Source organism: Castor canadensis, chromosome 7, assembly GCF_047511655.1.
Source record: "Castor canadensis chromosome 7, mCasCan1.hap1v2, whole genome shotgun sequence".
Taxonomy (NCBI): Eukaryota; Metazoa; Chordata; class Mammalia; order Rodentia; family Castoridae; genus Castor; species Castor canadensis.
Window position 1 is genome coordinate 64870163 of NC_133392.1, and position 144179 is coordinate 65014341.

Consider the following 144179-nt stretch of genomic DNA (forward strand, 5'->3'; position numbering starts at 1 on the left):
CTCAATATTCCTACCTGAGCCTCCTGTGGGGAATTACAGGTGTGTACTACCATGGCTTTTTTTCTTCTTGAAGATGATTTATTGAAGTAACTGGATTGTTTAAAGCGTTTCTCATAGGTCATGTGGTAGCACATACTTGTAATCCCAGCCACTTGGGAGGTGGTGGTAGGAGGATCATGCTTTGAGGCTGTTCCCAGGCAAAAGTGAGAGACCATATCTGAAAAATAAAGTCAAAAAGGCTGGGAGCATGGCTGAAATTGTAGAGCACCTGCCTAGTAAGTGTAAGGCCCTGAGTTTAAACTCCAGTACTGCAAAATAAATACATAAATAAACAAACAAATAAAGTTTCTCATAGTCTGAGTTTTCCAGTTATATATTTAGCAAGCTTCTCTGTACTCTGAATTTCCTGTAAATTGGAAGTTGGAGCTGGAGGTTTTGATCAGATTCAGGTTTTTTTTTCCTTTTTTTTCTACTTTGGCAAAGCTGTGAATGGTAGTGGTGGTGTGTCCTCTACAGGAGACACACAGGCCCTGTTTATGTCTCTTTTTGTGCTAGGAGGGACCGTTGATGCTTAATGTCTAGTTCCATAAATTCCCAAGAGGCTGCAAAAACAATCATTCCATCTCATTTGTTAGCCAAAATCAACTTCTGTTCATCAGTCTTTGGCTATCCGTGACTCAGTTCATGTAGGAAAGGCAGAACACTCCTGGATTATTTGTTTACCAGACTTCAAAAGAACATGTTACTTTCCTATGGTCCTCCTGGGCTGCTTTGTCTGTGAACTCCTAAGTCTAGATGTCTTTGAGGCTTGTCAACCCATTGCAGTTTTATTGTCGATGCTCACCTTGTCTCATCTCTGTGCAGTGGGACCCTCTTCGAGTGGACTCCTGAGCCCTTTCCACACTTTCAACACTGCAGTGGTCTTTGACAACTCCCTGCTGTCTGCAGACACTGCTCATCTTGTCTGTTTCCTGGCAGGAACTGGGGCTGGCCAGTTATTCCTAGTGGGTGAAAAAACTGGGGGGAGGGGCGCCCTCTATCTTTCCAGCATCACTTTGGTCCAGTCATGGCAGTTCCGCTGAGGGTAGCACAGTGGGTTTTTTTTGAGATAGGGTCTCTTGAACTATTTCCTGGGGCTGGCTTCGAACTGCAATCCTCCTGATCTCTGCCTCCTTGGTAGCTAGGATTACAGGCGTGAGCTACCGGTGCCTGGCAGAACCCAGGTTTTTGTATATGCTAAGCAAATGTTCTACCACTTAGCTGCACCCCCAGTCCTATTTTTAAGTTTTTGACAAATCTTGAAGGGGTTGATGTTTTAGAAAGTGTTAGAATATTGGCTTGGCTGCATTGGCAGATCTCTAGAGGGTTTATTTCTCTTTGTAATGATGGAGCTGATAGACAAGCAGGGCAGGGGTGCTGTAGGCTGGCTCGGCTCCTCAGTGCCATCCAGGCACCCCAGTTCCTTCTGCCTTGCTGCTCACATCTTCTGGGACTGTGTTGGCCAACAGAACTTTCTGCAACGATGGAAATGTTCTCTATCTGTACCTGCCGACACTTATTAACTTTACTAATTTTTATTAATGGCTCCAGTGTTGGACTGCAGAGCGCTAGAGCTTATCCCCATCTGTGAGGCTGAAAGGGACTCCACTCACCCATCCTGATTTCAGGCAGGGGTGGAAAAAGGGAAGGGCAAGCAGCTTTCTTTTGAGGGACATATGCCACTTCCTCTCATACCTTGTTGGTGGAGACTTACTCAGGGTACCCCCCCTAGCTGCAGGAGAAGCTGGGAAGTGAATTGTGTGGCCATGTGTCCTGTTGACACTTCTTGAAGGAAATGGGAGGTGAGTGGATGTTGGTAGATACTTAGAGACTGGGCTACAACGACACTGTTGCCATGAGTGAGGAGGTAAGGAAGGCAGAGAATGGGTCTTGAGTCACCAAAGGCAGAACAAAAGCTCAAAACTTGCCTGGCAATGATCCTGAGTCCTGCTCACCAGGTGTCCCCAGCACAGAGCACTCTGGACACCATTGAGGGACTAACAGTCCACAAGACTCTTCAAGCAGACCCTGAATCTCACAGATAACTCTGTACATTCATTTCATTATTTAATCCTCAAAACAAAACAAAAATCTGAGGGAAGGAATCACCACTCTTTCCAGATGTAGAGAACTCAGTAATCTGCCCATGTTTTAGTTTCCTGTGGTTGTAACAAATTACCCAGAGCTGGGTGACTTATAAAAACAGAAATTTATTCTCTGTCTGGAAACTGGAATTCCTAAATCAGTCCAGATGGACTCCCTGCAGCAGTGCATAGAAGGAGGACCCCTACCTTGCCTCTTCCAGATCCTGACAGCCTTGGCACTCCTGGGCTTGTGACTGTCTTGGGATTCAGAGATCACCCAATCTCTGCCTGTTTCCACATTGCCTCCTCTTCTAAGCGTCTGTGTGGGTTAGTCAGTTTTTTTTGTCACTGTGACAAAATGCCAGATGAAAACAACTTTAAGGAGTAGATATTTATTTTGGCTCATTGTTTCAGTTAATGGTTGGCTGGTTTCATTGCTTTTGGGTCTGTGGTGAGGCAGAACATATGGTGGGGAGCACTGGTAGAGCAAAGCTGTTCACCTCATGGCTGCCAGAAAGCTGAGAGAGAGAAAAAGGAAGAGGCTGGGATAAGGTACGCTCTTCAAAGGTGTGCCCCCAGTGACCTACTTCCACCAACTAGGCCCCACCCCCACCCTCTAGTTTCCACCCCTCCAAAAATGTCATCAAGTTATACATCCATCCACTGATTATATCAGCTCCTTCGTGATCCAATCCCTTCCCCCAAGCACATCAGCTGGGAAGCAAACCCTTTAACACTTAAGTCTTCAGGAGACATTTCAGATTTAAAGCTTAACTTTGTCTTCTCTTGTCTGTCTCAAATCTCCTTTTGTCTCCTCTTACAAGGACACTTGCATTGAGTTTAAGGTCCCTGAAGATAAACCAGGGTAAGTGCCTCCTTTCAAGAAATTTAACTTACATCTTTTGTTACAGAAGGTAATATTCACAGGTTCTGGGATTAGGACATAGAGGTATCTTTTTTTGGGGTACAGAGGGTAACATTCATTCCACTAGAACATAATTCACATACCTGGTAAGCAGCCCCAAGACTGAACAATTCCAAAGACGTGATGTTTAGTGCAGTGAGACTTGAATTCAGGTCAGTCTGAGTCCAAAGCCTGCTATTTTTCCATCTAGAATTTAACCTCTAAAGATTTGTGAGAGAGAGTAGTTTAAACATGGTGGAGAGCCATGGTTGCCCATTTATCAGTATTGAAGGCCAAATCCCAAGGCTGCATCCCATAAACCAGCCCTTTCAGGGTCCTCTCCTGCCCTGGCCAGTGCTTTGCCTCTAAACTTACAAGAATTCCTTACAGCAGTAAAGTGCTTTACCTTTTATAATGTGAAGACTTTTTTTTTGTTTAAGCTGTGACGCCACTTACTGTTCTTGATTTAAAGAGCAGAAGAATTGAGTTCTTTTTTATCCTACGAAGAGTAAGTTCCATATTAAGTTGATTTTTGTATATGACTTTGGCTTTTTTTGCGGGGGGGGGGGGGGGCTGGGGGTCAGCAACCTTTAATAGGAAAAAAAGATCCACACTCTTACAGCCCAGGACAGGAAAAGATGATAAGCAACTTGGGCAGTCCGAGACAGGAAGTCTCCCAGCGCCTGGGCCCTGCTCCCCATGGTAGGAAGCTGCCCCAAGGCCTTGCTCTCCTCCATGGGGATTGCCTGACTCCTGGCAACTGCTGGTTATGGTGACTCTTCTCAGAATCCCAGCACACTTGTGCTCATTTACTGCCAGGATGCCCATATTGGCACACTCAAAATTCACATGCCACAGACACGCTGTGGGTACACACACCTGTGGTAATGATGACTAACCCCAATTAGGCGCTTCCCATCCACCAGCATCATTTGGTTTGGTGCCTTCTCTTCATGAATCATTTCAATCTTTACAACAATCCAGTGAGATCAGCGACATTATTTCCCCCATTTAACAGACGTAGACACTGAGGCCCACCCAGCATCACGGGAACTTGCCTCAGTTCCACCCGTGGGCACCCAGACCCACGCCCAGCATGTGTGAACAAGTGCACCACATGTATGTCCTGGCACTCACACCTGCTGCTTAACCTCTATGGGCGCCATTGCCCTCTGCACCCCCGCCCTGACCCCATTTGCACTCTGCCTGCCCCTCCCAGGGACTGGTTTTCTTTTGAAGCCAGTGACTGAGGCCAGGGTGAAGCGGGTGTCAGGGTCAGGATGGGGGCAGGGTGGCTGCTGACAGGGTGATGGAAAGCAGGAAAGTCACAAATAAGCAAACAGCCCCGCCCGACACAGCCTCAGCTGGGCGTTTCCTGAATGGCTAGGGACATGTTTATTTTTTGGTGATTGTCCAGAGCCAACACCATCTCTCCTTCCCAGAACGGCGTCTCCATGGGGCCGGGGTGCTGTGGGTCTGGCCCATTCAGGGGTGATATTTACAAACATCTCTCTTCCCCAGCAGAGCTGCAGGGCTTTCAGGGTGGGCCCAGTCTACTTATCGGCCTCATCCCTCCATCCCCAGATGTCCACCCTGACCCTGTCCTGCAGCTGACCCCAGTCTCCTTGCCTTTGCTCAAGCTTCTTCTGCCTGGGATGCCCAGTGTCTGTTCTCAAGGTAAATTCTGCCCCGCTTCTAGGATCCATGCCAAGAACACCTCCTCCAGGATGTGTTCCTCCTCCAGGATGTGAATCCTCCTCCAAGGATTCTCTTCCTTCCCTTGCACGTAACAAACTTAAAGGAAAACATTTTAAAAGATGGTAATAAACTCATAAACTTTGATTTATCCGTGTTATAGCATGTGAGAATTTCCTTCCATTTTAAGGCTGAATAATATTCCATTCTATTCGTCTACTACAGTTGGCTTATCCATTCACCTGGCACAGGTCATGTGAGAGCGTCCACATTTTGACCCTTGTGAATGACATGTTGTGAACGTGGGCGCATGGCGGTCTCTTTGATGAGCTGTTCTTTAATATGACCCTTGGTTATCACTCATCTGTGGATGGAATTTGGGTTGTTTCAGGTTTGCCTGTTTTAGATAAAGCTGCTATAAACATTTGTCCACACGTCTTGGTAAGGACATATGCTTTCGTTTCTCTTGGGCAAGTATGAAGGAGTGGACCAGGTTATATGAAAGGTGTATTCTTAACTTCTAAAGAGACTGCTAAACTGCTTGTCAGAGTGGTTGTGTCCTTTTACAGTCCCAGCAGCAGTGTCCGAGGGCTCTAGTTTCTCCACCTCTTCATCAGCACTTGGTATGATTAGTCTTTAATTTTAATTATTTTAGTAGATGAGTAGTAACATCTCATTGTGGCTATTAATTCACATTTTCTCAATGACTATTAATTGCCCTTTGGATATCTTCTTTGGTAAAGAGCCTGTTCAAGCCAGGCATAGTGCTTCACACCTGTAATCCCAGCACCTGAGAGACTGAGGCAGGAGGATCATGAGTTCAAGGCCAGGACTACATAGTGAGGACCTGTCTCAAGACACACACACACACACACACACACACACACAGTCAATGGCCCATTTTGATCTGATATTTTGCATGTGGTATGAGGTATGGATTGCACTTCTTTTTTTTTTGTTGTTGTTTGAACTTAGGGCCTCACGCTTACTAGGCAAGTGCTCTGCCACTTGAGCCGCTCCACCAGTCCTTTTTTTGCTTTAGTTATTTTTCAGGTAGGATCTCACGTCTTTTGGCCTGGCTAGCCTGAATTTTGATCTTTCGACTTAAGCTAACTGCATAACTGGGATAACAGGCAAGAGCCACTGCACCTGGCTGAGCTCTGGGTTCTATGTACATATGTTCATTTGTTTCAGCGTTTGTGATAAGTGTTCTTTCTACTGATTTGCTTTTACATATTTGTCGATATGGATGGGGTGGGTCTATCTCTGCTCTGTTGATTGATTTATTGTCTTGATGCCAATATCACACTAGCTTGATTACTGGATTTATAATAAGTCTCGAGTCTTACAAAGGTAGTACTGGGCCTCAGAGTTTGTTCTTTGTCTTAAAAGTTGTTTTGTCTAAGTTTTTTTTTTTAATATGAGTTTGAGAATTAGCTTGTCAATTTCTACAAAAAGCCTGCTAGTGTGCTTAGCATGAATGAAGCCCTGGGTTCAACTCCTGGATTAAAAAAAGCCTACTAGAATTTTGATTGTGTTTGTTCTGTTCTGATGCTAACCATCAATTTCAGAAGTGACGTCCTGACAACCTTGGATTTGTGAGCACAGCGTATTTCTCCATTTTCTTAGGCTTCTGTTTTCCCTTCAACAATGTTTTATACTTTTCAGTGTACAATTCTTGCACATTTTTTTGAGAGAGCCTTGCCATATAGCCCAGGCTGGCTTCCAGCTCTCAATCCTCCTGCCTCAGTTTCCCATGTGCTGGGGTTGCAGGCGTGCACCCTATGCTGGCTTTTGCATGTCTTCTGTCAGATTTGATGCTATTTTAAGTGATTTTGAAAAAAATATAAACTTCCAGTTGTTTATTTCAAGTGTATAGAAATAGTAGCATTGAGGGCTGGCAGAGGGGCTCAAGCAGTAGAGTGCCTGCCTTACAAGTATGAGGCTATGTGTCAAACCCCAGTTTCACGAAAAAGGAAAAGAAAAGAAAAGATGTTTGCAAAATGTGATGAAATCACATAACAACACATTTTCCAGAGCATACTTCCCTTTTGGCTTAAAATGAAAACAATCACACACACACACACACACACACACACACACACACACAATCAAAATCCCTCTATTTTTCAGCCATGGACTCTGTCATAAATCCTTGTTGGTCCCAAAAAGGTACAATGGCTGCTCAGATATTCAGTGGGACAAGCGTTCGTGCTACCTGTATGGGAGGCCTCTTCTACTTCTACCATCTGGTAAAGCAAGAGAAGAGGGGTCAGCTGCTCAGACTAGCAAACCCATGCTACAGGAGATAGAATGCCAGGGAATATCTTTGACAGACCCTTCTTCCCGCTTCATTGTAGCCAAGGTTTACTAAATACAAAACAGGGAGATGTTAGAGGTGGGGACAGAGCTAGAGTTGAGGAATGGGGACTTATTTTCACAAAAACAGGGACTTTGTTTCACCTCTGTATTTCCAGCAACTAAAATAATGACTGGAATGTCATAAGCACCCAATAAATAGTTGATGAATTATTAAATCGATCCTTCATTGATAACACACTAAAGTTTTACAGTCCTTGGCAAAAAAGGAAATAGTAGCAATGTATTGCTAGCATATATAAATACTAGTCAATATCTTGTATCCTGCAAATCTTACTAAATATGTTCAGTCATTTGTTCTATTTTCTATATAGACAATCGTGTCCTATGCAAATTAAGACTTCTTCCTTTCCAATCTGAATGCTTTAAACAAAATCTTTTTCTTGCCTTATTGGGCTGGGTAAACCTCTAGTACAATGTTAAATAAAGGCGACAAGGGCAAGCATCCTTATTTCACTCGTTACCTTAAGGAGCATTCAGTCTTTCACCATTAAGAAGGATGCTAGCTGGAAGTTTGACAGTACCCTTTATCAGGTCAAAGACATTTCTTTTTTTTTTTATAGTTTGTTGAAGATTTTCATCATGACGAGGTGTTGGATTTTGTCAAATGTTTTTTTCTGTATGCATTGAGGCAATTACCTACTCTTATATCCTTCCTTTACTAATATGGTGTATTACTTAACTTATTTTCTTTCCTTTTTTGTGGTTCTGGTCTTTTTCTCTTGGCCTCAGTAGCATCCTCAGATTTACCACACTCTGATCGGTACTTTGCTGAATATTTGAGGAGACCTGCGCCTCTCTGGGTTACTTCTCCCCTCTCTCCTCTCCAGGACTCTATCCTATAAACACTGATGCCTTGGTCTCCTCAGACTCTTAGTCTTCCTCTTAACACTCTCCTTTACTTAACTAACCTCAGCCTGGATCCCTCTTCCTTTTGTTGGATGTGGGAAACTCAAGGCCATAAGGTGGGAAAACATGTATTTCTCTTTTTACTTTTCCCTTCTCCTCCCTTTCTTTTCTTTCTCTTCTTGCCTTCCCTTCTTCCATTCTCTTTTCTTCCTTTCCCTTCCTTCCTCCTCTCTTTTTTTTTCCTTCCTTACCAGAACCCTAACTGTGTGACAAATCATTGAAATTTTCAAGATGAACTGTATGCTGCAGCCGCTGCCCTCTTGGGTTCAGGTGTTGTTCCTTCACGGCACCCATGCATGAATCTGCCATAGACAATTTTTAAGTGTCTCCTTTGACCAGTTCCTGAATTATTTCACCTCTCAGCCTTGATGCTCCAGGTGTACTTTCATTGTGTTTGGAGGGAAGTGACATTTACCACAGGTTGACTTCTGAAGGAGATAGACCTTACAGCCACAGCTCAGCACAACGTGTGCGTCGTACCACGACGCTTTCTGAAGAATCTTGCTTCTGCTGCCAAGACCAAAGCCCTTTTCTTTTCCTTTCCTTTCCTTTCCTCTGTCTTCCCTGCCCTTTCTTTTCTTTTCCCTGTTTCTCCTTTTTCTCTCTTTTCTTGCCTCCCTCCCTCCCACTCTCCCTCCCTCTTTTCCTCTCTTTCTCCCTGCCTTTTTTTTTTTTTTTTTTGTGCTGGGGATTGAACCCAGAGCCTCACGTGCTCTACCCCTAAGCTACAATCCCAGCCCTGATTTTTCCATTTTTGCTGTTTGATGTTCAAGTTCAATGTCTTGAACACTGTCTGGTATAGTTCACATGGCGTTTCAGTCGCTTTGGCCAGAGGGCAATCCAGTTCCAACCTGGTGGAGGTGGAAAGCTCTTGGTGTTATCTCACTTTTATCTGGTAAGTTGAGAGGGTAGCTGTTCTTGAGAGACTGGTTTATGGGACTGTCAGGAAGAAGAGTCAATTCATTTGAGAGCGTGTCCATAACTGTGAATCTGTCATCCTCAGTTGCACATCTGTCTGCACATCTGTCTGCTCATCTGTCTGCACATCTGTCTGCGTGTCTGGATGCATTCCACTGCAGCCTGCAAAACTGTCTGCGGCTGACCTCTGGGACTGGGTCCTTCCTTTTTCCTGCTTAGGTGAAACTCCATGCTACTTACATAGTCATCCTGCCAAATTTCTGTATGTCACACCCGAGTCCAGTCCTGGGCTGGCCTTTGGATAGGCTGCAGATAAGCCAAGAAGACACTTTACCTTTTGTGGCTCTGCTTGGGAAGACAGGGTGGGGCAGAATACCTTGTCTGTTTGAGTCTTCTGTGCAGACCTGGTCCCTGCCTCCCTGTTCCTTCACTGGAAATCAAATAGGCTCCAGGACCCTTCTGCGGCTCCTGACTTCGGTGCAGCCTCTCTCAGCATGGGAAGGGTCTGGGTATTGCTCTGAGCCCAGCCCAGGTCTTGGAGGAGCTAGGCCTAGTGGGTTTTCTTTAGGTGTATGGGAGAACCATTACATTTAGGAGATCCAGCCCATACCAGAACTCTTCCTTTCCCTCTCTGACACCTCTCACCCATGCCAGGGAGTAGGTAAGTGCTAATGTTGCCAAGGCCCCTCCACAGCACTGGATTATTCTGAGGCCTTCTGTCTAGGGGTGGACAATGTAGCTATGTCTATGACGTAGAAGGTATGTCTATAACAGGTAGCAAATTTAGCTGTGGATGGTGGTGCACACCTGTAATCCCAATACTCAGGAGGTAAAGACAGGAGGATCACAAGTCCAAGGCCAGACTGGGTTATATAGTAAGACTACCTCAAAACTTGAAAAAAAAAGGACTGGAGGTGTGGCTCAAGTGGTAGGGCACCCGCTTTGTAAGTGTGGAGCCCTGAGTCTCCAGTACCTCTAAAAAAAAAAAAATAAAATAAATAAAAAATAAAAAAGGAAGAAAACATCTCGTGGGGGATAGACAAAAGAAGACCTTTATGAAAAGGGACCATTTCAGTAAGATCTGAGAGCTGAATAGAGATTAAGTGGGGGAACAGAGAGGACTGTGTGTTCCAGGCAGAGGACACCCAAGCATGAGTTCTGTGAGGTGGGTAAGAACTTAGCGCCTCCAGGAACTGCTGTGCCTGGCTGGATGAGGCTTGTGAGTTGGAGCAAGCTGCAGGAGAGGAGACTGGGCACATATGGGGCCTATTGTTTTTTACATTGTACTTTTTAATTTTTGATCCATAAAACAATTGGAATAATCCACAATATCACAATCACCAAGATGTTGGTCCTATCACATGGTCATTTATATAATATAATATTTTCATTTCATCAACTTTCAAACTTCCTGTTTTGTTAAGGTATACTGTGTGGTTTGGATATGAGCGTCCTCCAAAGAACATGTGTTGAAGGGCTTGGTCCCCAGACTGGTGGCACTATTGAAAGGTGATTGGATCATGAGGGTGCTAACCCCATTGATGGATTAATCCATTGATGAGTTCAAAGCTGATGAGTTCATAGCTGGAAGAAGGTCACTGAGGGAGTGACTTTGAAGGGTATATTTTGTTGCTGGGCCCCTTCTCTGGATCTCTCTTTTTTTTCTCTCTCTCTCCTTCCTGGCTCCAGGAGATGAGCAGCTCTGTTCTATTATTCCCTCTCTGCCTTTTTTTTTTTTTTTTTTTGAGATGAGTTCTTGCTATGTAGACCAGGCTGGTGAAGCCTATTGTCTGGCTCTGGAACTCACACATGGGAGAGTGATCGAGGTGTCACTCCTGCCCGTGAACACACAGATCTCAGACCAAGGTCCAGAGGACATGGAACAAGCTCCCAGCACTAGGGAGTTTGGGATAGACACTCAGAGAAGATGCTCATTTCTGAGGGAACTGCATTTCTAAAACTCTGCCAAGCTGTCTATGCACATCCCCAGAAATATCAGTCTTTCTCCAGCTGGGCCTCGGGGCTCCTCCATCAGACCAATAGGCAGCTGAGTGCAAGGACAGGGTGTGGCAGGCACTACCCATTGCGATCTGAGGGCCTCTCCTTCCTTTTTGCTGACAATGTGACTTATACAGTTAGAAGATGGAGAGTCTTTGATCTCAGGGTGGCTGGGACGGCCCCTGCAGCCCAGGAGGTGACTCATGATGGGTCCAACTCAATCTTTTGGCTGAAGACTGGTCTGAGTTGGGGAGAAGCTCAGGATGTAGTTTTGACTAATGACATGCCAGGGGAAGTCTGCTGGGGAAGATTCTTCAAATAAAAAGGCAAAACTTTGGGGAATTTTTTTTCTTCTTTCTCCCTAACTTCTTTTCCCTCCCTAGACTGAGGACATGATGTTTGGTGATGCTGCAGCCACTTTGTAACAGAATGCAAAAGGTTAGAATGCAAGCAATACAGAGCAGGAAGATAGCAAGAGTCAGTTCTTGAAGTCTAGACCCTCTGGCCTTCCCGTGGCTTTCTTGTTCTATGAGAAAAGTAACATTCCTTGGTTCAGTCTGCTGAACAAGGCAGTTGTGGTATGCAGCTGGAGTTGGTTCTGACTCTACCTGTGTGAAGTAGCTAAGGCCTCTGTTTGGGGGGCCCCTGTCCCCATTCTTAAAGGAGGAATTGTATTGCAGAAAAACCCAGGGGCTGGCAAGAATGTGAATCCCAGCCTGCCCTTTTCCCTTGGGTGCCTTAGTCTTGTAGGTCTTGGTTTCCTTGACTGTACAGTGGAGCATTAATGGCCTGGCCTCATGGAGCTGATGGGGCTGATGGGAAGGAAGCGAGCTAATGAATGGAACCACTAGATGTAAAGTAGGTGTTCAATGAAAGTCAGCCCCCTTCCTGCTCTGGGAGTTCCACTGCCCCTCCAACCTGGCTGTCAAGTTGCATCTATCCTCTGTGTATGTCACCCTTCTCACCAAGAGACAATTTGCATTATGGGACCTTGAGGTTTAAATTAAGTGTCAAATATAATTTGTCTACACTCAGAATTAATTCTGTGACTGCCCTTAGAAAAGCCAGGGAGCTCAGCTCTGAGTGTGAAATTGGTGCCTGTCCTTGGGAGGGATCCTCCTCTCCCGCTCCAGGGAGTTGAATGGAAGGGGACCCGTGATACTTTGCCTGTCTAGTGTGATTTCTATTCGACCCTCATAAGCAGAGCCTCTTAAGAAGTGACCAAGAGGTAGGCATGAGGGGTGAGGAAATGTGTTCTCATGGGGTGTTCCCCTGCTCCAGCTGTCCCTGTGGCCTTTGCACATCTGTCCATTGCAGATATACATATGGCTGGTGCCCATCCTCTCCTTTAAGGGAAGCCAAACATTTCCTGCAAGGGTGGTAGAGGAAGAGGGAGACGTGCAAGGCCTGACCCAAAGGTTGGCCACATTTGTCTCAATGACAAACAAAGGACAAAAACTCAGACTGGAGCATTCAGGAGGGGACTGCCTCCTCCTGAGGGTAGGGAGGCCCCTGGTCCCTTGCTGGACATGGATATCGGGAACCCGACCCAAGTCAGCAGTCCCCACCCCATCCCGGGCCTCCTCTGAGGAGTCTGGGTTTAATTTTCTGGCCAGTGCATAAAGGAGGAGGAAGAGGATGAGGAGGAGAAGAAAGGAGTGAGTGGAAGCTCTAATGCAGGCGGCTGGGATCTGTCACTCAGCGTACAGCCTGCTGACGACTCAGGGCAGCTTCAGCTGTAAGCAGCCCATGATTTATGGACACCGAGTGAACTCCTGCGGCAGAAACCAGCCTGGAGATCAGAGCAGCAATAGGGCCCTTTTTTTTTTTTTTGGCAGGAGACAGGGCCTGCATTTTTCTCATTCATGCCAAACTGCTTTGCACGGCAATTAGCTCTGTCCTCATTTAGTCTCCAGTCCCAAAGGGTAATGAAAGTCATATATCATCTTCAAGACTGCTAATTATTGAGCTCGCTTACAGGTAGGCTTTGTAACTGTGAGAAGGGCCTGTCGGTCCAATATTTATTACTCCTCCAATAAGTAAGCAAAGAGGGGGGCTGGGGGACTCGGGGAGAAGGAGAAGAAAGGAGGGAGGGTGAGGAGTGGGGAGAAACAACTTTCTTGCAAGACCGCCCAGGCCCAGCCCTGGGATCTCTGACATACCTTCTGCAAATGTGCTCATCAGAAAGGAAACATCTTCATTCCACCGGGCCATTTTTCATGCCATAACCAGCCCATCCGTGGGAGCTGGGAGTGGTGAGGAGAGGCCTGTGGAGGGAGCAAGCTGGGGGTTGTTCTGGAGGGTGGAGAAGGGGCCTGGATTGGGAGACTGGGAGGAGAGGACAGGAAGAAAGCTGAGCAGAAATGGAAGAAAGGATCCCCCACTCCCACACAGGCCCAGAACATTCATCTGTCATTGCTGGGCCTGCTGGGTGGGTATGGTGAGGTTGGGTTGGGATTAGCTGTCTGCCATTTCAAAGTGTGGGACGTGTAAGGCTGACACTGAAAAGGTTTTCGGCTGCGACCTCTGCCTTCAATCTGATCATCTCACCATGAAATGGTGTGTACCGCAGAAGCTTCCATGGGCGTGGCTAACTAAGGGGGACTGTCACCTCTTACTCCCCCTCAAATGTACTTTTAAAATATAATTACGATTAGTCAGGATAACTAATAGTTATTTCTGAACAGAGAACGCAGTTAAAGCAAAAGCTAAAGAAATACGAATATTCAGATACTATACTCATATCACTCTACACGGGGTCAGTGTTTATGGAGGGCATTCCTCCATTTATCTGTCAGGTGCCATTTCTGACAGTATGGGGTGGCAGCAGTGATGGAGATGGACAAAGTCCTTGCCCTCGTGGCACTTCTAGTCCAATCCTCAGTCACCGCTGTCCATCATGGAATGTCTTCCTCCTCAACTTCGGTGATAGTGACGGCCATCAGCTCTGACTGAATTACAACCTAGATAGCACCTGGCTCGTCTTTGTTATGTGCCAGGCACTTCCTTGAGAGCTTTGTGTGCAAGTTTCTAATTGAATCATCACGGGGACATGGTGCTCGAACTGTCCCCATCTTATATATAGGTTGTTACGTGTCCGGGGTCACACAGCTAGGTAGGATTTGAATTCTCTGGTCCAGCACCCATTCCCTAAACCCCGACAGTGGATTTTCCTCAATTCATTCCAAGTCATTCAAACTTCTGGTTAATGACATTGGTGGCCTGGCATCTTTGGGCAGCAGTGCTCCCAGGGGCAGATTTTTCTCCTGTCACCTCACTGCTCCCATTCCGAGCTTCCTGGGATGGTGGGTTTACTGATCTCAACGTTGCAAGGAGACAGGGGACTGGAATTAGCCTCTGGGCTCCTTCCTTCACACGGTGAGCCTGGCAGAGCCATGGCTGATCTTATCTTGCTTGATACTTCCTTCCCTTATTAACCTTTTTTGTTTGGTGGTGGTTTGAACCCAGGCCTTGCACTTGCTAGCTGCTCTGCCACTTGAGCCACACCACCAGCTGAAGTCCTTCCTTGGTGGTGGGAGGGACAGGGATGTGCTGACTCCTCCCTGACATTCATTCTAGACATCATATGGGAACGTTGACACTGACCACAGGAGGCACATGCACACGCTGGAAAACGGCAAATGCTGCAGGTTAGATTTTTATGTGTTTTGTTGGTTTTTCCCAAAGAGTTGGTTATTAAACACTTATCAGTCAGCACACCACTGGGGAGGACTGTAGAGAAAGCAGGGTACTGTCGCTTCTGGTGACCTCCTGGCAATTTCTCTTCTCTAGAGGCAGGGGCAGAGAACACAGCAGAGTGGGGCTGTGAACTGAGTTCTAGACCTGACTTCGTGGCCGACATATCAACTCTTTGTCCTCATTTGCAACAGGTGGCCTTTTAGGTGTCCCCATAGCCATAAGACTGGTATGAAACTTCTTTAGAAAGACTCTGAAGCTACAAAATGAAGTATAACTGAGTTTCATTATGTTTTTGCTCACCTACAATGCAGATTCACTACCTGGCCATCTCCTGGGCTGAGGCTGCGGGTTTGTGTGTGAAATACTTGTTGCTATGGACTCTATGGGTGCCCACTGAGGTATTCCTTCTGCTTCCTCCTGCATCTTCACCACTTCTGCAAACAGATGGGGCAGGACAGGAAGCCGCCTCTGTGACAGCACACAAGTGGCCTGGCTTCTTCCTCTGGGTATGAAGCTGTCCACGAATGCCTGCTTGTGGCGGTGCTGTGGGGATCATGACACGTTGCACACTGATTTCATGCAGAAAGGGACCAGTCCCTGGTCAGGGTCACTGCCATTTGCTCCTTGTCTTGCCTTTCTTGGGGGTGGGGGCGTCCCATGGAACTCCTGCACAGGGGCTAGGGCAGAGTCAGAGAGGCTGCCCATGTCTCCAGAAGCATCTGACCTCTTCTGCTGAAGCCTCGCAGTTGGGGTGAATGGGTCTGCCTCTCCAACCTACTACATTCCCTGCAGCTGTGGAGAGCAAGAAGTGATCCCGGTGTCTCATGTCCCCTGGTGTGGAGGGATGTGACTCTGGAATCTTTGAGCAAGTTGCCTGGAAGGGTGCTACACACGTCTGTGGGCCTCCCCAGCCAGTCTGTCTTTGTCCACCTGGGGTCAGAAATGCCCTTCTGCACACTGGCTCCTAGTCCTTGCTGGTGGGGGCGCCTATTCTCCTCCTTGTGCTTCAGATGGTGACCATTTGTGGGGTGGCTGACACCTGCCTGCTACCCTGGGGTGATCTGATGTTCCACCATCATGCCTTTCTGCTCCAGGGGCCAACTTCCAGTCTCTGAACACCTGCTTAGGAAGTTCTCTGTTCCCATCCTTCAGCCACCACTGTCCCCTGATCCTGGGGACACACCGATCTACCAGTTGGCTGCACACCCTGCCCCATCCTCCCTCTTGAACCTCTTTTTTTGGCCTTCTCTCAGCCCATCCTGCAACCCAACTCCCCTTCTCCCTTCCTAGGCTTCTTCCTGTCTCTTTTCCCAATCTCCCGTTCAGTGAGCTTGTGTCCCCACTCTCTAGGATGGCAATGCTTTCCTGACCTGAGAGTAGGTTGAGCAAACAGCCTTGAGCAGGGTGGGAATGAGTGGCGGGGGTCCCTCACGCAGTCAGTACCTAAGTCCTCCTCCCCTTCTCTGCTGCTGTGTTGGCTTCGGTCTCTCTGCCAGCCCCTCCTCACAGTAAGGGGAAACCGAACAGTATGCCGAAACTGGTCTTCCACCCATGCTTACCTCTTAGCTCCATCCCTGGGTCTAGTTAAAAATTTCCAGCGGGGGGACTCCAGTTGACCATGCTGGGGATGTGTGCTCAACCCTGGACTGTTTACAGTGTTGCAAGGTGAGACGCTGAGACCGGTCTGGCAGGACCACCTGCCCTTTCTGGTGCCTGGTTACAGAAACTGTTGAACGGAGATTTGACACTGAGCAAAGAATGCGGGTGGAGAAGGGTGGCCCAGACATTTGTTCCTGTACTAGAGACATGTGTGAACCCAGCTGCCTGGAGCACTAGGTTCAAACAAGTGATCCCACCCTATGGGAGATTTGTCTCAAGAGAGGCATGGTTTGAAGCAAGAGAGTAAAGGATTTATTTGTTTATTTGTGAACCAGAATTGTTTATTGTATGGATTTGACCAAGGTTCCAATGGGTGGCTCCAGCTGAGGTCAGGTCAATGTTCCCCATCCGCCCCTGGGCAGGTGACAAAGCTTTGGCAGAGGGAGGGAGTCGCAGCCTGGGGTCACCAGAGTTGCTAGATAATGACGGGGTCTGGCTGTGCTGAGGCCTTGTTGTCTGGCTGCACGTTCAGTGGCTCCACACTTCCTGTTACCAGGGAGAAATCTTGAGCCGTCAGCTCCCAAATGGTGTCATCAACAAATCATCTAGTAATGAATCGGTCTCTTTCCCCAAGGCCCCAGTGGGGTCTGCTAGGAGCTGAACCTTGTTTTCTGTGATGTGAGCACCCCATCTGCCTGGCAGACGTAGATCTGTCCCTCCTGTTCCCCCTTGGGGCTGCAGATCCCCAGCCTGTATTTTTCCTTAAATTTTCCTTTGTGTAAACTTTTCCCTTTCCAGGAGCCCATCCCTCTTTTGTGATCTGTCTGCATGAGGGGACAGCAGGGACTGGCTTTGTGGGCAGTGGTCTTCTCCAGTACATTGACCAGCTCTCCCTGACCCAGCTCCCTGAGAGTTCCCCTAGGGAGGACAGAGGGGTGGACAGAATGGCCCAGGGCTATGACAAGAGAGCCTGGGAGTGGGCCTTCCCTGTGGGCACCCATGACCCTACTACTCCCTACTACCCCCTACTACCTGGTGAGTCAGAGATTTCTGAGGCCAGAAGAGGTAATAGCAGGGTCATTCATGTTAGGGGCAAAGGCTGGATTTCGAATTGGGATAACGCCTGGTAAGAAGGCAGGCCATCCTGGAGGAAAGGGAGGGCAATGCCCAGCAGAGGGTAACTGAGTCATTGGTGGTTCCCAGTTCTATACTTGTCCCACAGGCATCTGAGAGTGGCCTGGGGATCCTGCTGGACTGTTCCTGTGACCATTCAAAATCATTTCATTGTGTCATAGTTTCTGTGGGTCAGGAATGTGGATAGGACATAGCGAAGATGGCTTGTTTCTGAGCCCTCAGTTGGGTCAACTTAAAGACTCAATGGAACAGGACTACAAATCATCTGGAAAAGTATTTGCTTGTTTTTTAATTGCTTCTGATTATGGTAAAATACACAAAAAATTAAGTTTACCATTGTAACCATTTTTAAGCATACAGTTCAGTGATATTAAACATATTTATACATATTTATAATACCATACAACCCTCCACCCTATCTCCATAAGCCCTTTCATCTCATGAGCCTCTGTACCCTTTAAACATTAACTCCCTACTCTCCCCACCAGTCCCTTACAGCCACCATTCTACTTTCTGTATGTTTTTGACTATTCTAGGAGCCTCATAGAAGTGGAATATATAATATTTAAATTTCTGTGACTGGCTTATTTCACTTAAAACATGATATTCTCAAGGTTTATCCATATTGTAGCATTATCAGAATTTCTTTCCTTTTCAACACTGTATAATACTCCATTGCATATCCATATCATATTTTGCTTTTTCATTAATTTGTTGATAGACCCTTGGGTTACTCCTGTGTTTTAGCGATTGTGAATGACACTGATATGAATAACTTTCCATTCACTTTGGGTGAATGATGCTGGTTGTCAGCTGGGACTTTGGTGGGCTGGGGGGGTCAGACACTTCCATGGGCCTTTCCATGGGAACTCTCTGCATAGGCTAGTTTGGACTTCCTCACAGCATGGCAGCTGGATTCTAGAAAGAAGCCTTTCCAGAGAGCCATCAGAAGCTGTGTGGTCTTTCTAATATAGCCTTGGAAGTCATGCAATGTCACTTCTGCCATGTTCAATTTGTGGAAGTAGTCACCATGCTGGTTTGGGTTGAACAGAATGGGAACTGGATTCTCCCCTTCATGGGGAGGCAGGTTACACACTAAGAAGAGTGTGTGGAACAGGAAGGGTTGGTGCCATCATTGTTGAAAATACAACCAACTGCATCTAGAAAATCCACCGAGCACTCCTGTAAATTTGGGAAGACGAGAGGGGCTGTCCCATCCCCACTTCACAGAGAGAGCAACTGAAGCCAAAAAAGCCACCAAATTGGACAAGGGCCCTAAAAGCCCAACATCTGCTCAATTTAGGGACTCTTTCTACAGCAACACCTGTGATGATGTGGAGATCATTGTCTTATGAAGGTTCCTGATGGATTGTACGTGGCTAGAATGGTCAGGGAATTCTTAGATTGTGATAAAAGCTGCTTCCCTGTAGGGAAAGTTCTCACTTTTGGGTCTGGTTCTGCCCCTGATGAAAGAGGACTAGACACGCTAGAAGGAGGGAACATGCCCCAGTGCTAACTGGGAGCCAGCCCTCTCAGAGTTGATGAAGATGTCTGTTCCTCAAAGACTGAAAGTCCTCATTGCTCAGCGCCTTTCTCTCTAGGCTACAGTTTCTCAGATTTTGTTGTTGTTGCTGCCTAGAGCTCCTGGCCTCAAGATCTTCCTGCCTTAGCCTTCCCCGTGCTGGGATTACAAGTGTATGCCTGTGTGTGCTTCAAAATTCTTAAGACATCATTTCAACAGGATGTTGTAGCTTAACCTGGCTTATTGGTTTGTATCTATAAACCAAATATATATATCGGCAATACTGGGGTTTGAACTCAGGGCCGTGCCAGTGCTAGGCAGGTGCTGTACCACTTTAGTCACACCCTCAGCCCTTTTTTGCTTTAGTTATTTTTTTAATAAGGTCTTGTGCTTTTGCTTAGGGTGGGCCTCAAACCACAGTCCTCCTACCTGTGCCTCCCCAAGAACCTGCACCACCATCCTAGCTTTTTTGTTGAGATGGGGGTCTCACTAACCTTTTGACTGGACTGGCCTCTCACCACAATTTTCCTGATATCTGCCTCCCAAGTAGCTGGGACTGTAGGTGTGAGCCATCAACACACACACACACACACACACACACAGGCAACATCACACAAGATCGGTTTATCTTTTTTTATATTCATGAGTACATAATATTTCCACCATATTTATCCTCGTACACCCTTTCCCTACACCCTCCCCCATCCCCATCCCACTGGTGGAGATTGGCTAATCTTGAGCTTGAAGTCAACTCAAAGCCCCCCGTCATTTTTCACTTTGTTGCTGCACCTGGCCTCTCCCACTTGTCCAGGAACCTTGTCATCAGACCAGGCCTAGAATGAGAACAAGCATCCAGAGGCACATTTTTGTCTCTTAAGGAACTTCTAAGATCAAAATGGTGTCTGTGCCAGGCACGGGGGCGTGTGTCTGTAGTCCTAGCTACTTGGAGGCTGAGGCAGGAGGATCACTTGAGTTTAGGAGTTCAAGGCCAGCCTGAGCTGCATAGTGAGACCCTATCTTGGGGTGGAGGGGAAATGTCTGAAGAGTGGGACTTGTGCCTGTGTCCAAGGGGGATGAGGGGTCAGCTTGAGCTCTGGCTTCCTGCTGGGCTGGGCTGGGGGACAGGCCAAATGACTTCATTCGGAGGCTGGGAGGACTATTATTCACTCAGCACTGTCTCCTTCTTGCTTGGAGATGGGACAAATTATAAAGATTGGGAGTTCTCTCTCTCTCTCTTTCTCTCTCTCTCTGAGGGGTTTGAAATTAGGGCCTTGTGTTTGCTAAGCAAGCTCTCTACCATGTGAGCCATGCCCGTAGCTCTTTTTGCTTTTGTTATTTTTTGAAAAAGATCTTGCTTTATGCCTGAGCCTGCCTGGACTGTGATCTTCCTAATGATAGCTGGAACGAAAAGCAAGTATCGCCATGCCCAGCTTTTATTGATTGAGATGGGGGTCTCATGAACTTTTTTGTCCAGACTGGCCTTGAACCACAATCCCCTTGATCTATGTCTCCCAAGTACCTAGGATTTTTGCCATGAGCCACTGTGCCCACTGGGTTCTTCTTTTTTTTTAGTGCTGGTGATTGAATCCAGGGTCTCTTGCATGCTAGGCAAGTACTCTACCACTGAGCTATAACCCACAATGGATTCTTGTTCATGTATATTTGCATTAAAAAGGATAGAACCATTTATTGACTTTAAATAAATCCTCCTATAATTGACCTGTCCCCTGTGAGGCAAATGTGATAACCACTGCACTATGAAAACAACTGACATGTCCCACCAGTTTGAGGGTTCTCTTGGGTTGAAAGAGTCAGAAATAAAACTAAAACTACTTTAAGCAAGACAGGGAATGTATTGGCTCACCTGCTTGGAAGGTCAGGCATGGAGCAGGCTTCAGGCTTGACTTCTTCAGATACAAGGATCTGAAGAAGTACTAGGGCTCATCATTGGTGGACTCCACTGCTCTAGGCTTCATTTGCTCTACAATGGATCAGTTTCTTCCAAGTAGCAGGAGCCATGGCACTAAAAGCTCAATCTAAAAGAAATGAAGAGCATCTCTCTTTCAGAATCAGCCTATAAAATCTGAGGGGAGGACTTTGATTGGCCTGGCATGGGTCACATGACTATCCCTGGGCCAATCATCTTAGGTAGGAAGGTGGTATAAAGTGATTGGCCAGGCCTAGGTCATATGTCTTTTCCACAGGGGCTGGCTATCTCACAGCCATCTAAGGGTAAGGAACAGGTCTCAGGCCATAGGAACTGGCAAGTCAGGAACTGAAGCTATGCTGTCTGCTTTTGGGCCTACCTAGTATCTCCTATCACTTCTTTTCCCCTATGTCATTCTCCTGGTTGCCTTTGAACAGCTTTTTTCTCTCTCCTCAGCACATGAGTACATGGCTCAAAGTGTCTGCCCAAACCCAGACACTATGCAACTTTCAATACCCCAACACCACATGTGGTTCAATTCACATTATGAGATAGAGAGAACATGATTGTGTTATGATATATGTTATTTATTATTTATTATTATTATTGTGTGTGGTCTGGGGACCGAGGGATAGGTGTTCAACATTAGACTGGTCAGCAGTGGCAAGGAGTAAAGTTACATAGCACAAACACGACCTCTGAGGTCTGTCTCTTCAGCTGGCCTGGTAGGAGCAGTTCCTTAGAGAAGGGGCTGTGGGTAGGGCAGGCACTTCAGAACAAGGTAGCACCTTAGTCCCACAGACCATAAAATATGCCACTGTCCCTGGACTCAAGTGTAGCTGGACAGGCAAGACATCATCTTTGCTGGGGGTCATGGGACATGGGAGGAGGGCAAGGTCAGTGTGGGTCAGAATAAGGGGACTGATCTTCCTGGAGGTGGTAGAAACTGTACTGGCAGAAAGGAAGACGCAAGACACCCTATAATGCAGTGCTCGACAGAGGCTTCTTCCATGCTTGCGCCTGTCCTGCTGAGCCCTTGAGGTACCATATACGTTATGGAGCTTGTGCTCAGCCCCAGCCTCCTGGCCTCTCCCTCTAGGTTCCTGCCAAACTCCTGGCAACACCTGTGTCCTTGGTTGACACTGAACGGCCTGTCCCCTCTCCACTCATCACCTCTGTAAGCGTGACATTTTGGAAAGTCAAGGAGTTTATTCCCTACTCAAAAGCCAAGAATGGGGAAACAAACAACCAAAAAAAAACCCAAAAACCAAAAATATAAAAAGAGGATGAATAACCTCTTACATTTGGAGAATATAAAGAGATCTAAGAGTCTCCAGGTGGGGACTTGTAGGAAAGTTCTGGACCTGCCCAATGCCTCAAGGCTAGGAGTGGAACCTCAGCTCTTGACCATCAGTCTGGGGCTCTTCCATGAGCCCTTGTTGGCTAGTGCAGAGTGTGTCTGGCAGGGTGAGTCTCTGTGTGAAAGGGGTGAGGGACACCCCACCTTAGCCCAGGGAAGTGTGTCTCAAACCAAGGCAGAGAGTGGCTAAGAACGCACTGGGCAGGGCCGGGCGCGTGTCCATCCAGCACGTCTTATCTGGGCAGATTTCATTTCCTGGTGGAGGAAAAGGAAGAGAGAGTTGTTTCTCTGCTGCTTTTTCCCTCTCAGACAGACCAGAAAGAAATTAGATCCCTCCAGATAAGTCCAGAACAGAAACAGTCCTAAGCACAAAGAAAGGGGACTTCTCAAAATCACAGAGGAAGACACCCAGAGAGACCCCCTGCAGACAGAAGAGAGAAGGGGCTGACTCTCCCACACACCTGGCTTTGGACTTTTGATAATATTTCCAAATGATGTTCTGAACACAGTGATTGTATCATTACCCTGTTGCCCTAACTGTGAACTTAAAGCCTTCACACTCCTTGTCACTCGAATGTGGCAGTGCCTCATGGTTTCACACACAGGCTTGCCTCACCAAATGGAAGTGGCCCAAACCTCACTTGACCTCTGAGAGGCCCTGAAGGCTGTCGCCAGGACGCAGGGGAGGGAGGGGGAGAGGAAGATAGGGAGGGGAGGGAAGAGAGAGGGGAGGCCAGAGGAAGAGGAGGGAGCCAGGAGGGCGAGCAGGGGAGGTGGCAGTGAGGGCCAGTTGTCAAGGTTCTATCTGGCGATGATTGATGGGCGCCTGGGTTTTTCTGTCAGCCTGTCAGGGCGCAGGAATGTTTAATGTTCTCATTATTGGTTACGCTGTTGTGTATATTTCTCTGTCAGCACCGCGGACCCAGCTGAACTGGCAGAGCACTTCAAAGGCCTGCGGGTCATTCATCATCCCCATGACGCTCCGGCAAATGCTCAGCTTCAGCTCCGCGCCAGGGATTTGTTATGACTTGCAAGCCGGCTGACAGACAGGGCTGTGGCGGCTGGGAGGGGGACAGGAGGCTCCCAGCCCTTTTTGTCACTCTGCTCGGGAGGGCAGCGCCCTGACTCCAGGGGTGACCCCCTGGGTAGAGGGCAGCAGGGCTGGAGCAGGGAGCACCCCAGCTGGGCTCCCAGAGCACCCCAAATTCCTGTCCCTGCAGTCCCACCCTCCTGTTTGCCAAACTTGTGCTGAAAACCCAGAGGTGGGGGGAAAAAAGGCAAAACTTGCAGAGCCCGGGAGGGGCGGGCTGGGAGGGGGGAGAGGCGGGGAGAGCCAGAGAATATCAGAGCTTTGTTTCGTTTCCCAGGCCATGACATGATTAATCGTTTTCTTCTGATCTAATTTTGGAACATGAAAAACAGCACATTTGTCTTGAAGAAAAATGATGTGCCGAACTGTGCAGATGGAAATTTCGAGCAATGAGAAAGATTAAAGTGAAACCCCACTCCTTAGACCTAATCATGAGTTGTAGATTATTCTGTCGGCCCAGCCAGATGGTAGCCCTGATTCCACAGCCCCTCTTCTATTAATGAATACTAGACTGTTAGATTTGACTTAGGTAAGTGAAATGTCTATCAGACCTAATGGACTGCCAGCCAGCGTAACGCATGTTGTACCACTAAGGGTCCTTGCTGCATTTTTCATGTTTTATACTAATGTAGAACATTTTGTTTCCTACTGGTTTTCATCATTGTCACTGTTTGCTAAATATTTTCACATGGAAGTTGGGGGGAGGGAGACAGAGTCAGGAGGGAAAAAAAAAAAAGAACCTCCCCCCCAAACTTGTGTCCAAAGCTAATTTCCTCCCGTTGGGCTTGGCTATAGCTCTACAAGTAAAACAGTCACCCCAAGCCATGCGTACAGGAACTCAATAGGAACGTGATTAAGTTCCTAGTCAACAAGACTGCACTTGACTGTATGTTAACAAACCTAATTATAGCCCCGTGGTGATAAATTGGACCAGGGCCCTTGCTGTACATCTCTGAGGTCATGTCCAGGAGAGCAGCTTGACCCTGTTGTCCCAGGGGAGAGACTTGTCCTGGAGAGGTGTCCCAGGCTCCGCATGGTGGAGGGGCTGCTCCCCTCTGACCCAGTTGTCAGCCCGTGGAGAGGGCGGGCCATGTCAGGACGCCTTTCAGAGCAGAAGGTCGGAGAGATGAGTGATGGGCCCGAGGCTCTTCCTGCGCGAGGCTGCTCGGGCCCCAGCATCGGGGGCCTGGGAGGAGAGTGCTGTTTCCAGCTCATCGGTTCCATACAACCCTCTGAGGCTGGTGGCTTATCACCCAGGGCCCAGAAGTGGGTGGCTCAGACACTCCCCCTTCCTTTAGACCTCTGCGTGTACACTGGGGAGACCCTGAAGAGCTTGTTTTTCAAGAGGAAATCCTGAGGTCACACACATGGGATGGCATCCTGAAGAAGGATGAGTCCTGGAGATGGAATCTGAAAAGCCCTTTGGGGACAGATAAGATGAACAGTGAGTAAAAAATGAAAAGAAATCCACAGGCAGAGAAGGAGAGATCATGGAGATGGAAGGAAGGAAGAAGAGAAGAATGCAGAGAGAGAGAGAGAGACACACACACACACACACACACACAGAGGACAGAAATGTAGAGCCCACAGAGCAAATGGCCATGCATTCAGAGAGACCCAGTTCAAATTAGCCTTCTACAAAGCACGTTTGACCCCTGCTTTAAATTCTGTCTTGGCTGTGACTCCTTTAGGAGTCAGTGCAAGGTCTTGGCTGGCAATAAATGCCATCACCATCTACCTAGCTTACCTCTTCAGCCTCATTTCTTTTTTTTTTTTCATTTTTCTTTTATTATTCATATGTGCATACAAGGATTGGTTCATTTCTCCCCACTGCCCCCACCCCCTCCCTTACCACCCACTCCGCCCCTCCCTCTCCACCCCCCCAATACCCAGCAGAAACTATTTTGCCCTTATTTCTAATTTTGTTGAAGAGAGAATATCAGCAATAATAGGAAGGAACAAGGGTTTTTGCTGGTTGAGATAAGGATAGCTATACAGGGCATTGACTCACATTGATTTCCTGTGCGTGGGTGTTACCTTCTAGGTTAATTCTTTTTGATCTCACCTTTTCTCTAGTACCTGTTCCCCTTTTCCTATTGGCCTCAGTTACTTTAAGGTATCTGCTTTAGTTTCTCTGCGTTAAGGGCAACAAATGCTAGCTAGTTTTTTAGGTGTCTTACCTATCCTCACCCCTCCCTTGTGTGCTCTCGCTTTTATCATGTGCTCAAAGTCCAATCCCCTTGTTGTGTTTGCCCTTGATCTAATGTCCACATATGAGGGAGAACATATGATTTTTGGTTTTTTGAGCCAGGCTAACCTCACTCAGAATGATGTTCTCCAATTCCATCCATTTACCAGCGAATGATAACATTTCGTTCTTCATGGCTGCATAAAATTCCATTGTGTATAGATACCACATTTTCTTGATCCATTCATCAGTGGTGGGACATCTTGGCTGTTTCCATAACTTGGCTATTGTGAATAGTGCCGCAATAAACATGGATGTGCAGGTGCCTCTGGAGTAACAGTCTTTTGGGTATATCCCCAAGAGTGGTATTGCTGGATCAAATGGTAGATCGATGTCCAGCTTTTTAAGTAGCCTCCAAATTTTTTTCCAGAGTGGTTGTACTAGTCTACATTCCCACCAACAGTGTAAGAGGGTTCCTTTTTCCCCGCATCCTTGCCAACACCTGTTGTTGGTGGTGTTGCTGATGATGGCTATTCTAACAGGGGTGAGGTGGAATCTTAGCGTGGTTTTAATTTGCATTTCCTTTATTGCTAGAGATGGTGAGCATTTTTTCATGTGTTTTCTGGCCATTTAAATTTCTTCTTTTGAGAAAGTTCTGTTTAGTTCACATGCCCATTTCTTTATTGGTTCATTAGTTTTGGGAGAATTTAGTTTTTTAAGTTCCCTGTATATTCTGGTTATCAGTCCTTTGTCTGATGTATAGTTTTCAGCCTCATTTCTCATCTGTGAACCCCACATTTGTGGTGCATAAGCCTTCTTAGAGTCCCCAGGAATACCAGGCTCTCTCAGAACAATGTGTATCTGCCTGTGTTTATCTCTGTCTATTCCATTCCCCTGGCTTCTTCCTCTACAAACTCCTTCTTATACCTCAAGACCCAGCTCCCATTTTTCTCTGTGACATTTTCCTGACATACCCCGGGAGGCATTTATTTATCCCCCCTCCACAGTGTTTTTGTCCATATCTGTGTGACATGTGGAATTGTTGGCCAGGATGTCTTGAAAAATGTGTATGTTTACAAGTCTCTCCCTGTATACCTCCCTTTCAATACTATATTCCTTTGTTCATTCATATTTATTCATTTGAGAGTATGTCCTGAGAACCTACATGTGCCAGGTGTTGTTCTAGGTGCTGGGTATTCAGCAATGTACAAAATTCCCTGCCCCCCAAGAGGTGACATTTTGATAGTTCTTTGTGTGGGTGTGTTAGTAAGACTTTTCCACTTGGGTTAGTTCTAGAAATGGGATCATTGTGAGATGGTGGCAATATAAAGAAGATAGAAATCCCCTGGAGCCCCAAGAGCAATTGTATAGCTGAGTCTCTCAGCTTTGTAACTCAGAGCTGGCTCGCTCATGGTCCCTCCATGTCACTAAGGCCATTTGAAAACTCACTATTGTGGCATGGAATACATGCAGAAGAGTGCACAGCTCAGTGAAGTTGTAAAAACTGTAACCCACACAGGGCAAGAAACAACCTTTAGCACCCCAGTACCTCTCACCCCACCTTCTTTGTTTTATTTATTTATTTATTTATTTAATTATTTTTTTGGCACTACTGGGGCTTGAACTCAGGGCCTTACCCTTGCAAGGCAGGCAGTGTACCAGTTGAGCCACTCCACCAGCCCCTTTTTATTTTTTAAGTTCATTCACACCCAAACTTTCTCCCCATTTTTTACAAACATTTGATTTATTGACAGTGGTTTCATTTTTAAAAGCACTTTACTGAAGCAGAACCTGCATACCATAAAATCACCATTGCACACGAGCAAACCAATGACACATAGTAAATTCATACAGTGCAAACATGACCACAGGTAAGTTTTGGATAATTTCCATCTCTCAAAAATCCTCTTGAGCCTGTTTTCAGTCACTACTCAGTGCCAGCCCCAGGCAACAATCCCTCCCTTCCTTCCTTCCTTCCTTCCTTCCTTCCTTCCTTCCTTCCTTCCTTCCTTCCTTCCTTCCTTTCTTCCTTTCTTCCTTCCTTCCTTCCCTGCCTTCCTTCCTTCCCGCCCTCCCTTCTTTGTCTCTCCCTCCCTCCCTTCCTCATTTATTTATTGTGGTGCTGGGGATGGAATCCAAGGCCTTGGTCATGTTAGGCAAGTACTCCACTCCTGAACTACATGCCTGGTCCTTGTTTTTTTTGAGACATTCCTTGTTTTTTCTCCCTGTGTAGCTCAGACTGGCCTCAAACTCTCAATCCTCCTGCCTGAGCTTCTGAGTGCTGGCATTATAGGTGTGTGCCACCACACCTGGCTCAAGTTTTACGTTTAGCTCTATGGTCCATTAAGAAAAACAACCTTATTGAGATATAATTCACACTTCATAAAGTTTATACTTTAAAAATGTAAAAAATTCTGAAGGGTGGGGGCATAACTCAAGTGGCAGAGCAAGTGTGAGGTCCCAAGTTCAAACCCTGGTACTGACAAAAAAAATAAAAGAAGTAAAATTCTATCATTTTTAGTATATTCACAAATGTGTGCAGCTATCACTGCTATCAAATTCCAGAACATTTCATCACCCAAAGACACCCCGTACCCATTTTCAGCCACTCTCCATCTCTCCCTTTCTCTTGCTTTACTTTCCGTCTCTACAGATGTGCTTGGTGTAGGTATCTCATAGAAATGGAATCGTACAATATGAGGTATTTTTTTGTGTCTTGCTTCTTTCACTCAGCATAATCTTTTCAGAACTCATCCATATTGTAGCTTGTATGAGAGTGTCATTCCTTTTTGTGGACAAATAATATTCCATTGTATAAATTGACACCATTTCATTTATTCGTACCTCAGTTAATGGAACTGGTTCTCCTTTGGGACTATTCTGAATAATGCTGTGGTGAATATTTGTGTTCAATTTTTTGTGTGGAAATATGTGTTTTTTTTTTTTTGGTGATAATGGAGTTTGAATTCAGGGCTTTGCAATTACTAGGCAAGCACTCTAACACTTAAGCCACACTCTCAGACTTTTTTTTTTTTTTTACTTTAGTTACTTTTCAGATAGGGTCTCATGCTTTTTTCCCAGAGCTCACCTACATTTCCTTCCATGTAGCTGTGATTGTAGACAAGAACCACTACACCCAGCTTCTTTTAACTATATCATCTGTATGTGTTGCAAACCAAATGATACAATGTTATAAGTATTTCTTACTACAAGCTTTTGTTTTTAAAAGAAACTAAGAGAAGAAATTAGAAAAAATATACATACAATCTTTTCTATTTACACACATATTTATCTTTTCTGACACTTCATTTCCTTTTGTGGATTCAAATTATCATCTGAGGTCACCTTCTTTTAACCTAAAGGACTTTGTATTTCTTGTAAGTAGGCCTGCTAACAGCAAATGTTTTCAGTCTTTACCTAGGAATGTCTATTTCATTTTCATGTTGAGGGATGACTTAGCTGGATGTGGAATTCTTAGTTTAACATTTTCTCTCTTCTAGCCTCCTTTGTTTCTGATGAGAAGTTGGCTCTAGTCCCCCCATATATGGTGCATTTAGTCTGTTCCCGTTTACTTTGGTTATTGACATGGCTACTGCTTCCACGAGTTTTTCTTTCTCTGAGGTTTTCAAGTTGGACTCTGTAGATTCAGGTGTAGGTCTCTTGTCATCTGAGCTTCTTGGAAATGGAGATTAAAGTTTTCCATCAAATTTGGGAAGATTTTGGTCATTATAGCTTCAAAAACACTTTTTATACTCCTTTCTCCCTCCACTGTTCTTCTAGGACACCAATTTAATTATGCAGATACCCCTAATATGGCCTCATGTCTCTGCCTCCATACACAGGCTCTGTTGGCCAGGGATATGTAGGTCCTTGGGTTCTCTTTGTCCCTGCTATACCAGCTCACAACCTCTGGGCCACCCAGGATAAGTGAGGAGCACCTGTTTCTGTCTTACCTCTTGAAACACTTTGGGAAATCCACATTAGTCCTCCAGTCCTTTGCTTACCTGACACCGGCTTGACACCTCAGATTAATGCAGCCACTGCCTTCCAGTTAGCTTGCCACTGAGATCATCTCTATGACAATGCTCCAAAGTAAGTGGCACCCTGCAGCCTGGTGGGTCCTCTCGCCACAGGAAATGAGAATGGCTGGATGATTACAGACAGGTCGAGTTCCTATGTTTTGGTCTCTGGGAAGAAAGCACTTTATTAACCAAGTGAATAGAGCAGTATAAGCAAGATTGTGGAGAACATATTTGAACTACTTAAAATAACTGTCTAACGCCTCAAACATTTTGTCTGTTTTCAAATTAATCTTGCTAGTTACTAATGTGTATCATTATTCATTAAAATAGGTCAAGTGAGAATCTCATTTAGGAAACTTGGTTATTAGTGAAAATATGATTTCCAAATGTGGAGTAGAAGCTCTGCTAATTGACTTCCATTTTAATATTTCTTCATTCTCTCTTAAAACATGGAGTGATCCCTCAGGTACAATAAACGCCTGCAACTGGCATGCTACGGTCACATGTCCAGAAGTGCTGTGTGCTTCCTACAAGTCTGTGATCCTAAACCTGTTTATGTTGGTTGTACTTGTAATCTTAATTACATGATTTATTTAAATATAACACTGGGATCATGGCTCAAGTGGTAGAGCACTTGCCTGGCAAGTATGAGGCCCTGAGTTCTAGGACTGCCAAAAAAATTAACAAAACAATAAAATCTAGCTTTTTTTTTGGTGGTACTAGCGTTTGGATTTGGGGCTCGCTAGGCAGACTCTGTACCACTTGAGCCATGCCACCTTTTTGCTTTAGTTATTTTTTTAAATGGGATCTCATGCTTTTTTGCCCAGGCTGGATTGGACTGTGATCCTATCTATGCCTCCCATGCAGCTGAGGTGACAGGTCTGCTCCACTATGTCAAGCTTATTGGTTGCAATGGGGCCTTTCTTACTTTTTGCTCCAACTGATCTTGAACTGAAATCTTCCTGATCTTTGCTTCCTGGGTAGCTGGAATTACAAACAGATACCTGGCCTAAAATATGAAACAAATATTTTCTATATTAGCAAAATTGGATGTTTTGAAAAGACTACACAAAAACAAGGAGCAAAATGAATTGAAAGTAACTATCAAAACTAGAAAAGATTGGAGGAAAAATATGTGAAGGATTCTACCTAAGAATTCTCACTATACCTTAAAAAATCCAAAATTAGAAAACACAGATGATTAATTAAAGGTTAGTTATTTAGAGTAAAAACTATGTAGATGAAAAAAATACTAAATTAATATATAATTGTGAGCTGGGTAAGGTGGTTCACACCTCAATCCCACCTAAGTGGGAGGCAGAGATGGGATAGTTCAAGGTCAGCCCTGATAAAAAAGTTAATGAAACCCTATCTGAAAAGTAAACAAAAGCAAAAAGGACCGGGGTATGCAACAGTGGTAGAATGCCAACCTAATGAGCATGAGGCCCTGAGTTCAAACCCCAGGACTGTTAAAAAAAAAAAAAGAGTATTATAATTGTATATTTTAACTTAAAATGTGTAAGGTTATGTTTTTATCACTTTCTGCTTTAGCCTCCTTTAAATATTTAAAAGTATCAGAAATATTATTTAAATACTATCGCTTGCATAATATCATAAATTTTTATCATTTTGAGCATGAGTCTATAGAGTATTTGTTCAAATAAAATCAAAAAGACCACTTCCATATTTTGTAAATTAATGGACATTTTTGATAAACCAACCACATATAACCCAAATTATATGGAATAAAAGATATCTGTTATATAAAACACCATTTTTTTTTCATTTTTCTTTTATTATTCATATGTGCATACAAGGCTTGGTTCATTTCTCCCCCCTGCCCCCACCCCCTCCCTTACCACCCACTCTGCCCCCTCCCTCTCCCCCCCCCAATACCCAGCAGAAACTTTTTGCCCTTATTTCTAATTTTGTTGTAGAGAGAGTATAAGCAATAATAGGAAGGAACAAAGGTTTTTGCTGGTTGAGATAAGGATAGCTATACAGGGCATTGACTCACATTGATTTCCTGTGCGTGGGTGTTACCTTCTAGGTTAATTCTTTTTGATCTAACCTTTTCTCTAGTACCTGTTCCCCTTTTCCTATTGGCCTCAGTTGCTTTAAGGTATCTGCTTTAGTTTCTCTGTGTTAAGGGCAACAAATGCTAGCTAATTTTTTAGGTGTCTTACCTATCCTCACCCCTTCCTTGTGTGCTCTTGCTTTTATCATTTGCTTATAGTTAAAACACCATTTTATTTAAAAATTTTATAGATAATCATTTGTCAAAATTTCCTATTTGATAAATAACATGTATTCTGGCAAAATACACATAACACAAAATTTAGCCTCTTAACTATTTTTAAGTATACAATTCAAGAGTGTTAAGTACACTTATACTGTTATGTAACCATCATAACCATTTCTCGCTCTCATTTTTTTTCAATGCTGGGAATGGAACCCAGGGCCTCACATATGCTAGGAGAGTGCTCTACCACTGAGCCACAACTACAGCTCAAAACCACCTATCTTCAGAACTCTTTTCATATTGTAAAACTGAAATTCTATACCCATGAAACAGTAACTCCCCATCCTCTTCAGCCCCAGACTGGCAACTGCAACTCTGCTTTTAGTATCTATGAATTTGACTGCCCTAGGTACCTCTTAGGCATGGAATCACACAATAGTTATCTTTTTGTATGAAGTCCTAAATCTCTGTTTGTTTTTTGTGTATTTTCTTTCTGTTTTTCAGATTGGGTGATCACTATAGTCCTGTATTCCAGTTTGCTCTTTCTTTCCTTTGTCCTCCATTCCACTGCTGATCCCATCCACTCAGCTTTTTATTTCAGTCATTGTACTTTTTAGTTCTAATATTTCCATTTAGTTTTCTATGTCTTGTCTGATGATTTCTATTTATTTGTTTTTTGTTTCAAGAATGTAATTGCCTGGCTGGAGTTGTGGCTCAATTGGTAGAGCACCTGCCTAGCAAGCAGAGTCCTGAGTTCAAGACTTTAGATAGTTTTAGCATATTTGCCTATTGGTGTTGAAATTTATTGATTGTGTTTTTAAGAATTCAGTTTGAGATATTACTGGTGTTTGGTATGACATGTGGTTTTATTTAAACCTGAACAAAAGAGAGCCATAAATTCACAATTAAGAAACCCAGTGAACTCCAAACAGGATAAACTCAAAGAAGTCAATGCTAATTAATTATATAATAATCAAACTACTGAAAACTGAACACTAAGAAATCTTAAAAACAGAAAAATAGTAATCATTTTACTTATAAGAGAAAGTAATTTGACTGTAGTAGGTTTCTCATCAGAAACCATGGGGATAGAATGATGTCAGATGACAAAATATGCATTTTCTATAGTCATCCCCCTACAGAGATGTTGATTTTAACACTTATCTCAGACTTTGCCCAGCAGAGAAGTTCTAGCACTCCATTGAGCAAAAAAAATCAAAAGAAAGACTTACTAAAGATGGTAAGAATGGTTTCATTTTACCAACGTCTTACCTTCCCCAAGGTGCCCAAGTTCATTGTCAAGAGAGCCCTCCTAAGCCTGTGGTTTATCAAGTGGGGAAAAATAAGAGCATAGTGAGTCAGCACCTGGCTCTCTTAGCCAGGTGGGATGCTTCCCAAGAGGCCCAATTCTTGTCCAATCCAGAATACTAAGGTGATTAGCTCAGCTGAATGGTTTGGAGAGGTGGGAGTGAGAAAGAGAGGTTGTGAACTCTACTAAACACTTTGTGGACTTGCCTGTGGTCTCCAGAGGGCCTCTGGGCAAACCAAATTTCCATCCCCTTCTCCTTCCATGCAGACTACATGAGCCTTCCCTGGAAGACAGCAAGTGAAAGTGTATCGCCTGCAGAAAATTGGTTGAAATGGTAGTAACTGGAGTAACATTTCAGGGTACTGCCCTAGTTACAAACAGGAGGTTCACAGCACCTGGCCTGACTTTATGGGCTAGAGAGAAGTCATACAGCCTTAAGAAACTCCATCTGTCCAAGAGGTGTGGAGTGAGCATAACCATACAAGAAGTCTGAGAGAGCATTAGAATGCCAAGTCTGCTTGGTGAAAGTGTTTCTTTCCCAACCCAAAGCAAGTCAATAATGAGTGGAGGAGGTGACTCTTTTTAAATTTGAAGATAATAATGCAAGAATTCAAGGAACGTGAGGAATTAAGAAACAGACAGTATGAAAGGAACACAGTAATATTCCAGTAACCAACCCCCCAAATATAGAGATATACAAATTTCCTGACAAAAATTAACATAATAATTTTATTTTGGTGGTACTTGAGTTTGAACCCAGGGCCTCATGCTTATTAGGAAGGTGCTCTACCATTTGAACCACTCCACCAGCCCTTAAAATAATAGTTTTAAGAAAGCTCAGTGAGCTATAGGACAACTCATATCAACAATTAAACAAGTCAGAAAATAACACAAGAACAAAATGAAAAATTCAATTAAAGAGATAGAAATCATAAAAATGTACCAAACAGAAATTCTGAGGGTGAAGAATCCAATGAATGAAATGAAACATTCAATAGAGTACAGTAGCAGATAATGTAACCAGGCAGAGTAAGGAATCTGTGAACTCAAAGATAGGTCATTTGAAAATATCAAGTCAGAGGAGAAAAAAAAAAGTAAAGAAATGCATGAAGAAAATATATGGGATTTATGAGACATTGTCATGAAAGCTAACATTTGCATTATGGGAGTCTCATAAGAAGAAAGAGAGAGAAAGGTCCAGAAAGCTCACTTAAAGAAATATGGCATGCCAGAAATATGGTATGGTGACATGCAACTGTTGTCCCAGGACCTGGGAGGCTGAGGCAGGAGGATCATATTTGAGGCTAGTCTGTGATACACAGTGAGACTCTGTCAGAAGGAAGGAAGGAAGGAGGGAAGGAAGGAAGGAAGGAGGGAAGGAAGGAAGGAAGGAAGAAAAAGAAATGTGACAGAAGAAAAGTCCCAAAATATGGGGAGAGATATGGACGTCCAGATGCATGAATCCTGAAGGTCTCTGATCAGGTTCAACCTAAAGAAGACTTCACCATGGCACATTATGATCAAACTGCCAAAAAATCAAAGGCAAAGAGAGAATTTTGAATCCAACAAGAGAAAAGAGATTCATTACATACAATAGAATCTCCATGAGGCTTTTAGTGGATACCAGGGATGACAGACCAAAATACTGAAAGAGAGCTGGAGCTAGAGCTAGATGGAGGGACAGAGGGAGTTAGAGAGAGAGAGAGGAGAGAGGGCGGGAAAGAGAGAGAGAGAAAAGGAGGAGGAGGAGGAGGAGGAAGAGAAGAAGAAGAAAAGACAAATTGCCAAGTATGGTAGTGTGTGCCTATAATCCCAGCTATACTAGAGACTGAGGCAAGAAGACTGAGCCCAGAAGTTTAGGACTAGCCTAAATAATGAGACCCCACCTCTTAAAAAAATGAAGGAAAAACAAAGATTTTCTCAGATAAAAAAATTTTGTAGTAGTTTATTACCATTAGAATTGTCTTATAAGAAATTGCTGAAAAGAGTTCTTTAAGCAAAATGAAGGATGCACATTAGTAATAGGGAAGCATATTAAAGTATAAAACTCACTGATTAATGTAAATTATGGCTAAATTCAGAATACGCTAATACTGTAATAGTGTGTAAATCACTTAGTACAAAAGTAACTATCACTTTAATAATTTGTTGATGGGTATCGAATATAGACAGATGCAAATTGGGACATCAGAAACATGAAATCAGGGCATGTGGTAAATGTGTAGAGTTCTCTTTTTTTTGGTGGGACTGGGGTTTGAACTCAGGACTTTATACTTGCAAAGTGGGCACTCTACTCCTTGAGCCACATCTCCAGTCCTGGAGAGCTTTTGTGTGTATTTGAAGTTGTTATCATCTTAGCATCAGACCGTTCTCACGATATGCATATATTCTTGAGACAGGGTCTTACTCTGTTCCCCAGACTGGTTTTTAACTCCTGGACTCAAATGATCCTCTGGTGTCAACCTCCTGAGTAGCTGGGACTACAGGCACATGTCACTCTGTCTGGTTTGTTCTAACAATATTTTATGTAAGCTTTGTGTTAAGCATGAAGCAAAAACTTACAGTAAATATACAAAAGACAAAAAGAAAGTAATAAAAGTACACCACTACTGAAAACAACCAGACCACAAAGGAAGATAGCAGAAAAGGAGGAAAGGAGCAAAGAATCAACAAAGTAATGCTACAATTAACAAAAATAGCAATACCAAGCCCTTACCTATCAATAATTATTTTAAATGTAACTGGACTGAATGAATTAGGAAATAAGACCCAAGTATGTTTATGCTGCCTACAAGAGACTCATTCCTCCTGTAAGGATAAAAAGGTTGAAAGTGAAAAGATGGAAGACATTGTGTGCAAAAAAATACCTATATCGGAGAAGATAAACTGTCAGTAAAAAACTGTAAGAAGACACAAAGATCACTACAGAAGCCAGTCATGTCTATAATCCCAGCTACTTGGGAGATGGAGACTGGGAGGATTGGAGTTGAGGCCAGCCTGGGCAAAAAGTTAGTGAGACCACATTTCAACAAATAAGCTGTGCATGGTGGTCCATGCCTCTAATTCCAGCTATGCAGGCAGTTATAGGTAGGAGAATTGGGGTCTGAGGCTAGTCACTAACAGAAAGTACAGGCTCTGTCTGAAAAATAACTAAAGCAAAAAAGGGATGGGGGTGTGGCTCAAGTGACAGAGCTCTGCCTAGCAAGCACAAGGCCCTGAATTGAAATCCCAATACTACCCCCTGCAACAGAAGATCATATAATGATAAAGGGTCAATTCATCATGAGTACATACCAATTATGAATATATATGAAGCCAACATTGAAACAATGAAACATATGAAGCTAACACTAACAGATTGCAAGAGAAAAGTAGAAAAACAATACTAGTAGGGGACTGTAATACCCCACTTCCAACAACAGACAGAAAATTAAGCAAACATTGGATTTGAACTACTTTAGACCAAATTTACCTAATAGACATACATAGAACATTCCATCCAATAGCAGTAGAATGCAAAATCTTCTCAAGTGCACATGGAACATTCTCCAGGATAGATAATATGTTAGGTCACAAAACAAATATAAACAAATTTAAGAAGATAGAAATCATATCAAGCATCTCTTGTGACTGCAGTAATGTGAAACTATAAATTTCACAGGAGGAAAGTTTGGAAATTCACAAAAAAGTGGACATTAAAGAACACACTCTCCTCTTATCATTTGCAGGTAAATGGATAGAACTGGAGGACATCATTCTGACTGAGCTTAGCCAGGCTCAGAAGACCAAAAATTGTATGTCCTCCCTCATAGATCTATGTGGACTTTAGATCTAGGGCAAATGTAGTTCACAAGGGGAGAGCACATATGGGAGATATGGGAACATGAAAGTGTTTGATGTCCCCGCTCCAGAGGAACTAATACAGAAACCTTAAAGCGACAGAGGTTAACATGAGAAGGGGATCAGGAACCAGTGTAAAGATCAGTTAGAGATGAATCAACTTGGATTGTAACACATTTGTACATGGAAGCATGTACAGGAATCTCTCTGTATACCTATCCTTAACTCAACTAGCAAAAATGCTTTGTCTTCCTTATTATGCTTATGTCTTCTCTTCCACAAAATCAGAGATAAGGGCAGAACAGGTTCTACCTGGAAGCACAGTGGAGGAAGAGGGGCAGAGGGTGGGGAGGGGGGGCGGAGGGAGAAATGACCCAAACAATGTACGCACATGTGAATAAATGAATAATAAAAAATAAAAAATTTAAAAAAAAGAACACACTCCCAAACAACCAATGGGATAATGGGGAAATTTAAACTACCTTGAGACAAATGAAAATGGAGCACAGTCTACCAAGACTTAGGAGTTGCACTGAGAGAAGTTCTAAGAGGAAATTTTATAAAACCCACATGGAGAAACAAGAAAGATATCAGATAAACTACCCCACTTTACACCTCTACACATCAGAAAAAAGGAAAATTAACTAAGTCCAACATTAATAGAAAGAATGAAATGAGGATTAGAAAGACAATAGAAAAGATCAAGAAAACTAATTAATTTTTTGAAAAGATAAAACAGACCAAGAAAAAAGAGAAGAGATTTAAATAAATAAAATCAGTCATGAAAGGGGAGATATTATAACTGATATCATAGAGACTCAGTGGTAGAGCATTTGCTTTGCAAGAGTAAAGTCTTGGGTTCAATTCCTGACACTGAAGAAAGAAGGGAGGGAAGGAAGGGAGGAAAGGAAGAAAGAGAGAGAGAGAGAGAGAAAGAGAAAGAAAACAACCTGGTGCTGGTGGCTCATGCCTGTAATCCTAGTTACTTGATAGACTAAAATAGGTAGGATTGTGGTTCAAGGCCAGCCCAGTTACATAGTTTGTGAGAACCCCCATCTCCAAAAATAGCCAGAACAAAATGGGCTGGAGATGTGTCTCAAGTGGTAGAGTGCCTGAGTTCCATAAGAAACTACTATAAGCAATGGTACACCAACAAATTGAATAACCTAGAAGAAAAGATAAATTCCTTGAGATATATAGCCTACCATGACTGAATTGTGAAGTAATAGAAAATATGAACAGACCAATAATGAGAAAGGATATTGAATAAATAATTAAAAAAATCTCCCATCAAAGAAAAACTCAGAAGCTAATGGCTTCACTGGTGAATTCTGCCAAACATTTAAAGAAAAGTTAATACAAATCCTCATTTGTGTTAGCTCTGTCATCACTAAACCAAAACACCTGACACTTAAAGGAAGGAAATATTTATTTTGACTCATGGTTTTGGAAGGTTCAGTCCATGATTGCCTGGCCCTGTGGGCTTGGGCAGAACTTCATGACAATGGGGGTGTGTGGCAGAGAAGCTTCCTCACTTCATGGTGAACTGGAAGCAGAGAGAGGAATGCAGAAATGGGCCAGGACAGGGTGTACCCCCAAAGACACACCTCCAGTGACCTGCCCCTGCCCCCTAGCAAACGCCCTTCTTTCACCACCTCCTAACAATTCTATCATGTTATGACTCATCAAGGGATTAACCCATTCATTAAATCAGAACCCTCACAATCTCATCAGCTCTGGAAAGGCCTCACAAACACACCCAAAAGTGTCTTCTAGAAGATTCTCAATCTAACTACAATGTTAATCAAGATCTACCATCACATCACTCTTTCCAAAACTGAAGAAGTGGGAAAATTTTCACTCATTTCATGAGGCCAGCTATTACTCTGTTACCAAAACCAGACAAGGACAACACAAGAAAAGAAAATTATAGACCACTACCCCAATGAACATAGGTACAAAAATGCTCAACAAATACTAGGAAATAAAATTCAACAGCACATCGAAAGGATCGTGCAGTGTGACCAAGTGGCGTTTACCTTGGGAATGAATGGAAGTATGGCTCAACATTCACAAATTCGAAATGTGAAACAGCACATTAACAAAATGAAGATTGAAAGTCATAGGACCATCTCACTAGAGGCAGGAAAAATATTTGACAAACTCAGCTTCCTTTCATAATAATAAAAGTCTTTTAAATTAGGTATAGAAGGAATTTACCTCGACATAATAGAGGTTACATATGTCAAACCCACAGCGAACATCCAATGGTGAAAACTCAAAAACATTTCCTTCCAATCAAGAGCAAGGCAAGGATTCCTTCTCTCACCATTTCTATTCAAAATAGTAATGAATTCCCAGTCAGAGCAGTATGTCAAGAAAAAGAAATCAAAGGCATCCAAATTAGAAAGGGAGTAAAATTGTCTGTTTTTAGATAACATGATCTATCTGTCTATCTATCTATTTATCTATCTATCTATCTATCTATCTATCTATCTACCTATCTGTCTGTCTATCTATCTATCTTAGTGGGTTTCACTATGCTGTTTTCATTCATATATATAATATAACTTCAATCATATCTCATCCTGTCACCCTCTCCTTTCTCCCTACTCCCTCCCACTGGTTCCCCCTCCGCAACAGTCCTCCTTTTACAATCATGTCACATTGGTATTTTATAGGCCTACATGCAGATTGAGCAAAAACATGCAATATTTGTCTTTCTGATCTTTGCTTTTCTCATGTAACATGATTATTTCCAGTTCCATCCATTTTCCTGCAAATGATGTAACTTCATTTTACTTATTGCTTATATGTACCACATCTTCTTTACCCAATAATCCGTTGTTGGGCACTTAGGTTGATTCTATAACTTGGCTATTGTAAATAGCACTGCTTAAACATAAGTCTGCAGGTATCGCTTTTGTATGTTGACTTACATTACTTGGGATAGATGCCCAGGAGTGGTATAGTAGGATCATATGGTAGGTCTATTTTTAGTTTCTTGAGGAACCTCCATAGTTGCTGGACTAATTTACATTTTTTACCAACAGTGTATAAGGGTTCCTTCCCTGCACACTCTCCAGCATTTGTTGTTGCTTGTTTTTTTGATGATTGCCATTCTGACTGGAGTGAGAATGGGATAAAATCACTATTTCAAAGAGACATCTGCATTCCTGTGTCCATTGAAGTATTATTAAAAAACAGGGACAATACCGAAACCTACATATTCATTGATCAATGAATGTGTAGAAAGTATGTGTGTGTGTGTGTGTGTGTGTGTGTGTGTGTGTGAACAATGAACTCAGTCTTTAAAAAGATGGAAATTCATGTGACAACATGACAACATGAATGAACCAGGAGGATATTACGCTAAGTGAAATAAGCCAGACACCGAAACACAAATACTACATAACCTCATTTACAAGAGGAATCTAAAAAGAGCTGTTAGAGAATTGAAGGGTTTTTACAAGAGGATGGAGATGGTACAAATGGGTAGATGTTGATCAAAGGTATAAACTTTTAGTTATGAAATAACTAATGTCTTAGTCCATTTTGTACTACTTTACTGAATACCTGAGACTGGGTAATTTAAAGAATAGAAATTTATTTCCTCAGTTTCTGCAGGCTGGGAAGTCCAAGATTAAAACACTGGCATCTGAAAGAACTTTCTTGTGTCACACATGGCAGAAGGCATCACATGGTGGAAAGGCAAAGAGAAAGGGAGAGGGAGAAGAGGCCACAATTAATCTTTTTAAAGGGCACTAATCACACCTCTGTGGGCTCTGCCTAATCACATCTTAAAAGTCTCACTTCTTAATAATGTTACAATGCAATTAAGCTTCATTATGAGTTCTGAGGATATGAACATTAAAACCATAGCAATAAGTTCTGTAGACTTAATATACACCATGGTGACTATAGTTAATAATAATATACTGTATTTTGAAATTGAGTAAGAGAGTATATCTCAAATACTTTTAGCACACACACACACAAAGGTAACTATGTGAGGCAACAGATATGATAATTAGGGAGACTGTAGTAATAATTTCATAGTGTATGCATATATAAAAATCTCTTGTTGAACACCTGAAATTATGCAATTTTTATTTGTTATATGAATAAAGGTGGGAAAGAAAAATAAAAGCCATAGTGGCCAGAAGGGTGAGGCATAATATTTCCAAGTGCTGAGAATAAGAAATGGTTAACTTAGAGTCCTATTCTTCAGGAGTACAGAAAAAAATCAAGACAACCTCTGATGATGGAAATTAAGAGAATTAACCACCATCAGGGCACCCTAAAGAGTGACTACAGAATGTTCTTTAAATAGAGAGGAAATTATAAAAATAAAGGAACTTGAAAAATCTGGAAGGATGAAGTATCATGAAAACAAAAAAATGTGCAAATACAATAAGCTGTCCCTGATATTTTTCCTAAAATAATGTTTGATGATTGAAGCAAAAACTATAACACTATTGTAGCAGTTCTAAATGAATGTAGAGAAAAATTTAAAATAATATTATAAAAAATGGGGAAAAAGGATAATAAAGGGAGGTAAAATTTCTATTTTTCACTTGAATTGATAAAATGATCACTAAAGTGGACTGTGGCAAGTTATATGTATATTATGTAATATTTAGAGCAACTACTAAAAATGCAATGAGAGATATTCTAAAAATAGCATAGGTGAGCCAAAAAAGAATTTTATTTTTTCAAAAAGTTAAGTAATCTGCAGAAAGGCAGGGAAGAGAAAAGAGAGGTGAAAAACAGAAACATTAAAGAACAAAAACAAAAAAGGTAGACTTAAGTCCTAACAATCAATAATATTAAATATAAATGATCTAAATATAAGTAGAAGGTAGAGATAAGCCAAATGAACTATAGAGCTTTAACCAAGCATATGCTGTATACATACAAAAACCACTGTTTTCAAATATAACGTAGTCAAGGTAAAGGCAAAATGCTGGAAAAAGTGCATTTGTGCTTGCATTAGTCACAAGGCAGCAGGTACAACTGAGTGAAATGGACCAATTCCAGCAAAAACATCAATATGAAATAGTTCAACTTAAGTAGTCTTATAAGTATTAAGAAAGTGGAATTTATCATTTTAAAAACTCCTAAATAAGAAATCTCCAGGTTCAGATGGTCTCATGGGAGAATTTTATAAAACAAAAAATAGCACTAATTCTCCATAATCTTGTCTAGGAAATAGAGGGAGAGTGACCGTTCCCAATTCATCTCATGAAGCTAGTGTCACCCTGTTACCAAAATTAGTCAAGAAGGAAAGACTTACAAAGAAAGAAAACTACAGACCAGTATCACCAATAAATACTAATGCAAGAAAGATTAAAAATAATAGCAGAAATAATTTATCAATGTATAAATTATTTACTATGATCAAGTGAGTTTTCAGTCACTGAGTGGATAAAGAAACAAGACCAAATCACAGAAGAGATGGACTTCACAGTACATAGTCCAATACTTGAAAATCACTCAATGTAATCTACTCTATTAACACGATAAAGAAAATCATTATCATCATAATTCTTGATTATAGAAATTGATGTAGAAAAACTTTTGGCAAAATTCAATATCCATTCACGGTACATTTTTGAAATATGTTACCTTTTGGAGAAATTAAGAGTACACAAGTTCTCTTTCTTTTGTCATGAAATAAGAGTTTATTTTAAAAACTTGAACTCTCTTAATCATCACTATGTGTGTCAAATGTTATATAGGACTTAATAAAATATTTATCAGTAATTTAAAAAATATACATTATCAGTTACATAATTGAAGGTGTTACAATTCATTATGGTGTGAAAGTGTCTATTTTTCCTTTTTGGGTCTGTTGTTTGATTTTAGCTTTACATATTTTAAGACTATGGTATTCATGGAAGTCCAGGAAATCATCAGAGACTACTTTGAGAACCTATATTCAACTAAATTTGAAAATCTAAAAGAAATGGACAGATTTCTAGATACATATGATCATCCAAAACTGAACCAAGAGGAAATTAATCACCTGAATAGACCTATAACACAAAATGAAATTGAAGCAGCAATCAAGAGTCTCCCCAAAAAGAAAAGTCCAGGACCTGATGGATTCTCTGCTGAATTCTATAAGACCTTTAAAGAAGAACTGATACCAATCCTCCTTAAACTGTTCCACGAAATAGAAAGGGAAGGAAAACTGCCAAACACATTTTATGAAGCCAGTATTACACTTATCACAAAACCAGGCAAAGACACCTCCAAAAAGGAGAACTATAGGCCAATCTCCTTAATGAACATTGATGCAAAAATCCTCAACAAAATAATGGCAAACCGAATTCAGCAACACATCAAAAAGATTATTCACCACGACCAAGTAGGCTTCATCCCAGGGATGCAGGGGTGGTTCAACATACGAAAATCAATAAACGTAATAAACCACATTAACAGAAGCAAAGACAAAAACCACTTGATCATCTCAATAGATGCAGAAAAAGCCTTTGATAAGATCCAACATCATTTCATGATAAAAGCTCTAAGAAAACTAGGAATAGAAGGAAAGTTTCTCAACATTATAAAAGCTATATATGACAAACCTACAGCCAGCATCATACTTAACGGAGAAAACCTGAAACCATTCCCTCTAAAATCAGGAACCAGACAAGGATGCCCACTATCTCCACTCCTATTCAACATAGTACTGGAATTCCTAGCCAGAGCAATTAGGCAAGAAGAAGGAATAAAAGGAATACAAATAGGTAAAGAAACTGTCAAAATATCCCTATTTGCAGATGACATGATCCTATACCTTAAAGACCCAAAAAACTCTACTCAGAAGCTTCTAGACATCATCAATAGCTATAGCAAGGTAGCAGGATATAAAATCAACATAGAAAAATCATTAGCATTTCTATACACTAACAATGAGCAAACGGAAAAAGAATGTATGAAAACAATTCCATTTACAATAGCCTCAAACAAAATCAAATACCTAGGTGTAAACCTAACAAAAGATGTGAAAGACCTCTACAAGGAAAACTATACACTTCTGGAGAAAGAGATTGAGGAAGACTATAGAAAGTGGAGAGATCTCCCATGCTCATGGATTGGTAGAATCAACATAGTAAAAATGTCAATACTCCCCAAAGTAATCTACATGTTTAATGCAATTCCCATCAAAATTCCAATGACATTCATTAAAGAGATTGAAAAATCTACTGTTAAATTTATATGGAAACACAAGAGGCCACGAATAGCCAAGGCAATACTCAGTCAAAAGAACAATGCAGGAGGTATCACAATACCTGACTTCAAACTATATTACAAAGCAGTAGCAATAAAAACAGCATGGTACTGGCACAAAAACAGACATGAAGACCAGTGGAACAGAATAGAGGATCCAGATATGAAGCCACACAACTATAAGCAACTTATCTTTGACAAAGGAGCTAAAAATATACGATGGAGAAATAGCAGCCTCTTCAACAAAAACTGCTGGGAAAACTGGTTAGCAGTCTGCAAAAAACTGAAACTAGATCCATGTATATCACCCTATACCAAGATTAACTCAAAATGGATCAAGGATCTTCATATCAGACCCCAAACTCTTAAGTTGATACAAGAAAGAGTAGGAAATACTCTGGAGTTAGTAGGTATAGGTAAGAACTTTCTCAATGAAACCCGAGCAGCACAGCAACTAAGAGATAGCATAGATAAATGGGACCTCATAAAACTAAAAAGCTTCTGTTCATCAAAAGAAATGGTCTCTTAACTGAAGAGAACACCCACAGAGTGGGTGAAAATATTTGCCAACTATACATCAGACAAAGGACTGATAACCAGAATATACAGGGAACTTAAAAAACTAAATTCTCCCAAAACTAATGAACCAATAAAGAAATGGGCATGTGAACTAAACAGAACTTTCTCAAAAGAAGAAATTTAAATGGCCAGAAAACACATGAAAAAATGCTCACCATCTCTAGCAATAAAGGAAATGCAAATTAAAACCACGCTAAGATTCCACCTCACCCCTGTTAGAATAGCCATCATCAGCAACACCACCAACAACAGGTGTTGGCAAGGATGCGGGGAAAAAGGAACCCTCTTACACTGTTGGTGGGAATGTAGACTAGTACAACCACTCTGGAAAAAAATTTGGAGGCTACTTAAAAAGCTGGACATCGATCTACCATTTGATCCAGCAATACCACTCTTGGGGATATACCCAAAAGACTGTTACTCCAGAGGCACCTGCACATCCATGTTTATTGCGGCACTATTCACAATAGCCAAGTTATGGAAACAGCCAAGATGCCCCACCACTGACGAATGGATTAAGAAAATGTGGTATCTATACACAATGGAATTTTATGCAGCCATGAAGAAGAACGAAATGTTATCATTCGCTGGTAAATGGATGGAATTGGAGAACATCATTCTGAGTGAGGTTAGCCTGGCTCAAAAAACCAAAAATCATATGTTCTTCCTCATATGCAGACATTAGATCAAGGGCAAACACAACAAGGGGATTGGACTATGAGCACATGCTAAAAGCGAGAGCACACATGGGAGGGGTGAGGATAGGTAAGACACCTAAAAAACTAGCTAGCATTTGTTGCCCTTAACGCAGAGAAACTAAAGCAGATACCTTAAAGCAACTGAGGCCAATAGGAAAAGGGGACCAGGAACTAGAGAAAAGGTGAGATCAAAAAGAATTAACCTAGAAGGTAACACCCACGCACAGGAAATCAATGTGAGTCAATGCCCTGTATAGCTATCCTTATCTCAACCAGCAAAAACCCTTGTTCCTTCCTATTATTGCTTATACTCTCTCTACAACAAAATTAGAAATAAGGGCAAAATAGTTTCTGCTGGGTATTGAGGGGGGGGAGAGGGAGGGGGCGGAGTGGGTGGTAAGGGAGGGGGTGGAGGCGGGGGGAGAAATGACCCAAGCCTTGTATGCACATATGAATAATAAAAGAAAAATGAAAAAAAAGACTATGGTATTGTGTACATATACATTTAGAATTATTCAATCCTTTTGTTTGAGCCTTTAATCTTTATATATATTAATGCTTTTTTTGCCTTAAAATCTACTCTGTCTAATTTTAGTGTAAGGACATTATCTTTTTTTGGTTAATACTTGCATAGAATTTTCCTCTACCTTCTTACTTTTATACTTTATGTATCCTTATTTTTTAAAGGATATTTCTTCTAAACAGCAAATGTTTAAGACAGTGTGGTTTTTTTTTTTTGTCTTCTAATTGGAGTATCTTGCTCACTTAAATTTAATGTGATTACTAATACATTTGGGGTTATATTTATCATTGTATTAGTTGTTTTCTATTCATCCCATGTGTTCTATATTCTCCTCTCTCTTATTTCTTGCTTTGTTTTAGATTAAGCTAATATTTTTATTATCATATCTTCTCCTATTATCTTGCTAATGATATATCCTTTTGCTATTATTTTACTAGTTTTTAGAGCGTGCAATATGTATCTTTGACTTTTTTGTGGTACTAGGGATTGAACTCAGAGCCTCACACTTGCTGGGCAGACACTCTACCACCTGAGCCACCACCAGCCTCATATCTTTGATTTATTAAAGTCTGCTATTAAATAGTACTTTTATCACCATGCAAGGAGGTGGTAATTTCACATAATTCCATTTTATTATATTCCTGGAATATAAAATTCCCTTAGGTGGACATGCACATTTTACTTATCTATTCATCATGGGATGGCATTTGACTTGTTTTCACTTTTTGGCTATTATGAACAACACTGCTATGAACATTCATGCACAAGTTTTCACGTGAATGCATACTTTTAATTATTTTGGGTATATACTTATGACTCAAGTTAATTTTTGTATATGGTATGAGGTGTGAGTTTCTTTCTCTCTTTTTTAAGCATATGAATATTTAGTTATTCCAGAATCATTTTTTGAGATGACTCTTTTCTTTGTTGAATTGCCTTGGTAACTTTGTCAAAAATTAGTTGACTCTATATGGATCTATTTCTAGACTCTTTATTTGATTCCATTGATCTATGTGTTTAGCTTTTTGTCAATACCACACATTTGCCGTAAGTGTAGGGTAAGTCTTACCATTGAGTAGCCCTTTGATAGTGTTCTTACTTTTCACAACTGTTCAAGTCATTCTAGATCCTGTGCCTTTCTCATTTATACTTTAAAATCAGCTCATCACTAGGAGTTTAAAATGTATACTGATATTTTTTCATTGCATGTATAGATCAATTTGAAAGGAATTGTGTTTTTAATAATTTGATTCTTCCAATCTATAGAAAATTTTTTTGAAGGAATGTCTTGCTATATAACTAAGGCTGGCCTCAAATTCAAGAATCCTCTGCCTCTGCCTCCCAAGTGCTCGGATTATGGAGATACCCTACCAAGTTCAGCTTCTCCATTCTATAAACATGGTATATCTTTGTATTTATTTATGACTTCTTTCATCTCTTTCATCAGCACTGTGTAGTTTCCAACATATAGATCTTGCACATATTTTTTTAATTTACATTTTATTTTTATATCATTCTATAGTTAGAACTTACACATATTTTGTTAGAGTTATAACTAAGCCTCACTTTTTGGTGCTGTTGTAAATAGTATTGCTTTAAAAAATTTGAATTCTAAAGTTCATTGCTAATCTATAGAAATACATTTGATATTTAAAATATTGACATGTGATTTACTAAAATCACTTTTTTTTTTGGTCACTTGGTCTTGTCTCCTGTAACTCTGGTGATTTTCGTTTGAATGTTGGACATTGTGGATAAAAAGTTACAGTGAAGATTTGAGTCTCTAGATAGAATTATCTTCCTCTAGAGAGGATTTGCTTTTGTCTCAATTAACTCAAGGTCAGACTATCTTTATTTCATTCTGAGTTGGGCTGCTTTAAATCTGAGTTTTAGCTTTTGTAGTGGACTTCATTTATGCACATACCCTAAAAATAAGATTAGTTCTTTTTAAGCTACAGCCCACCTGGAGTCTTCTCTCAGTCCTCTGCTTATGGAAGTCTGTTATTTTTTTACCCAGAGTCTCTCTTGGCCTACCTGGAGTCTTCTCTCAGCCCACCTGGAGTCTTCTCTCAGTCCTCTGCTTATGGTGGCCCAGAAGTCTGTTATTTTTTTACCCAGAATCTCTCCCCAGCTTTTGTACCCCTCTGTTGTTTGTATACAAATCCACAAATGCCTTCTGGAGAAAAATGCTGTCCAATGTTTGGTTCCCTTCATGACCTTGGCCTCTCAAGTCTTCATTGTCCTGATGACTTCTCTTTAAGCCTGGTTTCCTAGTTATTTTGGGTAAAGGGTTAGTTTGATACAAGCCAATCCACCACAGCCAGAGGCAAACCAAAGAACATGGACTTTGGAGTCAAACTTCTAGGGTTCAATGTTCAGTTCCATCCCATATAGTTGCTCTGTGATCATGAGCAAGGAGTTGACTTTTCTGAGCTTCAGCTGTCTTATCTCTAAAGTGGAGAGAATATAGTAGTTATATTATACATGTTATTATACATGACTTAGTGTGTGTGTGTGTGTGTGTGGTAGAAAAGTCATGGAAAACTGGAATACAGAAAGTGCTGTTTTGGTGTTTGCTATTATTATTTTTACTTGACAATGTTTTCTTCTAGTTGTTTTCTTTTTTTTAAATTTTATTATTCATATGTGCATACAAGGCTTGGATCATTTCTCCCCCCTGCCCCCACCCCCTCCCTTACCACCCACTCTGCCCCCTCCCTCTCCCCCACCCCAATACCCAGCAGAAACTATTTTGCCCTTATCTCTAATTTTGTTGTAGAGAGAGTGTAAGCAATAATAGGAAGGAGCAAGGGGTTTTGCTGGTTGAGGTAAGGATAGCTATACAGGGCATAGTTGTTTTCGATCGTATGATGACATTCATGTATCCTTAATAGGCCTTCACTGGTTACAAGATAAAGTTCAAACCCTGCATTTGAAGTTCTCAGCCTTGCTGGAATGTTAGAGTAACCTCTGGTACTTTTAAAACTATTGAGACCACACTGAACCAGGCCAACTATATCAGAAGTTTTGAGGTAGGATCCAGGTATAGGTATTTTTTTTCCTATTTTTTTTTCATTTTTCTTTTATTATTCATATGTGCATACAAGGCTTGGTTCATTTCTCCCCCCTGCCCCCACCCCCTCCCTTACCACCCACTCTGCCCCCTCCCTCTCCCCCCCTCAATACCCAGCAGAAACTATTTTGCCCTTATTTCTAATTTTGTTGAAGAGAGAGTATAAGCAATAATAGGAAGGAACAAGGGTTTTTGCTGGTTGAGATAAGGATAGCTATACAGGGCATTGACTCACATTGATTTCCTGTGCGTGGGTGTTACCTTCTAGGTTAATTCTTTTTGATCTCACCTTTTCTCTAGTTCCTGGTCCCCTTTTCCTATTGGCCTCAGTTGCTTTAAGGTATCTGATTTAGTTTCTCTGCGTTAAGGGCAACAAATGCTAGCTAGTTTTTTAGGTGTCTTACCTATCCTCACCCCTCCCATGTGTGCTCTCGCTTTTAGCATGTGCTCATAGTCCAATCCCCTTGTTGTGTTTGCCCTTGATCTAATGTCTGCATATGAGGGAGAACATATGATTTTTGGTTTTTTGAGCCAGGCTAACCTCACTCAGAATGATGTTCTCCAATTCCATCCATTTACCAGCGAATGATAACATTTCGTTCTTCTTCATGGCTGCATAAAATTCCATTGTGTATAGATACCACATTTTCTTAATCCATTCGTCAGTGTTGAGGCATCTTGGCTGTTTCCATAACTTGGCTATTGTGAATAGTGCCGCAATAAACATGGATGTGCAGGTGCCTCTGGAGTAACAGTCTTTTGGGTATATCCCCAAGAGTGGTATTGCTGGATCAAATGGTAGATCGATGTCCAGCTTTTTAAGTAGCCTCCAAATTTTTTTCCAGAGTGGTTGTACTAGTCTACATTCCCACCAACAGTGTAAGAGGGTTCCTTTTTCCCCGCATCCTTGCCAACACCTGTTGTTGGTGGTGTTGCTGATGATGGCTATTCTAACAGGGGTGAGGTGGAATCTTAGCGTGGTTTTAATTTGCATTTCCTTTATTGCTAGAGATGGTGAGCATTTTTTCATGTGTTTTCTGGCCATTTGAATTTCTTCTTTTGAGAAAGTTCTGTTTAGTTCACATGCCCATTTCTTTATTGGTTCATTAGTTTTGGGAGAATTTAGTTTTTTAAGTTCCCTGTATATTCTGGTTATCAGTCCTTTGTCTGATGTATAATTGGCAAATATTTTCACCCACTCTGTGGGTGTTCTCTTCAGTTAAGAGACCATTTCTTTTGATGAACAGAAGCTTTTTAGTTTTATGAGGTCCCATTTATCTATGCTATCTCTTAGTTGCTGTGCTGCTCGGGTTTCATTGAGAAAGTTCTTACCTATACCTACTAACTCCAGAGTATTTCCTACTCTTTCTTGTATCAACTTAAGAGTTTGGGGTCTGATATGAAGATCCATGATCCATTTTGAGTTAATCTTGGTATAGGGTGATATACATGGATCTAGTTTCAGTTTTTTGCAGACTGCTAACCAGTTTTCCCAGCAGTTTTTGTTGAAGAGGCTGCTATTTCTCCATCGTATATTTTTAGCTCCTTTGTCAAAGATAAGTTGGTTATAGTTGTGTGGCTTCATATCTGGATCCTCTATTCTGTTCCACTGGTCTTCATGTCTGTTTTTGTGCCAGTACCATGCTGTTTTTATTGCTACTGCTTTGTAATATAGTTTGAAGTCAGGTATTGTGATACCTCCTGCATTGTTCTTTTGACTGAGTATTGCCTTGGCTATTCGTGGCCTCTTGTGTTTCCATATAAATTTAACAGTAGATTTTTCAATCTCTTTAATGAATGTCATTGGAATTTTGATGGGAATTGCATTAAACATGTAGATTACTTTGGGGAGTATCGACATTTTTACTATGTTGATTCTACCAATCCATGAGCATGGGAGATCTCTCCACTTTCTATAGTCTTCCTCAATCTCTTTCTCCAGAAGTGTATAGTTTTCCTTGTAGAGGTCTTTCACATCTTTTGTTAGGTTTACACCTAGGTATTTGATTTTTTTTGAGGCTATTGTAAATGGAATTGTATTCATACATTCTTTTTCCATTTGCTCATTGTTAGTGTATAGAAATGCTAATGATTTTTCTATGTTGATTTTATATCCTGCTACCTTGCTATAGCTATTGATGATGTCTAGAAGCTTCTGAGTAGAGTTTTTTGGGTCTTTAAGGTATAGGATCATGTCATCTGCAAATAGGGATATTTTGACAGTTTCTTTACCTATTTGTATTCCTTTTATTCCTTCTTCTTGCCTAATTGCTCTGGCTAGGAATTCCAGTACTATGTTGAATAGGAGTGGAGATAGTGGGCATCCTTGTCTGGTTCCTGATTTTAGAGGGAATGGTTTCAGTTTTTCTCCGTTAAGTATGATGCTGGCTGTAGGTTTGTCATATATAGCTTTTATAATGTTGAGGAACTTTCCTTCTATTCCTAGTTTTCTTAGAGCTTTTATCATGAAATGATGTTGGATCTTACCAAAGGTTTTTTCTGCATCTATTGAGATGATCAAGTGGTTTTTGTCTTTGCTTCTGTTGATGTGGTTTATTAGATTTATTGATTTTCGTATGTTGAACCACCCCTGCATCCCTGGGATGAAGCCTACTTGGTCGTGGTGAATAATCTTTTTGATGTGTTGCTGAATTCGGTTTGCCATTATTTTGTTGAGGATTTTTGCATCAATGTTCATTAAGGAGATTGGCCTATAGTTCTCCTTTTTGGAGGTGTCTTTGCCTGGTTTTGTGATAAGTGTAATACTGGCTTCATAAAATGTGTTTGGCAGTTTTCCTTCCCTTTCTATTTCGTGGAACAGTTTAAGGAGGGTTGGTATCAGTTCTTCTTTAAAGGTCTTATAGAATTCAGCAGAGAATCCATCAGGTCCTGGACTTTTCTTTTTGGGGAGACTCTTGATTGCTGCTTCAATTTCATTTTGTGTTATGGGTCTATTCAGGTGATTAATTTCCTCTTGGTTCAGTTTTGGATGATCATATGTATCTAGAAATCTGTCCATTTCTTTTAGATTTTCAAATTTATTCGAATATAGGTTCTCGAAGTAGTCTCTGATGATTTCCTGGACTTCCGTGGTGTTTGTTGTTATCTCCCCTTTTGCATTCCTGATTCTACTAATTTGGGTTTTTTTCTCTCCTCATTTTAGTCAGGTTTGCCAGGGGTCTATCGATCTTGTTTATTTTTTCAAAGAACCAACTTTTTGTTTCATTAATTCTTTGTATGGTTTTTTTTGGTTTCTATTTCATTGATTTCAGCTCTTATTTTTATTATTTCTCTCCTTCTATTTGTTTTGGGATTTGCTTGTTCTTGTTTTTCTAGGAGTTTGAGATGTACCATTAGGTCATTGATTTGGGATCTTTCAATCTTTTTAATATATGCACTCATGGCTATAAACTTTCCTCTCAAGACTGCCTTAGCTGTGTCCCATAGGTTCCGGTAGGTTGTGTTTTCATTTTCATTGACTTCCAGGAACTTTTTAATTTCCTCTTTTATTGCATCGATGATCCATTCTTCATTAAGTAATGAGTTATTTAGTTTCCAGCTGTTTGCATGTTTTTTGTCTTTACTTTTGTTGTTGCGTTCTACTTTTACTGCATTGTGGTCAGATAGTATGCACGGTATTATTTCTATTTTCTTATATTTGCTGATGCTTGCTTTGTGCCCTAGGATATGATCTATTTTGGAGAAGGTTCCATGGGCTGCTGAGAAGAATGTATATTGTGTAGAGGTTGGATGAAATGTTCTGTAGACATCTACTAGGTCCACTTGATCTATTGCATATTTTAGATCTTGGATTTCTTTATTGAAGTTTTGTTTGGATGACCTATCTATTGATGATAATGGAGTGTTAAATTCTCCCACAACCACTGTGTTGGCGTTTATATATGCTTTTAGGTCTTTCAGGGTATGTTTGATGAAATTGGGTGCGTTGACATTGGGTGCGTACAGATTGATGATTATTATTTCCTTTTGGTCTATTTCCCCTTTTATTAGTATGGAATGTCCTTCTTTATCTCATTTGATCAATGTAGGTTTGAAGTCTACTTTGTCAGAGATAAGTATTGCTACTTACGCCTGTTTTCGGGGGCCATTGGCTTGGTAAATCTTCTTCCAGCCTTTCATCCTAAGCATATGCTTATTTCTGTCGGTGAGATGAGTCTCCTGTAAGCAACAAATTGTTGGATCTTCTTTTTTAATCCATTTTGTCAAATGGTGTCTTTTGATGGGTGAATTAAGTCCGTTAACATTAAGTGTTAGTACTGATAGGTATGTGGTGATTCCTGCCATTTAGTTGTCTTAGTTGTTTGAAGGTTTGATTGTGTGTACCTAACTTGATGTTACTCTCTACTGTCTTGCTTTTTCTTATCCTGTGGTTTGGTGCTGCCTGCCTTTTCATGGTTAAGTTGGGTGTCACTTTCTGTGTGCAGGATCCCTTGTAGAATCTTTTGTAATGGTGGCTTTGTGGTCACATATTGCTTTAGTTTCTGCTTATCATGGAAGACTTTTATTGCTCCATCTATTTTGAATGATAGCTTTGCTGGGTAGAGTATCCTGGGGTTGAAGTTATTTTCATTCAGTGCCCGGAAGATCTCACCCCATGCTCTTCTTGCTTTTAATGTTTCTGTTGAGAAGTCTGCTGTGATTTTGATGGGTTTACCTTTGTATGTTACTTGTTTTTTCTCTCTTACAGCCTTCAATATTCTTTCCTTAGTTTCTGAACTTGTTGTTTTAATGATGATATGTCGTGGAGTAGTTCTATTTTGATCTGGTCTGTTTGGTGTCCTGGAGGCCTCTTGCATTTGTATGGGAATATCTTTCTCTAGATTTGGGAAATTTTCCGTTATTATTTTGTTGAATATATTACGCATTCCCTTCGCTTGCGCCTCTTCTCCTTCTTCGATGCCCATGATTCTCAAGTTTGGTCTTTTGATGGAGTCATTGAGTTCTTGCATTTTCTTTTCATAGGTCTTGAGTTGTTTAATTAATAGTTCTTCGGTTTTTCCTTTAATTACCATTTCATCTTCAAGTTCTGAGATTCTGTCTTCTGTTTGTTCTATTCTGCTGGATTGGCCTTCCGTTTTGTTTTGCAGTTCTGTTTCATTCTTTTTTCTGAGGTTTTCCATATCCTGGCAGTTTTCTTCTTTATTGTTGTCTATTTTTGTCCTGAGTTCATTTATCCATTTATTCATTGTGTTCTCTCTTTCACTTTGGTGTTTATACAGTGCTTCTATGGTTTCCTTTATTTCTTCTTTTGCTTTTTCAAATTCTCTATTTTTATTGTCTTGGAATTTCTTGAGTGTCTCCTGTACATTTTGGTTGACCCTATCCAGTATCATCTCTATAAAATTCTCATTGAGTACTTGTAGTATGTCTTCTTTTAAATTATTCTTGTGGGCTTCATTGGGTCCTTTGGCATAGTTTATCTTCATTTTGTTGGAGTCTGGATTTGAGTTTCTGTTCTCTTCATTCCTCTCTGGTTCCTGTACTAATTTTTTGCTGTGGGGAAACTGGTTTCCCTGTTTTTTCTGTCTTCCCGTCATTGTCTTTGGTGTTGTTACTGTCCCTGTACTGTGTGTAATTAAGTATTTTCTAGCTTGTAATAATAACAATGGTAATATTTAGAATGGAAGGGTGAGCTGAGATGGAAAGCAAGAAGTTAAAGAAAAGGGAAAAACAAATATACAGACAAGAGGGAGAAAGCAGAACAAGGTATCAGACAAGAGAGTTTCAAAGGTATAAACAGGGAGTGTTAGTGTACTAATCGACAGTAAGCTGAACAGACATTAGAGAGACAGAGAGAGGATTGAAAATCAAAGATAAAAAAATAAAAAATAAGTAAATGAAAATAATATCTATATATAAAAATGAATTAAAATAAAATGGAAAATAGAAAATTAAAAAAAAAAACCAAAAAACTTCCAAGTTTATATGTAATGCAGTTTCAGTCTTAATAATTTGGGTGTCTGTCTCAATCTCCAGTCCTGGAGTTGGTGCCTCAGATGTTGTTCTGTAGTTGTCTCATCAAAGGGGATGCATAAAGTAGAACAAAACTACACACTCACACACACACAGACACACAGACACACACACACACACACACACACACACACACACACACACACACACAAAAAGCCCCACCAAGTGTCCCCAGTTCAAATGCAATACAGTTTCAGTAAGTTTTTCGGCTTGCAGGTGTAATTTGGATGTTCTCTCATCAAAGGTAGGGAGAAAAAGGAAAAAAAGCGTCTGGAGACAGTTCTGAGAGTGGTATCTGCAACTGTGGCTTGCCTGCCTGCTGCTCTCAGCCTGTAGCTGGCGGCGTTATTTATGCAGATCTCTGGGGTGAGCTAGCACTCACCTGGTCCCACAGGCTTTTTTTGCTCAGAGTTCTCCTGTGCGGGAGCCTCTGCTACAGGCTTTCCCCTTTCCAAGCACTGGGAAAGGTGACACTGCCCCTGCCTTGTCAGGCCTGCGTGTTTATTTACAGTTCCTGTGGGAGGTGGGTCTTCCCCCCTCTCCTCTGAAGTTTTCCTCCCACTGCCACTTTCAGAAGCTTTCCTGCTCCTGCTTACTGGGCGGTGCTGCTGCTCCTGCTGGCTGCCATGTTTGTTTACAGCTCACCTGGGAAGTGGGTCTTCCCTTTTCTCACAAGCTTCCCCACTCCTGGTTGCTGGGTGCGCACCCTGCTCCCGCCAGAGGCTCTCCGGCCTGCCCGACTTGTTTATTTACAGTCCCGGGAAGGATTCCCTTCCCCCAATCTTCAGCGCTCAGGGTGCCCCACCCTCTTTCCAGCGTGTCTTAACTGTTCTTACTGCTTATTACTCAGTTTCTCTTTTTTTCCCGGGTGGAGGTCAGTCTGTCCAGGGGGCTATGCTGCTCTGGCCCAGGCTTGTCTGTGGGGCTACCGCAGTACCGCGAAGCTCACCTGGTCCGCGTCTTCCCAAGCCGTATGGGCGCCGGCCACTGGCGGCCCTGGGGGCCCTCCTCGTTTCTCCGTTTAACGTGAAGTGGAGATTCTCTGCGCCGGCTGGAGATGTGGAGGGGTCAAAGTTATGCCTTTTCTCGGTGATTATGCCTGCAAAGTGTGTCTCCAGAGTCTCTCCAAGATTTCACTATAGGAGGGTCGCTTTCTGCTTCCTACCTCTAGCTGCCATCTTGGAATTCTCTCCATCCCTTTGTCTTAACTTGGATCCATTTCACAGCAAATTTCCCTGTCACTTTTCTATCCTCCTTCCAGACCCTCCCTTTTCCTTCCATTATCCAAGACCCAGTGCCCCATTCCTCTCAAGAAACACATTTGTGGAGTCTGTTTCCCTCTCATATCGGCTGTGGGCTTGGCACTATAGCTAGTTTCCAGTCACAGTCACAGAGCTGGAGAAACCTGGGCCCTTGTGGGTCCTTTCAGAATATTTCCACTCCTTCCTTGGCTAATTTTCAATCAAGTCAAGTTTCACTTCTTCCATGAAGCCCACTCATCATCTCCAATGGGCACTGTTCTCCTTTTTCCTCACTCTTCCTGCTTGCCTTCCCTCAGCTAAAAATTCTCCAAAGTGATTTCCAAATCATCTTTATTATTTGCCCTAGCAGTGAGGCCCAGGTAGCAACCTTACAGGTCAGATGTCAGGGACCTCTGTGGAAGAGCATTGGTGGACAAGGTTATGGTAGGGGCTTGCAGTCAGTTTTTTTACTCTGCATAACAGAATCACTAATACTCTAGTAGCTTAAAACAGCCCCCAGGTATTAACTCACAGTTATGTAGGCCTTAAATCCAGTTTGCATAACTGGATTCCTTGCTCAGGATCTCTTTAGGCCAAAACCAAGATGTTGACCAAGCTGGGATCTTCTTGGAGGCTCTGGGAAGAATCCACTTCCAAGTGATTCATGTCATTGGAAGATTCAGTTCCTGCCTGGTTACTGTAGGAATGAAGTCTCTGTCTTCTTCTGACAGTTGGGGGTCACTCTACCTTGTACAAGTTACTCTCAGGCACCACATCTCACCAACAGAAAATGTCCTTTGCACTGAATTCCCCTCAAACTTTAAATTTCTCTGACTTCTTTTTTTTAAGTGGTACTGGGGTTCACACTCAGGGTCTCATGATTGCTAGCCAAACAAACTATCCCATGAGCCATACCCCCAGGTCTTCTCTCTGGTTTCTTTTTCTGCTACCATATGGATCTGCTTTCAAAAATATGATTGCCTTCTTGGGGTTAAACCTATCCAGATAATCTCTGTATCTTAGGTCATCTGACTTGGGTCTTTAATACATCTTGAAAATCCCTTCACAACAGTACCTAGATTAGCATTTGATCAAATAAGCTGGAGACAGGAACCTTGGTGAGTCATCTTTAGAACTCTGACAACAATAGGAGTGATAAAGCAGAAAGCCAGAAAACTGTAAAGAAAGGACCTTTTAGATCCAGTAGACCAAGGCCTTGCAGAGCAAAAGGCATCCTTCAGGATCATCTGGTCCAACTGTTTTCTTTTCCTGTTGGGACATCAATACCCAGAGAGGAAAGGGAATTCATAATTCTTCTTCCACATACCCACCCTGGGCCAGATGCTGTACTAAATGCTTGTGGAGACTATGGCAATAAATAAGACCCAGCATCTTCCCTTCACATTTTATTACCCATGCACCCAAGGGCCACAGAATTTAGTTTTCCTTCAGAAAATAGTCAGCTTATACTTTGTAGATGCTACAGTTGTATCTAGAAAGGGACCTCACAGGTCAAATGTTCCAGTATTTCCTAAAAGTAGAACCAAAGTGGTAGATCATTTGCTTAGCAAGTGTGAAGCCCTGAGTTTGAACCCCAGTACCTCCAAAAAAAGAGAGACTCAATAACTTTACGTGACACATAGAGCAACATTTTAAATTGTAGTCATATATGTATCTTAATGTTATCTACTATTCATGGCAGATATCCCTTGCATTGCAGGGATGGAAAGTTTCCCTTTTTCTCCTTCCCTTTCTTCCTGTCTTCTCCTTGTACTAGTGGATCACCCACCTACTCTGGAAAGAGACCTGGATTCTGACCATGGTTCCTTTGACTTGATAGCTCTTCACCTAAATTCCATGAGTCCCACTTTATCATCAGTTATCATCATTATCTAAGTGAGATAATGTGTGTAAAGTGCTTAACAGAGGGCCCATCATCCGTAAGGATTCGATAGATGTCAGTTATGATTAAATAAGCTCTATTCTGGACCAATGCTCTATTCTGGGATTTCTGGTAAGGAGAGTCAGGTCTTAATTTTCATGGCTTTTCTAGGCAGTGGGGAGCAATGCTTGTAACTCTCATCTCTCCTCCTTCTCTCACCTGCACTTCTGAAGGTCTGGAAAGGTGCCTGAGACCTGGCACTTTCTGGAGAGAGAGCAAGGAAATCAATACAGAGAATGGAAAAGGACCAGAATATGTCACCATAAGGCTATGCCTATGGGAATTCTCTCTTCTTTGGAGAAACCTCAAACATGAATTTAGCACCAGCTGTATGCCCTGCCTTGAGGTTTTCTTCTGAGGACAAGACAATTTCAATGGCCCCTGTTCTGCCTCTACTTCAGGACATCTCCCAAGTCACTCTCATTCTGTGCCTCCCTCACTCTATTAAAGAATTGTTGAAATAGCTCCTCCCTCTGAGAAAAGTTCTTGATTTGTTTGGAGAAGGAAGACAATTCTCAGTTTGCTATGATTAGGATATGGCTTGTCTCCAAGAAATCTGTTGAAATTTGATTCCTAATGTAACAGTGTGGAGAGGTAGTGGGACCTGTTAAGAGACAATTAGGTTGTGGGGACTCCACTCTCAGGAATGAATTAATGTCTTTCTCAAGAGACTAGATGAGGTTTCTTGGGAATGAGTTGGTCTCAGGGAATTAGCGTGGTTACCATGAGGACTTAAGAAAAGTCATACTCAGTGTTTTGGCCTCTTCCACATGTGCTGCCTGTTGTTCTTAAATGTGTTCCTGCCAGGTGATGCCATCTGCCACGTAATGATAAGCATGAGCCCCTCATCAGATGTGGCCATTGGAGCTTGAACCATTCAGCACCCAAAACTATGAGCCCAAACAAACCCTTTTTCCTTATAAAGAATCCAGTTTCAGGCATTTTGTTAAAGCAACACAAAATAGACTAAGACACTATTTACTATTCCAGGTGGCCTTGTCAGAAGAAGCGGAAAGGAGATAGAGTTGGGGTCCTCAGATGGCCAAAGTCCCCTGATGACTTGCAATAGGTGAGAGAGGAGCATTGGAGAGAGGTTGGGAAAGCTCAAAAGTCTTGGTTAAATGGTAAAATGCCCCCAGGCTTACCTCTGAATGTTTAGGAAGCTGCTTAATGTATACCACTGGTGGTAGAAGTTTGAGGCACTGTGACATGCTGCTGTCAAGAACTAAGGTACCTATCTTGTCAACACATGAGGTGGGCACCTGCCAGCAGTGAGCCAAATCATTTTTTCCACCCCTGGCAAAGCATTCAGGGGGCAGAGTCACTGGGTGAAAGGGAATGGTGTGGAGAATAGTTAAACATCTAAAAAAAGTTTTTTTTTTTTGTGGTACTGGGGCTTGAACTCAGGGCCTACACCTTGAGCCGCTCCACCAGCACCTTTTTGTGATGGGTTTTATCGAGATAGGGTCTTAGGAACTATTCGCCCTGCTGGCTTTGAACCACACAGCGATTCTCCTGATCGTTGCCTCCTGAGTAGCTAAGCTTACAGGCATTTTGATGCTGTTTAAATGGTCAGGACAGCCTGTAGAGCTTCACCGACCAACCTGCTGTATTTCTCGCAAGCCTATGGGGAGGTGGGTTGTGAGGCTGTGTGGGTTGGGAGCCTTTCTGGGCCACCTCCTTGCTTAGACAGGGAGTGGAAGCAAGTGACACAAGATGTAAAATACCAGCAATCGCACATAGTGTAGGGACACAGCTTTCAACCCTATGGGTGGAAGAGATGCGTTCGGTATTTCTTGAAGCGTTTGGGGAATGTTAGTTAAGAATTCCACCTGTAGGAATATGTTCAAAGGAAATCACTGGAGAGGTGCACATGCCTGGGCCCCAGAACAGTATCCTCAGTGATCTTATTTTTATAGGTAACAGTAGACATGCTCATTTATTTCTGTAATACTTTTTTTTTTTTGTTCCAGACAATTATCCTATTGAAGGTGACTTCACACAGATGGAACAATGTGGAGACCCAGTCTTGGGCAGGTCACTGTTACAGAGAGGCTTAGGGTCCTGGGTGGTGGCGCATGTACACTTCTTTGCAAACTGTATGCTGCATGGTAGGTGCAGAGAGGTAGAAAAAGTATTACTTGCAGAAAGTCTCTTAAGCTATTAAAGAGAACGTTGTTCTAGAATGGTTTGGCTGGTTTTTCTTTCTTTTCTTTTTTATTTTGGGGGAGGATTCTGGAGATCAAACCAGGGCCTAAACATGAGCTCTACCCCAGACCTCCATCCTCAGCCCACTGGCATTTTTAATAGACTAGAAAGGATGATGCAAAAATTGACAAAGTTTGGCATCCTAAAAGCATATAGTGGGTATGATCTCAATTTTGAAAGCACAGTACATGCTCTCATAAAAAGTCTGTAGAGATATAAATAAAAATCCTAACAGTGTTTGAGTAATGTTGGATTATGAGTGATTTTTATGTTTTGGTTGTTTTTTTGCTTAAAACCCCAACTTCATATGCATAAAGCAGGCAGTTCTTCACAACTGCCTTTCTCTTCATTCAAAGTTTTTTTTTCAAGAGACTTTAATTACTGATATAAAGTAAAACAATTACTTGTTGGTTGGCTGCGAATTGTTAGAAATTAATAAATAGTTTGGAAATTATTTAGTAAATTCTAATTACTTAGCAAAAGTAATTAAAATATTTATAAGCGAACACCCATAAAACACCACCAAGCAAATACATTACTCAATAAATGGTTTAATTAGTATTTCATTACCAAAAATTAATCTCAGTAACCAAACATTACTACAAATTACATGTAGGATGGACAACTTATTTTACTGCTATTAATGATTTCAATTACTTTAGTTTGTGCAAGCCTTATTCCTTCCTGCTTCTCCAGCCCTCCTCCTGCACCCCGGGCCTGCATTAGGGTGCTGGGAGCTGGTCTGACCCATTCCGCAGTGCTGGGAATCCCTGGCACACGGATTAACAATTTCCCTCAACTCATTTCCCTGGCTGTCTAGCTGAAATAGAGGCCCTGGGTGTCGGTTAAATCAGGTGGAATCAGACTCCAGAGGCCAGTGGGCTTCTTATCACAGATATACTCTCCTCTGGAGTCTTCTCAATCACTCGGCTGCAAGCTCGATTCCTCCCCACACCGGTGCCAGGGCTTTTCTGGCACTAGCTTAGATTCCTGGTTCACCTCTCAGGCAGGATGGTGCCTGCTCAGTCATGAAAGGGTATCTTCATGTAGTCTAGAAAAAGAAGTCCTTCCCTCCAGACTGTGCAGTCACACCACAGGGCGGATCTCAGCTCCCACTTGTTCCTTGGTCAGGTTCCCCAAGGAACAGATTCTGAGATTGGGGGGCAGGAGTCATACTGGCGAATGTGCTCAGGGGCCACCCCTGTGCTGGGGTCAGGGAAGCAGGACTGTGCAGAGGGAGAGGCTGAACAGCTCCCACCCCCCCATCGAAGCTCTGGAGCTTCTGATGATCCTTCCAGAATGTCCTAGATTAAGGTGGGACTGGGGAAGGCCTTTGCTGTCTTAAATGACCGACATCAGATGGTGGGGACGATGAGCCTCTCTTCAGCTGAGGACAGCTCCTGGTGAGGAACTCAGCTCCCAGCTGTTAACAGAACCCTCCCTGCAGCTGGAGGGATGTGTGCCTTTCCTGCTGGGAGAAATGCAGGCAACACACCCCAGGCTCCGCTGTAACTACCACATGTCAAGGCCCTTCTGCAGGCAGCCTAAGGGGTGCAGCTTCCTACTGGTGGACTGTTGATGCACAAGTTGTACCAGTGTTCTATTGGGGTTGAGGGAGACTCATTTTTGGCCTTAGGGTGGACCCTTGCTTATGGATCAGCTGGGATTTATGCATAGACCACAAGCTCAATGACAGCAGGTTCACATCTTACTGTGTTCCCAGAATGTAGCACAGTTCATGGCTCCATTACTGTTTGCTGACTGAATATATAATAGTAAAGAAAGTTACCTAAATGTATTCATATAAACTATGACACACTTGCCGAAGGGGAATATAGAATCTGATTCAACTGAGGGGTCAGGAGAAGGTTACCCCCAACAATAGCATTTGAGCAGAGACCCAGGGAATGAGAAAGAATGAAACAGGCAGTTGGGGGCTGGGTGGGGTGCTTCCCAACAGGCATTCACTCACCTTTGTCATTCCCTGTGCATATCTACTGGAAGGAAACCCGAGAGAATCTGAGAAGCCACACTCATTGAATTTCTCCTGTTATCTGTTGCTGAAATAGATCCTTTGTCCTTATCACAGCCCCATCTTGTACAAGATTCATGTATCAGAGAGCTTATTGCTCCCCAGCCTCAGCCTGGGCACAGTAGGATGACTTTGGCTATACCTGGATGTGTTTTCTTTTTTTTTCATTCAGGACCTACACCTTGAGCCATTCCACCAGCTGTTTTTTTTTGTGTTGGGTTTTTTCAAGATAGAGGCTCATGAACTATTTGCCTGGGCTGGCTTTGAACTGCTGGATGTGCTTTCTTGAGGTGTTTCCCAGCTAGAGGTGGAGGTGGGATCACCCTGGGTTGTCCAGGGAGTATCTTGTACCTGCATGCCATGTGTCTTGGGGAACCAAGGCTGGAAACAGCTGGGCTACAATGGTAGCTAACCTTTTCTTTCTGATTTGTCCTGAGCTCCGCCCCCTTCACCCACATCTGCACTCTTCACTGGGGTCTGCTCAGTTCTCCTCCATACCTGTGCAGGTGATCTCCCCTTTCTTCAGTGCTACCTCTCCACTCACAAAGTCCCTCTAGTGCTGGATTCAGTGATTCCAGGCCAGTTGTGTTCAGCTCATTATGGATTTCTGCAGGTCTCAGCTGCCAGTTCTTTTGGGCAAAATCTCTGTTTACTTTAGAAATCCCATGCCTGGCCCAGAGCACAGAGGTTGGAAAAACACTGGAAGGGATGGATGTCAAGCTCTGGACAAAGACCCCTGAATGCCCACCCTCACTACCATGCCCTGGTTGTGGGGGACATCTGCCAGCCTCTCTAGGTGAGCAGTGCTTCAGGCCTGACTCATGCTGGTGGCAGAAGAACCTGGACGGAGAGAGGAAGGTGGAAAGTGCACATTTATTGTGTCTGGGGCTTTGCCTGCCTTGTCCTTAATCAGTCTATAATTAATTAGTTGTCTCTTCCCTAGCTCTGCAAAGCATCATTAATCACTGTGGCAAAAACTGACTGCAGTGCCTTCTGGCTCAGGGGAAATCCCAGCTCCTTGGGTGGGCCCTTCTTGGCTGAGGCACTGGGAGGGCCACAGGGTTACAAGGGCTCCTTTTTCAGGGTCTGTGGGGTGGTGGGGAGCTGAAATGATTGGGAGGAAGGGTGTGATGACTTCCTCTTCCTCCTTGCTTCATTCCAATTTTGTTCATGGTGAAAATGTGCATAGCCCCAGACAAGATACTCACATTCCCAGACTCCCTTGCAGCTAAGGAAGATCATGTGACCCAGTTTAGCTCAAGGGCATAAGCTGAAATCTTCAGGAGGCATTAGGAAATTGTATTAGTTGCTTTTATCATTGCTGTGAGCAAATAACCAATAGAAACAACTTAATGAAAGGAAGATTTATTTTAGCTCATGGTTTCAGAGGGTTCAGTCATGGTTGCTTAGCTCTATGCACTTGAGCATGACATCATGGCAAATGACACCATGTGGCAAAAGAGAGATATCTACTTCCTAGTAGACAGGAAGCAGGAGAGAGAGAGAGAGAGAGAGAGAGAGAGAGAGAGAGAGAGAGAGAGAGAGCAGGTGCAAGGTAAACCCAAGGATCTACCCCCAGTGACCTATTTCCTTCAGCTAGTTCTCACTTCTCAAAAATAGTGTCATCAGCTGAAGATCAAGCATCTAAACATGAACCTAAGAGGGACAATTCACTTCCAAACCATTACCAGAAGTCTTCTTTTCTTGGTAAAGGACAGTGGATGCTGCCAATGCTGCTTCTCTTTCTGCCTGCCTTGAGTAAAGTGCTGGAAGGCTGAAACTGTGGCAGCCATCAGCCTCTATGATGGAAAGATGAAGAGATTTGTAGTAATGCCAGTCCTGACATTGTTGAGCTGGCGAACCAATGCCACTATCCATCCCACTCTATAGTTCTGTCTTGTGAAAAGAATAAATCTCTATATGTTAGGCCACTGTTGTTCAGTATTCTATTCTCTGCAGCTGAACACATTTCTAAAAGGAAAGGAACTTAGCCTAATTTGAGGCTCTCAGGCTTCACTAGCCCCTGGGTGTGAGTGAGGTCATAGTGGTAATATTGACCCAAATGTCACTAGTTCTGCCTCCTCTTAGTCAGGCAGCACCTCCAATTCTTCTTCTCCTCCTGCTTTTTTTTTTTTTTTGGTGGGACTGGGGTTTGAACTCAGAGCTTCATACTTGCAAAGCAGGCACTGTACTGCTTGAACCACATTTCCAGTCTATTTTGTTTTGGTTATTTTGGAGATGGGGGGTCTCACAAACTATTTGTCTAGGCTGGCCTTGAACTATGATCATCCCAATCTTGTGAGCCACTGGTGCCTGGAGAAGTCTTCATTTTTAAAGTCTCATTAACTAGCCCTTTTAGCTACCTGTGCTATTAAGAAAGTATCTGGGTGTGACATTGATATGTCATACTCTTTGTAATGGAGCTCTTAGTAAGGCAAAACTAGGTTTTCTGAACCCCTTGTTCCTTCCTATTATTGCTTATACTCTCTCTACAACAAAATTAGAGATAAGGGCAAAATAGTTTCTGCTGGGTATTGAGGGGGGGAGCGGGAGGGGGTGGAGTGGGTGGTAAGGGAGGGGGTGGGGGCAGGGGGGAGAAATAAACCAAGCCTTGTATGCACATATGAATAATAAAAGAAAAATGAAAAAAAAAAAAAACTAGGTTTTCTGGAAAATAAATAATGTCTCTCTTTTTAACTCATGCAATTGTGATATAAGCAGCCAAACACGTTACTCTGGGAGCCAGGTTCACCAAGGAATGTTCTAAGAAGGTTTTGGTGTGTGGAAATAGTCATGGAGGTGGATATATTTTCATAGGGTCAGGCAGCCTGCTGGAAGAACTGAGCTCAAGACCTTGATTGACCCTTCCCTTTGGGGGTTAAGGTTATTGGAGTGGTTCCCATTAACTGAGTTGGTCCTTTCTGAAGTCCTTGGCAGGAAAGGATAAAAGGACCCCAGAGAGAAACGCACCATCAGGAAACAGGGAGTGGGAATAGATGAACCAGGTTAATATCAGACTTAGAAATTTTTGAGGTGCCTGGTGGGAGAATGAACCTCTTTATAAAGTGCTTGGCTGATCCAGCCTGTGTGTGGAAGGGGTAATTCAACTTTACAGCTTGGGACATTCAACCACCTTGGAGAAACTGGCATCAAGCTGAAACTAACAGCCTTCCCAGAGAAGAGCATTTAACCAAACTGCTCAACTCCAGCTCCCCAACTTGCCTGGTGGGTGGGAGGGGCTGGCCTCTGCTCACACATCTACTGCTTGTGGGGCCACTTCAGAGAAATCACTTACCCTAACAAGCTGACCCTGATTGTCCATCACCTCGAGAAGAGACTGGGCTTAAACATCCTGAATGGAAATCTCCAGCTCCCAAACACCTGTCTGGCAGAGAGGGGCACCACTGATCACTACCCAGCTCAACATATCAACCCTAAGGAGGGTCAGGGACCAGAGAAAGCTCCTACCAGAAGGGACAGCACCCAGATTAGAAACAGGAAGAATGTGCCCAGTGCACTTACTCAACTCAGAGGAAGCCCACTCTTCCTCAGAGGAAGCCCATAACAGGGAAGAAATGCGAACAATAAATATATATACATTTTAATTTTTTTACTTATTTCCTTTTTCCATTCTGCTGAAATTTTAATTTACTTGTCTCTCTTGTCCCACTTTCTTTTCTTCCTGCCTTCTCCTATCTTCTTCCCCTCCCCTCCTTTTCTCCACACTGTCCCTATCTCCTCCACACCAACCACTCACTGAGTAGTCTATTATACCAACTTTACACATTACTCCCTTCCTTCCTATCCTTCTGCAATCCCTGACAATATTACCCTCCTCAACAATGACTTTACATACATTAGGGCCTTATTACCCTGTAGCCCCCACACATCATACTTCTTCTGCCCCTCATTCTACCCCATTCCTGTCTTCTCTTCTATCCCCATCATTTTAATTACCTAAGTATCAATCTCTATGCAAATAACTATTATTTTCCCAATACCCACTATTTATAGATACTACTGCCAAGGGTTTTATATATTATGTAAATAACTGATTTGGCATTGAATCTGTGAATTTGTTAATGTTAACTTATACCTTCAGTTCAGTGAACAGAAACATTACAACAACCCAGCTAACAACTTAGCTAGCATAGAAATTAAATCAAGGGAAAGTTAACAGGTGATTAACCCCTCCAGCCAACTATCCAACAGCACATGAGCAAATCTCAAAATAGAAAACATGGGAAACTATTGATGAATGGATTAAGAAAATGTGGTATTTATATACAATGGAATTTTATATAGCCATGAAGAATGAAATCTTATCATTTGCAAGTAAATGGATGGAACTGGAGAACATCATTCTGAGCAAGGTTAGCCTGGCTAAAAAGACCAAAAATCATATGTTCTCCCTCATATGCGGACATTAGATCAAGGGTAAACACAACAGGGGATTGGATTCTGATCACATGGTAAAGCAAGAACACACAAGGGAGGTATGAGGATAGGTAAGACACCCAAAAAACTAGATAGCATTTGTTGCCTTCAATGCAGAGAAACTAATGCAGATACTTTAAAGCGACAGAGGCCAATAGGAGAAGGGGACCAGGAACTAGATAAAGGTTAGCTCGAGAAGAATTAATTTAGAAGGTAACACACATGTACAGGAAAGCAATGCAAGTTAACTACCTGTATAGCTATCCTTATCTCAACTAGCAAAAACCCTTGGTCCTTCCTATTATTGCTTATACTCCCTCTTCAACAATATCAGAGATAAGGGCAAAATAGTTTCTGCCGGATAGCGAAGGGGTGGGGGGGAGAGGGAGGGGGAGAAATGACCCAAACATTGTATGCACATATGAATAAGAGAAAAAAAGAAAACGTGGGAAATAAAAGAAGGCAGGGGACTATGACTCCTCTAAAGGTTAATAATCATACAATAGAGGATTTGGTGGACAGTGAAGGGGATTTTTTTTCTTTTATTTATATGTGCATAAAATGTTTGGGTCATTTCTCTCCCCTTCCCCCTACCCCCTCCCTCTCCCTCATACCAGGCAGAAACTATTTTACCCTTATCTCTGATTTTGTTGAAGAGGGAGTATAAGCAATAATAGGAAGGACCAAGGGTTTTTGCTAGTTGAGATAAGGATAGCTATACAGGGAGTTGACTTGCATTGCTTTCCTGTACATGTGTGTTACCTTCTAAATTAATTCTTCTCGAGCTAACCTTTGTCTAGTTCCTGGTCCCCTTCTCCTTTGGCCTCTGTCACTTTGAAGTATCTGCATTAGTTTCTCTGCATTGAGGGCAACAAATGCTATCTAGTTTTTTATGTGTCTTACCTATCCTCATACCTCCCTTGTGTGCTCTCACTTTATCATGTAATCAGAGTCCAGTCCCCTTGTTGTGAGTGAAGGGGATTTTTGAAGACCTCAACAATCTTCCTCAGTTGTTGAGGTCAGGAAGAATAATAAGAATGTTTAAGGAGCTTAAAGAGGACCTACAAAAGTAACTCAATGAATCCCTAGAGAATACAGATTTAAAAAATCAAGAAGACACAGAAACAACTAAATGAACTCAAAGAGAATCTCAACAAGCATGGGAACAAAATCAAGGAAATTATAAAAAAAAAGAGATAAGTGAAATAAAGATGGTAGTACAAGATGTGAAACACTACATATGGAAAGTTGCAAAAAAGAAAGAAAGAATCAAACAGAACCCATGGAAACAAAAAGTTCCTTAAGCCAATAAAAAATACAGTTGAAAGTCCTCCAGCACACTATAACAAATAGAAGATAGAATTTCATGGCTCAAAGACAAAATAGATGTTAAAGAAAAACAGACAAAAACTTAGAGAAAAGACTGAAGAGTTGTGAAAGGAACATACAAGAACTCTGTGACTCCATGGAAAGGCCAAGCCTGTGAATCATGGGCATTGAAGAAGGAGAAGAGGTGAAAGTCAAAGATGCAGAAAATATAATCAACAAAATAACAGCAGAAAACTTCCCAAATCTTGAGAAAGAAATGCCCATCCAGGTTCAGGAACCCTTTAGGACACCAAACAGACCTGACCAGGATAGAACCTCTCCACAATATGGTATAGTTAAAACAATTAGCACAGAGCACAAAGAAAGAATATTGAAAGCTGTAAGAGAGAAAAATCAAATAACATATAAAAGTAAACCCATTAAAATAACAGCAGATTTTTCAACAGAAACCTTAAAAGCAAGAAGAGCATGGAGTGAGGTATTTGGAGCACTGAAAGAAAATGATTTCAATCCTAGAATACTTTATCCAGCAGAGTTATTGTTAAAAATTGAAGGAGAAATAAGTAACTTCCATGATAAACAGAAGCTAAAATTATACATGACCACTAAACCAGCACTCCAGAAGATACTCTGAGGAATCCTGCACACAGAAGATGAAAATAAACATAGCCATGGTAGGATGGGAATTTTTAAATCTTGAGAGAAGAATAGACAAGTAATTAGAGAGTAGCATAGAATTAATTGCATGCACACAAATTGCACAATTTATTGCTCCATGATCAGTGGGTCATTGATGAAATAAGGGAGGAAGTAAAAAAATTCCTCAATTTAATGAAAATGAAAGCACAACCAATCAGAACATACAGGAGACAGCAAAGGTTGTACTAAGGGGAAAATTTATAGCCATGCATGCATATTTAAAAATGCAGAAAGATCTCAAATAAATTACTTAAACCTGCATCTCAGACTCCTAGAAAAATAAGAACAAGCTAAACCCAAAACTAGAAGGAGAGAAATAATAAAAATAATGGCTGAGATGAATGAGATAGAGATAAAAAAAACTATTCAAAGAATCAATGAAATAAAAAAGTTGGTTCTTTGGAAAGATGCATAAGATAAAAAAGATACATAAATAAATCTGACTAAAACAAGGAAGGAAAAGACCCAAATTAATAAAATTAGAAATGAAAAAGGGGAGATCACAACAAACACCAACAAGATTCAGGAAATCACTAGGGGATTACTTTGAAACCCTATATTCAAATAAATTGGAAAATCTAGAAGAAATAGATAAATCTCTATAAACATATGACCAATCAAATTGAACCAAGAGGATATAAATCACAAAACTAGATTATAACAAACAACAAAATTGAAGCAGCAATAAAGAGTCTCCCAAAAAAGAAAAGTCCAGGACTGGATTGATTCACTGCTGAATTCTACCAGACCTGAAAAGAACTAATACCAACATTCCTCAAACTTTTCCATGAAATAAAAAGGGAAGGAATACTGCCAAAATTATTCTATGAAGCCAGTATTACACTCATCCCCAAACCAGACAAGAACACAAAAAAGGAGAATTATAGGTCAATCTCTTTATGAACTTAGATGCAAAAATCCTCATTAAAATACTGGCAAACAGAATTAAACAACATAGCAAAAAAAATCATACACCATAATCAAGTCAGTTTCATCCCAGGGATGCAGAGATGGTTCCACATAAGCAAATCATTAAATCATATTAACAGAAGCAAAGACAAAAACCACATGATCATCTCAATAGATGCACAAAAAGTCTATGCCAAAATTCAGCATCCTTTCATGACAGAAGCTCTGATGAAAGTAGGACTAGAAGGAATGTACCTCAACATAATAAAGGCCTATAGCCAACATCATACTAAATGGAGAACATTTTTTTTGAAACTATTTCCTTTGAAGTCAGGAATGAGACAAGGGTGTCCATTTTTTCTACCCTTATTCAACATAGTCCTGGAATTCTTAGCCAGAGAAATAAGATCAGAAAAAGAAATAAAAGGAATTTATACGAAAGGAAGAAATCAAACTATCCTTATTTTCAGATGACATGATCCTGTACCTAAAAGACACAGAAACCTCTACCAAAAAACTCATAGACGTCATAAACACCTTCAGCAAAGTAGCAGGATATAAAATAAATTTACAAAAATCAGTAGCCTTTCTATATAGCAACAATAAACAGACTGAGAAAGAACATAGGAAAACAATTCCACTTATAATAGTCTTGGGAAAAAATACTGGGGAATAAACTTAATGAAGGAAGTGAAAGTCCTCTACAATGAAAACTATAAACTATGTAAGAAATGAATCGAAGACTACAGAAGATGGACAGATCTCCCATGCTCATGGATTGGCAGAATCAATATTGGGAAAATGACTAATGACTATATTACCGAAAGCAATCTATGTATTAAATGCAATCTCCATCAAAATCCCAATGGCATTCATCACAGAGATTGAAAAATCAGCCCTAAAATTCATCTGGGAGCACAAAAGACCTTCAATAGCCAAGTCAATACTGAGCAAAAAAAACAACGCTGGAGGTATCACAATTCTTGACTTCAACTATGCTACAGAGCCATAGCAATAAAAACAGCATGGTACTGGCACAAAAACAGACATGAAGACCAGGGGAACAGAATAGAGGACCCAGATATGCCCACCTGATTTTTGACAAAAGTACCCAAAACATATGATAGAGAATAGACAGCCTCTTCAACAAATGTTGCTGAGAAAACTGGACATCTGCATGCAGAAAACTAAAACTAGATCCATGTCTGTCACCCTGTACAAGTATCAACTCAAAGTGGATTAAGGACCTTAATATAAGACCTGAAAATTTGAAGCTAGTGTAGGAAAGAGTAGGGAATACACTGGAACTTACAGGCATAGGCAATAGCTTTCTAAATAGAGCTCCAAAGGCTCAGCAATTAAGAGAGGATTGACAAATGAAACTATATGAAACTAAAAGCTTCTGCACAACAAAAAAGAAGAGGTAATCAGATTGAAGAGGCAGTCCACAGAATGGAAGAAAATCCTTGCCAGCTATACATCTGACAAGGGATTGATAACCAGAGTATTCAGGTTGCTCAAAAAACTATACTCTCTCAAAATCAATGACCCAGTGGAGAAATGGGCAAATGAACTGAGCAGAACTTTTCAAAGGAAGAAATCCAAATGGCCACATGAAGAAATGCTCAACAACATCCCTGATGGTAAAGGAAATGCAAATCAAAGCCATGTTAAGATTCCACGTTACTCCTGTTAGAATGGCACCATCAAGAACACAAACAACAACAAATGTTGGTGAGGATGTGGGGAAAAGGAAACCTCATACACTGGTGGTGGGGGAATTGTAAATTAGTATAACCACTGTGGAAAACAGTATGGAGGTTCCTCAAAAAAACTACAAGTAGAACTGTCATATGATCCAGCAATACACTTCTAGGTATGTACCCAAGGGAATGTGAGTCAGGTTACAACAAAGTCACCTGCACACCCATGTTTATTGCAATATTATCCACAATAGCTAAGCTTTGGAAATAGCCAAGATGGCCCACGACTGATGAATTGATTAAGAAAATCTGGTATTTATATACAATGGAATTGTATTCAGCCATAAAGAAGAATGAAATCTTGTCCTTTTTAGGTAAATGGATGGAACTGGACAGCATCATCTTAATTGAAGTGAGCCAGGTTCAGAAAGCCAAAGGCTGCATATTTCCTCTCATATATGGAATATAGAGTATAAGGATAAGCAATATTATATATACACAGAAATATATACAGAGCATGTATCTAAAAGTGGAACTGGTAGAGGAGACCAAGGAAGGAGGTAGAGAAGGAAAGATGGATAGTGAAAAATAATGAAGTTCATCATATCTGTGTAGGAACAGGACACAGGAAACATGCTGACAGCTGTTAAACAACACAGGATAGGGGAAAAACAGCGAGAAAGTGCAGTGGGAAGGGGGTTACACTGACTTAAGCACAATGCACGTATAGCTAAAATCCCACTGACCAAGGAACAGACACCTAAATGATGAAGAAAAAGAATGAAAAACAGGTCACAGGGGGAGGGCACTGACAGGAGGGGGAAGGTAAAATAAGGAAGGAAAGAAGGTGAATATAGATGATGTATTTTCTATACAAGAATGAATATAGAATTTTTAAACATGCTGAACTCACCATAAGAAGACGACTAAGGTAGAAAGGAGAAAATGAAGGGGATGAATCAATTTGGGATACAATACATATGTAGAAGGAAAGGTCATAGTGATACTTTCTGTAGATATCTTAAACAAGCAAAAATGTCTTTTTTCTTCAAAAACAGAGGACAGGAATGTAAATTAGGTCTTGTGTGGGGGTTGGTACCAGTGTGTGTGTGTGAGGACATAAGGAAAGTGGGTAGGAGAGTGAATATAGTGGAAATATATACTCATGTATGGAAACGGAATAAGACCTGTTGAAATGGGGGGTAAAGAAGAATGGTGGAGGGATGAATTTAACTAAGATATATTGTAAGCACTTTTGCAAATGTCACAATGTACCCCCAGTACAACAATAATATGATAATAAAAACAGTTTTTAAAAAGAAGTGTGTGAGGGAGGCTGGTGCCGGCCCAGCAGATGGCAGACTAGAAACCCTTCAGGCCCTGCAGTTTTGGCAGTGGTCATCTTGGGAAGAATAGTGTGTGTGTCCAGCCCACCATCTGGACCAGGAAGGACATCCTTGAAGCTGTGCATATGGAATTGTCAAACTGCACAGAAACAGTTTTCAACAGTGACCCCTCATGGTACCAACAGATAAGACTGTGTGATCCATCTACCTTTGCTTCTGGCATAACTGGGATTACAGGCGTGTGCCACCAACCCAGAATGTCTTAAATTTTAAACAAGGACTTCACATTTTCATTTTGCACTGAGCCCTACAAATTATGCTGCCATTCCTATTCAGGCAAATTCCTTTATTTTTCTATGCTTCTGTTCCCCCATCTAAATTGGGTAAAAATATTTGTATGAAATGAGTTATATACACCAAATACTTAGAAGAGGATCAGGCACTTAGTACACTCCATGTAAGTATCAGCTATTACGATCATGCCTATTAATTGAGGCAGGTGAATAGCCAAGCAATTAATCTGCAAAACACAGAGATGTGGCAATGTTCATGTCTCCAGCTAGCAAAGTCGATCAGATCAAGTACACAGGGAACAAAGCAAGGAGAGGGAAATGTGACCCCTTGACTTACTTCTCACACAAGATGAGATGCCTCATTAATTCCACGTCCATCTGGGCCCACAGGGCAGACAAAGAGGAGAATGCAGGGTCCTGAAAAGTGTGGCATCAAAGCCAACCTCCCACCAGAGGGACTGGCAGCAGAAGTCAGGCGTGGCTCAGAGTGCCAGACTAGGGCACCTCCTGGATGCAGCCTGCATCCTACCCAGGGAACCAGGCTGGGGGCCAGGCTGTCATTGACTGCCCCTCCCCTGGAGATGTCAGGGAAGGGGGCCCTGCTCCAGCCTTCCCTCCAGCCCCCACTCCATCTGCATTTACAGACCTACATCAGAGAGTAGGATATAGTGGAGGATGCTTATTCAAAATAAACTTATCCACTGACACATAACATACAAGCCAAAAAAAAAGGGGGGGGGAGGGCGGTGAAGAGAAGTCCTAAATATCCAGCTCTTAAATCCTCCTAAAGTAAACACAGTGAGTTCAGGAATCAGGGCGCCCCTAGCATCCTGGAAGCTTCCAAAGAGCTCCCCTCCCAGTTACTCTTTTCTTCCCAAATCAACCACTATCCTGTGTGTTATCTTTTAAAACCATTGGATTTCACTGATCTTTTTTATTGTAAAACTTCCAAGTCTACAAAATTGGAAGAACAGAAAACACGCATATGTTCACCTAATATATAGTTGTTAACATTGCTGCACATTCTGTGTGTGTGTGTCCCTTTCTCTATCTTTCTCCCTCATCCCTTCACATGCAATATTCAACCATTTGAGAGTAATTGTACACAGCATGACACTCAATTTCTAAATAGTTCAGCACCTATCTCCTAAGAATGAGCAACTATCAGACTTTAGAAATTCAACACAGCTACAACATTGTATGAATTGATATCCATATCTCCCCAAATATTTCAGTAATATTACTTATGGATATAATTGTTTTTCAAATCTATAATCCATACTTGGAACACTCTTTGCATTTAGTTATATGTCTTTTTCACCTATTAAAATCTAGTTTTTTCCTTTCTTTTTTGTCTTTCATGAAATTGGTATTTTTAAGGAGGACAGGCTAATTTTCCAGAATGTTTTTGGGTTTAAGTTTATCTCTATTTCCTTGTGATTGAACTCAGCTTAAACATTCCTTCATAAGAACACTACAAGCCTCTTCAACAAAAACTGCTGGGAAAACTGGTTAGCAGTCTGCAAAAAACTGAAACTAGATCCATGTATATCACCCTATACCAAGATTAATTCAAAATGGATCAAGGATCTTAATATCAGACCACAAACTCTAAAGTTGATACAGGAAAGAGTAGGAAATACTCTGGAGTTAGTAGGTATAGGTAAGAACTTTCTCAACGAAACCCCAGCAGCACAGCAACTAAGAGATAGCATAGATAAATGGGACCTCATAAAGCTAAAAAGCTTCTGTGCATCAAAAGAAATGGTCTCTAAACTGAAGAGAACACCCACAGAGTGGGAGAAATTATTTGCCAACTATACATCAGACAAAGGACTGATAAGCAGAATATATAGGGAACTTAAAAAACTAAATTCTCTCAAAACTAATGAACCAATAAAGAAATGGGCAAGTGAACTAAACAGAACTTTCTCAAAAGAAGAAATTCAAATGGCCAAAAAATACATGAAAAAATGCTCACCATCTCTAGCAATAAAGGAAATGCAAATTAAAACCATACTAAGATTCTACCTCACCCCTGTTACAATAGCCATCATCAGCAACACCACCACCAACAGGTGTTGGTGAGGATGCGGGGGAAAAAGGAACCCTCATACACTGTTGGTGGGAATGTAAACTAGTACAACCACTCTGGAAAAAAATTTGGAGGCTACTTAAAAAGCTACACATCGATCTACCATTTGATCCAGCAATACCACTCTTGGGGATATACCCAAAAGACTGTGATACAGGTTACTCCAGAGGCACCTGCACACCCATGTTTATTGCAGTACTATTCACAATAGCCAAGTTATGGATACAGCCAAGATGCCCCACCACTGACGAATGGATTAAGAAAATGTGGTATCTATACACAATGGAATTTTATGCAGCCATGAAGAAGAACGAAATGTTATCATTCGCTGGTAAATGGATGGAATTGGAGAACATCATTCTGAGTGAGGTTAGCCTGGCCCAAAAGACCAAAAATCGTATGTTCTCCCTCAATGTGGACATCAGATCAAGGGCAAACACAACAATGGGATTGGACTTTGAGCACATGATAAAGCGAGAGCACACAAGGGAGGGGTGAGGATAGGTAAGACACCTAAAAAATTAGCTAGCATTTGTTGCCCTTAACACAGAGAAACTAAAGCAGATACCTTAAAAGCAACCGAGGCCAATAGGAAAAGGGGAACAGGAACTAGAGAAAAGGTTAGATCAAAAAGAATTAACCTAGAAGGTAACACCCACGCACAGGAAATCAATGTAAGTCAATGCCCTGTATAACTATCCTTATCTCAACTAGCAAAAGCCCTTGTTCCTTCCTATTATTGCTTATACTCTCTCTACAACAAAATTAGAAATAAGGGCAAAATAGTTTCTGCTGGGTATTGAGGGGGTATGGGGGAGAGGGAGGGGACGGAGTGGGTGGTAAGGGAGGGGGTGGGGCCAGAGGGGAGAAATGACCCAAGCCTTGTATGCACATATGAATAATAAAAGAAAAAAAAATAAGAACACTACAGGAGTTTTATTATTAATCATATATTTATTATTTATAGTTAACTTTTTAATAATTGTGGCTACAATTTATTGAGACCTCATGATTTTTTTTTTTTTTTTGGTGGTACTGGGGTTTGAACTCAGGGCCTCATGCTTGGTAGGCAGACACTCCACCTCTCGAGTCACTCCACCAGCTGGAGAGTCTATGATGTGATGTGTGGATTCTTGTGCTCATTTTACAGATGAGGTAACTGAGGCAGAAAGAGGCCAAGAATTTTTTCTCAGGGTCACATAGTCAGACTGAGGACATGCCAGGATTAGCTCTGACTCTAACGTCATGCTCACCACCACTATGACTGCCTGCCAGTGATGGCTGGTTCAGATGGGAGGAGACCAGAGGCTGTGCCCTGGAAGGCCAGGACTGTGTACGCTCTGCTGAAGTCCTAGGTAGGCCTGGGCCAGATCCAGAGAAACAGTCTGTACATATGCATTAAAAAAATGAAAGAATGTTCTGGAGACTGAGGTGAGCATAGGCTCCATGACCAGTGTCATCAGAATCACTCAGAATGCTTGTTGGAAATAGGCTTTCCTGGGCCCCACCACAAGCCCCTTAATCCACACCCCTACTGGTGGAGCCCGAGGATCTTCACCAATCAGATTTTCCTGATGGTTCTGACAGAGACCTGCAATGTATACTGCAGAGCTGGCTGTGTCTCTTTCTCTGGATGTTACGTGATTATTTATGGATTTACGGTTCCAAGAGGGGTGCAAGGAAACTTTCAAATATCCACCTGTGAGGACTGGGACTGGACACCTGGAGCATGGCAGGAGGACTTTACCGTCTACCTTATGCATGATTAGAAGTGATTAATTAATACATTCTTATCGTGAAAAATTAAGCACTATAGATAAGTAAGGCCACTATACAATTTATCACTGAAATGGAACACTTCTGTCACTCTGGCAGTGGGGATGACAGAGGTATTGTTGGCAGACCTGGACAGGTGTCACCCAGTGAAAGCCAAAGTCTCCTTTGATCTCCACATCTGGTTATGTCCACCCCTAAGGAGAGGTAACCACTGTGATTACTGGGACATGGATTTTATAGGCTCCTGTAGGTACACTTGTAGCCAGTGGGAAGCACAGTATCTCTTTTCTGTAAGTGATGTAGCACTAAGTGTATCCACAGCCACGTTGCCTTTCTTTCCTTAGCACTGTCTTAGAGATTTAGCCTGTGACACCTGCATGGATTTACTTCATTCCTTTTAACTGCTGTGTGGCATTCTGCATAGGAATGGCCCCTCTCTAGTTTTTCCACTCCCTTGTGGATGGATTTTCAGGTTGTTTCCAATTCTTTGGAAGTACTAACAAGGCTCACGATCATGGCAGTGAACACATCTCAGGTAGCATCCATCAGGAGTCAGTTGAAAGTTAACATAGTGTCAAGAGATGGCATGTTTAGGAAGAGTGGAATTTGAGAGCCTGGCACCTCCCAGACTTGAGGATTCTCCACTTTTCATATCTAGGGAAGGTATAACAGGGTTTGGTAGTGAGGCTCTCTGCAACTTTAACATCAGAAAATCCTCAGGTGGCCTTGGCAATCTCCAAATCTTTCCTGCACTTGGGGTTCAGCAGCTCCAGGAAAGACAGGCTCTCTGTTCCCACTGCTCTTACTCTGCTCCTCTTGCCTCTGCTGTTCACAAGCCTCTTTTATTCTTCTGAGGTGACAGTGCATTAGTGCAAGGAGCCCTAGCCTTTAGAACAGGACACACTGTGTTCAATTTCCAGTTCTACCAGCTGGCTGCATGACTTTTTGTACTTTGCTTCGCCTTTCTGGGCCTCCTTCTTCACTTGCAGAATAGGGGCAATGACCCCCTCTTGGTTGTGAGCTCTTCTGTGGGATAACAGAGCAGGTGAAGTGTGTAAACCCTGTTGCCCCACACTGGATTTTGCCCTACACTGGGTTTTGTGTGGGTTAGTGCCACTGTGAAAATCGGAAAGCCTGTGGATGCCCCTGAGGGCAAAGATTGGGTCTCTTCCCCCTTTGGCACCATCACTGCTCTTCCCAAGTCCTGGCCTAGGATGGAGGAGGAGGCTGCTCTTGGGGCCAAGCTCCATCTTTACCAGGGTCTGGGTACCTAGCAACAGTATGGAACACCAGGCCCTGCCCTGGGATAGTTCCTTTGTCAAGGGAACTTTTGACCTGGTTGAAGCTAGAGTTCACTTGAACTCTCCAGTCTTTGCTTGCAGGGAATCTCTTTGTCTGCTGGAAGTGAAGTGGTCATTATCTCCAGAAGTGCCCAGCACTCCCGAGAAGTTTCCAGACCAGTAGAAGGGCATATATTCTCATCTGGAACCCTTCCCACCTTTCAGTGAAAACTTCAGCCTAGCACTGCTCTCATTTTCCTACACACACCTACCTGCTGGTCTCTCCTCCAAGGGTGGATGTGGTATGTCACCTTTGAGATCCTTGGTCCCAGCTTGTTGCTGGGCATCTTGAAGATGCTTGTAGGCTGGTCATATCCTCAGGGGGTCTCCATTTAGTGGAAAAGTCACAGTCCTCAGCAGGTAAAAGGCACAGACAAGGGAATTTAAGGAAAGATAGAGTGTGTCATTAGCAAGAGCCGAGAGGCTGGGGAAGCAGTTCCCCAGGCCCAGAACAGAGGGACCACAGGGAGCCTGCCCCACCTACCCTCCCATGGCCCTCTGTACCCCCTTCTAGAAAGTGCTGGCTCTGTCTCTGGGTCTGAGAGGAACACCCACACAACCTCTCCCCAAGGGAACTGTGGGCGAGGTGGGCACCTCTGTCTGTGTAGGAGGGGAGAAGACAGACTCTGAGCTGACGGACGAGTCAAAACTGCTGGTTAAATGGCTTTAAAGTAGTGGCCATTTATAAGTTAATGAAAGAGAAAATAGGCGCATTATACATACAGATTTTTTCCTTAATGAGGGGAAAAGGCGTTGTTTACTGATATTCAGTTCTAATTATCCATGTGCACAGCCAGCTTGTTTCTAGCAGTGTGCACCCCCTCTTCACCCGTCTTCTGCCTGCCTTCTTTAATCCTCTCTACCCACCTGGCACCAACTCATCCCCCCAGTGTCAGGCTCTAAGACCGGCTGAGGAGCCCCTTCTTGACTCCATCTGCAGTGACCTTGACCCTGGCAGACAGGCTGACAGCAGCTCATGTCTTCTGCTCTCCCCAGAGGGGCAGCCAGGTGGAGGGTGGCATTGCCAGGACCCTCCCGCAGCCACCCTTGGAGGGAGACAGCACTTGGGGTGGCTGCTCAGTTAAGGAGGGACAGCAGGACCCAAGAGAAGAGGCAGATGAGTGTGGCGACTGCAAGGTGGGGCTCCCCTGGAGACAGTGACTCAGTAGCATCACACATAATCCCATCCTTTATTGGCCTCTGAAACCCTCAAGAAGGAAGGAGGCTGGCAGGGCAGGTGCACAGCAGGGTACCAAGTGCCAAGTGGGCACCTCACCAAGACCATCACAGAGGTTCACTGTCACTTCCTTTTGTGCCAGGGCATGGGAGGTCACTCTGGGATGAACAGGTAACCCCTGCCACCTGTCAGCTCACCTCTGGATCCCAGACCTAAGCCCTTTCTGCTAAATACAGCTGTTCTCAGTAGGGAACAACCCAGCCATGGACACAAGAGTGGAACATGCCTGACTGATACTGCCAGAGAGGGGTCCCAGGGTCTGCTGGGCCTGGGCAGTCAGTGAAGAGGAAAGAAGGAGAGGTGCACTGTGCAGGTTGGTGGCTGCCCCAACCCCAATCATCAAGGGGCACTCTGCACTGGCTTCAGGAATGTGTGCTGGGAAGGAGCCTGACTTGGCCTTGAACTTTGGTGGTGAGTTCTGGGCAGTAGTTCTAACTTGCTGTTATGCAGATTACAGTCACCACCTGGGAGCCCAGGTTATTGTGGCTGAGGTCTAAGGGGTGGTGGCAAAAATATTACCTCCCTGAGCACTAGACAAGAAAACAGGGAGTAAGCCTGCAGCCTAATTTGGGGGTTTGATAGAAGAGGGAAATTCCTGATTGACTTTCTACTTTGAATGTTTATACAAAATGCACAAAGCCTTACAAAAAGACAAAGGACCAAAACTGGTAAAGGAATGGAACACTCCTATAACTCTTAAAGAATGTGAATTCTTAATTAAAGATGTCCTCTGAAGCCAGGTGCTTACATCTGTAATCCAAACTACTTGGGAGGCAGAGAGCAGGATGATCATAGTTCAAGGTCAGCCCAGGCCAAAAGTTAGTGAGCCCCATCTCAACCAATGAAAGCTGGGCATGTGACACACACCTGTCATCCCAACTACATGAGAAGCATAACTAGGAGGAGCATTGTCTAGGCTGAGGTGAGACCCTATTTGGAAATTATCTAAACCATAAAGGGATGGGGGTCAGGTAGCTCAAATGGTAGAGTGCCTATCTAGCTAGATTGAGGCCCTGAGTTCAAATCCCATATCACCAAAAAAAAAAAAGATGTCCTTTAGAGAAAAGTCTTGGCCAAAGTGGCAACCATTCATAAGCAGTCACTAGACATTTGGTGCATTAATGAAGCTGAGGCTTCTGTTATATTTCAGTCCTTCAATCAGAAGGCATGTAAATATTCCACCCATCCCATAAACATCTCCTATTTTATTTGCACACATGAATGGGTTACCAAAAGATCTTTTATGAGGCTTGGTGCCAAGCGAGCCACCATGTTACCTCATTTAATTTGGACAAGCATCTTACAGGAGAAATGCTATTATCCCCAAATGAGGGTCAGAGAAATGGCCTGCCTTGTCCATGTCACAAGACACTGAAAGAGAAGAAGGGAAAGATGGAGCCCAGGGCCATTTGACTCTGACTTCTTTCCCATGGATGCACCCACCCACCCCACTCCAAAACAAGCCCCCTCCTCCCTCAGGGATAGAAACATCCTGACTGAGTCCACCCTCCAGCCCTTCTCCAGCTTTCATCATCTACGTCAGACTTCCGGCCCTTCTACCATGGGTAGAGGGGTCCCTGGCCTTTCATGGCAGCCCCTAAATCTGAACCTGGCATTGAAAGCTATGGTTGGCTATTCTGTTTATGAAGTTTTTGATTAAAAAATTCCATCAATGGTGTAAAACAACCACTGATGATGTCTACAGATTCTGTGGGTCAGAAATTCAGATAGGGTACAGCAGGAGTGCTTTGCCTCTGCTCCGCCATGCGTGGGCCTCCGCTCCGCCATGCGTGGGCCTCCGCTGGAAGGTTCCAAGTTTGCATGGAATCATCTGGAAGCTTGTTTGCTCATGTGTGTTGTGCTGGCTGTTGGCTGAGATTTTGAACATCTGCATGTGTCCTTTCCACATAGTTTTGGCTTCCTGACAATATGGCGGCTGGCTTCCCAGCAGAAGGAGACATTACCCTGTATGACTTAGCCTTGTGGGCTGTGCAACATCACATCTAGTGCATTCTATTCACTGAGGTAGCTACAAAGTCCTGCCCGATTTCAAGGGAAGGGGAAAGAAATAGGTTTCACTTTATTATTATTATTTTTTGTGGTATGGGGCTTCATGCTTTAGTGGCAGGCACTGTACCACTTGAGCCACTCCACCAGCCCCTAGATTTCACTTCTTGATGGGGGAATGTCTAGGTTCTAGAAAAGCATGTGGGACTGGAAATAATACTGTGCTATTCTTAGAAAACAAGGTGTGTCTCATCAGCTCCCCTCAGAGAGGTCTCTCCAATGGGGGTGCTGGAGAGGTGTTACAAAGTCATCCATTCATAGTCTCCTCCATGTTCCAGAGCTGCACAGCCTTCGAGCTTCACCTATGCCCAGGTTCTTCCCTGGAAGCCCTGAGAGATTTGGTCAAGAGGAAGGAACTTTGAGCTGAATTTTCTCCACCCTCTTGGGAAACATTATTCTGGGTCACTGTGCAGAGTAATTTCTCCCTCTGGATGCTGTTGTTGAATTAAGTTTTATGCTTCCATTTCAACATTTCTTAAGAGTAGGTATGTTGAACAGTTTCTATTTATTGAAGAAGCAAATATGGAGTCATTTTTTACTTATATATTGCTCTTGTTCTTGTGGACTCCATGGGAAAAAAACAGGGGTCTTCAATAGGAAGACATTTTTTTGGCCTCCAGTGACACTCAGAAATGAGAGAGTTGACATGTGAATTACACTTTGGTGCAGAGGAAGAAGGTAGGAAGGTTCCTCTCTCCTTGTTCTTTAGCACCAGAGTGTGGCTTGTCCAGCTGGCTCACTAGCTGTCACCCTGTTCACAATAAGTAGAGATGTGCCTAGTAGAATAATAACTATAATAATAATAATAATAATAATAACATATTCTAAGCTCTGGACTGATCATTTTATACCACATTGTTTCATTCAATCTGCTTATCAGTGCTGTGAAGAAGGTGTTAATATTGTTTGCACAGATGAAAAACATAGTTTCTTTAAGACTCAGTGAGGTTAAGCAATTTTTCCAAGGGCATTCACTTAGGAAGTGGTGAAGCTGGGTTTGGAATTCCAGGCCTTGAGCTCCAGAACCTGTTCTTTTATCATGGGTCCCTGATGTGCAGACAGTAAGCCTGGTGGCTTGAAAGGAGGGCAGGAATTGGAGCATAGCAGGTAAGGCATACAGGCTTTGATTGTTGATCTCTCTGGGCTGGACGCCAAAGACTGATTTTGCTGCCTCAGTTTCTTCTTCTGTAAAAGGAGCTAAGACCTGTTTGGGTGAGCTGTATAAGACACTTGCTCAGTACTCCCAACCCAGTGGGTGCTCAGGGTGTGATTGGAGAGTCTCTTTCCCTTTGTCCGTTCTCTGTCTTTTGCCTGGAGTGGACCTAATGGCCAGGATGACCTTGCAGTCCACGGCTACTCTAAAAATCCCCTGGGTCCCTCAGCTCCCTGCAGGTTTCAGGATTCCAGTCCCTTTCTGCTGTGCTTTTCATTGGGAGGACTTTAAATGATTTTATAAAAACTGCAAATGTACAAGGTAATTGAGTCTTCTGTTTTATTACCCTGAGCTGCCTGGACCTTGCCTGGCCTCCTCCTCACTCACTGAGCCGCCAGAATAAAGTTGGAAGTGTTTGTGCTGGTAATATATAGGACTTAATTAACCTGGTCTTTTATAGCATTTCCAATGGAGGGCTGGAACGAACTTGGAGGCAGCTTGAGGAAGGGGAGGGGGACCTGGGCTGGGATGTGTGTGTATGTACAACACTTGATGTTGGGTTTTTTTCTCCTGTTCTTTCCTCTAGTACTTTAATCAGCATTTAATGACCTAGTCGAAAATTTATCATTGGGACCCAAGTGCTGGTGGGAAGGCTTAGAGGGGCGGCTGCCTCCTTCCCTCCCTCCCTTTCAAGCCCTCCCGAGTCTGTGAGTCCCCACATTTCTAGAAACTTCAGCAGAGGTTAACCCTGCTCATCTGATGCACATTAGCAAATGGACTCAGTGTTGGCCAGTGCCATCCCCCACCCAAGTGCAAACCAACTTGAGATGTCTCCATTCCAGGGACCCAAGGCTGAGTTCATGTCCTGTCCAGTTGCCCTTCCCCCTCTACTGGCCAACATTCCCTCTCCTTTCCTGTCTCAGCAAGAAGCTGTGACCGAACTGGACACCATATTCTACACCAGCCCAGGAAAAAGTGACTCAGATCCACCCTGGGCGCAAGGGGATGGTTTTACTGCCAAGGTGCCTTCATGTCTTACAACCATTATTTTCAAGAGACTTCCAAGTGAGGGCAGTTAGGGTAAGTGCCTCTCACCAGCTGCCTGCTCAGATCACGCTCCAAATACCCTGGCTCATAAATCCTGCCCCGACACTGCCGAGTGGTTACATCACTTCCAAACCTCATGCACCAATTCGATTTGGAAATAAAAAGGCAGGTGTTAATGGACTCACTCTCTCTGCCCCTTTGTGGTACCCCTGACCCTTGATAGCTTTTAACCTCGCAGTTAATAAAAGTTTGGGGCCCAGCCCCAGTAGAGTTCCTCATCATTCTTTCATAACATCAGCAGATTCTTCCTGAGTGAGCGTAGTGTACAAGCCATGGGCCAGGCTCCTGCGGGCAGGATTAGGTGGCCAAAGATGAGTGAGAAGCATTTCGTGCCGTAGGAAGGCCTACAGAGGATGGCCACAAATAACTCTGATTTGGGGAGTAGGTGCTGTGTGCCTCCAAGGAAGACCTGGGTGCAGTCAGATTTCTAGAAGAGCCACTAGCTCCCACCCCTCCAACAAAAGCATCCAGATTCTCCTTTGGGGAATTCATATCTCTCACTAAATCTGTGTTGTTCCAAATGGGGCTGAATGTCTAGGGTTCCCAGGGGTCAGCCTCTGAGTAGAACTAGCCATCGGAGTGGGCAGCCCCTGGCTGCAGAGATTGGTCCAGCATGGGAGCAGAGCTGGGCCAGTGCAGCATTACTGTAACTCTAGGGAAGGAGGCGCTCTCTTTCCTTCAGATTTGGCCAGAAGTAGCGTGGCACTTCTGGAAGTTTTGCTTCTCTCTTGGGCAATGTTCCTTGAACCTGAAAATGAAGCCACCACTTCATTCTTCTCTTAGGGAGGGCCTGTGGTTGTAGACCCTGGCTATCCCATGGGCCATAGTGCATGGCTCTTGGTTTTCATGTGTCTGTATTATCCCAGGTTCAAGTGACTGCCTCTGTCTGCCTTCAGCTAGTCTGTACCAGAATACTGAAGAAAGCAGAGCTAAGTGATAGAAAGGAAAAGATGGTTGAGGATGTTGGGTGACTGGATCTATCCCTACCGAGGCCTGGACAACAACTAGGCTTTCACTGAAGGGAACCAGTAATGGTGTGGGCTCTTCCTTGGGTTATACTTGTGTGAGCCAGTTCCTCAGAATCTCTGTTGCCCACCCAGCCCCTCAGTCCCAAGTTTGCTAGGTGCAGAAGCCAACTGGAACCCATCCTCCCCTCCCCCAATTCAAGAGTGGGCCAGGGGGACATGGGCTACCTATTTATGGTACAGTAAGGGCACTTCAGGGTTAGGGTCAGGTGAGAGAGGTGCCCAGAGCACATAAGTTAGGGGGTATTTGTTTTTAAGGCCTACATTTGTGGGGGTACTGAGAGCAAGTGCCTGCTTAAATGTTTCACTCTAGGCCTCTCTTGCTTCTCCCAAGTTCTGGCCCTGTCAGGTTTCTAGGAGTCCATCCCCATCTGTCCTCAAATCCAGCCTGAAGAATTCATAATTGATCACTGCTGTCTTTTGTGACATTTATGGGTGGGCTTGGCCTACACTTGGGACATTGGAAGAGAATGTTCCAGAGAGGCCTGTCCTGGGGTTTCACTAAGTCTAATCTGAGTAGAACTCAGTTTAGACCATGCCAGCCCAGGCATCCTTTAAGGACAATCCACCTGCAGCCTCTGTGTTTGAAAAGCAGCTCAGACACAGAGAAATCAAACCAGCAAATCTTCAAGCCAGGATGGGGTCAGGGTCCATTTGGGATACCAGATGTACTCTTATCATTATTTTATTTGTATCCACCCATGATTTGACTTAATTTAGGATGCAAATAATTTCTTTCTGGGCACAAATCAATTGAAGGGCAGAGACACAGGCAGTTGGGAGACCCTTCCTGGGATAACACACACACATGAAAGTTCAGGGTCACTGTGGTACAGAGACAGCTGGGTCCTGAAGTCAGGGGTGCTCTCTCAACAGCACCAATATGCCAGGACTTTGAGCATGACTCTAGTCTGCTGAACCCTGAGACCTCAAGTTGGAGAGGCAGACAGACCTCATCATCATCCCAGCATCTACAACCTTGGGCAAGTCCCACTCTGACTCTCAATTTCTCATTATTCTTCAGTGGGAACCGTCAGGATATCTTCTTCTTAGGGTGGTGTTAAGATTGAATGAGATGATGAAGTGCTCAGCCCAGGGCCTGCTGGAAATTGTCAATGAATTATTGTTGATAATATTGTTCTATCAAACAAGAGGATGTGAGCCGAGTGCTGGTGGCTCATGCCTATAAATCCTAGCTACTCAGGAGGCAGAGATCAGGAGGATTGTGGTTCGAAGCCAGCCTGGGCAAACAGTTCTGTGAAACCCTATGTCAAAAAAACCCTTCACAAAAAGAGGGATGGTAGAGTGGCTCATGGTGTAGGCCCTGAGTTCAAGCCCCAGTACCGCAAAAACAAAACAAAACCAAGAGGACATATTGGATCAAAAGTACTGCCATGCTAATTCTAGATCCAGTCCCAGCCTTCTGAGAACGATAGTCATTGTTTTTAGGATGTCCAAGATTTGGATGTGAATTGAGCATCTGCTGTGAGCTTTCTAAGGGAGGAGCCAAGGCCCTCATTTTCAATTTTCAGGGCCCTTCAGTGTCCAGCCCACAGCAGCGTCTCCCTCAGGATTTCCTCTCCATCCACTTTCCTCAGCTGAATGTCTTTCTAAACTGTTGCCATGAGATATGCCATACAGGTGACCATAAACCACTTACATTGTTCATTTTTTTCAGATGTGTATGTTTTCCCTGGCTACATCATCAGTACCTTGAAGGCAGGGGCAGATCTTGGACTATTTTTTTTTTTGTAGTACTGCTGAGCTTTGAACTCAAAGCTTCATACTTGCTAGGTAGGCACTCTATACTTGAGCCATATTCCAGCCCTTTTTGTTTTAGCTATTTTTCAGATAGGGTCTGATGTTTTTGCAAGGAGTGGCCTCATACTGTGATCCTCCTACTCCTACATATGCCTCCCACATAGCTGGGATTATAGATGTGAAGACCACTCCTGGCTTGTTTGTCGAGATGGAGTCATGCTAACTTTTTACTGGGGCTGGCCTGGAACCATGATTCTCCTGATCTCTGCCTCCTGGCTAGCTGAGATTAGAGGCATGAGCCACTATACCTAGCTGGGTCTTGAACATCTTGATGTTCTCATAAATCTAGGTACAGAAGAGGCCCCTGGGCAACAGTGTCAGGGCCTGAGGCTGATAGCTACTTGTCCAGTTGTACAGTGTATGCCTGACCTTGGGAGGACAAAAGAGAAGCCACTAAAGAGGCCCTCTGATTGCAGCTAGGAGTCCAACTCGAATAATCAGAAAGTTCTTTCTGTGGTAGCAGAACTCAGAAAGACCCAGGGGATCTGTTATCCAAAGCCCTTCCCAGTGCCGCAGTGGCCCCTGGTAGCCAGCCCAGCCTCCCCCGCTCTCTAGCCCCAGGGCTGCGACTGAACGATGTTGGCTGCTTAATAAAAACGGCACCAATGCCAAGCCCTAACTCCACCAGAGAAATCGCCCTGTGCTCCTCGGTCCCATTAACATTTCACACCTTAATGCAGCCATATTTTTGGAAAGCCAATATTAGCTGAGTAGCTTATTGGTATGCAGCTCTGGCTGGGGTTGGGGGCTCCAGGGAGGGGGGCACTCTGCTGAGGGGATGTAATTAAGCCTCGAAATGTTCAATATGTGCCCCAAAAGGAGGGGGGGCACTTAGTGGTGCAAAAACAAGAACGATGGGCTTGTCCAGAACGTTTGTGTGTTGGAAAGCTTGACCACGGCTCCCACCCTTGCTTACCCTAGCTCCCCGCGAAGCAGGGCCACCCACTCACCCTTTGGGTCTCTACCTTCACATTTCCCAAGCAGGCTCTATTGGCAGCTCTTCTCAGATAAAATACATCATCATTTGCTCCATTAGAAAATAAATGTATGGCTATATTATGGGATTTGCATTCCATTACCTTGGCTTGCATGCCATAAAACATTTATCACACCCTTGGGCTAAAGTCTTAATAATGACTGGGTGCGAGGTACTAATGTGACGCTGGTCTACTCGGGACCCAGAGATTAATGCCTTTTGATGTCACCCAGCTAATAGTTGTACTCACCAATTTGTCCCATCAGAAGACATTAGAATCAGGCCCCTGGTGAGGGTGGGGAACCACTGCTCAGCTTCAGTGGCGAGTCAGGGCTCCCCCACCTGCTTGGGCTCACATGAAATCTCTAAGTCTGTCTCTTCAATCCTCCATTCCACTGCCACCCCCACCCTTAGCCTTGGGCAGGTCCCCATCCTGGCTGTGACAGTTACAATCAGGGGTTTAAATGCCTGCTTTCCTGCTAGACAGTGGTGGCAGTTCCAACAGCAGAGCCTGCACACTAACACACAGACACACGGACACACACACCTCCTTTCTCTGTGAAGGGATTTATTTACCACACCTGCCCCGTTCAGCCTCCCACGGAAGTCCAGCAGCCCCATATAGGAGGTTCAAAGCCACCTTCACCCCACAGCCAGGCCTGATGGCAGCTCCTGGCTGGTAGGTGGGGTCGGGATGCGAGCTGAGCAGGCCCTTTGGGTGCTGTATTGTGGGTCTCTTGTGGCTTTCATTATCTTGGTTGGAGCAGACCCCAGGGCTAGGTCTTGGAGGAAAGTCCTGGTTTGTGGGTTGTTGTGATTTTCTGTGGAGTCCTGGGCTAGGAATGTCCCCTATTTCTTTTGCTCAAAGCTCTGGCCAGGTGGTGACCAGTCATTTAACCCTTCTGCCTTTGTTTTTTCCATGTGTAAATGCTGGGAGTGTGTGTGTGTGTGTGTGTGTGTGTCTGTGTGTATGTGTGTCTGTGTGTGTGTCTGTGAAAGCAAGAGAGAGAGAGAGAGAGAGAGAGTTAGAGAGAGCTAGAGGTGCTCTGTAGATCCTACAGCGTGCATGATACCCCCAGGCAATGAATAATTCTGTGTCCCATGCAATTTTTGAAAATCCCACTGGGTTGCTGTGTTCTCCACAACCCTAGGGGGCACCATTTACTTAAGGGATGAGGTAAATGATTGTGCAGTGCACAACCTGCACAACCACGGGTCACAGGATGGACCCATCCCACTTGTAAAGCCTGTTTACAATGACTCGACTCTGCGCCTAGCTCTTTTTCCCACATAAGTGCAGAGAATTTTTGTATGGCTGCAATTGACACTGAATTCTCTAGGAATGCAACTTTTGGGACGATTGAGGGGTACTGTCCTCTGCTCTGCGCAGAACCTTAGCGAGAGTTGTTCACATGGGCACGCCAGTGGGGGCTCACCAGCACGCCACCCTGGGACAGGTGGCACTGACAGCTGTCCTGTTGGGTGGTTTTGTGTTTAGGTGACAGAGTCCACTCTTCATTTTTCCTGAGCATTCACATATCAAAATGCACATGATTCTATTAGAACTTACTTTCCTTTGATTTCTCCTTTATGTTCCAGTTGGGTCAATATATTGATTTCTTTGAAATTATGTGGTTAGGTTGGTTATATTGTCTCTGCATTCCATTCTGGGATAGCAAATGGGGCGTGACAAACCTGGTAATAAAACGAGGCTGTGGTTCTGATGGGCTGGAGAACTCCTTCCCCAGGACAGCACTTCTGACGGGTTCCCGCCTGCACCCCACCTGAAGCCTGCTTCCCTGCCTGTCTGCAAGAAGCACTGTTATACCAGTGTCCCTGTAATTTTTTTTTCTTTTTTTTTGGTGATCCTCTTTTTTGTGCTGGGTATTTTACTCGAGAACTATTTGCCTGGGCTGGCCTTGAGCCATGATCCTGCTGATCTCAGCCTCCTGAGTAGCTTGGATTACAGGCGTGAACCACCAGTGCCTGTCCCCTGCTTTTTCCTGATCATCTCAGGAATAATCATGTCAGTTGTGTCCCAATAAATACATAAGCTTTCCAAGGACAGCCTTGAAGTGGTCACCTGTCATAGCCCTGACCAGACTCTGTAGAAAAGGATAGTAACATTGCCTCTGCCCTGAAATACACGAGTCTGGAGGCACTGGGGCCCCTGTGAGCAAACATCAGAGAACCCCCACAGCAGAGCACAAAACCCAGAAGCCCTGTCACTGAGGTCACAAGGGCTGGACAGAAATGCAAAGCCCCAAGAAAAGAGAGACTTGCCCACAGTCGCAGCAAAGTAAAGACTGATTCAAACAACAATAAAAAACAGTGAAAAAAATCACTGAAGAAACAAAACACCCAAATCCTGGGCCTATGTGCAAACAACTTATGGGAAGTTCAAAGACATATATGTTAAGGAATGAAAAAACAAAACAAACAAACAAAAAACTAACCTATGTGGTGAGACGCAAACTACTGCACTGAAGAGGCACCCGTGTAAATGGAAAGGCTGCCCAAGGGCAGAGAACAGGGTGCAGATGAGTTAACGGATGGTAGCACCATAACAGGTGATTAAGGGGAACTTGGCTCTTACGGGTCAAACCTGTGATATCTGGGAACGACCACACATTCCTGAAACATTCCTGTGTCCTAACTGGAGGAAGGCAATGGGCTTAACTAACCCTGAAGGGGGAAGGCAAGGTCTTCAGTTATTCCTAGGTACTCCCCAAATGGATGCAATAATCTATTTCAGTTTTCTTGCTTGCTTGCAAGCATGGGTTTGAACCCATGACCTTGAGCTTGCTAGGCAGGTGCTCAGCTGCTTGAGGCACACCGCCTGCCTTTTTTTTTTTTTTTTTTTTTGCTTTAGTTATTTTTCAGTTAGCGCCTCATTTTTTGCCTGGGGCCAGCCTCAGACAGAAATCCTCCTACCTATGCCTCTTGCGTAACTGGGATTACAGGCTCGAGCCATCATACAATTAGTTGAGATGGGGCCTCAATAGCATTTTGCCTGGCCTGGCCTAGAACCTCAATCCTCCTAGTCTCTGCTTCCAAGTAGCTGGAATTACAAGCGTGAGTTACTGCACTTCCCCTTCCCCCCAAACTTTTCAGTTTTTTAAAGAGAGAAAAAGAAGCAGTTAGTCAGATACCCGGTACAGTTTTGGAAAGTTAATTTTGTGGGAATGTGTATTTTAATTTGGGAAGCGAAAAGGGTATGTAATTTCCAAGGTGATTGCCTTTATCACTAGGGTTTCTCTGAACTGAGTTCTTATCCTAGCCCCATTGAATAGCTGGGTCACCTTAGGCAAGTTGTTTAACCTCCCTGGGCTTCGGTTTCTACCCTCTGAAACTGGGAAGCAGTGTTGCTTCAGTGGCTTATGAAACTGAGGTGTGCTAATACGGAGTAGGAAAATGCTTAGAACGGTGTAGGCTTGTGTTGAGGGTTCCATAGACGTCCACTGGAGCTGTCGTTACCCCCAGAGAAAAGGGCTAAATTTTATTAGCTCCCACTCCCTTCTTGCTGATTAACCATTGAAAGGTGGCTTTGGGAACTTAAGGGAGGAGCCCAGGGAGGTATATGTGCCTCCCACCTTCTCACAGACGCCAGGTTGTAAAGGTCAAGTGACCTGACCTGGTTCTAAATCCGCTGTTCAGAACAGTGAGTGGGGATTAGCACGTTGGCCCCAGAGATTCAGCTCTGTAGGGGACAAAGAGTGACTATGCTCCTTCATAAGTAATCTGTGTAAACTGCACCCCTAAAACACTTTTTTGGTGGAACTGGGATTTGAACTCAGGGCTTCATCCTTGCAAAGCAGGTGCTCTACTGCTTAAACCATGTCTCCAGTCCATTTTGCCGTGGTTATTTTGGAGATGGCGTCTCATGAACTATTTACCCAGGCAGGCCTCAAACCTCGATCCTCCCTCTTTTATCCTCCCAAGTAGCTAAGATGACAGGCGTGAGCTACCCGGGCCTGGCCACCCCTAAAACATTTTGATTAGAGAGCACTGTGCTGGCTAGGGAGGCTCTCTCTGGGCTGGGGAGCAAATAGGCTTTATCTCTTGCATGTGCCACGGATTGATGGTGGCTGCCTGCTGCATCCTACAGGGGAGGATTGTAAATCCACAGCTGGACACAGGGGGAAGAGGGCCAAGATCAGTCAACTAGCGATGTCTGCCCAAAGTGCTGGAAAGGGAAAACCCAATCTGCTAATCCCAGCCTGCAGGACAGCCTGGATTCCTGGATGTGGTGCCCACTGGAGAGTGATAGTGTGGCAGGGTGGGGACTGCCTGCTACTGAGAGGGTGACCTGACTTCTCTGCTTTCCTCCGTGACCGTCAGTAGCCCTGGGCACATCACCCCACTTAACCTCTCTGCCTGTTTCCCCATGTGCAAATTCCTTAGAGGGATATCCAAGGGGTCCTGGGGAAATTGTAGGAATTTGAGCTGAAGAGCTGTAGAAGGCATAGCAGACTGGTCAGGGTTCACTCACACCCTTGGCCTTGTCCTACCCGTGTAATACCCCTGATTTCCGCTGCCACAAGAGCTCTCTGCGCCTTTATGCAGCATGTTGGAAGCAGTCCCCAGCCGGTGACCCACAGGACCTTGTATAAATATCCCGGCTCCTTCTCCCAGATGGCTCGCGCAGAGCTATTCTGTCTCCCAGAGTTCTCCAGTGGGCATGAGCCCCACGAACCCACAGTGCTGGTTTGCTCAGAAACGCGCGCATGCCTTCCTTCCCTTTTCTGTCCAAACTGCCTGTCTCAGTCCTCATCTCAGGGTCTGCTTCCGCCAGACTCAGGCAAACTTAGGGGGCTGAAGCACTTCGTGTTATTGAAGCGAGATAATTGCCACACGCTGCCAGCCAGAAGGGCCTATGCACAGCGTGTAATAAGCATCCCCCAGCACAGCCCAGAAAGAACCAGAAAATTTGCATCATTAGGAAGCAGGTCTCTCTTCCAGCTCAGGAAATGATCGTCCCTCTGCCCCCCACTTGGAAATGTTGTAGGTAAGAGCCCTGTGATGTGACCTCCCCCTGGCTTCTCTCTTACCAGCCGTCTGCTCCTAATAACCCCACCCACGCACCAGAGCCTTTCTGACTTGATATTGCAGGACGCTGTCACTTGAAATTAATTGCAACTAATTAAAAATGATCCGGTTAGGACAATCGCACAATGGCGCTCCGGAGACCGCTTCATTCCCAGAGGTTTGGTGGCGTTTGTAGCTGCTGCAGCCCCGGTCTGCCGGTCGGGGCCATACATCATCGTGTCATTTTACATTGTTATTTCTCTGAAAGCAGCAATTTAAAAGAGTCTCAGATGAACCTTGAGCAACTTCGTGCTAAAAAGAAAAATGTTACTGTCCAAGATCTGAAAAATATAACATATAGGCTCAAAGAATCCTCTTGACATGAAAAGCAGCCTTAAGTTGGTACTGTGATTTGCATATAATATAAAATACGGTGGTAAAAGGACCCACAAAGCCAGCAGCTGCAGCAGAGCATCGATCCTCGGGCCCCTTTGTTCAAACTGGGTCACCTACTGTTCCTGGTTATTATTTTATCACAGCCATTCCTCATGGAAGGTGACAAGACAGTGTCTAAGACACTGGGTTCTGGAGATGGCCACCCCCACCCCCACTTAGTTCTAGAGGACCCATGGTCCTTCTTGACTCTGATTGAGAAACCCTGGCTATTCCTGCTTGACCCTGCTAGTTTCCAAATTGGTCCCAGTGTCAGTAGTACTGTGGGCAGAGCCACTCCTGGGCATGGAGGGAACCTAGAGTTGGGGGCAATGTGCACTGCTAAGCAGTTGGGCAGCCCCATACCTCAGCCGGAGGAAGGCCAGGCAGCTGGAATGAGCTAAAAATCATTCCAATCAGGCCACCCACTGACCCACCTAGCTTCTGGGGTCACCTGTGGCATCTCTCAAATGCTGGCACTGCAGGTGTGCACCACCACACCCCAGCAAGTATGATTTCTTAAAAAACATTTTAAGTTAACTGGCAAACTGGTAGGTTGACTACTTTTGTATGAAAATGAAGATGCCTATCAAGACTTTTCCAAATGGATTGGCCACCTAACTTCTGCAGGGTAGCAGAAAAGAATCTGTAAGGCAAGAATTTTTCTTGAGGAAACAGTTGGCTATCTATTCTGGAACACAAATGAATGAATGAATGAATGAATGAATGAGTGATCTTGACATTAACATTCCTGCCTTCCAGAGCATGGCTGCTTACCTGGGAAGATGCTTGTGGCAGAACCCAGAGGCCAATGTGCTTCTGAAAAAAGCACATTTAAAAATTCCTGCTGTTTCACAGTGAGATATATTTGAACTATTATCTAATTTTCAACAGTTCTGGCTGTTTTTTTTTCTTTATCTCTCCCCAGTCTTGTACCTCTTCAAATTCTTTGCTGGATGCTACAGGGAAGAGAGGAGACACGGGAAGAGTAACATTGTGAGTCACGAGGCAGGTAAGAGGAAGGGTTGGGGATACAATCCAGCCACCTCTGGTCTCCAGGACACTTGCTGCTTTGGACTTGACTTTGGAGGTTCCAGACCTTGCTTATCAGCTCTGCTTGGCTCACTTGCACTTACAGAATCTCTAAAACTTAAAAGAAGAAAGGCCACAGAGAAGTGGAAGTCCACTCCTGACCTCACTTCTTGTTCTGGCTTCAGATTTCTGCCTGACCCAATGGGCTTGTGACCTGCACCTGGCAGCCCTATGCCACCCCCTTCCTGTCCCTCCACCACTCCCTGGCTTAGGTGTTCCTGACCCCAAACCCAGGTTCTCAAATTGTGGTTCTGGATGGAAATCCCAACTCATGCTGAAGTCTGGGAACCACTGGCCTAAAGTTAGACCAGCAGCTGTAGAGAAAGGGCCCCCAGCCAGGAGGCAACATCCAGGGCCCTTAGTAAGTTATTCAGGGAAAACCCACCACTTGACTTGGTGCCACCTAAATCCTGAAGTTAATTTACTCTGTACATCATTTCATTAGTTGGTCTAGTTGATAGAGGCAATTTTACAAAACATAGACTTGAGCTTCTGGTGTATCTATCAAACACACCATCTCTGAAAGAAATCTGGCAGGAGGAGGGCTGGAGGAAGAACACTTGGGGGGTCTGAAATGTCTGAGATTCACCTCCATCCATGCAGTGCATCTAGAGGTGTCTCTGTTGAGTTCAAGTGCTCCATTTTCCTCCCAAATCCATCTACTTCCTGGATTTTCTACCTAGGTCCAGGTGGACATGAGTCAGGAAGAAATGATCTGACAGCTACTACGCTGAATAATTCTAGAGGATTCCATTGTGCAATGCAAGGTGTTCAGGACCATTCATGGTGGCCCTGGGACCTCCTTCTTGTCTGCTATGACTCAGGAGGAGGACATCCCTCTTTTCCACCCTCCAGTCCCCACTGGCTTCACAGGTGCCCATTAGAAGGGTGGCTGGAATAAGGTGGGCTGCACTACAGCAAGAAAGTCTCCAGATTGCATTTCTTGTCACTGTCCAGGCCCCCACTGCTTATGTGCTCCTAGGGGAGGGTACAGATCATTTGGGTGCCATATAACTGCTCCCTTGCTCCCTCTGCCTGGGTGCAGGCCTGCCATGGGAGCCCTCTATCCATCCTCGTTATTCAGAGGCCTCTGAAAGTATGCCTGTCAATATAATGCACGGCCTGTTGAGGGAAAGTGACATTTTGAATAGTGGACACTTTTCCAGGAGCATTCATCCTGGGTCAGCCTCATGATAAATAAATACAGCGGGTGCTTGAAGTTGGCAGCCAGGGTACAATGACCAAAACATAGATGTGCACACCATGGGCTGAGGTGGCCTGGTGGAAGCAGGATGTGAGAGGAAGGGGGAGAGGGAGGCCTTGTAGACAGATGCAGGGGAGAATTTGTTCCCTTTCTTCCTGGCATCCCTGGGGAAAACAGGAAGCAAAGGATGGCACAATTCTCCTTTATCCCTGAACCACAGTAGTGTCCCTTCTTCCATTCACCCCTCCAGCTCCTCACCTGTCCCTGCCCCCTCCCAAACTCCAGTCCCAATCTTAATTACCCCTAACAGTGTCCTAAAACAAAGTATTTATAAGGCTTACTGCGTTTGTCTTCCCGTTCCTATTAATAAAGTCTGGAATGTAGGGAAGAAATATGGGTGGGTGACAGGGTTTTTAATGGTGCCTCACCTTAAATGCATTTTAAAATATGTAAATCAATAAAAAAATTATTTGTAATAGCAGCCTAAGAGTGCTGGTTAGCCTGGCGCGGAGTGAAATGCATGCTACAAGCCCTATTACCATACATCCTGGGAGCTGTAGTTAGGATTAATCTGTCAAAGGGGATGGTTTAGTGTTGATGAATATGACATGTGACCATTAACGATGTTGATTTTATCTCCCGAGATTAGCATGATTTACTTCGGATGGATAATAATGTCATTTGCTTGATGCAGTAGATCTGTTTACGAGCTGATTAAATTGTAAGGCCTTGCCTCATTTCATGCTATTTGGTTTACAGCTTCATTACCACAATCACAAAAGCTGGGGAAATGTCCCACATTCCATGTCACAATAAATCACTGCTTCACATTGCTGGGATGGATTTTAGCAGTTCTGCCCAGCATGGACCATTCTTGGCTCCCCACTAATCTGTGATCCCGAATACATTAGAGGGATCTTCAGGAACACTGCCATGAGAGGAGGCAGGAATCCGCTCGGATCTTTTAATTGAGATTAAGGAAGTCCTTGAGTAATTAGCTGTAACAAATTACCTTATTATTTAGACAGTGAAGTCACTGTTTTTGTTGCAGGGATGATTACCATAAATACGCAGAAAAGTGACACTCAGGAACCAGAGGGAAGCGTGAAAGCAAATGTCACTTTCACCCGTTATCCTTTGTTCTGGGAGAGGGGCTGTCTGAAGGCAAGGTGTGCAGAGGCCAATGGCGGGGAGGGGATCTTGTCCCCACCACATCCTGCGAAGTGGAGTGGGAGGTATGTGTGTGCCACACACCCACAGCAGGGCCCTTGGGCCTCTCTGGATGGGAGGTGGCGATGCAGAGGGAAGAGAGGAACACTTGGCACATGGGCTTCACTCCAGCTGAACCCTGGGCTCACCTGGCCATGGTGGTTCTCTACTGAGCATGGGGAAGGGAAGGGGCTGCATGTACCTTGACAAGCAGTGGAGGAGGTAACACTGGCCTGACACGAGTGTCCATGTTTCCAGAACCACTGAAGGTCTGAAGCTCCTGCCACCTGCCAGATCCTGCTCTCCCCACTTCCCTAACCTCATGAGGCTGGGACTAATGCTTTCAGCCCATGTTACAGAGGAGGAAACTGAGGCTGGGGGTGGCGATGTGCCCAAGGTCAAAAAGCCAACCAGTGAGAAAGCTGGAGTAGGAACCCTGGTGGCAGGGCCTCAGAGCTCTACACAGGGGCACCTGTGCCTCTGTAGCCCCCGCTGTGTGACTCAGGGAGAAGGCAAGCTCCTCAGGCTTTGCTTCTTGCTCTGGAACTGAAGCCTGTGACTCTGAATGGCCTTGCCTGGGAAGGATTTGGGATCCACAGTGACTGGAGCACTGGGACTTCTCAGTGCTCAGTACCTCCTTAGGTACTGCTTCTTGGCTCCCTAGGGCACCATGGGGTAAATGAGAGAAAATGTAGCCCTTTTGAAAATTCTACAGAACAGAATCTGTTCCAGGGTTCCATGCAGTTTCACTTATGAAATTGAGACTCTCAAGTGTGTGCATCCCTTAACCAGAACCTAGAACCCATTTTTGTCTCCTTACAGCAGAGGCCACTACTGGCCCTCCAATCTATTCTCTCCTTTTATTCCTGTAAAAATAAAGACTACATTTCCCACCCTCTCTGTAGCTAAGTGGGTCATGTGACCAAGTTCTAACCAATAAGATGTAAGTGAAAGTATCATGGGCAACTTCTAGGATGTGTTCTTAGAGGTAAAGGGTGTGCAGATGTGATAGCTGGCACTCAAGCAACTACCATGGACCATGTGAAGAGGATAGTGGAAGAAGAAAAGCAGTACTGTGGATCTCTGATAGCTTTATGGGTTTACTATAGCAGACTGGACTGCCTCCACATTTCAATTTGTGTGTGTGTGTGTGTGTGTGTGTGTGTGTGTGTGTGTGTGAGAGAGAGAGAGAGAGAGAGAGAGAGAGAGAGAGAGAGAGAGGTTTTTTGTTTAGTCTGTTACTTGTCACAGAACCTAATTCTAATGGACAAGCCCATAATTCTCATTTCAGCCATGGGCCAAAATATGGTGGCAGGTGGCTACTCCCTGGAAGGGTGCAGGAGTCTTTGCCATTTGGAATACCTCCTTCTCTGACCCTGTGGCCTAGGGCTTCATGACATCTCTCTTCCATGGCTCTGTTCAACCTGATCCCCTCTTACTGACATCTGACTTTTTTCACCTAGGCTTCCTAGAAGACAGTTTTGGATTCTCCCATTGAAGGTTCATCTGTGGCTGCAGCCCTTAACTTGCTCTTGAGGTCAGGATCCTGGGTTGGGAGCCCAGGAGCCCATGTTCCTTTTTCTGTAACCTGGGAGGAGGCTGAGTTTCTACATGAGAGTCCCTGTGGTCTCTCTCTAAAATACTCCAGCCCAGTAGGTACCTTACAGTTCCTTAAGAGAGCACCCTCTGCCTTGGGTTGGTCTGAGGCCAGAGCTCTCTACTGCAAGAAGCTCTATTCTAGAATGTTCCTCAGCCCAGGTCCCTCCTGGTGTTGGCCACAGCCCCAGTCCTTTTCTTCCAAGGCATCCTCCTCCCTATTTCAGCTGCCCCATTTCTCTTTCTGGAGTCCCCAGGCCTCCAATGGCTTCCAGGGCAGAGGTCAGCCACCTGAGCTTATATTGGTGGCTATTGTCTCTGCAGCTCAGACTCCAGCATTTTCTGAACTCTGTGGACTACCCAGTCATGCCCTCTCCCAGGCAATCTCTGAACCACTTTGTACCTCCATCACTCAGACTCCCAATCATGTGGCCACTCATTCAGCTCCTTGATCACTCATTGGCCCTGCACTCACACACCTGGGTCTGGCCAGGAGCTCAGTTCCTTCTAACCCTGCCACTTCACCTGCTCCTCTGTTCACTGGTCAGCCATTCACTGAGTACCCACTCTGATCAACATCTTCCTTACACTAAGTGTTGTCTGGAATAAAGACATGAAAGTGGTGGCCCTGCTGTCAGCCATGTGGGCTATTGGTCTGCTTATCAATCAGTCATTCATTTGGCAGTCTATTGGGTGCTTAATTGATCTTTTGGTCAATCAGCATGCCAGCTGTTTTGACATATGGCAGTCCCTTGCCCTGGTGGGCACTAATCCTAGTGTGAACCTTCAGGGTTGTGTAGTTATCAACCTGTTCTTCAAAGGGATTTAAGAGACCCCAAAGATTCCAGGAGGAGGTGCCCTTGAGCTGTGATGGAAGGCAGGCAGTTCAGGATCCCTAGGACTCCTATGGGGGCTGGAAAGCCCATGGAGCTTGCTCCAAAGAGAAGCCTCAGCTCAGGTGAGGGTTGGGGACATAGTCTGCTTTGTGTGGTGGGTGCTCCTGTCTGAGAACATTGAGGGCCTTGCGTTCTAGCCTTCCTTTTCTCCCTCCCTCCTAGTGATGGTATGGTCACACTTGTGCACAGATAATCTCACACGTACACACACACACTCATGCAACATACATACACAGACCTACAAACTCACAATATGACCACATACAAATTAAGAAACATGGACACACACTCATACACACTGTCCCATATAGATTTTACACAGGCACAAGTGAACACACAAACATACACACGCACACAATGTTACATGGGCTTGTCCAAAGGCAGACATGCTCTCCCCACGGCTACGCTCCCACAAATGCCCCATACCACCCTCAGACACAGGTCTGAATAGCACTCTTGTACAAAAGAACAGGACCACAGGGACATAGCTCCCTGTCACATCCTCAGCCCAGCACCCCATAATCCCTGGTTGTGCATCCCTGTCTCCCTGTCCCAGCCTGCTTGGTGGCAAGCTCAGAGTCTGAGGAACCCTAAGTCCCAGAACTGGAGTCATGTCCCTACTGAGTTGATTTTCTTCTGAGGCCTCCCAGCCCCACAGGAGTTTGTACCTCCAGCCACCTCCCCTTTCCCAGGCCCTGGTCTGTCCTCCCTCGGACCCTCAAAGTTCGATGATTGTCCCTCACACAGATCCTCAAAAAGGAAGTGAATGTATTGGAGGGGGCACAGAGACCCTCCCAATCCTTGGTGCTGAGGCTCGCACTCTCCTCCCAGGTTTCTGTCATCAGATGGGTCCTCTGGAGATAGAGATAGGTAAGGATAGAACCTGGAAATTTCCTCTGGTAGCATGGCCTGGACATGTCAAGGGCCAAATCTAGGGGAGGGACAGAGAGATGGCCATCCTAGGGACCCAGAGGCTGGTACGAGCTGCAAACCGGAGGGCTAGAAACCCAGCTAAAGTGTCGTGCCACTGCTGGGGGAGGGACACACAGGAGACAGACATGAAGAGAGGTATGTATGTGGTTGGGGTCATTCTTCTGGATGAGAAAAGGAATTCTGGCTTGTATCCATCATATATTGCTACTCCTAAATTTCATGGGCTAGAAATAACTGCCTTTATTTGGTTAGTTAATTAGCAGTTTGGGCTGGGCTTTGGGTGAGGCTGTGCTTGGTTCCATTCAAGGTCAGTTGGGATCACAGGAATAACTCACCTGAGCCCCATTCACATCTGTGACTGACAATCAGTGCTGCTGTTGGCTGGAGCTGTTGGCCAGAACACCCCCATGTGGCCGTGTGGCTATGTGGCCACTTGACTTCCTCACAGCATGGAGACTGGGTTCTGAGGTGAACCTCCCTAGAGGAGGCTGGATGGCTGGTACAACTTAGTAACATAACTTTCACTTCAACCCTGGCCTGGCCAGAAGGGCAGGAAACAGATTCTACCTGTTGCTGTTGAAGATGGGGTGTCAGCTTCCCGGGGTGAGGAGAGGAGCAGGTGATGATATATTGGTGGCACCATTGATTAGAAAATGCAACCAGCAACACGAGTCTATTCACCAACTCCAGCTCCACCATTAGTCTGACTTTGTTCTGCTTTTCTCTACTTGGGTACATGTTACTCACACCCCAGCCTCTGGATTCTTCTGTGCTCACAGCTCACAAATTTGCATGTGCAGCACCTACTCATACAGGCATCAGAAAATCATCCCATGCAAAACCCTGAGTCCCTGCCAAAACCTGCTCTCCCTCTGGAATTTCCTCCAGGTATCCAGGTAGCAGACTCTGCTCCCTCCCTAAATCTATCAATCCTCTGCCCAGAACCACCAGGTCCAAAGCTGCCTTTCACAGCCTCTCTCTTTTTTTTTTTTCATTTTTCTTTTATTATTCATATGTGCATACAAGGCTTGGTTCATTTCTCCCCCCTGCCCCCACCCCCTCCCTTACCACCCACTCCGCCCCCTCCCTCTCCTCCCCCCAATACCCAGCAGAAACTATTTTGCCCTTATTTCTAATTTTGTTGTAGAGAGAGTATAAGCAATAATAGGAAGGAACAAGGGTTTTTGCTGGTTGAGATAAGGATAGCTATACAGGGCATTGACTCACATTGATTTCCTGTGCGTGGGTGTTACCTTCTAGGTTAATTCTTTTTGATCTAACCTTTTCTCTAGTACCTGTTCCCCTTTTCCTATTGGCCTCAGTTGCTTTAAGGTATCTGCTTTAGTTTCTCTGCATTGAGGGCAACAAATGCTAGCTAGTTTTTTAGGTGTCTTACCTATCCTCACCCCTCCCTTGTGTGCTCTCGCTTTTATCATGTGCTCAAAGTCCAATCCCCTTGTTGTGTTTGCCCTTGATCTAATGTTCACAGCCTCTCTTGAAGCTGGGTGTGGTCACATGACCGTGAGAAGCATCTTTCACACTTGTTTGAAACGAGCTGCACTGGGCTTCCTCCCTCTGTCTTCTCATGGGCCCAGATTTGATCAGACAAATGAGCACAGTGTTCCCAGGGACACCAAGAGGGAAGGTACTGGGGTATCTGAGTGATGTCGTGGAGCACAGCAGTTTCACTAGCATGGGCCAAAGAGGCCGCTACCTGAGAGAGAAACTGCGATCTGATGTAAGCCACTGAGTTTAGGGGTCTCTTTGTTACAGCAGTGTAGCTGGTGCTCTAAGCTACTTTGCCTTCCCTCTGTATGCTATCCCTGCTCTTCTCCAAGCACAGTTCCATCCACCTTCTCACTGTCCCAGAACCATCCTGCTTTACCTGCCTTGCATCCTCTTCCTTTGTCCGTCTGTCCCCTCCTCTCTGAATCACTGGACATCCGAATTAGTCTCTACCTCTAGGCCTTCCTTGTTCTACCATTGTGTTACTCCTCTACTGAAAGACCTGTGATGGCTCCCTATTGCCTGTCAGAGAGCAGGATACCATCTGTCCTGTCTCCATAGCATTAATTTCACTGGCCCTTCCTCCTAGTTCTCCAAGTTACCCCTTCTCTACTCATGCCTGCTCATCATCCAAGCCTATGTGGAGTGCTGCCTCCTCCTTGATGGTTTCCACATCTTCCTGAGGGAATTCATCCTGGGCTTCCACTGGTTTTGTTCCTCATCATGGCCTCCCCCAAGACAGCAGTGATTTCTGTGACCCACTAGACTGGACAGCGAGTTGAGGACAGAGACCATGTCCTGGTCATCTCATTGCCTTTATGTCTATGAAAGGGCTGTGTATGCAGCAGGTGCCCAATAAATGCATGCAGGAGAAACCTCATTTTCCAGGGCTCGAAGCTCACAATTCTGCATGGGTCCTGGTTTTACCACAGGTGAGCAAGTTGTCTTTTTCTTGCCATAGGGGATTCCCAAGGGAGGCTGCTCTTCCCACACTTTCCTGGGTATGGAGCAGCAGCAGCTACAGACAGTCTGTTGGCTCTGTAGTGCTGGGATCGAACCCAGGTCCTTGATTATGGTAAACAAGCACTCTACCACTGAGCCTCAGCCCCGGACCAAGATCAAGGATTTAAAATCTGCTGACCCATGAATTCCTTGAAAGTATTCTTCCCATGTTGGGTGTGTGTCTTCATATCTAGAAAGAGGGGCAGTAGCTTTTATTGGAGTCTCTAAAATTGGATTCTCCATGGTTTCTGCATCTTTTCCTTAACCGCCACTCCTCCCCAAAGACTTAAGAACTACCAATGTGGAGGTATGGAATTCCTACACTGCAGGAATTGCCCCTGAAGGATTTTGGAGAAGAGAGGTTTGTAAAATGTGTGAAAGAAAAATAACAGAGACCCATGGAGGCCAGCTGAGGACTTGGAACTGTCTCTTCATGTTGCAACCCATAACTGGAGGATTCTTGCAGCAAAAAGAGCAAGGAAAAGGCTCACATTGAGCTGGGAGCCAATAGCTCATACCTGTAATCCCAGCTACTTTGGAGGCTGAGCTCAGGAGGATCATGGTTTGAGGCCAGCTTGGGCAAATAGTTCACAAGACCCTATCTCCAAAATAACCAGAACAAAATGGACTGGTGGTATGGCTCAAGTGATAGGGCTTTGCAAGCACAAAGCCCTGAGTCCAAACCCCAATCCCACAAAAGAAAAGAAAAGAAAAGGCTTACATTGCCCTCTCTTGTCTTCTCTGGTGGCCTCCTCTTCATGTTCCCTGTTGGGCCCAGCAGAGGTGTGCCCTGTGGGTCACCACTGTGCAGATGGACACAGGTATGATTAAAACTTCTTTCTGGACTGCCATGATCAGTAATATTTGTCTTCTGAGTTGGGTTGTTTCTTTTAGGCTTCTGTAGCAATGCTGTAAGCAATTAAGGCAAGTCAGTTTAAAGTTATTGAGTACAGTCTGCCTCTGTTTTGAGTGGGTGGCTGCTTTTGGTTTTTAACAATACCATGGAAGGTAGTGGCAGAAAGTTCTCAATGCTGCTCCCTTTTACCACCTTTTTCTGAGTGAGATCTTGCTAGGAAGTCTAGACTGGCATTGAACTTGTGGTCTTCCTACCTCAGTCTCTCAACTGCTGGGACTACAGGTTTGTGCCACCATACCTGGCTTTTCTTTCCTTTTTCTCTCCTCTCCTCTCCTCCCCTCCTCTTCTCCCTCCTTCCCTCCTTCCCTCCCTACCTCCCTCCTTCCTTCCTTTTTTCCTCCCTTCTAGGAGATCCCTCTCCCTGTCTTGGCACTGTGTTGTGGTTACAGGACCAAAATGAACAAGTCTCTAACCAAAGTTCTTTATGGGAGTAAAAATTACTTTTGACAAATCTCAGCATTTTATTACACAACTACAAGCACCTAAAATTACAATTGAATTGCACCAACGCTGAATTACAATTTCTGAGGACTTATCAAGCACCATACCTGTCTACTTTAGGAAGAATCTGTGGTTTAGAGGTAGAAGTCACCAGCCAGTGGCCCCAGCCACAACAAAATAGCTCCTTATTTTGGTTCTGGAGGACCCACTTGTGGTTTGCAGGGGAGCCTGTCAGTGTCCTCTTCCCATTCCTACCTTCTCTGCTCCCCTGTAGTCTGCGTGGGTGTCTGTCTACAAAATAGACAGACTAGGGACTGAAACAACAGTTCTTTCTCATGGTTCTAAGGGCTGAAAGTTCAAAATCAAGGTGATGGCTAAAGATCAAGGTGGTGGCTGATTCAATTTCTGGTGAGGGTTCTCTTCCTGACTTGTAGACAGCTAATTCCTCAGTGTGTTTTTGCATGGCCTTTTCTCTGTATGTGTGTGTGTGTGGGGGGGGGGGGGTGGAGGTGGAGATCAAAAAAGATAACTGGTGTCTATTCCTCTTCTTATAAGGCCATAAATCCACGCAGACAATGTGAGGATGGATGCTTCCAGGTTGGACTGGCAGGGCCTAAGACTGAAGGCCTGGGGTCTCTGGTGACTGAGGACTCCAGTCTAGACTGCCCACTTTCACTCTGAGAGAACATTTATCTTTCTTATACCACTATTTAGGGATCTTTGTTGTTGACAGCAAATGCAATTTCTTTTATTTCTAAGTTTTGTTTGTTTTTGTTTGTTGGAGACAGGGTCTTGCTGTGTAGCCCAGGCTTGCTTAAACTCATGATCCTTCTGCCTGAACCTTCCCAGTACTGGGATTACAGGTGTGTATCACCATTCCCGGTTCAGCAAATGCAATTTCTAACTAATGTATTAAAGTTCATCTGACTTTTGAATCAAAAACATTCCAGGTCCTTCTAAGGTGACTGCACTCCCCCATTTGGAAGCATAATCCTTTCCTAAGGGGGCCAGATTAATTTGTATCAGTTCTCTCTTTTGTCCTTCATTTTTCTCCACTGTCTTCTCTTTTCCTTTCCTCCTTCTCACATTTTTTGAACACCTGTCGTGTCCCAGGTCCTATGCCAGCTGCTAGGATTAGAAACAGGTGTAGGAGAGAGTCTCTTCTCCCTAGGAGCTCACACCGCAGACTTTCTGGAGAATATAAAGAGAGTGTGATGGTGGGATGGTCAGGAGCTGCAGGAGCGAAGAGAAGAGCATTGAATCCAGTGGGAAGGACCTGGACAGAAGGAGGTGATGCCAGGCCTGAGATTGAAAGTAGGAGTTTTGAGTTGTTGGTAATATGAAGAAGAGGGTGGAGGGTGAAACACCAGGCACAGGGGCCAGTGCAGTGTGATGTGGGCACATCACTTGTCTCTCACTCTGCTTCTGCACCTGTGAAATGGGGATCGGAGTAGGGATATGAGTCAATCAGTGCAAGAATGGTAAGGTGCACGCAACACTTGCCACATCAGTATCACTGGCAATGTGCTGTTCACTTGCATATGCACTGTCCTGTGTCAGGTTTGTGGTCAAACTTCACAATCAAGAATGTAAGTGACTCATCCCTGGTCACACAATTAAGAACAGGCACTAATCAAACCAAGTGTCTTCTGGGCACTGGTATCTTACACCTGTAATCCTAGCTACGCAGGAGGCAGAGATCAGGAGGATCACAGTTCCAAGCCAGGCTGGACAAACAGTTCTGCAAGACCCTATCTTGAAAAAACCCTTCACAAAAAAAGAGCTGGTGGAGTGGCTCAAGGTGTAGGCCCTGAGTTCAAGTCCCAGTACAGCAAAAAAAAAAAAAAACAAAAAAAACCCAAAAACAAACCCAAACATCCAAGTGTCCTCATCCCTGGACCAGTGGCCTTTATAATCTCTCTGTGTTCTCTGTCTTTATATTAAGTGCTGAGGGCAAGAACAGGGAAAAATCTGGAGGGCCTCCTACAAGAGGTGAGTACTGAGGGAGTTCTGAGGCCTTCCAAGGAAGGGGGATCTGATGGGCATAATTGAGCTGGGTGTTGGGTGGCTAGCTGACTGGCAGAAGGTTTGGTGAGCCTCAGGATTGGACAGGCAGAGAGAAAGGTAAGAAGATGAGCCATGAGTACAGACACCCTGGTGGAGTGCCACTGGATCACAGGGAGCCACAGAAAGTTCTTATGCAAGAAAGCTGGTCATAAAGAAATGAGATGCTGGAAAGAAAAGAAAGATACCTGCCTTAGCCAGGCATGGTGGTTCATCTGTAATCCCAGTCCTTGAAAGGTGGAAGCAGCAGGATTGCAAGTTTGAGGCCAGTCTGGGCTACATAGTGAGATCCTGACTCAAAAACCAAAGACCAAAAAAGGAAAAAGATACTTATCTTTCATGAGAGCCACTATGGGCTGAGCAGTAGGTTGGACCTTTCAAGTGTGTTATTATTTTCCAGTACTGAGGATCAAACCCAGGGCTTCATACATGCTAGGCAAGTGCTCTACCACAGAGCTACAACCCTTCCTTAATTTATTATTTCCTTTGAGCCTCACAACAACCCCAAGCAGGTTGGTATCAGTGCCCCCATTTTACTGAAAAGAAAACTGAGGTCAAGAGAAACTGAGCCATAGAGTAAACCAGTGTTAGAGCTAAAAGCTAGGTTAGTCTGACCCTAACTTTGTGCTCTTCCACTATACCATGTAGCTTTAAGCTGTTCTTGCTTTCAGAATGTCCCCTGAACTTTAAGTGGCCCCACCAGGCACTGCTACCTAGCCAGGGGCTCAAACCAGAACCCAGAACCCCCCAGGCACTCCCTGGGCTTGATACCTCTGGGATTTGGGGAATGGTAGGGTTATGTACATGGCTTATGGCCAGATAGAAATGGGTTCGAAAATCGCAATGTTGATGATGGAGGGGGTGAATTTAACTGAGATATATTGTAAGCACTTTTGTAAACATCACAATGTACCCTCAGTACATCAATAATATGACAATAAAAATAAAACTTAGACCACTAGAGGGAAAAAAAGCCCAGCTTTGCTGGAGATTTTGAGCAACAACCTTAACCTCACTGAACATCAACTGAGGTGGGCAGGGAGATGAGTTCTGGACTTGGGAGCACAGCCCAGGCACAGGTTGAAATCCTGGCTACAAGCAACAAATACCTAAGGAGGTGAAATGACAGGGTGCCTGTACTCATTTCATCAGACTGGGGGGTGTAAGTTGAAGGGGTATGGAGGAAATAAGATTGCCCATGTGTTGATCATTGTTGAGGTTGGGTGATGGGCTCATGGGAGTCTATTATTTCCTTTCACTTCTGTGTGTTTGAAAATCTCCACAATAATAAATAGATAATAACACAGAGACCACCCCCTCCACCCCGTCACAGGTGCACCACTTCTCCTCAGCTGAGTCAGAGTCTCTGGTTTCCAGGCAGGGGGCTACTTTCAAATCTCCTCTGGAAGAGGCTGCCAAGTGAGAATCCTGCCTCAAGCTTGTGTGCTTCTCAGACCTCAGTTTCCTTGTCTGTAAAATGGAGTAGAGATGCTAATGACCTCATGAAACTAGTGTGGAGTTCAAATGGAATAACATAGCATAATATGGCTGAACATAGTCCATCACAGAGTCAAGCAGGTCCTCTGGGGCTTTGCAGCCATCAGGAGCACAATCTGGCCACTAGCACAGGGCTGAAGAGGCCTCAGCCATTATGTGCAGCAGAGGGCAACACATGGCCTTGCTGGGGACAGGTCCCTACCTTCTGGACAACTTTTATGAGTTTTGCAAAGCCCTGGGGCTCATCACCTACAGGGGCCTTGTTCATCTGTCTGCCTTTTCTCATGGCCCTTCCCACGTCCACCACCTTTCCTTCTCCCATTTGCTTGGGAACATGGTGAGCTGCACACTCAGGTGTGGCTGAGCCTGAGCAGGTGGATGGTTGCTGTGAATGTGGGGTGAAAGCCAGCACGGTGCAGCCAGGAGTGTCACAGGCATCTGCATTTGTGTTGGTTGTGCTTACCTGGAGAGCTGCAGGCTTGGAACAGATTTCAGCAGTTGCTCCTTCTGTTGCTATCGTTGAGGCACACATTTCTGATGAGCATTTATTTTGAGTCACTCAGCACGAGGACACTGAGATCATTTTCTCTGTGACCAGAGAGACAGGTGGTGGTGGTGGTGGTGGTGTGTGTGTGTGTGGGGCGGGTAGGACTGAAGGAAGAAGAAAGCTTGGGCTTTCTCCTCATTGGTTTCCAGGACTTAGTTTCTCCATCAGGTTGAAAGACAAGTAGGGTGATGTAGGGCCCTGCTAGAAATCATCAGCAAATGAGGGCAGGAATGTGTGGGACCATGTAAGCATGGCAGACAAGGTGACCTGTTGGAGCCTTTGAGTGGTGGTGGGAGTACCCCAAGGTGAGGAGAGACCCAGGATGCCTGGGCCAGCCCTTTGGGGATAGGGAAAGAGAGCGTCGGAAAACAAGAGCAGGGCCAGAACAGGTGGAGAAGACATGGGAGGAGGTGATCAGCAGCAGGAAAGGATGAGGAGCAACAGAGGCGTCCTAAAAGTGCTGTCTTAGGATGACCACCTAGCCGGAGGTCCGTGCACTAGTCAGGGATCATGGTCTCCACACGGCTCTGTCGAGCCCCGCAGCGCCGCCTGGCGGACACGCGCGTCGAGCCCGGGCTTCGGCCACTCGCCGCCTAGCCCCGCCTCGCTCCCGCGGCTTTCTGGAGCAAGCAGTTGAGTGCGGCAGCTGGGCGGGGGTGCGGTGGCTGGGGAACGCTGCGGGGGAGGGGCTCTTGACTCCCCGAGGAAGCTCCAACCTTGGCCTGGACACGCAGAACACCCTGCCACCCTCTCTCCACTAACCCCGCGCCCGGGGTGACTTGGCTCTGTCCAACACGTCGGGGATCCTTTCTGCCCTCAAGCCCGGGCCCCGCAGCTCTGGAATTTTGCTGCCTTTGCGTCGCTCCTCCGGGAAAACGATCTCATTAAAATTTTAAGAGGTTTTGGGTTTGGTTTTTGTTAATCAAATACCAAGACAGGGCATGAAGTCATGAATGTCCCTAGTTACTCTCCCTGCCGGTCCCAGACCCGAATCCCGGAGCAGGGGAATTTCTAGGTTCTTCCCTGCCTGAAAGAGGGTCCTACCGGCCTAGGCGTGGTGGCCCAGGGACCCCTGTCCAAAGCCGCGAGGCAAAAGCAGGCCGTAGCTTGTGAGTTGCAATGGCCAGGCTGATGCTGGTGACAGAATGAGCAGCGGCCTGGCTGTGAGGTCCCAAGACTGGACACTGGAGTGCGAGGACCCTGGTCGCACCACCTCCTCCCGCATCCGGTGGTGGTGGTGGGGGGGGGGGGGTCTATCCGAGATCCTGGGGGGTGACAACCCGCCGCGTCGGCCAGGGTTCTCCAGGAGCCAGGCCCAGCCTAGTCTCTCTTCGCCAGACCAGAGCGGGGCTGCGGCGTCCCCGGACACTGAAGGCCAAGTTCCTCCTTGGTGCCAGCTCCCGTTCCCGGGTCTCGGGCGTCTGGCCATCAGTGTCGGAGGAACGCGATGCTGTCCCCTCTGGGGAAGCGGCGGCGAGGCCTGCGAGGCCCTACCAAGTTTGCTCGGGTGGTGGTTTGGGAGTCCCTGCGGCGTCACGGAGGTCGCCAGAGCTGCTGTGCGAGCAACCCGGGAAAAGGCCCCGAAACCGCAAGCCTGGTGCTAGAAGGAGGATGGAAAATCTCAAAAGTCCTCAACGCCTTTGCAAATGGCGGCGGGGGCCGGGCGCCTGTCGCACCCAGGATCGAGGCCCAGGCGGACTCTGCGCAGCTCCCAGAAGCAACTGCGGGAGCCAGGGACAGAGGAAAGCCCGAGACTCGGAGAACCCAGAATCGCCTGACTCTAGGGGGACGACAGCATGGGGTGTGCGCTCAGCCCCGCGCCTCTTTGGTTCAACGAAAGGGTGCCCTGGGCCCAGAGCTCCTACACAGCGGCAAGAGGAGAGTTTAGCCCAGAGGCCTGCAGGGCGAGGGAGCGGCACTGGGTTGGGGATCCCCGCCCCAAAGCGATAAGGACATTGCTCTACGCGGTCCCATCTAAGCTCCTGGCAGCTCTGTCCCTCTGCCCAAGTAGGGGGAGAAGGGAGCGGCGCGCACCGCACGGAGCCGCGCGGGACTCAGCCTCCCGCGGCGATGTAGCTGAGTGGAACTCACAGCCCCAAACGCCACTCCGCGCCCATCCGGTCGCCCCAGAGACGCGCGGAGCCTCGCGGGCGGATTTCGAAGGGGCTCGGGGTCCCTTGCCCCGGCGCGCTGTCCCGCGGCGCAGACTGGGATAGAGCGCCGGCTGCGCAGTCGTCAGGCCGGGGAAAAGCAGCCGCGGCGCCGGCCTGCCGCAGGCCCCGACTCCGGAGGGAGGAAGGAGCCGCGGGGTGGGGTGAGAGTTGGGGGGTGGGGGGGGGGTTGGCTGCCAGAAGAAAAGCAGAGCGAACTCACTTTGTTTCCGAAGGACAAGAAGGTTCCTGGCGCTCTCACCAGGCCTGGGAAACAGGTTCCCCAAGCGCCCCTCGGTGCCCAAGTGTATGTGGGCTGCTTGTCCCTGGCAGGGGAAGCCTGGAACGTGAAGAGGGGGACAGAGGGCGCCTTCATGTCCCCGAGGCCCTGGCCTGGCCTGCGAGTCCCAGCCTGCTCTGCTTTCTGCACAAAACGAAACCCAAACCTCCCCAAAATCTTAAGAGGGGAATTTTTAAAAAATACCCAAAAGACCTCTCCACTCCAACCCTCCCTTTCACCTTTAACAAACCAGCTGCTGAGAGAGGATTTAAATAAAAACGAAATGAGCGATAGCGAAGGACGGTATCTTTCCAAATTGTGAAAATCCCTCTTGAAAAAACATTTTCTCCTACGCCAACCCTGTGGCTGGCCGGCCTTCCGAAGCCTTTGCCTCTTCCAGAAAATCACAACAAAGCAATCTGAAATTCAGCCACGGTCCTGGGAAGGAGCATAACAGTGAGGGAACCCGCAGAGGCCCAAACTGCCCTGCTCTTGTCTTTCACCCCAAAATAAAAAATATAATAAGAAGTAAAACCTTTTAATACATCAAATATACGGAATTTTAATCTTTAAAGCGATACATTGTCTATTATCTTAGTACATGACGTAAACCTCGTCCCCTTCTCAGCGGGTGGACTTAAAAATTAAAAATAGTTAGGTGTTCCTTTTAAAGCACAAAATAAGGCAAATGAGGTTTTGGAATAGAATTGTTTTTCCTTTTTTTTTTTGTTTTCTTCCAGAATACATACAAAAAAATACCCATTCTCTTTCGATGGTATACACCTTAAAAATAATTGCAATTTGAAATCAGAGCTGACAAATTGTGACTTGTTTTGTTTCGTCTTTTTCATTTTTGTAACAAACATGCATGTAAATTTGTTTCAATCAGACATTAAATAAGAACATACGATACAATCATAGCAATTTTAAAGTAACATTAAAGAGAAGACCTCTAGTTCTGTGGCGGGTTTTTTTTTTTTTATTTATAATCTACAAGGGGTGGGAGGGTTTGTTTTTCACATTTTTACCCTCAAGTTTTAATTTTTTTCCCCTCCTCCTTTTGACCTACGGAGCTCAAACTAAATAATGCACTTTTGAACCACGGGTCCGCTTGGAGCTAACATAAATAAATACCAGTGCCCACCGATGAAGTCCTCAGATGAACACTTTCTCAATTATTTTTTCCTTCTTTTTCTATAAAAAGTCAAATGATATTTTTTTCAACTTTTATAAAGTTTGGGTGGGGAGGTGAGAGGTGGGGACAAGGGAGTTTCCCGCCGGGTCTCGCTCGCTGTTGTTGGGTAGATAGATACGGGATATACTTGTGTCCTTCGGTGGCCCGGGTCTTCCTCACACACGGGTGTCAGCGGCCTTGGCCGTGCTCCCGCCCCTCCCTCGGCTCCTCCCCTCCACCCAGCTCCTTTCCCTTGCTAACCCTCTCGGCCCCCCCTCACTGATACCCCAGCGCCGAGGCAGTGGTCAGTCTCTGTCCGTAGAGGGCATAGGGGGAATAGTAGGGTCCGGTGGCGGCGGGCACCGGCACAGGGGCGCCGGGCGTGGGGAGCGGGCTCTTGGAGTAGGGGTGGTAGCGGCTGCTGAGTCCCAGCGCGTGGTGGGGGCTGCGCAGCGCCAGTGTCCCTGGACTGCCCGGTGCGCCCGACGTGGGGATGTGCATGTGGCAAGCCATGGCTGCCGCGGCGGCGCTGGCCAGAGACGACGAGCTGGGGTAGCCCGACAGCAGTTTATCTGTCCCAGGGAAGGCCGTATGGGTCCGCAAGTGGCTCAGCAGCTCTTCGGACGTGGCGAAGCGCTTGTCGCACGGCCCGTTGGCCGACACCCAGTTACAGATGTGGGGGAGCGGATCATTGGGGAGCATGAAGCCATAAGGGTACAGGGGGTGGCCGGCCAGGGAGGGCGGTGTGGCGCCCGCAGCGGCAGCGGCGGTCAGAGAGGAGTGTACGCCGTGCAGCGGATGCGTGGGGTACACCAGCGGGTATCCGGACTTGAGCGCTGCGGCCGCAGCGGCCGGATCGTGTGCGCACGACGCGCTTGCGGCCGCCGCCCCTGCCAGGTGGCTGGCGCAGTGGTAGCTGAGGCAGTAAGGGTCCCGGCACAAACTGGCTGTCATCACAGATGGCGGCGATGCCCCGGCCAAGGGGCTCGAGCCGGCCGGCTTACTGCAGCCCAAAGAGCCCGCCGCGGCCGCTGCCAGCTGTGCCCCCACCAGGCTGCCAGGCTTGGTGGGGTCTAGCGCCACGCCGTGTGGCAGGAATTGGGGTGGGTAACCAGCGTAGGCCCCGGCCAGGCTGCCAGGGTAGGTCATGCCTGCGGGAGGCAGAGGGAACACTGTCTGGCCTGGCTTGTAGGGAGACACGGGAGCCACCAGACCGGAGCCCAGCACTGAGGAAGAGGTGGGCGCGCTGGGGCCCGAACCCGAGCTGGAGCCCGATGAGCCGCCGCAGTCTGAGCCTAGAGCCTTGCCCCCCGGACCCCCATCCGGGTGCTGGTTCACGTCCACATTAATTCCGCCGCCGCAACTAATCCGGCCGTGCGCCAGTCCCGTGGGTCCCCCTTCGGCCGAGGCGCCCCCGGCGCCCTTGCTGCTGCCGCCACCACCTGCATCAGTGTCTTTCTTGTCGTCCTTGCCCTCCGGGCCGCTCCCGGCCGAAGGCAGCATGCCTCCCGGCGAACAGGCCGAGGCGCTAGAGCTAGGGCTGCCTGTCCTGGGCGTGAATGGCTGGCAGGTGGCGCTCGGTACACGGAATCCCGACTTCTCCGCCGAAACACCCCCGCCGCCGCCCCCGCCACCGCCGCCTCCACCGCCGCCTCCCGGCTCCTTCTTATCCGAACCGGGTTTGGAGTACGGCTTGAAACTCGACTTGTCCTCCACGCCGATGTCGCTCAGTTTCAAGGGGCCCGACTTGGCGTCCTTGTCGCCCCCGGCGCCTCCGCCTGCACCACCCGCGCCGCCCCCGTTGGAGGCTACCGAAGAGAGTTTGGAGGAGGGCGAGGGGTCGGGCTTCCCTATCTGTGAACATGTTTGCGCCAGCAGCGCCAGCGGGCTCTTCTTGGCATCGAGCTGCGGAGTCAGACGGGGGAGGGAGGGTCACACAGAGAAAGAAGGGGAAACCCTTTAGAATCCTGGCTTCTAGGGTTCTCCTGCCCCTCCGCAACAGCCCACGAAGCGCATAGCAACCTCGAGGAGCGATTCTAGGCTGCACTTCCTCCACACCCACCCTCAAGGATTCTCGCCCTTGGGAAAGGCGGCAGGACCCCATTTGGCCCCTGTGCGGATCTTTCCTGCATTCTCTTAGCGCTAACTGGATTTGAAAAAAAGAAGAAAAACGTTTTGGTTTTTAGCTAATAGACCTAGATCTGTGCCTCCTCTCCGCACACACCCTTTAAAAGTAAGGGCTGGGGAGGTTGGCGCCTCAGAGGCTGTGTTCACACACGAGCTTCAGGAGAGCCAGATGACGGCCACTTTGGAACAGTATTTCAGGCCCCTGTCCGCCCACTGGGCCGAATGGGGGAAGGCTTGGCCACGGGTAAGGGCTTTAATAATACTAAAAGGAGAAACAAGTTTGGGCCGCCTTGCTTCCTAGCATTTGCACCCTTTTCCACCTCCTCGCCGCTTTCCGCCCTAGTTTTGAGGTGCGGAAACGCTATCCCCCCCCATCCCGGAGCTGAATCACTCCGACACCCCCGCCTCCACCCCCACCCCCGGATCCCAGGAGAAAGAAACCCGAAGGGGGTAGCCAGGGTGAGTGGTCCCACCTTGACCCTGGGAGAGGGTCCTTACCTCAATGGGGCTGACAGGCGTGGAAGGCAGGGGCTGCAGGTATTCGGGATGCAAAATGTGACCAGTCCGTGCCGTCAGCATCTTCAGCACCTTGATGGGCAGGCGGTTGGCCTGGCGCAGGGGGTCAGAGGGGGGCACGGCGTGCACAAAAGGCTTGGTGCTGCCGGCCGGGGACGAGCCTGGGCCGGGGCCGGAGCTATTTCCAGAGATCGCGCTGGTCCAGGCAGGGTCCGCACTGCCGCCTCCGCCGCCGCTGTGCTTACTGCTTCTTAGGGCAGAAAGCGAGGGCGCTGTGCTCATGACCCACCCGCGCGCATGGGAGCAGCGGGGGGAGGGCTCCGGGAGGCGCGGGGCGGGCTCGGGGCTGCGCGCTCGCCGGGGGAGCAGGATCAGCAGGAGGAGGAGCTGGCGCGGCGGCCACGGACGCCCAACGCGCCTTCTCAGCGCCTGGAGCCAGAAGCGAATAATCCTGGATGGCCCGCAGCAGAGCCGTGGCAGGGCTGGAGGAGCCGGGTGGACTGCGAGAGTGCCGGGCCGCTAGCGGTGTCCGCCTCGGGCTGCGTCCCTGCGCTGCGCTCTCGCCGCCCGGAGCCGGCGCTGCGCTCTACGATGTGAGCCGCTGCCTGTCCAGCCGGGGCTCTGGCGAGGAAACTCACTTCAAAAGCAGCTGCACCGAGGGGGAGATTAAAGCCTTTGCCGCCTTCCAATCAAATGGGAGCCCGAGGTGATTGGAGGGTCAAGGGGATGTGACGCGTCCCGCGCCGCCGCCGCCGCCGTCGCCGCCGCCTCCAGGACTCTCAGAGCTGGTTTTAATGGGCAAGCTCCCTCTTCGCCGCGCCCCCCCGCCCCCCCCGTGCGTCCCCTCCCTGGATTTCGCTCAGAGGACGAGATGGACATTTATTCTGTGTTTGCCATCCACCGCCTCCCTCTTTTTCCCTCCTTGTCGTTCTTCCTTTTCCCAGCTCGAAAATAAACTGAAACCTTCTTTGGAGGGGGTGGGGGTGTGTGCGTGTTCCGAAAAGACTGCAAGGGTTTCTCGAAGGACTCGCGGGAGTGTGGATACCAGACAGTCAACTCTAAGGTGGTAGTGGTGTTGATGGTGGTGGGGAGGGGACAGGGGAAGCTGCAACCTAATGTTCTTCTCAGTAATTGAGATTTGTCCGGCGCGCTCGGCCAGCACGATAAGGAAAGGTGTGGAGCGGGTGCTGGAGGAAGGCCGCCCTCCCGCTTTGATTTCCTGAGATTCCGCGGCGGAGAAACAAGAAACCAGAAGGGCAGCGGAGGCGGTGGCAGCTCATCCCGGCGACGTGCGCCGGGCTCTCCGCCCTTCCTGGCCACGTGACACCCGGGGACAAGCAGATTGGGGCTGGAGCGGGGGTCACATGTTTCCTCTGTTTTACACTCAGTCCCCCCCCATTCTTACTCTCTCCTGCCACCCTCTCTTTTCCTCCCCCCTCCCGTTCTTTGGGCATCTCCACCCCTCCATCAATTGTCAATGTGCCTCGACCGCAATCAATCAGTTATTTGTCAGCTCTTGTCAATCCACCCGTGATTTATGTCAGCTTTTGTTGCTGATTACAAGGCGGGTGCGACTTGAAGGGAAAAAAGAGAGAGGGAGAGAGAGAGACACAGAGGAAGGAAGAGACCGAGAGGGAACCGGAGGAGGGGGAAAGAGGAACGGCCCCCGGAGATGGTGGTGATGGTGGGGGGGGGGACCGCCAAGAAAAAGAATGAAAGAGGGGGAAAGAGGCGCTCAGTGTCAGGAAAGTGAATAGCGTGAGTAAAGTGTGCAGGTACGCCCAGGACGCTGGAAGGGGCGCGCAGGCCTGGGGTGTGCGCCTCCTTTCTTGGTGTTGGAGAGACAGATACATCCTCCACCTCTGGGGACTTCGGTCGGTTGGGGCCTCAGAGTTCGGGCGGCTCAAGGTACCCGATACCGGCGGTGGGGACGTCTAACACGGGAGATTTCCCACGTCCCCTGGATAATCCCCCGGGAGCATGTCGCGTACGGATGTCAGGCTGCCATCCCGCCGCGGACATCACTTTTCATAGTGCCCCGACCCCATACTCGGAGACTTCTTTCCCAGGCCACACCACCAACGTAACCTGAGTACTGGAGGCTAATGGTGGGACAACCCCCCTTGGTTCTTTGGCCCCCTCGGATCGTAGCTAGGGCTAAAAGGCTGAAGAGAAGAGGCCTGATCGTGGTGTGCGGGGGAAACACGTCTCAGGCTCACAGTTCCCCTCTCCTTAGTCTTCCACTACTACCTTCCCAGCGCCATCCCACAGCCTTGGGAGCCTGGGTTACTCGGAGCTCCCCGCTCGAATTTAATGGGACGCCACGCCGGGACTGACCTGTGCTGGGAGAGCGGAGGGAAGGAGAGAGAGAGAGGGAGGGGCGGCTGCCCTTGGGAATGCGGGTTCTTCAGGGAAACGGAGCGGCACCGCCGCGTTCCCCTCGATTTGCACCGTCACTCGGGCTGTTTGGAAAGAAGAGGGGAGGCGCTGTGCGTGCCGCCGTGTACCTGGGTCTGGGTGCACAGTGTGAATCTGTGCTTGCACCGCTGTGTGAGTTCTCAGGGCTTTGGCAGCGTCCGGAGCGAGTTCGAGGGTCACCTCTAGAAACTCGTAGAAACTAGCGGAGGATACACCCCTTCCTCGGAAGGACTTGGAAGACTGAATCTCCCCTCCCCCCCTTTCCGCCTGGCTCTTCTTTTGTTGTCAAGTCCTTTTGATAAATGGTGGGGCTGGGAGCCCAGAGCCCGTCTGTGCTCGCTTGGGGGTGGGGGGCACAGCCTGAAGACCGGGTTCCGACAGGCGCGCGCGCCCGGAGCTCAACAGGGTCAGGCGCGGGAGTCTGGCCTCCGCGTGCTCGCCCTTTCCGGGCTTTCCACCTAACTCCTCTTCTCCCTTCTGTCTCTGTCCGCAAGGGTATGGAGAACTTTTGGGAGTGAGTTTTAGAATTTTCTCGTAGGTGTTCTTTTTCTGAATTTTAATTTTACTTCTTGATTCTTTAAGTTGGTAAACTTTATGAGATGGTAACTTGACAAAAGAGAATTTGGAGAGAAGAGCGTGAACTGGTGTGTGTTTGGGGCCAGTGTTTCTGAGTGTGTGTGAAAGAACGCAACTGCATTCAAGAGGGTTTTATAGTGTCTCTGTGCGACAACTGAAGGTAAGTCACACGGGAGATTTTGAGGTCGTATTATCTTTCCAGGGCGAGTCCCAGATGTCAATTTCCGAGGGTGACAATCCTAAATTGTCTCTACCGAGCAGCGTTTCTGAAGCCGCTCTTATCCTGCGGGTGTTAGTGTCTGTCTGTGTCACCGAATGCATGGCTATCTAGGTGTCAACTCGGGCCAACCTGCAATGCTCTCAGCGTTGTGAGCCCGGCCTTGGGCAAGTGTTTCCCCCAGAGGCCTGGCCACTGAATGCAGGGGCTGTGGACAGAGCTCGGGGCGGGGAAGGGGCTAGGATCACAGACCTGGGAGTCCTTCTCAATCCTCTGGTCCAGTCTCCAGACGCAGTTTCTTCCTTCTAATTCCAGCAGCTCAGAGGAGGCCGCCCCAGCGCTCAAAGCCTGGTGGAGCCTAGGAATGTCTCCTGCGCCCCTAGGAATGGTCATACACACTCGTGGGGCTGTGCCGCGCTTGTGGTCGCGGGTCGTGGGCCGCCCGCGTTAGCTCTGCTCAAAATCCAACTCGGAAGGTCCGAGCGCACGGGGGCGCCTGGGGACCTGAGCACCCTGGGCTTTTGGGAGGCGCCAGAGTCCGAGCCTGCGCACCTCATGCAGGAGGCCGAATCCCCAAAGGCAGAGCAGGCCGCGGAGGTGGGGGGTTATTAATTACTCTGCGCTAACCTTAATGCCTCCAACCCCCAGCGGTTGTTGGCGTGGATGTCCTGGGGATTTTATTTGCACACAATGGAAATGATTTGTTTTCTCTAAAAAAGGGAGTGGGCATGGCAGATATTTGAGGGGGGGAAGGAGAAGGAAGGGGAGAAAACAGAGGAAAAAAGTTTGAAAATGCCTTGAACTATTCACTGTCGAGATGGCTAATCAGTATTGAGGCCGGAGGGCAGGCGGGCCGCCTTTCACCGCCGCTTCCCTTTCATCTCGGGCTCGGCGGAGGCGCTCAATTAAAAGCCTATCAGTTTGTAAGTAAATCAACGCCTATCAGAGTTGTCACATCAAACAAAACGATTATTATTGCAGCCCGCCTCCCCTATTAATCTCCCTCGAAGATAATCCGCCTGACAGGTCAGGCCCGGCGAGCTGGAAAGCCTGGCCCAGAACGACCAAACAGTCCCGGACTGGCGCACGCCCCCAGGGACCTCCCCACCCTTGTCCTGTTCCGCCTTGTTGTCCCCGGGGTGGGGCCAGAGAAAGAGATCACAGAGGTCGCTGAACCCAGGACTACCCTACTTAACGGTGATGGGGCCCAGATTCGCCCGGCCGGGACTATCCCATGAGGGCCTTGCCGCTATTGATGACTTGTGAGGCGCCCGACTTGGGAGGGCCTCGAGGCCTGGCATGGTCTCCGGGCCTCGCCATGGCCTGCGTTCTTCTAGGCTCTCTTCCCTTGGTTCTCCATTTCTTTTCTTTCTCTCCCACCCTCTTTTTCTTTTTTTGTTTCCACTTCAGCTTCTTTCTGGACTCTGTAACGCCCCCCCCCCCCGTTTCCTCTTCCTTTCCCCTTTTCTTATGTGTCAGGGAATATTTCCTATTATCTCTCCCTCTTCTTGGTGTACCAAATGAACCACTTCATTCGCAGTCACACTGTCTAGACCAGGGCATTCTCAGGGCCGGGGTTATTTCTCCCCGTGGCAGGGTAGCCTCAGGTATGTGTGCAAGTCCCAGGATTTCATGACAAAGTTTATCCTAATTTCTTCTTTAAGCAGGGGCTCTTAGAAGCTCAGCCTGTTTAAAAGGTTGAGCACCTTGGTGGGGGTGGGGGACAACCAGGCAGTTAGATGGGTGGACCGTTTGCAAGCGCCCTGTTCTGGAATTAGTATTTGGTCTTGGAATTTCACAGTTCCAATGTTGCTGACCTCACCAGTAGGGTTGCCTAGGCTTTGCAAATATATGGAGAGACCCAAGGAGCATTGGGGTTTCAACATTTAGAGTAGGTGAAGGGGTGCCTTATATTTCATAAGTAAATGCTTCTAGAGAACTGCTTCCACGGTCTCAAATTGGGGCCCCTAGGGCCGAGTGGGGTTTGGCTCTGGATTCAAGCAACAATCATGACCTTCGTCCCGGTGGCCTCTGGCTTGGTGCTTTGGGACGCCTTGGAATCAAGGGAAAACCGCTCTTTTCTGCGCTCCTTTCTCCAAAGCCATAGACCCACTGCCAGAGGTGGTAGAGCCAGGATTGGGGGTTGGCTGAAGTGCCTGAGGGAGAAGGGCTGCTCGTGGCACCCCAGGCCCTGATACCTGAAATGTCAGTTCCAGCGCTCCTCGAAGGCTAACTCATCCTTCCTGCATCTAGAGCACCCCTAAGGGCTGGCTGCAGTGATGACCTTTCAGGCCGAGCCTCGAGCTTCCTCCCCAGTCACTCCCCGGTTCGAGGCCACCCATATCGAATAGAGCCCACCTCAGCCTGCTTGCGAACTAGGCTGTGGAACTGGTGACCTCCACACAGGGCTCCCCAAATCTCATCTATTTGTCCTCACGCTCCGATCTTGTAGGAATATTTATTTCCAAAACCAGCTCAGTTACCTGCCTCCCTGCTTCTCTTAAATATATTTATTTCACCTCTGCCACGCTGCAAATATTTAAAGAGCCATAGATACCGACTCCTCAAATCTGGCTATAGGAAATAAGCACTGTATTTTTTTTTCTTTTTGCATATAAATTCTATCTCAGGCCCAGATGACTCCCAAGCAGGGGCTTTAAAAAGACACTTGCACTAGAAATTTTCGAACTTAATTATATGCTCATACACCTAGAACTTAAGAATATTTTATATCCTTCTATAAATCTAAACATTCAGATGTGTATGTTACATGCTCTTGAAGCCAGAGCGATCAGTGGTGTTCATACCGGACATAGAGCTGTTTGTATATTTTTATCTCCCTGCACTTACATGTGAATCTCGATCTAATAAATTCAACTTTGTCATTTTTAGAATCGGCGGGATTTCTCTGGCTGTCGTTTGCGCTGCATTTATCCGAATAAATTCAGCTCACAGGCATCCAACAGGAAAAGGCTCCTGGCTGGCGTGTACCCGAAAGCCTCGGCCCAGCCGAGGCTGAAGGTGGATGCTGGTGCTAGGGATGGCGGCCAGTCCAGCCTCCGGGGTATGCTGGGCAAGAGGTGCCCCCAGGTTGAGCGGCCTCTCGCTGCCCAGCTGTGCTTGGCCGCCCCCACTTCTGTTCATACTTCGGGGATCTGCCCTGCCGAGTCCGCCCGCGGCGAAAACTGAAAGCAAATTTTGCCGCAGATGCAGCCCGAACTTTCTTCGATGCAAGTTTGCAACAGAGATTCGGTGGCGGCTGGGGAGGACAGTGGGCTACAGAGAGTGGGCTATTAGCGAGGGCGAAGAAGGCACCGGGCGGTCCATCCTGGCCAGAAGCGAATCGCTAGGGAAAGTAGTCCCCTTTCCTTTTTTCTCCGCAACTCTTCGGTCCCTGATATTAATCAGTTTCCAAGCTGCCGCGGACGCCCAACCAGGGTTTGTACAATCGCCCTAGGGGGTGAGAGTGTGGAAGTGCCTTGTAAAAGTTGTGGAAAGCTTGGCTCTGAAGCGTCCGCTCCGGCGGGGCTCAAGAGAGTTTGGGACTAGCTAGCCTTCCCTGGGGACGAATAGGTAGAAATCAGTCTGAGCAGACCCCTGCACAGTTCTCTGCCCTCACCTCCAACCAGAGATTAATCTCCTGCGGCCTGAGCCAAAAACTTCCTAGTTCTGCGCGCTGTCCGCGGACAAGGTCCAGACACAGAGGCGGCCCTCAAAGCCACTCCTGGGCCGGCTCGGCTCCAGCATCGAGAAAGGCTTGGGTGGAGGTGGGAAGATGAGTGTGGTTCCCACTCCCACTTGGCTGCTCAGGTCCTCATGGTAGATCCCCAACTCTTGGCAGGGGCACTCCCCCCCCGGGAAGTACGGATTTGGGGGCGCCAAGCGCGCGCGCGTACTCACGCGGGGGCGACCGCCTGTCTCTCTGCGGGGCCTGTCGCCGGGCCGGCCGCGGCGGGTGAGTGATGAGGGCAGAGAAGGGCGCCCATAAATCGCGGGTGTCAGGGCGAAAAACTCTCTTTATTGTCTGCGTGATGGATGGGCCTGGGGACGAGACACCAAATACTTCGTATCGCCTTTAAATGGGAACACATTTTCCGCGGCCATAATTCATGTTTTTTAAATAGAAAGTTTGAAATGTTGCCTATATTTCACCGGCCCTGACATATTTATGAATCGCTCCCTGCATGCAAATATCATTATTTAAAGCACTGGGGAGAGCGCGGAGGAGGGGAGGAGGCGCGGCCCCTGGGGCGTGGGGGTGGTGAACCAGGGAAATGTAGGTGGAGGGGCCATCTCCCTAAAGGAGAGATGATGAGGCTCGGGGCAAAGTTATGTCTGGGATCCCAGAGCGCCCTGCAGCTTCCGTCCCTCTGCCGGACCACGCTCGGGCGCCTGGGGAAGTTTGCGCGGTTTGGGGCAAGAGGACAAACCCCAGCTCCTGCCCAGAGACCAGGAGATATTTTGCGTCTCTCTCCAAGGCCGGAATCCAAGCTGAAGCCACCTTTTCCAAGAAGGAAGTTCAAAAAAAAAAAAAAACAAAAAACAAAAACAAATGAAAAGAATTTAACAAACGCAAATAATAACAACCCAACGTGTTTCGTGTTCTTTGCTTCTGCACTGATTTTTATTGATTTTCACTCTGCCAACCTGGGATTGTGAGCACCCGGGCAGGGCAACTGTCAGAACCCAGTCACCGCGCCAGGTGGTTGGGGGACAATCCTCGGGTATGACGGCCCCAATCTACCCCCACCCAAACAGGTCACCATTTCCCAGGCACAACGGAGACTGCGCAAGACGCGGGGACACAAATGACCGGTCCCCCAAGCTCGAGGGCTTCATTCCCGCCCCTTCTTTCTCCACGGTGCACTGCCGCACTCCCAGGGTCCGTATCCGCCCTCCGCGATCCCCTACGGTCAATACAGTCGCTTTGGGAAAAAGCCCGGCACGTGCCATCGCCTCACGGTCAGTCTTGCCCCGGAGGCGCCCACACCTGCGCCCTACTTGCCGAGACTTTACCTGTGCAGTCCCCAGTGGCGCCTGCGGCCGCGCGGATAACAGAGAAAGGGTACGGAGGGCGGAGGAGTGGGACAGAGATCACCGCCCGAGATCAGCCAGATGCGCGGACCCTGGGACATCTCTCTGGACCCTCTGGGCTGGGGCTGGGGCTGGGGCCCAGCCAGCTCCGGGAGCCGAACAGCGCCGGAGAGATCCGGCCCCGGGAGGGGCAAGGGGAGCCGGGCTCCCGAACAAGAGGCGGGCCCAGCGGCACTTCCGCTGGGGGTGGGACTGCGGGCTGTCGCCAGGCCCCGCCCCCCCGCCGCGCCGGCCCGCCCCCTGCCCGCCAGGCTCCGCCCCTGCCGCCCAGGCAATGGGATCTTGAGCCTGAGCCCCAGCCCGAGGCCATATTCGCAATCCGGGTTTTGCTGGAGAGCAATGGGTAGCTCCTTTTTCCCCCGTCTGGGGCTTCTTTCTTTTTAAACCATAAGAACTGAAGAACCTACAGACTAGCAACCCAAGCCCAAACTCGCACGCAAAATTTGTTCAAACTTTGATCATTTGATGATCGTGAGACCTGCCTGGCTCAGGGGCTGTAACCCTAAATCTGGGACTCCACCAAATGTCTCTCCGGACAGACAATACAATCGGTGTCTACAGGAGGAACAAACCCTAAAGCCGACACTTTTGAATTATTCGTTTGGTGTCAGGTGCTAAAATTTGTCTGAAATTTGTATGAATTACGCCCGCAGAACAAGATTCTGAGGCAGGTACCACGAATGTCCTATTTTATAAAGAAATGGAGGCCCAGAGAGAAGAAATTGGCCTTGCCTTAGCCACATACCATCCATATCATCACCCCTTCTTTCCTTCAGATTCCCAGCATCCCAACCCACAAGTCTGGGGAGGATCGGCCTGTTAACTACACCCCTCCTTGCTGCTGAGGTCAGTGCTAAGAGGGTAGGGGAAGAAAAGTGCCAAGAAGGCGAGGTGTTTAAATGGAATGGACTCAACTCAGCCCCTGGCCATCTCCCAGCCTACTAGGAAAAGCAGACTATTGAGCAGCAGGCTGCTCCCAACCAAAGCCAGAGCACTGTTTCTTAAAAAAGCAAACCAGACCCTGTTTCTCTTCTGCTCAAATGTGTCTGGATCCCCACTGTTCTTAGGATCCAGGTGAGCCTGCACCCTGTGACTGGCAGGTCTTGGCTTGCCTATCTGCCTTTGTCTCCTACTCCCCCCACACCCTGAGCTTTCTGCTATCAGTGGATTCTTTTTGGTTGCTCAAATGTGCCTGGGTACTTCCACCTCAAAGGCTTTGTTAATGCATTTTTTCTTCTACCAGGAATGACCTTCTGTCCTCTTCTCCTGACTCACAGCTCCTCATCTTTGGGTCTTAGCTTCCAAGCCCCTCCTTGCCCCCTCCCACCTCCTGTAACCCTCTGCCATAATATTATTTCCTAATGAAAGCCTGTTCTCTTCACTGGATGGTAAACTCCAAGGGGGCAAGGAGGGACTGAAGGTGTTCCTTCCAAGGAATGAAGAACCTTCATATAATCAACTCTGCTGAATGGATGGATGACCACATACGGGGTTCACTGCACTTTGGGGGGCAACCAATAAGTATTCTCTGTGGTGTCACATCCCAAGATGTTTTCAATTTAAAAAGGGAGATACCATAAATCTCATGAAAAAAATAATGGTTATTTTGAATCTCTGTATCATAAATATCAAATGAATGGATGCTGGAGGAAGCTGAAGAAGAGAAATATCTATGGTTTCAGAGTCACTGAATCAGGCTTTCAAAGTGCAAGATGTACTCATTGACAGTTTCATAGAAAAACATATGTCTTTCCATTACTACTCCTTCCAACATGCAGACAAGTATACCTAAGGCTCTGGCCTGTGTTCCCTTTCCTCTGCCTCTCTTCACATGTTGTTGACATCACAGTTCAGTTCTTATTAGCTTCTGACTGAGCAGCTGCTGCAAGAGCCTTCTAATTGTTCTGCCCACCCTTCACCTCTCTTTCCTCCAATCCATTTCAGATACCTGCTTAATCTTCTTGACCACATTGTTCCCTTCCACTGTCCTTAAGTAATACCTGACTTTTCAAAATCTAGTTCCAAACTACTTTTAGAGAGCTTTAAGTTATAGTCCCCAAATTATAAAAGATACATATGTTTACCTTGATCAGGAAAAATTTCAAAGATATACAAAGAAGACTGTTAAGGATTTCCCCTGCTTCCTTTCCATTTCCTATCCAGTCTTCTGTGTTTCAGGCTTGGAGTATAATTTCCATCTTTTTACTTTTATTTGTTTGTTTATTTATTTATTTATTGGTGCTGAGAATCAAACCCAGGGCCTTACACATTCTAAGCAAATGCTCTACCACTGAGCCATATTCCCAGACATTGATTTTTTTTTTTTTTTTTTGGAGACAGTCTCACTATGTAGTCTAGACTAGCCTGGAACTTGAAATTCTCCTGCCTGAGCCTCCCAAGTGCCCAGATCACAGACATGTATCACCATGCCCAGCCACTTCTATTCTTTTTGCCATGCTCACCATCTCATATAAACTACGTCCATATCTATGGAGTTTTTACATTATTACTTGTTTACACAAAAGAAGGTATGAGAGGTCTCTGCAACTTGCTCCTTCTTTCTTGATAATAAATAAGTTACTGATAAAGAGCCAGTTTACTTGGTTTTTAGCTGCATAATATTGCACAGAATGTTTATGCTATGCTTATTCAACCATTCCTCTATTAATGAGCATATGGGTTATTGTCCGGTTTTTTCACTAATACAATTTCTTGTGCCTATATCCTTGCAATCAGTAGTTTTATTTCTATAGGCTAGATACCAGAAGTACAGCAGCCCACACATCAGAAAAATTGAATTTGTTTTCCCCATGTGCCCTGTGTTTTCCTACTCCCGTTTCCTCTTCTGAAAAACCCTTGTCTCCTATCTTGTCCAACTTCCAATCCTACAGTGACCAAATCTGATACTAGAATTTGGATATGCTGTTCAATATCTATCTCCTTCTTTCTTCCTTACCTTGACATTGTACTACTGTCCCAGGTCCAGGAAGTAGATCCAGATTGGTGTAGGCTATTCACAACAATCCGGTTTTCTTCTTTCCTAACCATCCTTTGCAACCCACTTTTCATAAATGAAGAACAGGTAGAAATAACAGAGTGGCAAAGCAGGAGGGGAACATTGGGGAACACTCCTGTTTTCATCATCAAAGGGATTGACAAGCCTGGCTCCAGTGGCTCATGCCTGTAATCTTAGCTACTCAGGAGACAGAGATCAGGAGGATCGCAGTTTGAAGCCAGCCCCAGACAAATAGTTTTCAAGACCCTATCTTGAAAAAAACACACCACAAAAAAGGGCTGTCGCGGTGGCTCAAAGCGGTAAGAGCACCTGCTGAGCAAACTTGGGGACCTGAGTTCAAAACCCAGTACCACCAAACAACAAAAACAAACCCAAAGGGATTGACAAAGATGGCTTGAGCCTTCCTTATCCCCTCTTTCTTCCTTTTTCCATGAATTTGGATCTAATTTCTAGAAATATGGTAGCCAATTTATGACCATGAAGAAAAGTCCAAGAGAACAACAGAGACTTAATCCTGGTGGCATTAAGACACAGAGCCATCATCAGCAATGGGGATTGTTATGTTTTTCAGGCAAACGTAACCTTAACCCACCCATTTACCAACATTAGCATTTCTGAATAACCAAGTTACTGGGAGTCAAGTGTGTAGCACCTTTAACCTTCGACGCTACAATAAACTATTATACAGTCGACTTCTAGGGCTTTTATTTTCTTCCTCTTTTGGCTCCATAGCATCTGAATCCTCTTCCTCCTTGCTGGAAAGCAAGGCCTGCTTCCACCTATGGAAGCCAAAAGGGGCTACATCCTCCTCCCCTGCCTTGGCAGGGGAGGCTCCACCAGTGAGATGCTTCACCTGGGCCTCTGACTTTCAAGGGGTGAGTAGGGGTGGGGGATAGTTTGGAAATCCTTCTCAGGGGCAGCATTGAGCCTAAACAAAGACATTGGCTGTCTAAGGGAGGAAGAGAGGAGAGGACAGTTACTGCCACATCAGTGTTCTTGGTGTCATCTCCACTTACCAGCCACTGTTAGTCTCTGTCTGTTTCCCAAGTGTGGATCTCCAGTCTTCCCTTAGATTCTCTGAGCTTCCTGATATCCTTCTGGTAGATTCCTTTTCTGCTTTAAATTGGACAGAAGTAGTTTCTGTCACTTGCAACCAACAATATCAATTGATTTGTCATAGTCTGGTTCATTGAGTGGCTTTTAAACAGGCCCGATGGTGATTACTTCTAAGTTGTGCCCATGGGTTCCTATAATGGATACGAGTGTGGAATTCCAATATCAAATAGCTTGGCTGAGTGCCACCAATACAGCCACATAATGACTGCAAGTGAAGAACTTAATTTCAGCACAGAGAATCAGTCATGGCAGAACCAAGTGAGAGACTCATCCTAAATAGTTTAATCGAATACTCACTGAGTCCTGGATACTATTGTAGGTGACTTCACAATATGTTCAACTTATTCACCTCTTACCAAAGCCCAGTGAGGAAAGAATTATCCTCATCTGCTTTGAGAATGGACAGAATGTCTGCCCCTTACTTGTAGCTCCTCAATCTGAATAGCACCCAGTATGTCTGATCAAGGTTTCTAAGGCATCAAAGGACAATGTCAAGATTGACCGACCATTTTAGGTGACAATCAACTCTGATTCTTCCCAGCAGAGTTTAAGAGCTTAAGTGCCTGGTACCTTGGGGTGGCGCTCATAAAACGTTTGTGAAGCGTAATCACTGGCATGGGAACAGCTCTAGGATACAGTTCCTTGGGAAGGTCATGGTGGCCTGAAGCATTTGAGATCTTGTGTGAGCCTGGTGGTAGCATCAGGGAGGGGTAGAAGGCTTCTTTCCACATTGCACTGCACTTTCTCCAACCTTAGCCTTAGCCAAGATGCTTCTTGTCTCTAGCCTCAGTTCTTTTCCTTTTCTCTTCTTTCTCTGTCTCTATCGCTACTTCTTCCTTTCTTTTCCCCTCCCTTTTCCAAAGCATTGATTAAGGACACAAATGATGTCATCTTACTTTTATTCCCCATGATGTTCTATCATAACCATCAACAGTATTCAGTAAATATCAGTTACATGAAGACATTTTCAAGGATTTTCTCTTTCTCAGCCCTCCCCTTTGCTGCTGAACATTCTGTCCATCAGAGATTCCTTCTACCACACGGTTCTTTGGCCATGTTCACCAAGTTTCATTTGAAGATCCAAAGACCTGGCCATGTTCTCAATCTCCCTACCTACTTCTTCAGAAAAAAAGGGGTCCTTTATTGCCCACTGGTGGGGCACCAGTCTCTGCAGCAAGGGGTGAGAAGTGGCACATGCGTCATGAGGAGCTGACTGATGTGGGAAGGGCAGGTCTGCCAGGCTTGAGGGGGTAGAGTTTGGAAGGGGGGGTCTTGTGAGAAGGAGCTCTGTCATAGCACAAGCATCATCTCCTTGCTCCTTCCCCCTTAATGACAACTGGCCCCTAGGTAGTGTCAACTGTCACCCTTTGAAATAAGTGTTATAAACATTTATGAATGAGTGAATGAATGAATGAGCTATTGCCCATAAGACCCAGTGTGAAAGGAATTAGTAAGCATGCTAAAATGAGGCCAGCAGTCATGGGGACCAAATGTAGATTAGCCCAAAATGTCACAAAGATTAAAAAAAATTTAAGGGAAAAAGGCTTCTAAGAAGGATGACATTGTTCTATCTTTCCCAGCATGGTTCTGCCCCAGCCTCTGTCCTCTTCATTTCCTTCTAAAATCATCCTAAGGTGAGATGTCTCCTCCCAACTCCACTTTCACAAACACTGCTTTGGTTGGACCCCACATTACCTCAGGGATAACTCCTTTTCTACCCCAAACATTTCCCAATGCCCCCTCCTCTCTTTAATCTTCTTACCACTAGTGCTTGCTTTCTACTGTCCCCCAAGACCACCCAATCTGGTTTTAAAGAACCAACACACTCACCTCAATCCTATCTTTGCTCATGGGGCTCCCTCCTGTACCATCCCCTTTAGGGTTCAGTGTATATCATGTTACAGCATGGTGCTTTAGCCAGTGGCGAGCTCTGGGGTCCAATTCTTGTTTCCAAAGAGCTGCTCCATTTACTAGGTGTGCGACCTGGAGCAAGGATCTTAACCTCTCTGAAGTTTCCATTTCCTTCTCTGTAAAATGCATGTAATAATGGTGCCTACCCCATATGGCTTGTGGGGAAATGAGATAAGACAGTGTGTGTGCCTGGCACATAGACAGTGTTCACAGTAAGATTCTTGGACATCAGCAAACTCTGAGGAGCTGAGTCTGTGTAGTGTACCTGCGCAGCTGTGGCCACTCTAGGGTTTTGAATCTTGACTCTCATTCTTCCTGGCTGCTTTGAATAGCCTCAGCTGCTCCAAAACATGATAAAAAATGAGATACATAGTGCTACCAGTGGAAGGTGACACACAAGAGACTATATGGTAGGATTGAATGAGGAAGGATGGAGGAGAGCAGTATAGGAGAAGAAGATGAAAATGATTGACTGCTCAATGGGCAGTATGGCCAAGGGAAACATGGCTTCACCTTGGCAATGAAAACCTTGGCGACACTGACCAATGAGAATTCAGGCAGGTGGTGAGTGTTTTTCAAAACTAGAAACCCAAGAAAGAAAGTGTTTCAGGAATCTGTGCTTCTTTAGCTCCTTAAATCTGTGGGTTAGAAAGAGAAAAGCTACATGAATCCTGTGAACAACTGGGTCAGTATGGTTCTTGTTGGGCTTTTTATGTGACTGGTGCCCTGGAAGGATGGATGTTCTATAGACCGGTAAACCGCTCTCACCGAGAGAGCAGAACCTTGCTGATTGTGATCAGGAGTGCCATGGTGACCCACTGGAATTTGCCTTTGAATATATTAGGGACAATGGAGGCCTGGACTCAGAGGGATCCTATCCCTGTGAGTATTTTGTGGCTAATTTTGGGGACAGCCCTCAGTGAAAGAAGGCCTTTATGAAGGTAGTGGCAAATGTGGGTCTGATCACTGTCATCCTTCTATTTCTATGGATCAGGCATTTACTGCGGTCTGGAGTGCAGCAGCCAGGACCCGATCATGGTGTGCTGGTGGCTGCCTATGGTTTAGAAGGAACAGATTCAAATAACAATAAATTGTAGCTTGTGAAGAAGAGCTGGGGTTCTGAGTATGGTTCAAACATCTATGTCAAAGTGCTCAAGGACAAGAGCATCCACTGTGAAATTGCCACCTCAGCCAGCTACCCCACCATGTGGGCTGTGGATGGTGGTAATAGATGACTTGAAAACAGCGTGTCCAGAGGGATTTTACCTTAAAACTGACCAAACCCTTATTACGTAAGGCAAAGCACTCCAGTCACTGAGGATCCAAGTTGTGATTTGAATTCTGTGACACTTTTATAAGAGTTGATGTCACTACTTCTTTAACTTCTGTTATAAACAGCTTTATGATATTGAAGACTCATTGCGTAATTCTAAGACTTGACTTTTCATTGTATAAAAGGATGTATAAAGCTTTCTTACTTTTAAAATAGATTTTAATTCATTATTCAGAAAAAAAAGAAAATGCTCATAGTGGTTATTGTTATTATTATTTCTTCCTGTGTTCTTGCTTACCTCTGAACCTCTTGGAGTGCTGTCTATGCCACTCATTTGGCACTTAATTTTCTACCAGTTGATGATATCTTTTATTCATTATTTAAATTCATATTAATTTTGTGTTTGTATATGTATGTGTTCAACGTTCCAATTAGATCTTAAGCTCCTCCAGGCCTGAATCAGATGCTTTCTTTATGTTCTCCACATAGACTAGCAGTGGGGTTAGTGAAAAAAGCAGGCACTAACTAATGAGCACTTATTAAAATAAGTAATAAAATGTTCACCACCTGCATAGTCCTTTACAACCAGACCTTCCTTAAACCTCACAACAATCCTTTAAGGCATAAATGGCTATGCCCATTTTACAGATGAAGAAACTGAGAGGAAATCATTTGCTCAAGTTCCAAAGGTCAGGGCTCTTTACAGCCTCACTCACAACCTTCTTCTGGCTTTCGGGAATTCTCACAGTGACTCTTGTTCTCCAACGCCCACAGTTGCCTTCTTTGCTGGGCCAGTTCAGCATCCCTGCCAGCTCTAACATTCTTTCTATGTGGGGAGAGATGACATTAAGTTTAAAAAGCCAGTTATGAAAGAGTGGGGACTTGCACACACTCACACTACCTGTCACCTACAAAGCAGGCTGCCAAAGCATCTTTGGGACCACTGATCATATCAGGGGTAGGGTGGTGAGTGGCTTTAACTTTCTTCTTCTTCATCCATGGTTTCTGCTATAAACATTTATTGCATTTAAAAATAAGAGAGCAAACAATACATTGTGGTTTGCTTACTTGTTTTGCAGAGAAGACAGAGACCTCCTAGTTGCCTATTGCTAAAAAATGTTCTTAAAAAATCTTTCTCTTCCTTCCTCCCTCCCCACTCCGAGCCAGGTGGGAAGAGACCCATCCCTGGCACTTATTAGTCACAGGTTTGAAATGCAGGGGTGGGGTGGAGAGGGAGAAGTGATTGGTGTGGGGTGGGAATTTGGGGTTTCTTTTATCCCCTGCATCTCAAAGGCTGACAGGCTCTTGAGGGGTGGAAATGACTGGTAATTAGTGAAACTTCTCTGCCACACACACTAAAGACACACTTCACAGTCTCTGTGACCTCTGCGGCCTGGTGAGGCTTTGTTATGTAGATGCTCTTAATTGGGTGAGTCACTTACTGCAAACAGCCTGGAAAGAGTGCGGTGGCTGTGCCTCTGGGAGGCTTCAAACCAGAGGCTCTCACTCAGGGTTAGGTAGAGTGGTATAGACAAGTGAATTTGATCAAACGACATTACATGCATGTATGTAAATATCACAATGAAACCCCTTTGTTCTAGTAATTTATGTTAATAAAAAAATTTCAAAAAAGGAATTGGGGTACTGGCAAAGAGGCTGCCTCTGAGTAACTCCACCCACCCACAGATATGAGAAGGGGTCTCCAGGCTTGGAAGCCAGCACAGTGAGCTTTTAGGGCATCTTTCGTAAGGAGAGTGGTAAGGTATGGCCCTACATTTCCTATTCAGGGCAAGGTTAGGAAGACTTTGGAATATTAAACAGGGTTCCCTAACATTAAAGAGCTGACCACCTCATTGGGAAGCCAGGAACAGATTCAGTGCACATAACACCACCCAAGAGCAGGCATCAATACAAGGCACTGGAAGCTGCATTAATGTGGAATTTCGGCCCTGGGAGTGGTCACTGACTGCTGGACAACTGGGGAACGCTTATCCACAGGGGAAGCGGGCTTGGGAGGGGCTTTTTGGAGAGGGATTCCCAGCACATGGAGAATTTATGAACAAAGACATTGTCCCGAGACTGTCACACCCAGAGTTCTGGCTCCAGCACCCTAAAATTTGGCTTAGCCCTCAAAGGAACAGAGCACAGTGTGGGTATGGCCCAGTGTCCTCCAATGTGCTGCTGTTGGCCAGCCCTTTTTAGTGTTGGGTATTTTCGAGATAGGGTCTTGAGATCTATTTGCCTGGGCTGATTTCAAACCATGATCCTCCTGATCTCTGCCTCCTGAGTAGCTAGAATTACAGGCATGAACCACTGGCCCCTGGCCTCAACTTTTATTTTTAATTAATTAATTAATTCATTGAGATGGGGTCCCTATATACTTCCCAGGCCGGCTTTGAACTCATGAGCCCAAGTGATCCTCCTGCCTCAGGCTCTTGAGTTGCTGGGACTACAGGTGTATGCCACTGCACTGGATAATATTTTATGGATTGTATGTTGAGTTTCTAGTAGCTCAGCATAAGCTATAAATCCTCTCAGTTCTAAAGAAACACTGCCAGTCTTGGCCACTAGTAGCCTTAGTAACATGGGAGACTCTGGTGTGCCTAGGAATGGGCTTCAGGGTTCAGGTTATAGCCATAAAATGGAACACGAGGGTCCAAGATTGGCATGTGTCTGTGGGTCTCTGCACTTCCACGTATATCTGTGTGCTGATACGTGCCCGCAAGAGTCTGTGCCATGTCGTCACATGAAAGGGCTGATCATCTTTCTGTGTTTCCCTCCCCAAGTAAACCACAGACGTGTCACCCAACTGCAGAAGACACTTAGGGTGTGGCTCCAATGATACAGGCCCTGAGTTCAATTCCTAGTACTGCAAAAGAAAAGAAAGAGAAAGAAAGAAAGAAAAGGAGAAAGAAAGAAAAGAAGCTCTGAGTCCATACATCTCTGCTTTCCGCTGCTGCATCTCCAGGCCTTAGGGCACCTATGCCCTGGAACTGAGATGCAAATCCAAGCCTGGTGCAGCTGCACTGGGATCTTCTTCTTGACTTGGGTGAAACTTTGCCCTTGGAAGCACCCCAGTTCAAGTTTACCACTCAAGCCTAAGTAAAGTGACAACATGAGAACAGGCACAGCCTTTTCTTTTTTTGCTTTTATTCATATGTGCATACAATGCTTGGGTCATTTCTCCCCCCTTTCCCCCGCCCCCTCCCTCTCTCCCACTACCCCCTCGCTACCAGGCAGAAACTATTTTGCCCTTATCTCTATTTTGTTGAAGAGAGAGTATAAGGAATAATAGGAAAGACCAAGGGTTTTTGCTAGTTGAGGTAAGGATAGCTATACAGGGAGTTGACTCGAATTGATTTCCTGTGCATGTGTGTTACCTTCTAAGTTAATTCTTCTCAAACTAACCTTTTCTCTAGTTCCTGGTGCCCTTCTCCTATTGGCCTCTGTCACTTTAAAGTTTCTGCATTAGTTCCTTTGCATTGAGGACATCAAATGCTATCTTGTTTTTTTTTTTTTTTTGGGTTTCTTGCCTATCCTCATACCTCCCTTGTGTGCTCTTGCCTCATCATGTGATCAAAGTCCAATCCCCTAGTTGTGATTGTCCTTGATCTAAAGTCCGCATATGAGGGAGAACATACGATTTTTGGTCTTCTGGGCCTGGCTAACCTAACTCAGGGTGATGTTCTCCAGTTCCATCCATTTACCTGCAAATGATAACATTTCGTTCTTCTTCATGGCTGAGTAGTATTCCATTGTGTATAAATACCACATTTTCTTAATCCATTCATCGATAGTGGGGCATCTTGGCTGTTTCCATAACATGGCTATTGTGAATAGTGCTGCAATAAACATGGGCAGGCACAGCTTTTGTGATTGCTGTTCCCTTTGCCTGGAAAACACTTCTCTGAGGTTATCCCATAGCCCACTCCATCTCAAGATTCTGACTCCAGCTAAAATATCCCTCCCCTGGGAGTGGCCTTCCCAGGACACACCACAGCTGTCTGAAGTTGTGCTACTTGTGCATCAAAAAACATTGTGCAGAAGGGGTGAGCCAAAGTCCCAGCTGGATGTTAGAGGAGAAAGGCTAGCTGTACCCTCGGACACTGTCCAAAGCAGCATTCTCCACATCCCACACTTGTCCTGTTGCTTGCTTTTGTCTTTATAGCATGTATCAGTGCTAGCTGAAATGAGATGAAATTACATTATTTATGTACTTGTTCCTGATCTCCTCACATCATAGCATAAGTTTCATGGGAGGAAGGACATATCTGCTTGTTCTTGCTTGTACCTCCAGTGTCTGATACATGCTTGGTGCTCAATAAAATCTGTTAATAAGTATTCTCTTTCTTTATTTTGGGGAGATGTGCATACATACTCCCCCAAATTTTTATTTGTGTTTTCCATTATTATAACAAATACCTGGCTCTGATGCTTTTGGGCCTGTAATGAGGCACCACATCCTGGTAAGGGTGCATGGTAAAGCAATCCCTCACCTCATGGCCAGGAAGCAAAGAGAAAGAGAGAGGAAGGGCTTGGGTTCCACTGTCCCTTTCTGGGGCACACTCCCAGTGACCTGAAGACCTCTCACTAAGCCCCACATCTTAAAGGCTCCACTTCCTCCCAATAATGCCAAGCTGGGGACCAAGTCTTTAACATATGGGCCTTTGAGGGACATTTCAGAACCAAAGTATAGCATTGTTTTAGTAATCAATAGATCCTTAGATCAGCTAGTTTGCATTTGAGGAAGGCTTAGTTGCAAATTTGTCATGGGTGCTCCACTAATTAGTGGCAAAGCTAAGTATTTTTTTTTACCATGTAATTAATTTACTAGATAATACTGAAAAATTACAAAGGAGTATTATAACATTTTTGCAGATATTATGTGCTTTCTGGAAGTGTCTCTTTGCTGTGTGCCATATAGTCTGAAGTACAAATTTTCTGTAACACCAACTGAATTCCAAGGTCTGGGACTTCTGGATGGAGCGGATTGATGGGCCCTAAAGGCAGCCCAGGCTCTAGACTTCATATAAACATAGAGGACCCTCAGGTAACTGTCATTCCTGGCTTCCAAGATGTCCAGTGACCTCCCTATGGATGCCTAGCACCAGCCAGCATATCACAGGGCTATAGCAGAGTCACCTGGGCCACCCAAGCAGAAGACGGAGCATGGCGGCGGATCCCAATGTGGTGAGCAGAAAGCTAAGTATTGAACCCAGGACTCCTGGGCCAGGGTGCTGACCACTACAAGGCTGAACAGACCATTCTCTAGGCCTTAGCCTCACACCCTGTTGGTATGGATCCAATTGATCCTTGTTTTGCTTCTGGATCACAGCTGCAGAGAAAAGTAAGAAGAGACTCAGAAGTAATATTGGTATATCACACCAGAACCGTCATATGCACATTATTATTGCCCCCCATCTATTCTAAAATAATCCCTGTAAATAATTATAAAAATAAATCTCAGTGATAATTATTTTATTTTATTTCCAGGAACACATTTATTCATCATCATCTCTTGAGGGGTAGGACAAATTGGAGCACTGGGTAGTGAATACAATTTGCAAATAGGCAATATAAGTAGAGAGAAAATTAATATGTATTCCTTGGCATTTTAAAAGGAGAGGAAGAACATTAATAGCCATTTCCTTGCAGATAAAACTTTGAAAATGTTATTTCTGATCAGTGTGGGGTTCCAACGTGACAAGAAGCGCTTAGCTGGGAAGTGGTGTCCTTGAGGTGCTCCTCTGGCCTCCTCAGCCTGTTTTCTGAGGGATAGAGGAGGAGTCAGCCTTTTTTTTTTTTGTCTGGCCTGGGGTCAGCTGCTCATTTTTTTTGGTGACATTGGCTAAGTCTTTTCTGTAGGCCTAACTTTCTCTAATCAGTAGATAAGAGTAGATGGTTTCTAAAGCAGTAGATTTTTGAAGTTCACAAATTCAGATTACTGGGGGAGGGGACATGAGAAAAATTTAGATGTGGTGCACTTCTGCAGAGTTCCATATAAACCAGCAGGGTTGGGGGAATCCTTCCCCAACTTCCAAATTGAGTTGGGGGTTCTAAAAAGTTGAATTTACTGGAAAATACACACTCGTTTTTTTGTTTGTTTGTTTGTTTTTGTGTGTGTGTTTGTAGTATCTTTTCTTCTTCCCTCTTTTCTTTCCCTCCTGTGTTGATTTGTCTTGTAAGGTTAGCTGTGGATTTGGGGTATTTGGCAAGTTCTAGATAAAATGAGAAATAAGATTTGTTTCTTATTGCTGTTCTCAAGATTTATTAAAATGATGCTAAGAGATCAGCAGATAGCAGTTTCAGTGGCAAATTCTGTTTTGCTCTCTCTCCCATGCCAATCTCCTCTCCTCTCCTTTTCATCTCTCTTTTCCTTGCCTATCCTTTCCTCTTCTCTCTCTCTCTCACTCTCTCTCTTTTTTTTTTTTTTACTCTCTTTCTCTTTGAGACAGGATTTTGTAGTTAGGCTGACCTCAAACTCACGATCCTCCTGCCTCAACCTCCCCAGTGCTGGGATTACAAATGTGCATGACCATGTCTGGCTTTCTTCTTTCTTATTTTTAATTGCAAAAGTAGTATATGCATGTTGCAAAAATCACAGAAGAAATAGCATGAAAAGCAGGCCACTCCATCTTCCTCAACCCTACCCTTTTCTCACTCCCTATTGTTTGCATTTTGGAAAGAAAACAACAACAACAAAAATTTTTTTTTTGGTACTGGGTTTTGAACTCAGGACCTCATTCTTGCCAGGCAGGCACTCTCTCTTGCTAGGCACACACTCTACCACTTGAACATGCCTCCAATTCTTTTTTGTTTTAGTTATTTTTCAGGTAGAATCACGCTTTTTCCCTGGGGCCAGCTGAGACTACAATCCTCTGCTGGAATCAGAAGTGTGAGCCACCATGTCCAGCCAACAAAACCTCTGAAGACCCAAAGAGAAGGGAAATGAGTAAGAGTCATACTTATAGTATTAGTAAGGGTAATCCTTATAGTAGTAAATAATAAACTAGCATTTGTAGACTGAATATTCATGCCAGACACTCTGATGGTATTCAATATGCACTTTTAAAAATTAAATTTGTTCTGACTGGGAGTCAGTGAAGGTATTTTGGAGCATGGATGGTCCTCTAGCCTCTCACGTAGGTGCAAACACCTGGGGAAGGGCTCTGAAACCTCTTTTCTTTCCTGCACTTCTTAAACTTCCTCCTTGAGGCTCAAAGGAGGCAGGTGCAGCAAAAAAACCATCGGATATACAGTCAACTTCTTTTTTTAAAATTGAAATCTAAATGCGGTGCCTCTGAACTAGGGGCTGAGAGGGGCATGATGAAGTACAGCAGCCATCTTCACCTGCATAGGGGCTGGGCCTGAAAGAAATGAGACCAGGCTGAAGAGAATCTCGCTAAGGACAGGTGGGATGGCAAGAACACTGGGTGAACCAGCCCTGTTCTCCTCTCAGTTGCTACTGCACAGTTGGAAGATTTAAGGAACCAGTTCCTGTTTGGCTGATTCTGGCTGACCCCAGCCTCAACTCCCTTGATTGGAAATAAACAGGATCTTCCTTTTTGTCCCCAGGAATGTGATGGAGGAAGGACTCTAAGGGAAAGGGCCTCTTCTGCCAAAGAATAACAACAACAAGTATGCAGTCAGAATACAGTGCTGCCTTCTTCATCCAGGGCGATAAGGAAAGGTCCCCTGGTGTGTGTTGACCCTTCCCACTCTTTTGGTGCCTCACTACAGGCCCAGGACATCAAGCTCAAGCTTTTCAACTTCCTGTTTTGTGGGCCTTGTGAGTGCACTTGTACAAACTGTGCAGCAGGCCTTCATTTGGGGCTTGGAAAATAGGATCACAATTACAGCACTTCTTGTCGACACAGGACTGCAAATATCTGAGGGCAAGTGTGACCGTCTCTCCCCAAGGGTGTGCTTTAGTTATGACTATCCTCATGTCTAGCACACTATGTGGTCATTGGAAGCAAGGACAGAGGGACTGTGAAAGAAAGTGGGACAGGACAAGGAAAGCTGGAAGCTCATGTCCAGTTGGTCACAGAATGGGGAGGGGACCCTGGAAGAACTGGGTGACTGAAGCCTCCTTGTCTCTCGGTGCTACTGGAGTAGGGGTGGAGTTGGCCCACTGAGAAGTCCCAGTAGGATTCATTTCCTTTGTCCTTTCTTTTTGAATTCCAAAGGGAGCATGTGTGTCCACTTCTAGACCAGCTTCATATCACTGTTCTTTTGCTCTTCCCCTACAAAACGGAGGGCCATGTTACTCAAAGAATGACACCTTTATTATTTCTAGTTTCTTTTCCTTTCTGTTCAAGAGTTTGGATGGGGAAGTAGAGGATGTCTCCCACCCCACAACCCCCAACACCTTGCAAATCTCCTTTGGTACAGGCATTTTTTTTCCTTCTCTTTCCCTCTCCCTTCCTCCTCCCTCTTCTCCCTCACCTCCTCTTCCTTCTTCTGTTCTGAAGACCAACCTCCAGGAGCTGATGGGAGTGCGTAAGTAGAGGAGAATACAGTTTGTTTCGCCTGGTGTCCTTTCCTGACTTTATTCAGGAAAGTACTAAATGCTAGAGTTTGAACATTTGTGTCTCCCCCAAATTCGTGTTAAAATCCCAACCCTTTGGGTGATGGTATGAGGAGGTGGGTCTTTGGGAGGTGATTAGGTCATGAGAGTGGAGTGGGATGCTGAATGGGATTTGTGTCCTAGCTTGCTTGGACCTATGCGGTGTGAAGACACAGTGCAAAGGCAACTGTCTTTGAATCAGAAAGTGGGCTCTCATTACACTGCTGGCATCTTGATTGTGGACTTCTCAGCCCCTAGAGCTGTGAGAAATAAAATCTCTGTTATTTATAAACCACCTAGTTTATGATATTTTGTTATAGCAGGTGAATAGTCTAAGACAAGTACTCTGCTCAGGAACTTTCAATAGCTCCCTAATGTTTTCAATCAACCTTGTAAACATTCAAGCCTACCTCAATTCCAGCATCCTGGACTCTATTTTTTGTGATTTCCCCACTCGATCCTTCAATATACAGTCACCTGGCCTTCTTAGTGTGTGCAAAGTAGAGACAGGAGGGTTTGGGAGGCATTTCCAGGCAAAACTAAAAGCTCCTGTAAGGCCAAGGAGAGGATGGGAGAATTGGCAGAGGAGGCTGCAGAGGTGAGGACTGATGGGATTATAAAGGTCTTAAGGATACACTGGAGATTTTGAACTGTGTTGTTAGTTGAGAGGAGGGCCACTGAAAGATTTAAGGTAGGGTCAAACTGGGCTTTTAGAATGGTTTCCTATGGCTATGTGGAGAGGGAACGGTAGGGAGGGGGGTCTAGAGAGGGGGAAAAGATCCCTGTCCACTACAGTGTCTTTGGTCCATAGTCCACAGAACAGTTTCTCTTAGAAGATGCTGCTGTGTATGGGGTGGGGCCATGAGAGATGGCCTCCAGTCTCCCCTTCTGGTGAGGCTAGGAGGCAATTCTCCTGCTTAATCTTCCTATAGGGTTGGGCTGCTTCCCTGCTTCCATGAGTCCTCTTTTCCTGGTCAAAGCTGTTCAAGGAAGGCTAAGGTGAAAGGCCCTGGGGAGGGCAGACGATATGACTGTCATGCCCAGAAGGTTCTTCTGGGGCAGTGGGCCTTGGAAGGTTCCCTTTGGGTCCCCTTATCTCTGGAGGGTAAGTTTTCTTTTCTGGCCTGCAGGGCCGTTTGTTGCAGCATTTCCTGGAATTCCCAAAGTAAACACAGTCCAGCCTGCATTACCACACTTGGCTGTGTCCACTCTTCCAGCAGAGAGAGGTAGGCAGGTCACCCTTGGGATCAACACTGTGCATTAGGATGCTGCCATCAAGGGCTCACCTAGCAGTGTGTCAGGACCAGAGAGACAATGATGACAACACAAAATGCTCAACCACAGACTAGACTGTCATCTTCAGCTACATAGCTAGGCACTTCTAAGTGTTGTTTAGACACAGGGGATGATGAAAATAAAAGCCACATGATAACCCCTCTATGGGGGAGGGAAGCACATTTACCAATAGGTCTGTTGGGTTGAGGTACCTGCCATGCATTTTCCCTTGTCTAGTTGAATGATGTCTGCACCCATGGGCATGAAGGGAGCAGGGTTTGAAGGCCTGTGCTGGGGCTCAAGGATACCCCAAAGTATGGTGAACATTTTGAACTAAAGGAGTCAAAACTCCTTCTGAGGAAGGCCTCAGGAAACACCCCAGATGCAGTGTCTCGCTGACTTTCTTCCATCCCCTTTACTCCTACCCCCTTCCTCCCAGAAGCAAGTCATAGAAACCAGAATCCCTCTTCCCCAAGACAGGTCATAGAAACTAGAGACCCTCTGCCCCAAAGCAAGCCATAAATCCTCTAAATATTCCTCCAAACCATCTTTCTGTGTAGGAGCTGATCACAAAGAAATTCTTTGGCCTTCCTTAGCATAAGACCTTAATTCCAGAGGGTTCCTGACCTATACCCTGTAGGAAGGAATGCTGCACAGAGGCCAAGAATAATGTGGACAGGCCTTGCTCTGGTTTCTCCCTTCAGTTTATTACCATTACATCATACCCTTTTGTCCAATCCTATGCTCATCCAGCCTGAGCATCCAAACCCTTTTTCCTGGATCTTTCCCTTCTCTTCCCTTCCCTGGCAAGGTCTCCCTATGCAGCCCAAACTGGCCTGGAACTCAGGATCCTCCTGTCTCTGCCTCCCAAGTGCTGGGAGTGGGTACACTGCCAAGTCCAGTGTATCTTCATTTCTGAAGACTCCCATGTCATGTAAAACTTTGTTTAATGTTTTCTGTCCTGAACTTATCTTTTGTTATAGAAGCATTAGCCATGACCTTTGTGATGGAAGGAGAGGTGTCACATCTTCATGTCCCTACACCAAGGCAGGCTGGCTCTTAGCCAACGGAGAGTGGGTGATGACAGCCAATTGATATCTGGTTTTGCACATCCTGAGGGTGGAAGGGGAAGGCAAGAACAAGCAGGGAAAAAATTTCCATCCTTCCACGCATGAGCTTAGGGGTTGCCTGTTCATGGGCTGGAATTCATCCAGACAGGAGGCAGCCACCACCTCTTCCAGATAGGGAAGGTGGAGGAGGGACTGTGCTTGTATTGGGGGGAGCTACCAGCCCCTCTGCTGCCTTTGAACCTTACAAGCATCCTTTCCCTCTGGGGAGGGCGAGAGTAAGAAAACCTGACATTTGGAGACATCATTCAATTCTCCTGCCCAGGTTATTATTTTCCCCTGCTGGGTGCTATGTGGAGAGGTGGGGGTGGTATGAGACCAGCCATAGGGAAATGGCTCCCTTCTTCTCTTTTGCTACAAATGGAAACCCCATCGCAAGAGGAGTCCTTTCAAACTTCTCACTTCCCTTCTCCGCACCAATGCTGGAGAGGGGACTTTGGGTCAAGAGGCCACTCCTCCAAGCGGTTGAAGGCAGTTATGTAACTTACATTGTGAAACTTTGGGAAGGCCGGGCTCTAAGCTTGGGGCTAAGGCCTCAGATGGGGTGCTAGATCCGCCCCCCCGCAACCCGGGCCTGGTCCTGATTCACGCACTAAAGTTCTGGGCACGGAACTTTGAGGGTCACCTGGCTGGGTGAGTCGGCCCTGAGCCGGGGCCGCACCGCGCGGTGGCACCTGTGGCGGTGCGCGCGGGAGGCCGGGCGAGGGGCGCAGCGCGCAGCTGCGCGGAGTTCCGAGCGCTCGGCCCGCGCGCGTTTCCGCCGGGTCAGCTGACCGCCCCGGGCAGTGCGGAACTGCGCTCCCCACCGCCGCGTCCGCGCTCCGTGCCGTGGGGCCCTGTCCTGTCCTGGCCAGCATGGCTGGGCTCGTGGTCAGTGGAACTCAAGTAAGTCCGCCCGAGCGAGTCCCGGCCCTGCCACCGCTGTGGGGAGGGACCGTGGGGCAGAGGCCCCCTGAGGTGACCGGCGCCCCCGCCTCGGGGGCCGCCTGTGCACGTGGTGAGGACCCCTCTTTTGTCCAGGTGCACTCTCAAGCTCTGTGGGAACAAGCACGACCCCCGTCCCCCAGCTCCCTGTGTCCCCTAGCGCCTCGCTCAGCTGCTCAGCGGGGACCAACTTCTCCATCCCGCACTGGGATGGGGCCCATTGAAAAGTTTTAATTTCTTCTTTCACGACCCAAATTTAAAAATAACTTTTGGTCAAGGAAAATGTTTTACTATGTAACGGTTCACTCGTCTTTATGTCAATGCAGTCAGTGGTAAAAGAAAAACTAATCTAAAAGGAGCCGATGGAGGCAAAGTGTCTAGGGCCACCAGAGTCATACTGAAAGTCATGCATCTTCGAGGGCGGGGCCTGACTAGGCTCTGTCGTCAGGTGGGCGTCTTATCCAAGGTTGGTGGAAGCCTAGGGTCTTTAACAGTTTTATTTGAGCCTCTGATTTCTTGAAGTGTCAGTGGGGAATGACAGCACTCCGATTTCAACTCTGGATGATAGACATCAAGCCTCACTTACTTTTCATTGCTGGAGGGATGAACTCAAACAGGCTGGGACCAGGTGTTTTCTATCTGCCCTCCCTTTCCTCCTCCCCTCTTTCCCCCTTCCCTTCTCCCCCCTCTTCCTCCTCTCTTACTCCCCCTCCCTTGCCTTTCTTAGGCAGCAAGCACTATGCCACCTGAGCCATTTTTGCTTTTAAGGTTATTTTTTAGCTAGGGAGGGTGTCTTGTTTTTTTGCCCTGGGTGATGATCATCAATCTATAGGCCTCCTGTGTAGCTGGGACCACAGGCATATGCCACCACACTGGGATTATTGGTCAAAATGGGGTCTCACTAGCTTTTTGCCCTAGGTGGCCTCCAAATGGCTATCCTTCTCATCTCAGCCTCCTGAGTAGCTGGGATTGCAAGTTAGAGCCACCATACTCCACTGAGGACTCTCTTTAGCGGCTTCTCTGCACTGCTTTCTGATTAAGCCTGACCTTGTGTCCCTCCACTTCTCTCTTTTTTTTTGCACACCCTAGAGAAATAGTTGGGTTTTTGAAGCTTTCCCTTGCCTAAGGCAGGTAGTATCAGGCACAGCTGGATTTTGAGATTACTTTGGGCTAAGGGAAATGGTTCCTCCTTAGAAGTCTGAGAATTTTACAATTCCGAAAGATGCAGTGAAGGCTAGCTGTGCCCCACTAAACTGGCCACTGCCTGTTTCTTTTTCTGGGGTCCTGCCATTTCCTCAATTACACATATTTATTGAGTATCTACTATGCACCAGGCGCTGTACCAGGTGTTGTTGGAAGTTAGCCCTTCCATTGTTTCTCTGCAACCTCCTTTGACAGTTTTGTTGCCTAAGATTGCTGGTTCTATCCCTTGATTCACAGCTTATGAGGAAAGAGATGAAGGTCCAGAGTTCTGGAGTGAGTGGAAGTGGTTAAAAATGATCTTACTCTGCTGGCAGAGAAAAGAGGCTTGTGGGAGTGAACTTGATTGCCTAAGGAGAGGGAGAGGAATAGGGCCTGTGGTTTAACTGTGCAAGTCTGCCTAAAAAGGTGGGTCTGTTGCCCCCAGACTCTGTGTCTTCCTGCATTTTCAGACCCAGCTTCTTTCATGTTCATGAAGCAGTTCTAGCTTCTTCCAGGTTCATGGAGGACTTGACAGTGGGGTTGAGAACTTCCCTGTGCCTCCTTTTCTTTTTCTTGTCCCTCATTTCCCAGACTTGATGTTTCCTGCATGCATGTCCTTAGCTGCTCCACACAGCCCACGTGTGGGTGAGACATTTGGAGCTGCTGAGAAGGCAGGCTGGGAGAATGTCCTGGGTGTGAGTGTCCCCTTTCCTAAACTGTTCAGGCCAGTGGATTGGAGTGTACTTTCGATCTTTGGTATATCCTTTTTAAAAAAATAAAATTTACATATAATCATTGTACCTATTTATGGGGTACAATGTAGTATTTCTCTTTTTTTCCAGTTTAAGATTACTTTATTTGCTCCTCTACAGTGAGCACATCAACCACATTCAAGTTTTAGGTTTCCTTTCCTTTCCTTTCCCTATTTCTCCTGTGTGTGTTCTCCCCTTAGTGTGTGACCCATGTACAATAATATTACTACATTTGTTTAGGGTCTATAATCTGCATATGAGGGAGAATATGTGATTTTTGGCTTTCTGAGTCTGGCTAACTTTGCTTAAGATGATTATCTCCATTCCATCCATTTACTCGAGAATGACAAAATTTCATTCTTCTTTGTGGCTGAGTAAAATTCCATTGTGTGTATGTACCACATTTTCTTGATTCATTT

General features: G+C 45.4%; 2 protein-coding genes, 2 long non-coding RNA genes and 1 pseudogene across 14 annotated transcripts in view; 4 read left to right on the top strand and 1 right to left on the bottom strand.

Moving 5' to 3' along the window:
• Nucleotides 1-24042: 24042 nt before the first annotated feature.
• Nucleotides 24043-60333, top strand: LOC141424634 (uncharacterized). Its single transcript, XR_012449507.1, has 3 exons — nt 24043-24701; nt 59138-59216; nt 60121-60333. It is a non-coding gene; the product is annotated as an uncharacterized lncRNA (long non-coding RNA).
• A 50867-nt stretch (nt 60334-111200) lies between these two features.
• Znf503 (zinc finger protein 503) lies at nt 111201-115169 on the bottom strand. The gene is made up of 2 exons (XM_020168974.2): nt 114293-115169; nt 111201-113572 (listed from the first exon to the last, which is right to left on the bottom strand). The coding sequence occupies exons 1-2, from the start codon at nt 114590-114592 to the stop codon at nt 111944-111946; spliced, it is 1929 nt and encodes a 642-aa protein (XP_020024563.1). The 5' UTR covers nt 114593-115169; the 3' UTR covers nt 111201-111943.
• Nucleotides 115044-122529, top strand: LOC141424820 (uncharacterized). Its single transcript, XR_012449753.1, has 2 exons — nt 115044-117464; nt 120414-122529. It is a non-coding gene; the product is annotated as an uncharacterized lncRNA (long non-coding RNA).
• Nucleotides 122530-126870: 4341 nt separating this feature from the next.
• On the top strand, nt 126871-129893 carry LOC141424865 (procathepsin L-like; annotated as a pseudogene).
• Nucleotides 129894-141377: 11484 nt separating this feature from the next.
• The window catches only part of Lrmda (leucine rich melanocyte differentiation associated), a 1025409-nt gene continuing 1022607 nt past the window's right edge, over nt 141378-144179 (top strand). For 8 of the 11 annotated variants that reach the window (XR_012449754.1, XR_012449755.1, XR_012449756.1 and 5 more), the window contains exon 1: nt 141633-141787. Coding sequence is in view for 8 of the 11 variants with exons in the window: in XM_074079223.1 (XP_073935324.1) it covers nt 141758-141787 (30 nt within the window). In the remaining 3 variants the exon portion in view is untranslated. Of the gene's footprint in view, nt 141788-144179 lie in introns of all 11 variants that reach the window. The other 3 variants (XM_074079224.1, XM_074079227.1, XM_074079225.1) reach the window with 2 other exon arrangements.

What these genes read in the sequence shown, in the direction of transcription:
- Znf503 (XM_020168974.2), bottom strand. Translation starts at nt 114,592, where the DNA reads ATGAGCACAGCGCCCTCGCTTTCTGCCCTAAGAAGCAGTAAGCACAGC. An exon ending in CGCCTGTCAGCCCCATTGAG is followed by an intron (nt 113,573 to 114,292) that starts GTAAGGACCCTC and finishes CTGACTCCGCAG; the next exon opens with CTCGATGCCAAGAAGAGCCC.